Source organism: Eupeodes corollae, chromosome 1 (genome assembly GCF_945859685.1).
Source record: "Eupeodes corollae chromosome 1, idEupCoro1.1, whole genome shotgun sequence".
NCBI lineage: Eukaryota > Metazoa > Arthropoda > Insecta > Diptera > Syrphidae > Eupeodes > Eupeodes corollae.
This window is the reverse complement of record NC_079147.1, coordinates 59,972,246-60,094,141: the sequence shown is the minus strand read 5'-3', so window position 1 is coordinate 60,094,141 and position 121,896 is coordinate 59,972,246. Positions and strand designations below refer to the sequence as shown.

At 35.2% G+C, this 121,896-nt stretch overlaps 8 protein-coding genes across 8 annotated transcripts; 4 read left to right on the top strand and 4 right to left on the bottom strand.

The window, feature by feature from the left end:
• Positions 1-320: 320 nt before the first annotated feature.
• On the top strand, positions 321-24,978 carry LOC129939632 (protein MEMO1). The gene is made up of 6 exons (XM_056047720.1): positions 321-560; positions 23,576-23,657; positions 23,727-23,795; positions 23,863-24,087; positions 24,156-24,375; positions 24,439-24,978. The coding sequence occupies exons 1-6, from the start codon at positions 515-517 to the stop codon at positions 24,676-24,678; spliced, it is 882 nt and encodes a 293-aa protein (XP_055903695.1). The 5' UTR covers positions 321-514; the 3' UTR covers positions 24,679-24,978.
• Positions 11,442-12,427, bottom strand: LOC129939633 (uncharacterized). Its single transcript, XM_056047721.1, has 2 exons — positions 12,242-12,427; positions 11,442-12,188 (listed from the first exon to the last, which is right to left on the bottom strand). The coding sequence occupies exons 1-2, from the start codon at positions 12,304-12,306 to the stop codon at positions 11,627-11,629; spliced, it is 627 nt and encodes a 208-aa protein (XP_055903696.1). The 5' UTR covers positions 12,307-12,427; the 3' UTR covers positions 11,442-11,626.
• Positions 24,979-35,522: 10,544 nt separating the features above from the next.
• Positions 35,523-36,838, bottom strand: LOC129939629 (formylglycine-generating enzyme). Its single transcript, XM_056047717.1, has 3 exons — positions 36,200-36,838; positions 35,970-36,141; positions 35,523-35,903 (listed from the first exon to the last, which is right to left on the bottom strand). Exons 1-3 carry the CDS (start codon positions 36,717-36,719, stop codon positions 35,594-35,596), a joined length of 1,002 nt encoding a protein of 333 aa, XP_055903692.1. The 5' UTR covers positions 36,720-36,838; the 3' UTR covers positions 35,523-35,593.
• A 5,342-nt stretch (positions 36,839-42,180) lies between these two features.
• LOC129939622 (protein slender lobes-like) lies at positions 42,181-61,145 on the top strand. Its single transcript, XM_056047707.1, has 7 exons — positions 42,181-42,405; positions 49,872-49,973; positions 50,046-51,439; positions 56,463-59,856; positions 59,925-60,013; positions 60,118-60,220; positions 60,281-61,145. The coding sequence occupies exons 1-7, from the start codon at positions 42,366-42,368 to the stop codon at positions 60,946-60,948; spliced, it is 5,790 nt and encodes a 1,929-aa protein (XP_055903682.1). The 5' UTR covers positions 42,181-42,365; the 3' UTR covers positions 60,949-61,145.
• Positions 61,146-61,832: 687 nt separating this feature from the next.
• On the bottom strand, positions 61,833-62,995 carry LOC129939635 (uncharacterized). The gene is made up of 2 exons (XM_056047723.1): positions 62,635-62,995; positions 61,833-62,560 (listed from the first exon to the last, which is right to left on the bottom strand). Exons 1-2 carry the CDS (start codon positions 62,751-62,753, stop codon positions 62,236-62,238), a joined length of 444 nt encoding a protein of 147 aa, XP_055903698.1. The 5' UTR covers positions 62,754-62,995; the 3' UTR covers positions 61,833-62,235.
• A 941-nt stretch (positions 62,996-63,936) lies between these two features.
• Positions 63,937-64,811, bottom strand: LOC129939556 (putative nuclease HARBI1). Its single transcript, XM_056047603.1, has 2 exons — positions 64,448-64,811; positions 63,937-64,384 (listed from the first exon to the last, which is right to left on the bottom strand). The coding sequence occupies exons 1-2, from the start codon at positions 64,573-64,575 to the stop codon at positions 63,937-63,939; spliced, it is 576 nt and encodes a 191-aa protein (XP_055903578.1). The 5' UTR covers positions 64,576-64,811.
• A 15,917-nt stretch (positions 64,812-80,728) lies between these two features.
• On the top strand, positions 80,729-119,343 carry LOC129939627 (probable serine/threonine-protein kinase DDB_G0282963). The gene is made up of 3 exons (XM_056047714.1): positions 80,729-81,754; positions 114,905-116,755; positions 116,840-119,343. The coding sequence occupies exons 1-3, from the start codon at positions 81,695-81,697 to the stop codon at positions 117,158-117,160; spliced, it is 2,232 nt and encodes a 743-aa protein (XP_055903689.1). The 5' UTR covers positions 80,729-81,694; the 3' UTR covers positions 117,161-119,343.
• A 976-nt stretch (positions 119,344-120,319) lies between these two features.
• LOC129939537 (uncharacterized) lies at positions 120,320-121,376 on the top strand. The gene is made up of 4 exons (XM_056047580.1): positions 120,320-120,406; positions 120,462-120,642; positions 120,704-121,091; positions 121,366-121,376. Coding segments are annotated over exons 1-4 (582 nt in total). The 5' UTR covers positions 120,320-120,404.
• The last annotated feature ends 520 nt before the right edge of the window (positions 121,377-121,896 follow it).

Sequence of the window (121,896 nt, the reverse complement as noted above, 5' to 3'; positions counted from 1 at the left end):
AAATCAACACGATTTAAAATTAAAGTAAAAAATGTAAAGATTTTTAAAACACTCCCAACATTATGGCAACACTTATGCAGACAAAGATAATGTTATAATAAAGATGAACATATTTGTCTTCACTATAATCTTGACAAAACAAAACCAGGTGGTTCTAACATGGTTGTCTTCTCATAGAGCATTTATCTCAATAGTATTTATAGTCATTAAATTTTCTCCTCCATAATAAAAGTAGAGTGGGATCCCCGACAAAAATATTTTTTTTCCTGTCATTGGCATATCTGTCAATATAGGTGTCAATCGAAAGAGATAGAAAATTGCTTTGTTTTCAGTCAGGCATTGGGATTGGGCTTCGCATTTGTTTCCTCTGTCTACACTCTGTGGTGTGAAAAATTGGTATTTTCGAAGAAAAATAAAATTTAAGAGAAAAGATTTTCTATTTTCTGCAAGCAAGACATATTTTTAAGTACTTAAAAACTTAATTTTTAACAAACAAAAAACAAACAACACAAAAATGTCAAGAAACGCATCACATGCTGGTAGCTGGTACTCAGATAAATGTAAGTAAATACAAAATAAAATTAGGGCGATGGCTTTAATATTTTCCCTATTTTCCAAAAAGAAAACTCCTATATTCATAGAGATGGTACAACGTAAACCTATTGAAATGGAATGAAGAAGATTCATTTAAAATATATACGTACTTTAGCAGATAATAGGGTCTTTTACCTGTGCCTGTGCATATATAATTTTGTTTTACATAAAAATGTATAATAATAATCATTGATAAACAAACCAAAAAAAAGTTGATTCAGGTCAAGTGTTCTTTTGTGGAATCAACAGCCAGAGAAGAATGAATGCATTACTTGAAAGGTTAATTAAAGTTTTTTTTTTAAGACAGTCGTTCATTGTCCCGTTTTGTGCACTGATTTTATTTGTTTTGCAATTAATGGTGAGGAAAAAAGATTCTTGAAATAAAACAAATTACATGCATAGTTAAGAGACATAATATAGATAAATATTTGAAAAGTCACTGACCTATCTAAACAGAAAAACCAAAGGTATTTACATTTGTCGATAAGGCTTTGTTCCTGGCAATCACATTGTACTTTTCCAATTATTTATAGTATTTGATACAATTTTTGAAAAATCTTTTGATACGTAGAAGGAATATCTAAAGAAGAAATTTTTGAATGTTAACAGTCGAATTGTTTTTTCCTGAACACCGTTTGTTTAAATAACTATGATTTTAAAATCATGAAAATTAAATTATAATGAAAATTGGCAGTTCCTCTTTGTAGCTCGGATTATATTTAATATCGATTTATTCGAGTAACAATGCGTCAGGACAAGGTGTATTGGTCATCTTCTGATGAGCCCAACCATTACATCGGGGCGAAACGCATATATGTAGGTATGAAAACTTTTATGCTGGTTTATATTTATTTTCATTTAAATGATTTTAAAATCATATTTATTAAAAAAAGGAATATCTACATTCATCTGTTATTTGACAATAAACAATATTTTATCTAAGATATTAATTTGAATACAAATTTGCGCTTATAGGCCCCATAAACTACACATGCCTGCATGCGCAAGCACAAAAATGCGCAAACACTCTTTCCCCATACACTACGCATGCAAATTGTACAATATTCAGTTATGTGTTCACCGCTGAACAGAAAACTTTAAAAAATGTCAAGCTCCGACACCGCACAGTGGTTCGGTTTGTATGGGAGAGCGGAAAAAAGTTAGTACAATCTGAACGGTTCAACAGATTTAAATAAAATTTGGCATACATGTTAAGATTAGTCTTAACATATTTGGTCAAAATTTGGTTGAAAAAAAAAATTATAAACAAAGTTATTGACATTTTTCTAAAATTTGAGGGTTTTTGATTTTTGTATGGGAGAGCGGAAAAAAGTCTGTAAAATCTTAACTTCTAAGCGAATTTTAATGAAATTTTAAACACATGTTAAGATTAGTCTTATACATGCTTGGTCAAAATTTGGTCAAGAAAAAATTATTAGAAAAAAAGTTATGGACATTTTTCTAAAATTTGAGGCTTTTGATGTTATATTTAAATAAAAGTTTTTTTTTAGTAAAATCTTAACTTTTTATTTTGAACAAAATATTACTAACTATGTATATTATAAAATTAAATAAATAAATAGATAAATACACACAAAAAATAAATAAAAAACAATTATGAAGTAGTAATTTTATGACGCTAAAATGAGATTTTTAGCGTCTGCGCTGATTGGAAGTATTTTCTTTTTTGCCTGTGGCCTTAAACCTGTTATTATTGGATCTGAGGATATGAGTATGTGATGCATCACATCTTCATTCGTCGCAATTCGGCTGCATTTTCTCGAATGAAACCTGCGGTAGGCTTTATAATCCTTATTTCGGCATTCTTGGGCTTCCTCGGAGAGCGATCCAACAGGAAATGCACAGCTTTTAATTATTTCTTCTCCATGGATCAAAATCTTATGTACGGTAGCTGGCATATTGTACCATTTATATTTCTCAACAAACAGTTCAGCAGTTTCCCACATGTAAGCTGCACTTTTTTTTAAATCTAATTTTTCATTCGACGTTATTACTTCAAGGACAACAGCAAACCGCCGAATTAGGGATTCACTAACTCCAGTGATTTCTGAAGTCATGGTTGGATTTGCAAAAAATCATCTGGAGGTGTTGCCGTCATTACTTGTCCCCGTACCTTGTTTTACAAGATCGACAATGATGCCCAGTTTTTCACGAAACTCCTGCTGAATTTTCTTCTTCTGAGCATCTCTAATATGGCTCCATGCTTTAAATGGCAAATTGTAGGCAACATTTAGGATACACTCCATAAATTTTATCCGAGCGTGAAGAGGAGACATTCCCATTTTCAAAGCTTCCCTGTTTACAGCTTTGGTTCTTATATTTGTCAATTTATTCATTCCAGAAGTTGTAGTTCCACATATGAAACAGGAAGAAGCTGCAGGAGTTTCTGTTATAGATTAAGCTGTCTTCCCGTCCAGCATTGTGAACATGAGTTCGTGTTTGATTGTAAACTGACGTTCGCCTATTTGAATTATCGTCTGAGTTAAATTACTGATTTCCGTATCTATTCTTTATTTCTCGTTTCGTATGATTTCTGCAGTTTCTTTAACAAAAGAAAATTGGATGGCTCTGCAGTATCTTGTAGAGGATGGTCGATCGTTGTTCCACACAATAATATCCCTGTTATCCTCCATAGCCATTTGCATTGGTACCAAAGATGTCATAAACATATTAGCGTCCGAAGTTTCTTCATTGTCAAATGTTTGACTGTATTGTGGTTGGCCAGAGGCACCATCACATCCCCATTTAGTGTACAATGTTAAAGACTGTCCTTCAATTCTGGTTATCTCCTCTGATGTCTTTCCTTCTAATAACCTTGTTGCAGTGTGGTCTAACAATTTTTGTAGTGGCACACTTGCTGAGCTTTCCGTAATGCTTATATCTAAAGGATAGCACTTTTTTTTGCTTCCAGTAATTTAAAAACATCATGTCCTTCATAGGGCATGTCTTAATACTTCATATTGGCGTTTCGACAATTCTGCTTGTATAAATAATGCAAGAGCCTTATCCGGATCAAATTGTGAGCAGGAAAAGCTCTCTGATGTTGCTGCATAGTTTATCTCTTCTTGAGGAAATATATTTCTAATTTCGTCCCTCTTATACCTTTTAGCTCGATCACAGCATTCGTCAAAACTCTTTCGTGGTCTTCCCATATTAGTTGACGTTTCGGCCAATACACTTTGGGATAGTTCTACTTCGAAAACTCCTTCGAGCCAATGAGTGTATTTTTTTTTTCAAAATGACTTTTTTTTCTATGAACTGCGTTCCATCGACTCAAAAAATGAGGCACAAAACGTTTATTTAATTCTGACAGCACAGTTTCTATTTGCTCAGAAATTAAGTTGGGGTATTCCCTTTCAAAATATGGTAGAAGATTTTGAACATCATGTCCATTAGTGATAAGTTCACTACACAACACCGAATAAGGAATTTCGATTGAATGCATTTTAATGTATTGAATTCACTATTCACTATATGTATATTTGTTATTATATTTCACTTCACTTTCACTTATTGATTGATCAGAGTAAACATTTTTCTTAAACACCTTGCTCAAATGGTCAATAACTCAATACTGACTTTTTTTTAATTTAATCCTTTATATATATAGATTTAAGTATGAGATTTTATTCTAATAAGACAGGTAATACAAAATTACGCAATACACAACAAAAACAAAGCAATAAAACTTTAAAAATAACATCTTTTTTATTTCTACCTGCCCTACTTTTATCAAAAAACTAAAAAAATAAAGGATTATCCCTAATCCTTTTCTTTATTTTTTTTGAGCTCTATCATATAATTTAAAATATCATAAAACTATATTGCTTTTCGTGTGTTCTTTCCAAGAAAATTGAGTTCAAAGTTGAAAAAATTTTCCGGGCAGAAATAAATGGTTTCGCAAAAATCAAAATTCTCAGACCTGTGTCAATGTATTAATTTTGTTTTATTTTTAAAATAAAGTTTGACATTTTTTCTTAAAATAATGGGCTTAACCAGTTCATTCTGACAATTAATAACGAAGAAATCAAACTTTTTGGTAAACACCACCGTCAAAACGCAGTTTCTTGAAATCCGATTCAGTGAAACATTTTTGATCATAACTTCCACATCTGCACGTATCTGCAGCTGATTTTTTCTGTGCTTTTACATAAATGCATGGAGCATATGCTGACATACTTACTTTCTTGGAGTCTTTTGGAGCTTTTTTTTGAAATCAAAAAGTTTAAAAAAAAACACATTTTTTCCTAGTACTTAAGCTTCAGACTACTTATAGAAGGTATCTTTTATAAATAATCATTTTTTTTTTATTTTAGATAATCGAAAATAGACCAATTAAATTATTTAAGAAGCTAGAGAATTTATTTAAAGGAACTTCGGAAAAAAACATCTCAAAATTTGTTGAAAATACGGTTCGAGATTTGAGTAAAATTATTTTTCAACTTTGAGGGCTTGTAAATCAGAACATACAATATATATGTTGAAAAATACTTTTAAATCATACGCTCGGGTTATATAAGAGTACTTAAACATAAAATTTAAAAGGATAAATATAACTTCTTAAAAAGACTTTTTTCCGCTCTCGCACCACTGTGTACCGCTGATGCGGCAATTTTGATTGCTTTAGCCCATGACTGAGCAGATGTAGCACACAGACCACACATGCTTGCATGCACAAGCAAGAAAATATCAAAATTTATTGATATTGCTCATGCCGCTTGCACCAACACATAGTTCACACCATACACTGGCAGTTTGCATGTGCAAGCACTGTATGCGCATGCAGGCATGTGTATGGGCCCTATTAGGTTGCATAGCTATAACCTTGCCCTAAGGTGCTTAATATTGCAAAATAAAAGCGCATTGTTGTATTCAATTACCCTCATCTAAACCTTAAACCTAAAACTACGATTGCCTTCTTGTATCCTGGCCCTTTTAGATGGTTACCTGGCTTAAAGTGGTGGTTCTTCGGAATAAATATACCCTCATCTGTTTTTTATTTGATTTTGGTGTTAAATGGAAGTAATTTAACTCTCGTTCAAACAATATAGGGTTATCTAACCAAAACCGGGCATAACCCAGGGTTGTCGGCTTTTATAGTTTTAAGTCTTTCTTAAGTGTAGAAAATGTGTTTCATGTGTTATTTAGTCGGTTTTTCATTTAAAGGTAAGGTTATTTAATTATCTTGTTCTGAACAATGAGGGTAGGTCCTAAAATAATGCAATATGTAAACTCATTTTTAATGAAACAACTGCTACTCTTCAACATAAAAGCTACACAACGGGATTCCTCAAGGCTCCCCGCTCTCAGTGGTCTTGTTTCTTATTGCCTTTCAGGAAATATCAATAATAGATTTAAATAGATTTAAACTTTTAGACCATTGCATCTATGCAGATGACCTCTATGTCTTGAGTAAATACAATGATCTAGACAAAACTCAAGAAATGTTCACTAACCTGATAAATTATATGCTTGTATAGTCGAATACATCCAGTGCAAGACTTTCACTTGAAAGTAATTAAATCAATCTGTAATTTTTTACACTTCAGAATTTCAGAAAGTAGCTGGCTAGCAAGATTCAAACTACGATCAGAGGCTCATCATAAGTGCATGTGTTAGTTGTTAGTAAGTAAATAATACAGGGTGGTAAAAGAATTCGTTAACATTTAAATGTAACTTACCGCGCAAACTATTGCCGCGCGGGCCGCGGGCAGGGGAACTAGCTCGCTTCTTGGAAATTCAGTCGCAATGGATTGCTTCGGGGGGCCCCAACGCGCTTACTGCGTGAAACAGTTTTATTTAAACAACTTTTCGCTCATTACGGTGAGACGCTTATTTCGCGTTGAATATGGTTTACACAGTGCTCCTTTAATAAAGAAATGGGTGAAGAAGTTCGAAGAGACGGGATCTGCACTAAATGTCAAACAAACCGGCGGAGCGCCACGGACTTCTCGGAGCGAAGAGAATGTGCAGCAAGTTTTTGCTTCTGTTCGACGTGATCCAGATTTATCGACGCGTAAACGTTCGGCTAAATTAGGACTATTCCGCACATTATTACGCCGTATTTTGATTTAAATGGGCATGTAAACAAACAGAATTGCAGGTATTGGAGCAGCGAAAATGATAAAGCTAAACATGAGAGGCCACTTCACTCTCCTAAGGTAACTGTATGGGCTGCAATTTCAGCAAAAGGAATCATCGGACCTTACTTTTTTGAAGATTCTCGAGGCCGTTCAGTTACTGTTAATTCTACCGAGTATGTGAAAATGTTACGGGAGTTCTTAGCATCGATGCTACTGGAATTCGCTGGCTATAATCGTAACACATGGTTTCAACAAGATGGAGCCACATGTCACACATCGAACGAGTCCTTGCCGGTGTTAAAAAAAATGTTTCCAGAAAAGCTGATTTCCAGACGAGGTGACATCCCATGGCCACCCAGAAGTCCAGATCTATCCCCAGTTGACTTCTTCTTATGGGGTTATTTAAAGAGTTGTGTCTACATTGATAAACCGAATACACTCCGTCAAATTAAAGAAAAAATCATTGAAGAGATGTCGGCCATCTCGCGGTCTCTTTGCAGAAGAGTATTCGAAAACTTCAGGAATTGCTTAGATGAGTGCAAAAACCGAAACGGTGGTCATTTAGACGATATCATTTTTAAAAAATAAATTACAACTAATTAGCTTTCTCGTAAATAAACGATTTCTAAAATATGTTAAATGGTTTTTTTTATACGATTTTTTCAAATGTTAACTAATTCATGGCCCACCCTGTATATTTAAAGCCTAACACACGCACAAAATACAAAACATAATTAACATTTAACATGAATTAATACAGAACAACAAAAGATAAAATAAAGATGTTTACGATAGTGGAGCACTGGTTCTAAACAATGATTTTAATCCCACCTTATTTAAATTTAAATTGTCCATTCCTGACAACATTACTCGCACACAGGAATGGTTGAGAGTTGTAAGACACTAGGCCCTAGTTCTGAACGGACTGTTGCGCTACCCAATTCATATTTAAATTTAAATCTATCGATGAACAGTTTAAGTTATATAAAATGCTCATTCGACTTAAAGCTTCATTCTTCCCATAGTTAGTTCTATGAAAGTCAATATGTATAAAATCAAATGTACGCAGGTGATGAGTTCCGCCTCGTTAATTAAAATGTACACAAGATAGCAAATAAGGTTTATCAATTTCACCATTAATGAGTTGATGAAAAAATACTAAGTCATTATTAACACACCTTTGATGGAGAGATTGCATTTGAAGAAGCTGAATACGATGTTCATAGGGAGGCAGATCATAACGATCTTCCCAAGGAAGACCCTTTATGGCAAAGCGAATGAAATTATGTTGAATTGATTCAATACGTTTTCTATAAATGTCGTAATAAGGAGTCCATACTTGCGATGCATATTCAAGATGAGGACGAACATGGCAATTCCACAAAGAAGGAGTAACATAAGGATCATTAAACTCCTTTGCCCAGCGCGCTGCAGCGTTTTATAAAACCAAGCATAGAACTTGCCTCATTGACAATAAAATTAATGTGATGTGTAAACTCTAAATTTGAACAGAAATAAACACCTACATCTTTAAATGTGAAGACGCGACAGAGTTTTGGCTGTGATATACAATAATAAAATACACTAACGATTCGTTTTCTAGTAAAAGTTATCGTCTGGCATTTTAAAGGATTGAGGGCAAGGCTATTTTTCCCACACCAAAATGTAAAACTATCAATGACGGCTTGTAAAAGAATACGATCATGGGTGGACATAACTTTATAATCTTAAAAATGTTCATGTCATCAGCAAAAATGAGAACTTCACTTGAGCGTGACAATACGTCGTTAACAGACAGAATGAACAGAAAATGGCCAAGATGGCTTCCCTGGGCAACACCAGATTGAGCAACAAAAGGTTCTGAAAGACAATTTCTAAATTTTACCTCATAAGATCTGTTTTTAAGGTATAATTTGATCCAAGGTGGAAATCCAAGAACTTTGAGTTTAAATAAAATAATTACGTGAATTAGAAAAGTCAGTATATACACAGTCAACTTCATAACCTTGCTCTAAAACGTTTGAACATATGTTTGAAAATGTGAGGAGATTAAGAACGGTAGATATTTTTTTCACAAAACCATGTTGCTGAGATTTGTACTAAAAAATGCTACATTTTCACAACAACAAATTGTTTGAACAGTTTAGTTTGTAGTTTGTTATGTCCGCCTTGTTACCTTTCTTGAAAATTGATGCTAGAAATGACTTCTTCCATATACTGGGAAATTTGCCTGTTTTTAGAGAAAGTTTGAATCAGAACGTAAGGGGTTCAACTTAAGGATTAGTGTACCTTTTTAGTACTATCGGAGGAATACCATCTGGACCGGGGTCTTAAACACTGCCGCTCGAACACCCGAAACTTCTTCATCTGGGAAGGGGCAACGTTGAACCACACAGGACAATCATAAACGATAATCGGCCGTATGAGGGCCATGGAGAAAATTGCCTTCATTTTGGAGTCAAGCCGACTGCTGTAAAACAGCCGTTTCGTGAGAGCGAAACGGCTCTGGCCCTAGTCAGAACAGCATTTATATGGCTGTCGAAATATAAATACTGATCTAACCAGATACCGAGGTATTTAACTACACTTTTGCTCGATAATCGCTGCCGGTGAAGATCAACGATTACCATCTTGCATAAATTCTTGCACGTATCCCTCGTGACCCTAGCCAACGGAGTCCGGAACAGAATTGTCTCCGACTTCTGGACATTTATTTTCAGTTTCCAGTCGTCGCAATATCGCTGAATCTTGTCGAAATCCCGCTGCAAGAGAATTCTAATAACCTCAACCTTTCGGGCCGTTCTGCACGCAATTAGATCGTCGGCGTACGCAATTGCCTCTGTAAGACTACCTATCAGATCGCTGGTGTAAATGCTGAAGAGAATCGGCGAATTCACCGCTCCCTGTTGAAGACCATTTTTAATTGAGAGTGTTGTGGTAGAAGTTACATTGCCACTTTTGACAAAAAACTTTCTACCGTTAAGCATATCATAAAGTATATACAACAATGGCTTGCTTATGCCAAGCCTGCTCAGTTTTAGGTAAAGACCCTCTAACCATACGGTGTCAAAGGCCTTTTCCAAATCAACCAGAACAGCACCTGTGCATTGTTGATTTGATTTATTCCATTGTATATCAGAAACGAGTTTAGACGCAGCATGAATTGTGTCATGACCCGCCTTGAACCCGAACTGTTTATCCGGAATTATTTTGTTGTCCGCAGCCCACTTAGTTAGAGCCCTATTAATGATACTCGGAAGAAGACTTATCGACCGAAGATTTGACGGGTTGGAGTTGTCCTTTCCCTTTTTGGGGAGAGGATGAACTACAGCGGTCTTCCAATGCACTGGATAATATGCATTAGCCGCGTTTTATTATCACCATGATCTGATCCGGATCTTGGATTTACATGCATTACAACAACAACACAAGATCCTGCTTTGTGTTTGGATCTCAATTTGAGATCCAAAATTTAATTCTTTTTTTCACAACAAGGAGCGCTCTATCATTGTGATTTCACATGTAAATGTTGGTATCATTGCAAACAAATTAAATAAAACCTGTATTGCCATATAAACATTTTAATTTAACTGAAATAAAATATTTTTTTAAATAAAAAGCGAGAAGCTTTATATTTATTTATTTGGTATATAATCCATGAAATAATTAGATATTTTAACAAAACTAATTAATTGGTGAAATTCAAATAATTAAGTCCAAAAAAATGTATATTTGACATAATTTATGGGTAATATTTTGCCCAAAAAAAAGGAACAAAAAAAATCATTGAGCAAAATGTTCTATGGGCAACTCTCCTTTAAATGTGAAAAAAACATAAATAAAATCGAGAAAGCTGCAGCAGAAAAAAATGTTGAAAATAGTTTTACATGAGAATTTTTTGGAAATCATTCTTTTAATTGAAAATGGTTGTAAGAAACATTTAGGTGACATAAATTAGAACTCAGAACCGTCTAAACCATCTCAATGAAGAGAGTAGTTTTGAAATGACAGTGGTTTGTATGTAACACTTCCAAGAATTTCGAGAGAAAATCATACAAAATTCTTAAAAGTGTTTTTTTTTTCCTGAATATCTTGTTTATTTTAGCGAACATTCTACAATAATGTCTGTGTGATTTCTATGATCGTCAGACTACGTAGTGAACTAATAGATTTAAATTTCATTCCATACAGACCTGATTTACCCCTAGAGTGTAATATGTGCAACCTATCAGAAAGGGTGGATACTGTTCACTTTTTGGGAAAACGCCCCATTCTCAGAAACTGAGTAACGTTGTCCTTAAATGCATCTAGAGTTCTGGGATTATTTGCAAAAATATGGTTCTATCAAAGATACAATACCCATAGAACTAAATGAACTTAAATCGCGTGATTTTCGGGGCGACTTCACTTCTTACGTGACAAAGCCATTGTTAAGTTGGAACTACCCATCCAAGCCATGAACTTAAATCGCTGCCAAAAAATTGTCAATTTGCTGCGAACGCAGGGAAATGGATACATTCGATTCATTAGCAACATATGCATTTGCAATATTTTTAATAGTGCATGTATTTCGATAATGCGTTAGATTTACACCATCAATTCACTCCACTCTTCCTATTTCTCCACATACCTTGCGTAGTCGTTCGATAACGGCAGCCAAAGACATTGCATAACGCGAGAAAATTAGCTAGGTCTCAATCACTACTTTCGTGAAAAGTTTTTAAAATTTTAACAATTGTTAAGTTACAAAATCAATCCGATTGCGTTTTTATTGATTGTTAAATATAATTTACAATAAATTTATAACAAAGTTATAATAATTAGAATGCGGAATTCAGCAAGTAGAGATTGAATTTTTAGAATATTGTGGACTGGGTGTTAATGGTTTTTGCACTGATTTTTTTGTATCGTTTTTTATAGGTCTTATTTTATTTCTTAAGTGTCTTTTGAATTTCCTCTATCCTCAATCTGGATGCATTTGTAGCGCTGGTTATTTGCTTACCAAGTCCATCCATTTCAAAACGTTGATGTTTAAGTTGGTCCAAGCCATGTTGCAGTTGACTGCATGCCTTGAAAAAGTTACTCAATTCCGGTATATCTCCAAATTCACCGGGATGCTGCCGGAATTTATGTCCCATTATTTCGGTTAATTTACTTAGTTTTTGATCAACTTCCTTCTCCTGCATAACAGTTTCGATCTCCGCATGATTAGCTGACAAATGTAAATCTCTTATTCGATGTTTCAAACCATTAAAATTTATCGATTCAAATGCTTCACCAGCCGATTCAAAGAGCTGAGAACATTTTTTCAATTCTAAACGCATTTTTTGAATGTTTTCATCAATCGAATATGAGGAGGATGGACGTAAATTTTCGTTTGAAATATTAAAATTGTCAATAGTTTTTTCGGGATTAGTTTTTTTGTCTGGTTGAGAATAGTTTTGATCATGAAAATCAGCAGACTTATCTGAATCCAAGGATTCTTTTTCGCTAAAAAAAAATACCGAATAAAACGTGTGCAGAACAAAATATATTTTAAATACCTTTGAATAATAAGCCTTTTCGATTCTTGACGAATGTTATCAAAAGTTTGATTTTGTTGATCCATTTTAAAAACAGTTTTGTCTAGGTTAGTCAAAAACGAAAGGTTTATTTATACATTTATTTCCAGATCTATTTCTTTTTTTTTTTGAAATAATGGATTAATTTTTCAAAGTACATATTGATTCTTATTTTTTGTACTCGATAAAATATAATTTTCTTAATAAACAGTGTTTGCGATTGTGTGTTTTTCAAATTCAGTTGCTTAGAGCAACACTGTTATTTCTTAGCAACGAAAAATTATGCTTTTTGTAAATTTGTAAAAACAATTAATGTAAATTCATATTCTTCGACTGGGATTCGAAACAACCAACGGGTTGGTGCATAAGATAGGAGATTTTAATGTCATTCAATCGATAGAATAAAATACGTGTCCCAATCAAATTTTTATTGCATGGTGCGTTTTTCATATCAACACTTAGTTCATCAAAGCCATGGAAATTTATGGTTTTAAATAAAAGATAGTTTTGAGCCGAACGTAATATCTATAAAAATTATTGTAACAAGTACATAACGATTTTGTCAAACAGTTAAACTGCACTTATTGCTTCTCTATTAGTTCAAAAATAGTGCAGAAATGTTTGACAAGAACTTGTCAAACAAATACTTACTTAAGGTGGAGCTACAGTCCGGGCGGACCTGGGCCTCAACCAACAAGCGTCTCCAGCCAGCTCGGTCCCTAGCTAGCTGTCTCCAGTTTTGCACGCCAAGTTGGTTGAGGCCTCTCCCACCTGGTTGCGCCACCTGAGTCGCGGTCTTCCTCTACTGCGCCGTCCCTCGGGATTGGATTCGAAGACCTTCCGGGCTGGAGCGTTGATGTCCATTCGCTCTACATGACCTAGCCATCTAAGCCGTTGGACTTTAATGCTGCTAACTAGGTCAGTGTCGCTGTACAGCCCGTATAGTTCGTCGTTATATCTTCTCCTCCATTCTCCATCTTTGCGTACGGGACCGAAAATCACCCGAAGAATTTTTCTCTAGAAGCATCCTAAGACGGTCTCATCTTTCTTTGACAGGGTCCAGGCCTCAGCGCCATAAATGAGAACCGGGATGATGAGTGTCTTATAGATGGTGATTTTAGATGATCGAGAGAGGACTTTACTTCTCAATTGCCTTCTAAGTCCAAAGAAGCAGCGATTTGCAAGAGTTATTCTTCGTTTGATTTCAGCGCTGGTGTTGTTGTCTGCATTAATAGCGGTGCCTAGGTAGACAAAGTCCTTAACTACCTCAAAGTTATAGCTGTCCATGGTGACGTTTTGTCCAATACGTCGTCGTTCAGTGTCCTTTTTTGATGATAGCATATACTTGGTCTTGCCCTCATTGACCACTAAACCCATCTTCTTCGCTTCCGTCGCAATGCTCAAAAACGCTGCACTGACATCACGCTTTGATCTTCCAATTATGTCAATATCATCTGCGTATCCGAGTAATTGGATGGATCTTTGGAAGATTGTGCCTCTAGTGTTGACGGTTGAGTTTTGCACAATTCTTTCCAAAACGATGTTGAAGAAGTCGCATGACAGTGCATCGCCTTGTCTAAAACCTTTTTTGACATCAAATGCATCGGTAAGATCTTTTCCGACCTTGATAGAGCAGCGTGCATTCTCCATCGTCATTCTGCACAAACGGATAAGTTTGACAGGGATGCCAAAACTAGACATTGCTCGGTAGAGCTCTTCCCTATAGATGCTGTCATACGCGGCTTTAAAATCGATAAAGAGATGGTGGTCATCGATTTGAAGCTCCTGGGTTTTTTCCAAGATCTGCCGTAGTGTGAATATTTGGTCGATAGTGGACTTTCCTGGTCTGAAGCCACACTGATAAAGACCAATCAGGTTGTTGACGAATGGCTTCAGACGTTCACATAATACGGCAGAGAGGATCTTATACGCAATGTTAAGGAGACTGATGCCTCTGTAGTTGGCGCAGTTTAGAGGGTCTACTTTCTTATGTATCGGGCACACTATGCTGAAATTCCACTCATCAGGCATGCTTTCTTCCGACCATATTTTGCAGATGAATTGGTGCATGCTCCGTACCAAGTCAACGCCTGCTGCTTTGAATAGTGCGGCAGCGATGCCGTCAGCTCCAGAAGCTTTGTTTCACTTAAGTTTAGATATAGCTATCTTCACTTCGTCAAGGTCGGGTAGGCGGAATTGTTGGTCTGCGTCGCCGAGGTTGAGTGGTTCTACCTCCCTTACAGCGGAATTCGGTTCGTCATCGCCGTTATATAATTTGGAGAAGTGATCTTTCCATATTCTCAGCATCGACTGCGGTTCTACTACGATGTTCCCCTGATCGTTTTTACAGGCTTCGGTTCGTGGCTGGTACCCTTGGAAGGTTTCTTCTACTTTTTGGTAAAATTTACGAATCTCATTCCTGTTGTGACATCCCTCTATCTCCTCGATCGCGCGCTTCTCATGCTCCCTTTTTTTCCATCTAAGAAGCCGGTGTTCCTCTCTCCTCTTCTGCTCGTAGAGCTCGCGAGCAGCTCTAGTCCTTTTGTGCAGCGCCGTTTTGTATGCCTCTTGTTTCACTGCGTGAGCTTGCAGGCATTCGTCGTCAAACCAGGGGTTTCGCTGTGGTGGCCGTGTGAAACCTAGCACTTCAAAGACGGCATCTCTGATGGCTGCAAGGCAATGTTGCCACTGGTTTTCAATGCTTAATGCAGGAAGAATAGGACTCCTTAGGAGGTTATTAGAGACTCGATCGGAAAAGGACATGGCAGTCTCTTGCGATTGTAGCCGTCTAACGTCGAATCTTCTCACAGTACTTCCTTGTTTTGGCTTGGATCGGGATATCCGTAGCCGTACCTTGGCTACAACGAGGTAGTGGTCCGAGTCAATGTTGGCCTCTCGGAATGTTCGGATATCCTGGATACTGGAGAAGTGTCGTGCGACGATCGCAATGTGGTCAATCTGGTTGACGGTTGATTGATCAGGAGATTTCCATGTCCCCTTGTTGATATTAAGATGCGTGAACTGCGTACTAGCTACCAGAACGTCTCGCCCGCAGCGAAATCGACCAGCCTGAATCCATTGTCGGAGGTGGTGTCGTGCAGGCTGTATCTCCCGATTATCCCACCAAAGATGTCTTTACTTCCTAGCTTGGCATCAAAATCTCCTATGACAATTTTAATGTCATAGCCAGGGCACTGCTCATATGTCTTGTCCAAGAGCTCGAAGAATATGTCTTTGGTGTCTTCATCTTTCTCCTCTGTCGGGGCATGCGCGCATATTAGGCTTATGTTGGCGAATTTAGCCTTGATGCGGATTGTCGTGATGCGCTCGCTTACACTGTTGAAACTCAAGACTTTTTGCCTGAGCCTAGTTCCAACAACAAATCCACACCCAAATAGACGCTGTCTTTGTTCTCGGTAGCAGTCGCCGTAGTAGATATCGCAGTCTTTTAGTTTGCGTTTGCCCGGTCCTTCCCATCGCACTTCTTGGATGGCTGTAATATCTGCCTTGCAGCAGTTTAGGGCTTCCGCTAATTGTTCGGCTGCACGTGGTCTGTTAAGGGACCTAACATTCCACGTACATATCCGAAGTTCGTTGTCCTTATTTCGTTTGCGTGGGTTGTCAACAGTGAATCCGTCCGTATCCGAGGCTTGTTGGTGCTTCGAAACTTAAGGTATTTTTACGTGGCCAGGAAGTCACCCCGACGGCACAACCCCCAACCTGGAGGGCCAAAACCTTAGTATAACTCCAAGGAAGGGGAGCCGGATAAACCGCTCCTTACAGGCCTGGGCTCCGAATATGTCGAAGAAGCCCTATAAGGTGTTCACTAAGTAGTTCAACCTTACTGGAACTGTAGACGCCACCGTTGATTCTATCTCGAGAATTCGTCCGCTGCCGCCTGGATAAGGAGAGGTGCCTTAGTGGAAACACCTCTCCCCACCTCTCTCGTTTGCTGCCCCCAACAACTTTCCACTGGGGTTGGAACCCAATCTCCAGTTGAGGTACTAGGCACCCGATGTTCACCGCGGGGAGGTGAGAGTAGGATATGATAGACAGAGATGGGTTTTGAGAAAAACCTGTGGACGCTTGTGTCTTCTTGAATGCACATGTCTACCATTTGAACATCAAAAAAACAAATACTGTCACAATTTATTTGGGTCAGAAAAAGGAAGAGGCAACCTCCTTAGTAAAAATACAACAGTTTCAAAAATTGCATACTGCATATAATTTAAAGCAAACAACTGAGTCAACAATCTCCTATCTGATGGTATCCAAAATAATTAAGTTTCACAAATAGATATCCATGGAGGAAGATCTATAAAATGGGAACATTAACCAGTTCGAGGAGAGGGCACAATATATCTTTAGGTTGTAGTGATCTACCCCAATTCATTAATTCGTAAAGCTTTCTGTAATACAAAAGATAACAACATTTAAGAACGCAAATACCTAATAATTGAATTGTAAAATATTAGTAATTGAGGTAAAAATAAGTGATAAGGTAATCACTAATCAGATATAATCGATGGTACAAATAATTATTTGTTTTTCAACCCACAAAGTATCGAATACACTTATTTGCAGACAATTTATCACGAAAAATGGATAGATTGGAAATTTTGTATCTTATTTTGTTTTGAAAGCGTGTGTACATTAGACTAATTAAAAACAAAACTACAATGTCTTCGGTTTTCAATACACAAGGCAAGTGATATCTAAAGTATTGTCACATCATATATATTTTATATTACAGTAGATAATTTCAATAGGTTATTCAAATAAAATGCACGACTGGGTCGCACGAACTTGCTCCTGTATGCTAAGAGTATGTTTAAAAAAGTACTTATATAAGATTTAAAAATATACCTGTAAATTAAGTTTGTCTTCAAAGATATAAATGCCATTATGTACAATTGTACATAGTGAAAACCATAGTACTCTCATGAGCAGAAACTTTTAGGGCGACCAGATGCAGAGTCGTTGGCGTGGCGTTAGTATCGAAAGTGGAGAAATTCAGCTGGAGCGCGAGAAAAATATTATTTCCATTCCCATAAGCAGCCAGCAGAATAAGGGAGATAATTAATTTTCGACCCAAAAAGTCTACACAATTTCCTTCATTCTACTTGAGTCTATCCTTGTATATATTTTCACATAGAGAGCTTCCATATGAAGGTTGATGAATTTGTTTTTGTTTTATTTACATATATCAATGCACTTTATATAAAAAAACAAAATGGCTTAATATTGTATCTAATAAGGGGATGAAACAAACTTTTGCATTCTTACTTCAGCTGTTTAGGATCTTTTACCGATATTTGTTTTTATTTACATTCATAAGTCTGCTTTTACTTCGGTACGATCTTTGTATATAAAAAATGGTTTCTATTATGTATGTATAAAGCTACGATGCGTTCGATATAGATTCAACTTGTTCCTTAAAAGCTTTTTTCCTTTAGATAGCTTTATTGTAACTTCATATTAGAAGAACCAAGATGGAAAATAAATAAGATAAGAAAGAGGCATGACCATGAATGTTTAAATTTTAAATCGATCGCCTATTGGTTGTGTAGTTAGGAAACAGGTAGGTAGATGTCTAAAACGAATAAAGATAGATAGATAAAACCATGTTTATGATGATAATGAAGGAATGTTATTGGTAGCTAAAAGGTACATACTACATTCCTTCTTTACTATAAGTTTTCAGCGCTAACATGAAGTTTTTACGTTCAGTTTACATATTTATTTTGTTAAAGTTTAAAAAAAATAACAAGCATACGAACAGGTACTCGTACTTGTACCTGTATTGCTGTTCATGCGTTGTTTACAGTCAGGCTCTTGTGCGTTTTGGATTTAAGTTATGAAGTGACACGTAAGCAGTAATTGTAGAAGTTGTACGTAATACCTTTATAAATAGTTATAATGTGTACCCATAAAATATAAAAATATTAAAAGTGATTCTAATAGAAAATACATATACTCTTTCTTGCCCGTTTCTTTAACTTGTAGGTACTAAGTATTTATTCTTTTATATAGTCGAAGGCAGGTAAATCATGTGTGAAACAACCTTAGTCGTAAAGAATAATATTTTAAAGTCTCATATACAAAGTTACCAAAATAATACTTCTTGATAGACAGTTTAAAATATATTGTTGATTAAATATATCATATAAATGTGTACCGAATGCATTAATTTGGATTAAAGATAGGAATGCAATTACAATTTTGTCAAAATAATGCGCTCTTTCGGGCTCATGCATAGTAAAAATATTAAAAAAAATATTTTAATATTCATAATTTCACCCGAAAAATAAGTTTGTCTTCAAAAATTTAAATGCCATTTTATAAATAAAAAAACATTTCATTTTTCAAATTTTTTTTATGAAAATCGTTAGAGCGGTTTTTTTTTAAATTAATTTTTTATAAATAAAATTTTTCAATTTTGTTCTAAAAATATTTTTGGTACGCAGTTGTTTAGAAATTGTTAATATACGCTATACGTTTGAATTTCGGAAAAAAATGTTGAAACGTTTTTGAGATATCGAATTTTGAAAAAATAAAATTCAATATTTTTTTAAAAATCCAAACAATAAAAAATTGCACTTTTGATAATCAAATATTGTTAAAGCAATATAAGAGCTTATTCAGAAAAAAAATTATTGAAATCGGTTTATAAATGCCTGAGAAAATTAAAAAACAAAATAACGGTTCTATGAGCGGTACCTTTCCTGAGCAATACAAAAATTTGTTTTTCTTATTAGAAGAAGCCAAGTTAAAAAATAAAATTTTAGAGAAAATTTAAAGAAAATCTATCGGTTTGTTTTTGAGAAAATTCGAATTTTCGTTTTTTGACCAAAAATATTGTATGGTGGCCACTGTTAGTTTTGATCTTAAAAAAAAAATGAAAAAAACGCCTAACGCGAATCAGCTCAAAACCTTAACTTCCAAGTTTGAACTCAATCGACCCAATGGTTTAGGCTGTAGGAGCGTGGACAGACAGACAAAACCGACCGGACGGAATCGCGGGACCCACTTTTTTCGACTTGTCTACCATCGTAATATCATGTTTGATTAAAATCTCGAGTTCGAAATTTTGCACGAATGCAAAACTTGCCATATACATAGTTCCTATATGTCGCAAGTAAAAATAGCTGAAAATAAAATTGATGAAATTTATTCAAATTTTAAAAACTTAAAAACTTTGAAAGGAGTGCACTTAATAAAAAAAATGTTACAACCTTTTTAAAGGAAATTCAAATTTCTTTAAGAAAAAGTCATAGAAATTTGGGCAGATGTTTATTATTTCAACGAGCTCTAACCAAAAGCTAGTTACATTTAAAAAAAAAGATATATTTTTTTTTTTTTCTATAAGTCTAATATACATATTGATACGGACCAAGCTAAGCATCACCAAACAGTCTTAACTGCAATACTTTTAAGGTTTCTGATATGTTAGTAATCATTACTATCACACTCTATAAACCATTTTAAAAATATTTGTGGTTGCATTTTAACACCTTTTTGTATTAGCATTTTTTTGTTATTAACCCTGTAAACATGTCGAGGAAGTGTAACAATGATCCTATCTATTTATGTTATGTTTGCGGAGAACTGACTCAAAAAACAAAGACGAAACTTTACGAATCTTGTGTTGGAGTGTTATCTCCAATGTTTTGGTTTTTCTGTCGCCCATCAAGACAAATCCTGGGCTCCTTATGTTTGTTGCATAACGTGTGTGAAAAATTCATCCGACTGGAAGAAAGGCGCACGACCTTTGCCGTTTGCAGAAATATTACTAGCTGCAACTACATCTGTTGAGAATGACCATTCACACCCGTCCACTTCAGGTAAATGTGTTGACGAGGACGATGACTTTCAGTTTAAAGGAATGTCAAACGTGTCACATTTCATAACTTAAGGAGACTTAAATAATTTAGCTCGGAATCAAAATTTGTAAAAAAAAAATCAGGACTATTAGGATCTCGTCTAAAGACTAAGATTTAGAAAAATTTGCATGGAAGGCTTTTAAAAATGTTGTTGCAAATTTTTCGGCTAACCACAAGAGTGACAGCTACAGGGAGTTGGTTAGCGAGCTGTTAATGACATATAAAGCTTTGGGTTGCAACATGTCACTTCAGATCCAATTTTTAGACTCCCATCTGAATTTTTTTCCTGACAATTTAGTGCCTGTCAGCGACAAGCACGGTGAGAGGTTCCATTAACACGTTTTGAATATGGAAAAGCGGTACTAGGGCAAATGGAACCCTAAAAGGGACCAACCAGAAGCGAAACATGGAAGAAAATCTAAGATTTATTAAGTCATTTCTATAAAATACAGATTTAATTAACAAGATCTGTGTTATTTCGCAATAGTTTAAATTACTCAATAAAATAAAATCTTTGGTCAACAGATTTTTGTTAACTATTTATTTTTTTGTTATGATCACCAACTAAAGCAAAAAATATCAAAAAAAAGTCCGTGTGGCAAAAAAAAGTTAAAATTTTGTTCACCAGTGTTATTGCTAGCAAGTTTCGCTTGGAATTTGCAGACCTAACCTGAAATCCAGACCTGCCGTGTTATTTTCAGACCTCCCTTGATATTTCAATACCCACCATTGATATTTCTGGACCTCCCTTGATACTTAAAGACCTACCTTGGAATCGCCAGACCTCCCTTGATATTTAAATACCTCTTTCTCAACCACAAGGCACACCTTGCTACACTGTAGTTGCTACTATCAAGTTATTGAAAGTTTCCCAGAATCATTCACCTAACCTAAGCATTATAAGATACCAGTTATAGCTATCATTGGTTTTCATCATTGAAACCAGTGGCGTCTTTAGGTATGGGAATGGTGGCCTGGGGCCCAGGGTCCCGTATTTATTTGGCCCCCGAAACCACCAACTCAAAATTAATGAATTTATACAAGAATTATATAGAAAACGAAATAAGTTTAGTAGACAGTAACAGAAAAACAAGATTTATTTTACTCTCCGTTCCCTTGAAATTCTCCTCCTCAACAATTTAAATTTCTGGCAACATGAATCCTTAATCATACAACTGCACACGCTGTGAACATTATATTAACAACTCTGTTTTCGTTCTACTCTACAGTTCTGCACAAGTATTGACAGTACACCCTTGACTTTTGTAATTCGGTATGTTAAAAATTGTGTTCCCATCGTAAAGTTCTTAAAATGTTAAAATCATGATAATTCAATTGAGGATTGTAGAATACAAAGCTATGTTAATGCGTCTAATATGTCGGACAAATATTCTGGTTTGCAAGCAAGATTAAAGGCGAAGTCCGAATGTTCTACCTTTGTACCTTGTGCAGCACATTCTCTTAGCTTAGTAGGCCTTCATATGGCTGGTTGATTGCCAACAAGTTTCTTGCAAGGGCTTCAAACAATTTACAACTTTTTTCTTCTTTTACCCATCACTGGAATAAATTGAATGAATGTTTAGGTTCACATAGAGTTCTTAAAAGCCTTTCTGAAACAAGATTGTCTGCACCAACTAATCCAATTAACGCGCTCCATCATGGTACTGAAGCCTTGACAGCTATCTCTAGAGATCCAGAGCAAGCTCCAGACAGAAAAAGCGAAACTCTAGGCCTGTCTAAGAAAATATCAAAACTGGTCCTCATTTTAAAACATAACATTTTTTGTTAGAAAGAATTCATAAAACCAGCAAGAGCCTTAAAAAAACCATAACGATTGACGTTGCTGCCAATTTTCTTTGTTCAATATGTTCTTTCATAAATGATCTAAGGGAGAATTTTGATAAATTTGAAGCGTGTGCCAAAATTCAGAATCCGGATGCTAATTATAAACACTTAATGCAATGAAAAACAGTACAAAGTTCGTGTGCCACATATTTTGATGGCCCTCCACCATCCGTCCAGCTAATTGGAAAAAAAAAAGTTTAAAATATCAATTGTTTTTTTCCAATTATTGACTCTATTACCTTGCAATTAAAAATGTGATCCAATTGCTATCAAGAAATGAATGTGTTGTTTGGTTTTTTTGTCGATTGCAATGTTTGACTTCAGTGGAGTTGTAAAACTCTTGCGAACAATTTTCAATAAAATACCATAGAGATGTTAATGCAGAAGAGCTCGAGGTAGAAAGCCTGCACCTCGTATTAAAACAATTCAAAAAAGATGGAAATGAAGATCTTATTACAATATCAAAATTGTACAGTCTAATTACAGTAGATAAAATTGGGAACACATTTCCAAATTTATAAACTGTCCGTAGAATGTTTTGTATCTTCGATGGTTTCAAACTGCAGTGGAGAGCATTCATTTTCGTTGCCGTTGTCTGTGTTAATAGCGGTGCCTAGGTAGACAAAGTCCTTAACTACCTCATGCTCCCTTTTTTTCCATCTAAAAAGCCGGTGTTCCTCTCTCCTCTTCTGCTCGTAGAGCTCGCAAGCAGCTCTAGTCCTCCTGTGCAGCGCTTGCCGGCATTCGTTGTCAAACCAGGGGTTTCGCTGTGGTGGCCGTGTGAAACATAGCACTTTAGAGGCGGCATCTCTGATGGCTGTAAGGCAATGTTGCCAATGATATTCAATGCTAAATGCAGGCAGCATAGGACTCCTTAAGAGGTTATTAGAGACTCGATCGGAAAAAGACATGGAAGTCTCTTGCGATTGTAGCCGTCTAACGTCGAATCTTCTCAAAGAACTTCCTTGTTTTGGCTTGGATCGGGATATCCGTAGCCGTACCTTGGCTACAACGAGGTAGTGGTCCGAGTCAATGTTGGCCCCTCGGAATGTTCGGATATCCTGTATACTGGAGAAGGTCGAGCGTCGATCGCAATGTGGTCAAACTGGTTGACGGTTGATTGATCAGGAGATTTCCATGTCCCCTTGTGGATATTGAGATGTATGAACTGCGTACTAGCTACCAGAACGTCTCGGATCCATTACAATAACTTCCTATGGGAAGTTAATAAATCTTTTAAATCTAAAAAAAATGTCAATAATGAAAACCAATGATAGCTTAAAATTACCCCCAATAAACCTCTTCTCGTCATTACCACACCTTGGTTTTTAGTGCAAGGTCATTGCCGAACTTATCAAAAAAAATGTATAATCTTATAAAGCGCAGTCTATATTAATACAACAAAAGGCAGAAGAAGCTATATAAGAAGGAAATTTTAAAATAATTGATAGATTTGTAAGGACACATTTTGAGCACCTTCCCAACCATCCCTTTAGTTTAAATAATTAATTATTTGTGTTATGAATGCATTCACAAAACGACTATACATTTTTATTTGAAAATATTATCAATTTTTCATTTCCTAAAGCTACAGAACTATCACGCCAACTTGACCGTTGGCTAGGGGGTGCTGAGCTTTCACATGGACCTGCCCGGGCGATTATCGCACCGTAAGTTAATACAAATTCATTATCTAAGAACAAATATCTTTATTCAACTTTTTTATTTCTTCTTCAAAGTCATGCAGGGTATGCGTACTGTGGTGCTTGTGGAGCATATGCCTATCGACAAGTTAGTCCAGCAGTTGTGTAAGTTTATAAATACAACATTTACATTTTTTAGTAATTTAATTCTGATCTTTTACACGCTTTATAGTAAACGAATATTCATTCTTGGACCATCACATCATGTCCGACTACGTGGATGTGCCCTATCCATAGCTAATAAATATAAAACACCTTTATATGATCTCAAAATAGATCCCCAAATCAATTCTGAATTGGAAAAAACTGGACACTTTTCATGGATGGATATGAAAACCGATGAAGATGAACATAGTATCGAAATGCATTTGCCATACATAGCCAAAGTAATGGAAGAGTAAGTTTTTTATTTATTGCCAACACTATCGATATGCTAGTTAATTTTAACCATAATATTTTATTCAGTTTCAAAGATCAATTCACTATTGTGCCTATTTTGGTTGGATCGTTGTCCCCAGATCAGGAAGCTCTATACGGCGAGCTTCTTGCTCCATATCTAACAGATCCTCAAAACCTCTTTGTTATATCCTCTGACTTCTGCCATTGGGGTCAGCGATTTGGTTATACATATTATGAAAAGTCCTGTGGTTCCATCCACAAATCCATCGAAAAACTAGACAAAGAGGTAATATACTATTTGAATTTATTTAAACAAATATATAAATTGTAAATACTGTGATAATTTCAGGGAATGGACATTATTGAGACACTCAGTCCTACATCCTTTACTGAATATCTTCGTAAATATAGCAACACCATATGTGGTCGTCATCCAATTGGTGTTTTGCTAAATAGCATAAAAGTTCTGCAAAAACAGGGCTATAATATGAGCTTTAAATTTCTCAAATACGCACAGAGTAGTCAATGCAGGGATATGAGTGATTCTAGTGTTAGTTATGCATCTGGTTCACTTTTATTTGAGTGTTAGTAGTTTAAAAATTAATGAACTAAGCGATTTTATTAGTTAAAGACATTTCTAATCACTAACCGCGCCGCGCCGTCTTAAGTTGTAAAATTGATAAATTACAATTTTTTGTTTTCTCCTTGAAAATTTTCATCAATGTATTTTTAGCAATATTTTCTATCACATTTTTCAATCATGTATCTACTTTTTTTTTGTAATATCGAAGACGAGTAATACTTAAAAATAATATGAGTTAAATAAAAATTTGTTAATTTTAATTGTTTAACTAAACCGAAATAATATAATTAATAATTGAAGATTAAACTTGTTATTTTGTCTTTTTTTTTTAATTATAATTTATGCTCTTTTGAACTTGAAAGTTTTCACACGTTTAAAGACTTGTCATAGGTGAACTATGCAAAATTTCAACATAACATAAATAAAAAGAGGAAAGAAGGCAATTATCTAGAAAAACTTGTAAGTCCATGTTAAAAAAAAATGTCCTTGGAATTCCAAGAGATTAGATGATCAAAAGAAACAACTTCGAGAAGAACCTTAAAACGGATTTAAGTTTTTAAAAAAAGGGAAGGTGGTAATATGAATTATCCAACATTGTTGGAAAATAGCCGAAATGTAGGATTCACCTATTATTTTTAAAGCTCTCTTTTGAATTTTGTCTAAGAGCTTTGGACGAATATAGGCTTTATAAATTATAGCCAGATCAGAAGCGGTACAAAAATTCTTGCATCGGCGGAGAAAATCGAAACACTTAGCATAATAGTCCTGGGGCATAATAGCGTTTATTTTGTGGATATCAAATTTAAACTTGTTCAAAACTACTTGAATTGAACGAAAGGTGATATCAAACCCAACAAAGAATAGATTCAACATACCAAATGCGAGCATTTTCAACAGAATACCTTTTAAGTGCTACAAGAGTCTTACAGAAGAGGCTTTAAGTGTGCTGACTTACTTCAATAAATTTACCACAAAGTTTCCGAAAGGCGATTTTGTTTCCATTACATAAAAAAGGTGACTGAATTGAGCCGAGAATTATAGAGGAATTTCTTCTTGAACTGTTCATTAAAAATTTTCTCATCTGTTCTTTTCACAAGACTTACAACATGGGTCAAAAAGAAAACATGCTTAGTGATTTTCAGGCTGGATTAAGGCAAAATCATTCAACAATCGAATACTGCGCAATTGTTCCAGGCCCAACATACAAAACTATGCTTTTTACGTCGATTTTAAAGCAGCTTTTGATGATCCTATCGATAGAAGGTCACTATTTTACAAATAGTCATTGCTGGGAATGTCCACAAAGATGCTAAATATTCTAAAACTCTTGTAGACGGATACACAATCAACAGTTTGGAATGGAAAGATACTTTCGGAATGGTTTCCAACAAACATGGGAGTAAAACAGGGGTGTGTTCTAGGTATTCTTTTGTTCATTCTATTTCTTGACGACCTGAATGATGTGCTTTGCGGTGGAATTTTGTGGGCTGGAAGGAAAATTAAAGTGCTCATGTATGCTGATGATATTGTTCTCTTATCAGACACGACTCAAGGACTAAGTCGCATGATTTTGGGCCTTAAAGAATACTGCCAAAATGGGATCAAAATAATCATATTTCGAAAGGCCGGTGGACGGTACGCTCAAAATGAAAAACAGTTATTTACTGGTGAAGGTATTGAAATCGTCAATGAGTACGAATATCTTGGCATGAAAATATCATCAAATTTATCTCTGAAAAGTCATCTTTCCAACAAGCTTCAGCTAGCTAAAACAGCACTGAACTCTACATGGAAATTCTGCATTAATTCGAGTACACTCAGTTTAAGTGCAAAGTATAAATTTTTTAATGCGACTTCTAAGTCAGTCGTGTTTTACGCTGCTCAGGTTTGGGATTACGAACAAAGTGAAGAAGTTGAAAAATTACTTAGATTTTTTCTCAAGAGATTGTTCAAACTCCTTTCGAACTGTCCAAACTATATGCTTTTATTAGAAACAGGATTGTCGCCATTTTTTACTGCAACCTTGAAGCTTCACTTTGATTACATAATAAAAGCAATGTCGCAGCCATCTAACCGTCTGGCCAGGCTTGTTGTTACGCATGCTATCCCTTCCAAGTCAACTTTGGGCTCGCGAGCTCTACGAGCAGAAGAGGAGAGAGGAACACCGGCTTCTTAGATGGAAAAAAAGAGAGCATGAGAAGGGCGCGATCGAGGAGATAGAGGGATGCCACAACAGGAATGAGGTTCGTAAATTTTACCAAAAGGTAAAAAAAACCTCCCAAGGGTACCAGCCACGAACCGAAGCCTGTAAAGACGATCAGGGGAACATCGTAGTAGAACCGCAGTCGATGCTGAGAATATGGAAAGATCACTTCTCCAAATTATATAACGGCGATGACGAACCGAATTCCGCTGTAAGGGAGGTAGAACCACTCAACCTCGGCGACGCAGGCCAACAATTCCGCCTACCCGACCTTGACGAAGTGAAGATAGCTATATCTAAACTTAAGTGAAACAAAGCTTCTGGAGCTGACGGCATCGCTGCCGAACTGTTCAAAGCAGCAGGCGTTGACTTGGTACGGAGCATGCACCAAATCATCTGCAAAATATGGTCGGAAGAAAGCATGCCTGATGAATGGAATATCAGCATAGTGTGCCCGATACATAAGAAAGGAGACCCTCTTAACTGCGCCAACTACAGAGGCATCAGTCTCCTTAACATTGCGTATAAGATCCTCTCTGCCGTATTATGTGAACGTCTGAAGCCATTCGTCAACAACCTGATTGGTCCTTATCAGTGTGGCTTCAGACCAGGAAAGTCCACTATCGACCAAATATTCACACTACCGCCGATCCTGAAAAAAACCCAGGAGCTTCAAATCGATACCCACCATCTCTTTATCGATTTTAAAGCTGCGTATGACAGCACCCATAGGGAAGAGCTCTACCGAGCAATGTCTAGTTTTGGCATCCCTGTCAAACTTATCAGTTTGTGCAAAATGACGATGGAGAATGTACGCTGCTTTATCAAGGTCGGAAAAGATCTTACCGATGCATTTGATGTCAAAAAAGGTTTTAGACAAGGCGATGCATTGTCATGCGACTTCTTCAACATCGTTCTGGAAATAATTGTGTAAAACTCAACCTTCAACACAAGAGCCACAATCTTCCAAAGGTCTATCCAATTACTTGAATACGCCGATGATATTGACATAATTGGAAGATCAAAGCGTGATGTCAGTGGAGCGTTTTTGAGCATTACGACGGAAGCGAAGAAGATGGATTTAGTGTTCTATGAGGGCAAGACCAACTATATGCTGTCATTAAAACAGGACACTGAACAACGACTACTTGGACAAAACGTCACCATGGACAGCTATAACTTTGAGGTAGTTAAGGACTTTGTCTACCTAGGCACCGCTATTAACACAGTCAACGGCATCAGTGCTGAAATCAAACGAAGAATAACTCTTGCAAATCGCTGCTTCTTTGGACTTAGAAGGCAAATGAGAAGTAAAGTCCTCTCTCGAGCATCTAAAATCACCATCTATAAGGCACTTATCATCCCGGTTCTCATTTATGGCGCTGAGGCCTGGACCCTGACAGAGGAAGATGAGAGCGTCTTAGGATGCTTCGAGAGAAAAATTCTTAGGGTGATTTTTGGTTGCGTACGCATAGATGGAGAATGGAGGAGAAGATATAACGACGAACTGTAAGGGCTGTACAGCGACATTGACCTAGTTAGCAGAATTAAAGTCCAACGGCTTAGATGGCTAGGTCATGTAGAACGGATGAACATCAACGCTCCAGCCCGGAAGGTCTTCGAATCCAATCCCGAGGGACAGCGCAGTAGAGGACGACCGAGACTCAGGTGGCGCACCCAGGTGGGAGAGGACCTCAACCAACTTGGCGTGCGAAACTGGAGACAGCTAGCTAGAGACCGAGCTGGCTGGAGACGCATGTTGGTTGAGGCCAAGGTCCGCCAGGACTGTAGCGCCACCTTAAGTAAGTAATTAAGTAATTATAAATTTTCCTAGAAAATACTATTTTAAAATACTGTAAATTTAAAATACTATATCACAAAATGCTGTATGGTCAAAATACTGTATCTCATAATATTGTATAATACTGGATGTTTTGACAGATCAATATGTTTGGTGCAATGCATGTAAAAATGTGAAAGAAAAAAAAACAATTAAGAAGAAGAAAATGAGATAGAGGAAAGAAGAAGATACCATTTATTTTGTTTTTATTAATCCAAAGACTTATGAATTATTAAAAAAAGTATATTTCAACATCAAGCTAATGAAAAATTGGGCAGGTTCAGACTACATAAGGGACTTGAAAGTAAGGCAAGTTTCTAGTATCTGATTGGCCAACTGTCAAAAAATTGTCTGCCAATTAAGGCAACCATAGACACACCATATATATATGGTGTGTCTATGAAGGCAACTTTATTGGAAATTTGACTGGAAAGTTAGTCATGTCAAATTCACAATTGATCATGTTTTTTAATTGAACTGAAAGCTGAGCTTTATTACTCTATGATTCATTTATTTTCTCCACAACTTCATTTATTGCTTTCTGTAAAAAGGTTTCTTGTAAATTTAGAAAGAAATAAGTAATATTTCTCTACAATAAAAAATACAAATCGTGATGGACTTGTAGATTTCCTGAGGTGTGTTTTGTAGACACTAATTGTGTTTGTACTTTTTGTACTATGAACTTGAAATAGTTAAGTTAAGTTCTAAATTTAAAATTCGTGACACTTGAAAAACTAACTGGTTCCCTTAGTCAAAGTTTACATTCAAAGAATGAAGTTGACTGCAAACGAAGTCCCTTATGTTACCTGAACCTTCCCATTATTATGATGTTGGGCAGGTTAAGACAAAACAAGGGACTCGAAATTAAGGCAATTTTCTAGCATTTGATAGGTCAGCTGCCAAAAAATTGCCTTCCAATTAAAGTAACTTAATTGGAATTTTGACTGGAAAGTTATTCAAGAAAAATCTCCCTAACTATCAAGTCAAGTCAACTTATGTCAAAATGACAATTGATCATGTTTTTTATTCAACTGAAAACTGAACTTTATTTCTCTGTAATTTGTTTATTTATTTTCTGCACAATTCCATTTAATGTTTTTGGTAAAAGTTTGACTGGAAAGTTATTCAAGAAAAATCTCCCTAACTATCAAGTCAAGCCAACGTATGTCAAAATGACAATTGATCATGTTTTCTTATTCAACTGAAAGCTGAACTTTATTAATCTGTGATTTGTTTATTTATTTTCTGCATAATTCCATTTAATGTTTTTGGTAAAATGGTTCCTTGTAAAATTTAAAAAGGAATAAGAATATTTTATTACAATACAAAATACAAATCATGATGGACTTTTAGATTTCCTGAGGTAGAGCTTTGCGAAGTAAAGTTCTGAATTTTAAATTCATGACACTTGAAAAACTAACTAGTTGCTTTGGTCAAAATTTACGATCAAAGAATGAAGTTGTCCTTCCTTTATGTTGACTGAACCTGTTGTCCTATTTAAATTATCTAAACAATTTTTATTTCTCAGCCTTTTAAAATACAGAATTTCGATATACAGAAATTTGAGATACAGTATTTTGAGATGCAGTATTTTGACCGTAACCCTCTGCAGGTCATTAAAAAGACTTCTTTCATTAAAATATTCCTTAAGCTAAAATTTGATCAAAGTTTCTGGAACTTGTTTGAATAATAAAGATTATTTAGTTAAAACTTTAAAAACCAAATCTGAACTATAGGCCAAACGGTTAAAACTTTGGAACTTTCGGACTCTAAAATACAAGTCGTTTGTGTTCTCCATGGTTCTGTCCTTACTTTACTAGCTGACAACAACGCCTTCACCTTTTCTATTCATTTTTGATTAAAAAATCTGCTCTTCGAATATGGATCTTCAACGAAAATATGTAATAAGCTCATTAAATTGTGACCTTCCTGACTTAATGCTGCATATCCTCGGTAGGCGTAATTATAACACTTCTGTCATTATTCATGGATTGGCTACCTCTTGAAAACGATTTCATACGCGACGATGTTACCAAAAATGCCGCAAGATGTTTAGATATCATTAAACGATGAAAGAAGTTTTTCTTTCCCTCTGACGTAGTTAAAACGTACATAATTTATAACTCCAAAGCTTGAGTTCAACTTCCATAAAATAGATGATCCTCCAGCAACTATAATTAAATCTGCTAAACAATATTGAAAGAAGAGCGTTCAAATTGACATAAAACATCGTTTATGCGTTTACGTCGCCTTAAACAAATCAACTTTAATACTAGGACCTTTAGGAATTATCATAAGTATACCTCCAACCCTTCGGTCCTAACCTAATGTCAATTACAGAGATATGTATGTTCTTAGCCGTAATACGCCAATATAAAACTCTTTACCAGACTCTATTATTCCCTATCTAATTGGACTCTACCCTTGTCAAACCATAAAATTAATATAATTAATACTATGTAGAGTACTGCCTGCAAACGAAGACCGGCCTTATCATGTTTCATGTAAGAAGGAACAACAATAACCTTTCCTTTTTGGCCAATGTAGGATAAACAAAAAAAATTTGGGCACCCAAGCGTTGGAGAGCTTCACCTAATTATTAAAAAAAAAAACAACTACGCTCTCTTAAAATATAATAAAAAGACACACACGACACAATAGATAACTAGGTTACAGTGTCAGTCAATATACCAAATATTTAAGGTTTTTATCTTAAGTTTCAGTATACATTTTGGCACAAAACATTAAATCTCTACAATGAATGAAGTCCTGGAAAAAGATAAGGAATTTAGAGTCATGGTCATTAGTCCTTTCATCAACTTTAAGTCAGCACATTGGGGCACTCCAACAAGCATTTTTGACTACATAGAAAAAATCGTTTCAGTTTTTATAGTTCAAACTTGGATCAGGGTTTCTGGAAGGATCAAATCAATTTAGAAATCCAATAACACACCTATCTAGGTGCAAAATGTGGTGCAGATTTAAGTTTGGCAATAAAGTCGATTTCCCTGGAAACCCTCCTACTGGCCCAAGGTTAGGTTAGGTTGGAGTGGCTGTCCAGATATCATTGACACACGTAGACCTCAAGGGTCCATTGTGATACCACTAATGAGGTTACTCATGGGAGAGTAATGAATTTAAACAAACCATTTTGTACTTTTAATATAGTTAGAGAGACGTTTTGTGTCAATCGTTGCCAGTTCACTGGTGTTATCGAAGAAGGGATTACCGAGGAAGTAATTCCTTCTAATGGAGAGTGCTGGACATGTACATAGAAGGTGTTGGACTGTTTCCTCTTCCTCCTCGTCCATGCAGCTTCTACAGAAGTCATTTGTGTAGACCCCTAGCCTCAGAGCATGTCTACCTGAGGCAGTGTCCCGTTATTACTCCAATTGCAGAGCTTATACTTTGTCTGCTCAGTGATATCAAGCTTTTTGACCGTTTTAAGTCAATACTTGGCCATATTTGCTTGGTTGCCAGGCAGGTGGTACTTTGTGACCATCTAGCATTTGTTGTTTCTAAAGCATATTGCTTGAGAAGATATTTGCATGTAGCAAGTGGTGTTCCTATGTTATGTTTTTGTCTAACATAAGGCAGAAGTGTTCCGTTTTTGGCGAGCTCATCGGCTTTGCAATTTCCCGGAATGTCTCTGTGGCCCGGCACCCAAATGAGGTGAATGTTAAACTGTTCCGTCATCTCCTTCAGAGATGATTGACAATCGTGGACTGTTCGAGAGTTTGTGGAGACAGACGCGAGAGATTTAAGAGCGGCTTGGCTGTCCGAGAAGAATCGTATATCCTTACAAGATATAACGTTTTCTTTGAGCCAGGATAGTGCTTCTTTAATCGCCATTACTTCTGCCTGGAATACACTACATTGATTGGGAAGTCTATAGGATAGACTGAGATTCAGTTGTTCTGAAAAGATACCACTTCCAACTCCGTGATCGGTCTTTGAACCGTCAGTATAGAAGTGTACCGCATCGTCTTCCAGGGGTCCCTCTTCTTCCCAGGACGATCTTGAAGAGATGGACACATGGAATCTTTTACCAAATACCATTTTTGGGGTGGTATAGTCTATCCGATCTAGGATAGATCTGAAATTGTCTAGAATAGTAGTATGTCCAGTATTGTTACTGGTCCATTGAGAGGTGGCTCTTAGCCTTTTTAGAGAAGATGTCAAGTGGTGTTAGGTTTAAAAGCACTTCCAGTGCTGCGGTTGGTGTTGTGCGAAGTGCTCCTGTGATGCACATACCTGCTGATCGCTGGACTTTAATGAGTTTATTTAGATTTACCATCTTATCCAGTGCGGTCGACCATACGACGGCTCCATAAATGAGTATCGGCCTGATTACCGAAGTGTATAGCCAGTGGGTTATTTTTGGGGAGAAGCCCAATTTTGATCCTATGGCCTTTTTACAAGTAAAAAGCGCTACAGTAGCCTTTTTGACTCTTTCATCAATATTTGCCTTCCAATTTAGTTTTTTGTCTAAAATGAGGCCCAAATATTTAGCTTGGTCGGAAAAGCTGGTATTCCTCTAATCTTGGGTGGGCTAATCTGAGGAATTTAATATCTTCTCGAAAAGAGTATTAATTCTGTTTTGTGAGGGTTGACGTCCAATCCACATTGCTTAGTCCATTTAGTTAGCCTGTTTAGGGCATTTTGTAGGAGTTCCGAGAGAACTTGGGGGTGCTTCCCAGATACGGATATCGCAACGTCGTCAGCATAGGCAATCACCTTAAAACCCTCTGCTTCCAATGCTGTAAGTAGGTCGTTTACTACCATGTGCCATAAAAGAGGCGAAAGGACTCCACCTTGGGGAGTGCCTCGATTCACCGATCTGGTGGTAGTACAACTTCTCATGTTAGAAATGTAAGATCTATGAGTGACTTCTCTAATTTCAGCTTATCCATTGCTGTTGTGATCGCCTGGTAACTGACGTTACTAGCAGTTGCTAGTACCTCCCTATAACGCTCCCAGTTTTCCGGTGATTTCGAAATCCCGTAGATGTATTTGCTACATCTTTGAGCTCAAACTGAATGTATTTGTGGTCAGAGAAGGAATTCTCTTTTGAGACATGCCAGTTTGAAATCATATTGTGGATCGAGTCAGAGGTAAGTGTAATATCAAGTACCTCTTTCCTATTCTTGGTTACAAATGTGGGTTCATTACCAATATTACTTATGAGTAGGTTAGTGCTTAGTAAATAATCAAATAAGTACTCACCTCTCTCATTTATATCAGAGCTACCCCATACCGTGTGATGGGCGTTAGCGTCTGAACCAATTAGGAGACCAACTTTTTTCGATTGCGCGTCCGGCAAGGAATATTCTCCCTTGCAACAACCTCGAGCTTGGCACCCGGCCAGACTTCTGGCAAGCCATTGACAGCAGCCCTGTATAGATCGAAAGATCTCTGATCACCACAGGCGATGAGTTTGATACGATTTTGGTATCATCCTGCATCGGCTGTGTCTGGGAGAGGCCCCGGATTTTCCTCGATAACAGATAAAAATCTGAAACCGAGGTGAGCCTTGACCTCTGCCCAATGATCATGAGAGATGTTACCATCCACATGACTCCTGTCAATGACCGCGGCAATGATCTTACCTTTGAGCGCGTCGCTGAAGGAGAGATCTTTGTTGACGGCTGTTGTGCTGTTGGAAAGCACCTTCTGCCTTTTTGGTTCGGGCTTGTCACCCTCGAAAGACCTATCTCGCTTTGATGTTGAGTCGCCGCAGGTCGGTTTAGCTTTTTTGCTAAGAAAGCCACTAGCCCACTCGAGTTTTCGCGTTTGCTCTGGGGTTCTTTCCGCCGCCGGTATGACACCGACTGCGGCTAGAATCCTTTCGGCATTGCGTTGGTCTCGATTGGCCTGTGACTTCTTGGACTTCTTTTTGGCCGGCCCAGAGCTATGTCCGTGTGTGACAGATGTGGGTCCACCTCCAGATTTAATCGCTACCGATACCAATCCGGGTGTGCCCTCACCCTTCGAGTCAATTCCACATGTCGCAGATTTTGTCTCTCTGGATGGGGTGTCCCTTCTTGGGGTCGTTTGCGACGTCCTAGCAGGAGCGGGGAAGAGGTGGGGTGTGGAATTGCCGCCCTTGGTACTGCCGAGCGTCACAGCTGTCCCACTGACGGACAATTCCTTCAAGTAAAGGTTGCGGCTAGTAGAGGGAGAAGGACTCTCGCCACTAGTAGCAACCACAGGGTTGACAACACGTTCACACACCTGATTTGGCTCGACAGCCTTTTCAGGTGATGTGACTGCATTGGCAGCCTTGGTACGATTTTTTTGTTTGATTATTGTTTTGTTTGTTTGTTTTTTCTTAAAATTTTTCATTTTGTTCCCACGAGTAAAGCGGAAAGACGGTCAGCCCCGGCAGAGCCGCTTGCCGGGGTAAGGCAGAAATATGAAAGACCTTGCCACAGCATCCGAAAGAGCTCGTTAACGGCTGGTTTATCCCCCAGCCTTTCATTCTTCGGCACGGCTTTCGTACTAGTACGCTCACACCACCACTGAAATTAGGAACCTCTAAACTATGATTAAATTGGGTTTCCGAACGTTGCACTATTGAGGAGCGATCCAACTCAACCTTAGCTAATCACCATCCTGCCAAAAACGCACAGGACTACTGTGGTGATCATTGCCCGCCTGGCACCCACTTGGAGGGTTTGAATGAGGATTTTGCCGGGCTAGTATACTGGCCCAAACACAATAGGAAAAAGAAATTGGTCAGAATTTCCAATTATGAACTAAACCCGGGGATGGTACTTTTAAAAATGATATATCAATTGATTGAAATTGATTTTTTTATTAAATGTTTATTGAGATTTATTACATTAATATACATAATTATTTATAAAAAAATTAATTTAAAGATTCTTGGCGCACCTAAAGCCTAAATTCCCTGCTGAGCTGTCTTCAGTATTTTGAGACCGGGCTGCACATCGATACCGATAACAGTAGGATTCATGGCAAAGATACGATCCACCTTTCTTTACCCGATTTGGTGGTTGGCTTCTGTCATTCTCATCCCATAAATCTGACGTCCATTCCCATACATTTCCAACTATGTTGTGCATATCGAAAATATTCTGCCTAAAGCTAGTAACTGGACATGTGCCCGCATATCCATCTTCCCTAGTGTTATTGTCTGGGAATTCACCTTGCCATATATTTACCCTAAAATATAAAGATTTCGAGTTTAAGTTTTTGAGTGTCACTTTTAAAGATGAAGGTTCTTCTTACCAATGTTCTCCTTTTGGCATTAATTTGCTACCCCAGGGGAAAAGTTTGCGCTTCTTTCCACCTCTACAGGCTGCTTCCCATTCAGGTTCAGTTGGCAGACGTTTTCCTTCCCAAGTGCAATAGGCCACCGCATCATTCCAAGTCACATGAACAACCGGATGATCTAAAATATCTACAAAGGAATAAACTTAAAAATAACATTCAACATTTATCTCCTTGACAAAAAAAACCTTTAGTATCAGTTTCTGGCCCATAAGGATGTTTCCAATCAACACCTTTCACTTTATACCACCAAGGGGCACTAGCAACCCGAAAATCGTTGTATTCCTTCCTCAATTCTTCAGTCAGGAATGTTTTGAAAACAAAACTATCACCGAATTTCTCAGTTTCGGTTACATATTTTGTAGCCTTTACAAATTCCATGAATTTACGATTGGAAACTTCATACTTGTCCATGTAAAAATCGGTAATTTGGACATCATACTCTGGAGATTCATTGTCAGCTGGAAAATGTGGTGAATTGGTTCCTATTTGATATTCTCCACCAGGAATCAGAGACATATCATGGAATTTTGTGGATTCATTGGATTTTTCGCAAAACCCATCCTCTGCATTTTGGGAACTACTGCAGTGTCCTTCATTGAGATTATCGGACTTGATTTGGGGTGCTTGTCGATTGAGGCTATTACAACCGCAATCGAGATAGGAGAACCCAACAAGGTTTGAGATTAGAATCAGTTGGAAAATCATGTTATTCTGTGCGTTTATAACGCACTGGAATTTAGTATAGAATGATGGAGTTTTACCAAATCAAATAATTAATTAAGCATAAATAAAAATAGAATACGCCGATTTTTTTTAAACAAAATAAATAATAAAAGTAAGTAAGCATAATCTAATCTCTGGTGCATAATGTAATGAAATGTCACTGGATATCGTAATTAATGAGCATTTATATGTGCCTTATTTTGAAAAGTATGCATTTGGTAATTATTAATTATAGATGATGTAAAATATAGATGCTACTTTTTTATAAAAAGAAAAATTAAAAATATATGTGACCTTCATAAATGTAGACTATGTGAAGAAAAACGAGTTGTACCTATAGACACGCTCCATTTTTTTGTGTATCATCAAAATGTTTTCCTAATGAATCATTTAAAGAGAAGAAACATTGAAAAGGCATTTTTGTTCTTTTTTAATGGTAATCTATATGCCTATATAATATAAAAGAAAGTCGTGTTAGTTACACTATTTATAACTCAAGAACAGCTTTACCGATATGGCTGAAAATTGGTGGGTAGGTAGCTTAGAGCCAGGAGACGGACTTACGATACTGTTTGTAACATTCAACAGGCTTCCCGTGTGACTTGACATAAAACTTTAGTCACTATGAAACGTGGTATAACAAAAAAGAATAAGACTTGGGATAACAAAACGCAAAAGACAGCTATTGTATTGCAAATTATTTGCCTGTTTATTTGACAGTCACAATTATCTAGTAGCTTCAAACGATTCTGACAGGTTGCAACATCTTTTGACAGGATTGAGTTAGTATTCAATAGATGGCACTATGTCAAACTTCCAAACGTTTCAGATAGATAGATAGATAGATAGATATTTTATTTTCATAGATAAATGCTTTTTACAAATTATTGTTTTTGTTTTTATAATACGCACCTTGCTCAGAGATTTGATATTTAATTTATATCTTACAACTGAAAAATTTTATAATATTTTAAAGATATTTTGAATTGGAAATTACATTTGAAGGAAAACTATGATTAAAACCTTCATTTAATATGTTTTATGCAGGGTTTTATATAAAAGGGAAAAAATTACTAAATAAAAATAAAACTTAAGATCTAAAGGAATTGCCAGGCTATGGGGCATAATATTTGCATTTTTAAATAATAATTGTAACAGGGAATAAATAATAAATATATAGACAATATAAATAAATAAATAAATTAATTAACATATGAGAAAATAAATAAATAAATAATGAATAATTTAAACAATAAAAAAAAAATACTAATACAACAAAAACATATATACATGTATATTTATAAATAAATAAATTATATACATTTATTGGTTTATTAAATTTTGTATTAATACATTTTTAAAATCGCTACATCTTAAATTAAATTTTTGGTTGAGAAATTCAATTTTTCTTGCAACTGGATATACACCGGTTTGTTTATGTAAGAGTTGAGTGGAAAAAAACCAAGGTAGATTTGCCATCATTTTCAAAGTTTTGTTTTGTGAAATTTGTAGCTTTTGAATGTGCGATTTTGCACAAGTTCCCCACACTGGACATCCATACAAAATTATAGCTTGAAAAACTACTTTACAGAGGATTATCTTATTTGATTTACTCAGGGGTGATTTCCTACATATAAGGGGGTAAAGCATTTTAGTAGTAATACTTATCTTGTTTAGGGTTTTTGTGATATGGTCACGGAAAGTTAATGTCTTGTCTAAGTATACACCTAGATACTTCACAGAATTAACCCACGGGATATCACAATTGTTAATTTTAAGCTGACCAAGTGGTAAGGCACAGGCTTTTCTTTTTCTAGTGAAAAACATGGCCTGTGTTTTTTCAGCATTAAGCTTAATTTTCCATGATAAGCTACAATTTAATAGCATAACCAACACATGTTCTTGAGGCTAAAGAATTATGTAAAATTTATTTTGTAGTAGACGAAATACAGTTAATTTTACTTTTTAAATGTTGGTGTTAGCAAATTTCAAACAATTACTATACATTGGGAACGGTAAAATAGTACAGCAAATAAATACGCAATGCATTAAAGTGCCAGACAGAAAAAAATAAAATGATTCAAAGTATATTTCCGGATATAAAGAGTAATTACTTAAATCATAACTGGCTCAGTGTTCAGGCTATTTTGACAGACAAAAATGTTGATGTTGACAAAATGAACTTCCAGGTACAACAGTTGTAACAGGGGAATCTGATGTCTTTTAAATCATAAGATACTGTTGTTAATGGATAAAAAGAGTAGACATATATGAAATGCCACCACATAATCTTCGATTAAGAATTGGTTCACCTATTATTTCACCGCGTGATTTAAATCCACCTAAATTACCCAACGGTACACTTTTAGTCATTAACCCTAGAAAGATAACAATATTTCATAGACCATAAGTGATGCACATGATCTATACGTCAATTCGACGTAGGTTACCTTTCTAAGGTTAAAAAGATCACAGGAAATATTTTTGAAGCCACCAGTTATATGTTGCATGTTCACGTGTAGGAAACCCGTCGAACCTATTTGTGTTGCCGAAAGACAGATTAAACAAAAACATTGTGCAACGACTAATGCTACATTAAAATGAAATTAAAAATGTCTATGTTTTAAAAGTAATAAACATTTTTACAAGATTTTAAATTATTCTACCTACCTACCTAATTTTTAAGTTAAAATGTCACATGAACTAAAAATTTTGTAATATACTCATTTGTTGCAAACTTATAAATACAAATAATAAAACATTTATTATACAATACAATTCTTTTGTATTGATTTTTGCTTTAAGTCAACTGTACACATCTACGTTAAACAGCAACGCGAGACCGGGTCAGCTAGTTATTAATAAAAATAAGTTTTATATCATATTTGGAATAAGACTAAATACATTAGTTATATAGAGCAATGCTTGATTTTTGTCTGAATATAGAATGCTTTATCCAAATCTGCATTATGTCAGAAAGGCAAATCTTCGCCTAATCCACCAACATTTCAACAAACAAAAAAATACTCTGAAGAATAAAGACTTGACTATATAGAACAGTTTTATCAAGTAATACAATTATTTTATTAATAGTTTATCATACACAAATAAGTGCTATTTTTAGTTTTTAAAAGAACATCGAGGATTTGACGTCCATCTTGTTCGTAGCACAAAGAAAGTTGGTCCAACAAAGTTGAATGAACGCGTTGAAGTAATTTCCGTTATTTTTGGTTATCTTTAAGTCTGTTTAGTGTACGTGGTTTTGGCTCGTAAACACGTGACTTCAGATAACCCGAAAGCAATAAATCAAACACTGTCAAGTGATGTGATCTGGAAGGCCAATCCATATCTCCAAAACGTAAAATGAGGCGGTCGGGAAACATCTCGCTTAAGACATTCATTGTGGCGATCGCAGTGTCAGGAGGTGCTTCATTTTGTTGAAACCAGACATTTGACGGGTAATGACTCGCCTTCTTCTACGGACCTCTGATTTAAGAAAAAAATATAAAATGCACTATTGAAGGTCACTGTGTCTCCTTGTTTCTTAAAAAGTAAAGACCAATAATTAATTTTTTTTGAAATTGCACATCAAACAGTCACTTTAGGGCTGTGCAACCGTCGTTCATGGAGGTTTTCTGCAGCATAACAACGGACATTTTGCTTATTACATAACCGTCGAGGTAAAAATGCTCTTTATCATTAAACGTTGGTGATAATCAGTGGGTTGCAAATGTTAAACAACTGTAAACTTATAAAGATAGAAGTTCAACTTAATTTGTTAAGCCTGAACTTGTTTGCGTGCCAAGCGTTCCGTGTTTTCGGCAGTTGTTATTCGTTATTTGAAAAGCAGTGACTCCTCTTATAATTATATTCTGATCAAGAACCGCACCGTGACGGCCAATGTTAAAATTAATTTTGAATGCACGCTGTAATTTCACTACCGACTCGTTGTTTTGAACAAATGAGTCGTACGCAAACACACGGTGAAGGCACTCCACTTCTCTATCGAATCGAATAAGACCTTTCCGACTTACTCACACTCAGCCTATGTCGAGAAATGCCCATCTATTTTTAGCCCTTATTACAGCTCTGTATTAACAGATCATGTATTTAATGCGTTTTAATCGGCTATTTTGTTTTGAAGTGTCATTCGGTGATACACGCCTTATTGCACTAAGATTTTTTTGGAAGTTTAAGTTTGTGCATTATTTTGACAAATATCTTTTATTTCTACTTTTGTAGAAATGAAATTTGTGAAATTGGTGTACCCAATTGTGGTAATTATTTTTTTACTTGGTCAAATGGTCCTTTTTCATTCTATTTGGTCATATTTTTCAGAAACGAAAAAAGATTGTCTACAATTTAAGTAACGAAAACGTTCTTTTAACATACTAACTTGTCTAAACAGATTTAAGCAACTTTGTCTAAATAATAGCCTTATTAAAAATATAAACTCTTGATCTGAATTGGATTTTGGGAACAGAGAGAAAATTATTTACTCATTACACAAGCCGTAAAAATTCTCAAAATCGAACCTCACTACTTTTAATAAAATTATTGTAAAATCAAACGCTTTACAGTTTGATTTACAATTTCTAAAACGAATGCTAGTTTTTTGTTGAATTTCGAAATTTCAATATCATCTTTAAATGTTTTTTTTTTCTAACTTGGTTCAGAGTGTTCCCAAAGATGAAGTAATGGAGTGGAAAATGGATTGATTTTGAAAAAACGATAAAATTGACATTATGTGATTTTTGGGGAGAAGTCAGTTTTTTCAATATCATCTTCAAGTTATTTTTTTTTTTCTAACTTGTTCAGAACTATCCCAATGATGAAGTAATGGAGTGGAAAATGGCTGGATTTTGAAAAAACTACAAAATTGACATTATGCGAATTTTGAGGAAAAGTCAGTTTTTTTTGGAATTACAAAAATTAAGGAATAGACTTAATTTTAATAACGTGCTAGTAACGAGCTTCAAAGTAATAGTGTTAGTGTCTGGAGAGCAATAGATTTTCTTGAATCATGTTTTTGCATTTACATTTTTAAGCTTCTAAACTTAGATCTCATCTTAAAACGCTTCATTTGTATGTTTCGTTATCTTTATTTGGGTTAATCTAATTTAAGTTTGTTAGGGATTTTGTGAGTTTATTTGTACGTCATTAAAAAAAATGTCATCTGCATAATATGGCATGCCAAGACAGATTTATTTCTATTTAATTTTTTGTTTATTCCCTTCTCTTTCGCACTTCATTGAAACAAGGAAAAATACGCGTTGCGAGTACCGATTTATTGTAAAAATTTTCCAATTTTCCCAAACTCAAACATGTAATAGTGGTCTTACCTCACAGCAGCCCTGTATTTACGTTATAACCAAACGTCATCCTTAAGCATGTCAATTTGAAATGTAAACGTCAATTTACTTGCACATTTTTTTTAAAAAGCGAGCGTTTCGTTTGCTTTGCTTATTTGCTTTCGATTTCGATTTGATCAGATGTGCTGTGCGTTGATATTTTATTATAAGTTTATGTTTGTAATTTAAAACTTCGATAATAGTTTCTAACTTTTTCACACTAACTTTAATCGAATCAATTTAATTGTGCTAAATAAAATAAGAAAAGTATAGAATTATGCCTACAGGAGAAAATATTGAGCCTGCTGGTGGTCGAGGTAAGAGCTTCTTTTTATTTGTATGAATCCGTTTATCCACCGCACGCAACCCTCAAGAAAGCTCAATTTTTGTGTGATATGTTTTTTTTTTTTTTTTTTAACAACATTCCAATTCCAATGTACAACGGACATTCTTTTTTTGAATTTACCGGTTATAAAATTATTTTTTTTGGTTAGGTTCAACCTTGTAATCGAATTGTACTTAAGTCTGAGGTCCGAGTCAAGGATTTAGGAAACATGAAATATATATGAAAAGCACATGGTTTTGTTGGAGTTTTTTTTTTTTTTATTTGATTATGATCCTTATTTGTATAGACTTTGATTCAGCCAAGAAACTAAATCAATTTTTAGTAATTAGCTGAAAAATCTTGAGATGATAAGGGAAGTTTTTAAAAAGAGAATTGCGTAGCTCCAATGACGAAATTCGAATGTAATTATATTGGAATAGGGTGCCAACATTCCATTTTTCGAGTCTCAATGTTTAGGTCCCAATACTGAGACGGAAATTGAAAGTCCCTAATGTTAATTGGTAAATAGGTATTAGCTTTAAAAATAAATATCGAACCTCACGAATTTTCCCCTACGGCGTATTTCTGTGAAAGTCTTGATGATGGATAATTTCTTTCAAATTCTGCATAACATCAAAATTAAAATTTATGGCAAATTTGCGATTCTTAAAAATAAAATTTAAAAAGGAAACAAAATATTAAAAGTTGACACAATCCTATATCCGTAAATGTTTGTTATGTTCTTGTTATAAAATAAATGGCACTCTTTATTGAAAAGATTAGGCGCCAATTATAGATACAGTTGAAATTAATAAGAAAAATACCCTAACTGCCGAACTTAGGCAGGTAAAAATAAAGGAACAGCGCAAACAATAGGAAACCTTTTTTTGTATTCAAAAGATTTTAAAAGATCGTGAATTTTGCATTAATTCAGACTGATTTCAATATACAGTGGCTCCCAGGACTAATCGGACAAATGAAATATAAATTTTCGCAATTCCTTTTCTCCAAGAAAATGTATGGAGAATGTAAAACAATACAAACATTTTATGTTAGGTTAGGTTAGATTAAAGCGGCTGCGGATTCAGAATCCACACACTTAGGCCAAAAGAAAAGGCCCATTGTGATACCACATGAATCTAGAGAATTACTTCTTACTAGTCGAACCATTTTGAGCTTTTTATAAAGCGAAGGAGATATTTGATATCCTTTTTAGCTAGTTTACTGGGATTTTCAAAAGAGTATTCTCCCAAATGAAGTTTGCGTCGTAGTGAAAGAGCAGGGGAGAGATTGTTTCCTCTTTTTCTTCGTCCATACAGCTCCTGCAGAAGTCATTTGAGGCTACACCAATTCGTATGTCTGCCTATAAGATAGTGTCCCGTAAGGACACCTATTAGGGAGCTCATATGAAGTCTGATTTGAGATAACAAGTCTTTAGAGCGCAGCTATCGGTATACCTATCTCCTCCCTTTCAGTTGAAATAGGCATGACGGTTCCATTTTTAGCGAGTGCATATGTTTTACAATTTCCTGTGATGTCTCTGTATCCCGATACCCAACAAAGGTGAATGTAAAATTGCTGCGCCATCTCCATAAAAGACGATCGACAATCGAGAGATTTGGTTGAGACACCGTTAAGAGATTTAATAGCAGCCTGACCATCAGAGAAGATGCTGATATCAGAAGATGATATCACAATTTCTCTTAGCCAAGAGAGAACCTCTTTGATCGCTAAAATTTCCGCTTGGAAGAAGCTACAATGATTAGGAAGGCGGAATGAGATGCTTAGATTAAGCTTTTCTGAGTACACAAACCTACCAACTCCCTCAATGAATGCTTTTGTCATCCAGGAGTTTTTTTTGTCTTTCCAATCATCTCTAGAAATTGGGGTTTTGAAATAGTGTAGTCTATGCACTTTGGTATAGAACCAAAGAGGTTCAAAATGATGGAGTGCCCCACATTGTTGTTGGTCCATTGAGATGAAGCGTTGAGTCTTATAGCTGTACCCGCTGCCACTTGTTTGCTGAAGATGTCGAGGGGTGTCAGATGGAGGAGATTGTCTAACGCTGCTAAGGGTGTGGTTCTCAATGCCCCGTTTATGCAGAGACATGCAGTGCGTTGAACTCTGCAGAGTTTGTCGTAGTATGTGACTTTCTCCAGTGCTGTCCACCATACTGCAACCCCGTATATAAGTATTGGTCGGATGACTGATGTGTATAGCCAATAGGTTATGCGAGGTTGAGAACCCCATTTGCTTCCTATCGCTATCTTGCAAAGGAAAAGAACTGCTGTAGCTTTTTTAATACTTTCCTGAATATTAGATTTCCAACTTAATTTTTTGTCCAATATCAGTCCAAGATATTTGGCTTCGTAGGTAAAAATTAGTGGTGCACCTTTAATTGAAGGAGGTACAATTACAGGGATCTTGTATTTCCGTGTAAAAAGGACGAGGTCTGTTTGTTAAGGATTAATACTAATTCCGCAGTGATCAGCCCATCTAATGAGCATATTGAGAGCGTTTTGGAGGAGGTCACTCAGTGTATTAGGATGTTCTCCAGTGACGGCGATAGCAACATCATCGGCATATGCAACCACTCTGTAGTCTTCCCTCTCAAGGGATATTAGTAGTTCGTAAACCACAGACCTTTTTGTGCAAAAATCCCACAACTTAGAGTTGATGATCCTGCTTTTTAGCATTAGATTAATCAGCTCACAGATTGAGTATTCAACGTTTAGGGTCGTCATAGCAGAAGTGATAGCGGATGTGTCAGAGTGTGCAAGGCTGTTTCCACCGATTTCACTTTGCAGTAAGCATGCTGAGACATCGATAGTCTTTTATCAATGCTATTACGTACATGGATATAAATCAATCGTTCCAGAGTTTTAAGAATGAATGATGATAGGCTAATAGGTCTTAGATCTTTCGGGTTGACATGCGAGCATTTGCCCGCCTTGAAAATGAAAACTACCTTAACTTCTCTCCATCGCTTAGGTATATAGACCTGATCTAGACAACTTTTGAAGATTATCTCAATAATGGGCCTGCACCGAGACACTTCCGTCTTTACGTCAGCCAAAAGATTTTAAATTTGACTCAAGTCTGGCGACTGTGCAGGCCGCTCCATAACTACCACACAGTTATCCCGAAACAAATCTTTGGCCAATTTGCTGGTGTGTTTTGGGTCGTTGTCCTGTTGAACATCGCAACAACATCTCTTCCTACATTATTTTTACATACAGTTGCTGATCCATTATACCTTTTATCCAGTATATATAGGACCAACACCGTAGTAAGAGAAACAGTCCCACATCATTATACTAGATCCGCCATGTTTGATTGTTTTTGTCGTATATTTTGGGTTAAATTCAGCATGTATTGGGTTCAATTCAGATTGTTGGGGCCTTCTCACGTATGAACGCAATCCTTTTCCACCAAACAAAATAATTTTGGCCTAATCTGTCCATAGAACATTCCTCCATTTTATTATGGGCCATTCTACATGGGCTTGCGTGAATTGCATCCGTTTGGTCACATGTTATTTTTAGGAGCGATAACTTCCTTAATCGCCTGTGCACTGTTTCTACACTTGCTGTCACATTTAACACGATTTTTGGTATAAAGAGGGTACTTGCTTCCGCCTACGTGTTTCGGATTTTATACTAAATGTTAAGGCATTGCGGATCTTTTTATTTGAACACCCGAGGATTTGCCTAATTTCCGAATAAGTTTTCCCATTAGATGTCATATTTTTAATGGCTTTTCTATCTTCAGGCAACGGCCCATTGTTGCTCAACATTATTAAGATTTTTATAAATTACATCAAGAAAAACTTAAATAGTACAAACCTATGTAAACAAATTTGTTTGACAGAAAATATTTCAAAAATAACAGGAGGACTCGCATCGGTGTCAAAATGATTCGCCTTAGAAAAGTTCTGTACAAAAACTAAGAAAAAGTCGGTATTTTTAAAAAAGTCAAAGAAAAATTAAATGAACACAATATTTACGTCTGTGGATTGAATTATCCGTAAGTCATAGCATTAAAGACACTAAAATCAATAAAATTGAAGGTCCGCCAAATATTACTCTACTCATGAACAAAAAGATGTCCATCTTAAGTTCTAGTGGAAATGTCAGGAATACGTGTTGACCAAATGAAGGAAATTCTAGCGGAAAACAATTTAAAGCTTGTCTCAGGACTTGTTTTAAAAGCCGACTTTCAATTGCTCTATGCCGACTTTTCTGCCCTAAAAACAAAACAAGACGAGTTATCTGCAAAAGTTGTCTTCCTTGAAAATCGGAATAAGATACACAAAATTACCGACTTATGTAAAAAAGCGTAGAAGACAACGTTGTAGTACATTTGCCTACTGATCTTCACATCGACCCAGTTAAAAAAGCCAAAACCGTATGCGCTAACTACTCGACGGAAATGAAAACAACACTGAAATTGAATCCGCGCACAGAGTAAACCACCAAAACGCACTACTGCAGTAATTGTTGTCAAATTGAAGTCCCGATCAACAGCTTTAAATGTTTTAAGCAACGCGAAGAAACTTAAAGGAAAAAAAATAAGTATCAACAAAGATTTAACAAACAATGCCCGCCAAAGAAGAATTAAGATGGTATCCATAGAATGAAAATCTTCGTAAAAGACGATAGGCTGTATGTGGAAGACGCGCAAGTATGGGGGTAAAGATCGTTTGAAGCTGTAGAAAAGTTCCTCCGTTTTTTTATTAAGAGTAATTTCAAGTTGCCAAGTACGACGCCCAATTATATGTTACATCTTGAATAGGAATAGGACCCCTCTTTTTAGACACACTTAAATTACATTTGAACTACTTGTCAAGAGTTTTGGAGATCAGCTACGAAAGAATTCCGCAAATAGTACTCACACAAGCTTTCAATTCTGAAGTTTCGTGTGTTAAAGAGTGGAAGAAACTGACAATTGAATGCTCAACTACCTTTTCAATATCAGCAGACGAAAGTATCGAGGTGCTTAAGTTGAATTTTGATGATTTGCTTAAAAAAGTCGGCACCATGATATACGATAAGTTTATGAGTGAAGCTGAAGCATCTATTTACAGATCTTACTACATTAAGGTTAACCATTTATTGAACCACAACACCTACGTCTTGGCCAAAAACAGTACACAATAAATCAGCTTGTTATTTCAAGTAAGAGGTGAACTTATCAATTTGAACTGCATTCCTCACCTACCAGAATTGCCAATATTGTGCGATTTATGCAATTGCAAAGATATATTTCATTTCCTGGGAGTTTTTCCAATACTCAAGGAGTTCCGAAAGCGCTATTTTGGGATAGATATACTCGATTTAGAAGAAACGATCAACATCTTGAATGGAAAACTAGGTTGGGACCTTCTGTATGAATACTCATTGAACGCTCTTCTCGCTAAGGTTTTAAAGTTTGAAAATTGCTCAAAAAAGAAAGCCGACACCTATTGTCTTCGTCGTTTTTTTTTTTTAAATATTTCATTAAAATTATGTTCAAAAGTGTTCAGATGGATATTTTTTCAAAGGTTTGTGACCTTACATTTCAAATGCATGAAAAAAAATGGTTCCATTCAAAACTAAAATAATTTAATTTTTGTATTCCAAATACCTCGATTTTCACCTCAAAAAAGAAATCGGACACTTGGCAGCACTGCACTTTTTTTCTTTTTTTTTTAACGGATGCCGTTAGTTTTTGTTATGTCAGGCGAATACAAAATATATTCAATTTTAAAACGAAAGTCAAGATGTAAAGATAACGTGGTTACACATCAATAGAAGTGCGAAAAATTGTGATTAAACATTTGAAGAAGGCAAATCGGTTCGTTGTATAGCAGAAATTGTAAAAAGAAGTCCCTTTACCGAAGGGGACATTATAAAAAGGTATAAAGAAACAAATTCTGTGAAAATTCCTCAAAATCTGGAAGACCAACAAAAAATTGCCGATGAGCGTTAAATTGTTAAGCAAGTGCAAAAGTTTCCTCTAATAAGTGCACCAAAGTTAACTGCTGAGGTAAAACAATATTTAAATAAGGATGTCAATTCGGAAACCGTAGCTTTACGAAAAAGCAATTTCCATGGAAGCGTTGCCCGGAGGAAAACGTTTATTAGCCAGCAAAACAAAAAAAGAGAAAGAAGTTTGCCTTACACCATCAAAGTAAAGAATTTTCTTTCTGGAAATTTGTTTTTTTTTTTTCAGACGAGAGTAAATTTAATTTATTCCGATCTGATGAACAAACAAATGTGTGGAGTAACCCAAATGAAGAGCTCAGGGAAAGAAATCTGCGACCAACTGTAAAACATGGAGGAGGCTCAGTTATGGTTTGGGGTTGTATGGCCGCTACTGGTCCAGGAAATCTTGTATTTATAAACGGAACTATGGACTATATTGTTTTTACCAAAACAACGACCCCATGCACAAGGCTCAGAACATACGCTTGTGGCTCCTTTATAATTGTCGCAGTGTGCTTGAAACCCCACCACCTGGAGACTAAAGATCTATTTGGAAAACCAGCTGAAAAACTACAAAATTTCCAGCAAAACGGACCTACAATTGGCCTTAAAATGTGAATGGGACAAAATTCCAGGTTTTTTTTGTGAAAAACTTGTCCAATCAATGCCAACAAGATTGATTTCGGTAAAAAAGAGCAAAGGTCTGCCTACAAAATATTAGTTTATTGTTATTTTCTTCATTTTTTGTTTGGTTGTAATTTTTGCAAAAGTCATACATGAAGTGTCCGATTTCTTTTTTGATGTAAAATATGCTGGTGTTTTTTTTAAACCTAGATTTTAAGAAACCGTTCTTACGAATACATTTTCGTTTGTTGTATTTTATGAACCTTAAATAAGAAATATTTAAAATATATAAACCGTATTTCGTTAAGTTTGTTTAAGATTTTTTTTTTTTTTTTGAGGTTTTAAGTGGAAAATTAAAGCTGTCCGCTTTCTTTTTTGAGCCACTGTACAAATATGTTTATATTCTATGATTTAAGTTTAGAGCGAATTCTTGATTGAGGGTTTATAAATAGACAAACTTTTAGATAAGATGCTTATTTTCAATTGAAAAATTGTTGTTTTTGCATTCTGTTTTCATAACTAAAATGTTATCCATTAGAAATAAGTAAATCTCATGCTAGCATCTGGTCTTGATAATGAAGCCATAGCAGATTAACTCAAACCTCAAATACCCATTAAAACATCGATGACCAGAAATTGAAATAATATTTAAATAATTCTGTGTCTAGATCGTCATCTTTGCTAAGACTTATGGTATTGTTTTTTAAAAAGAGTTTCTTTCTTGTACTTTTATGTCACTGTTGCTGTCAATTTATTTTCATTTCTTGTGTGGTTTTTGAATTTTTTATTTTATTCCATATAATTGATCCATTTTATTATTTGAATGCCAAGCAAGCTAATTAAAAAATTTGTAAATTTTTATTTTCAGTAACTCGTTCTCTCCGAAAACGTTTAACATCTATTGACAGTGATGCACCCAGCAGGCCTGGAACTCCTGTCAATGTAAATCTTCAAACAATTCCAGAGACAAGTAATTTAAACTAGAAAATATAATAACTTTTGATCTATTTTTTAATATTTGAACTGTTTTTTTTTCTCTCAGATACTCCAAAAAAACGTGTCACTCGCCGAGCTTCTTTAAGCCATACCCCATCAACATTAACACCTTCCAAAGAAGTTACCAATACCCCTGGTCGTCGGCTTACTCGACGAAGTAGTGTCAATTTTTCAGAATCAGATGACCAATCAATACAACCACCAACAATTGCAAAACCAACTATTACTGCTGTCAAAGAAGAAGAGCCCGAAGTCGAAACTCCAAAAGAGAAACCGAAACGAGTATTACGTTCGACTTCGAAATCTCCCAAGGATCAACCAAGAAGTACAAAGAAAAATAGTAATAAAACACCGAAAAACAAACAAACAAATCAACACGAGCAAGAACTTGAAGACGAAAATATCATTGTTTTAGATGATTCCATTGATAATGTGGCTTTAAAAAGTTCCATGAAAAAATCAAGAGTTTCGATTAAAAAAGAGAATCTAAGTATTACCGATATGGAAAAGGAAAACGAATCAACTCCGAAAAAGAAATCTCCAAACCTATCAACTTCGGGAAATAATTCAAGGAGAAAAAGTATCAATATTGAAACACCCAGTCCAAGTAAAAAAGCAGAAGATGAGACGCCAGTTAAATCCGCATCAAAGAGAGATTCTATACGAAAACAAAACACCCCAGAGCAAGTAATATCTGAAAAAGGTAGTGGAAGGAAAAGCAAAAGTGCTCAAAAAGAAAAACAATCAAGTGATGCTAAAAAATCGCCATTGGTCTTTGATAAAATAGAAACATCAGGAAAAAGTCCTTCTAGAAAAAATCTCTCTTACATCCCTGCAGAGAGAGGCGTTGCACGACTTAGCCTTTCGGATACTAAAAATCAATCCAGTCCAGCAAGGTCTGTCCAATCGGCCAAGAAAAGTCCAGCTAAGAAAAACCATCCAGAACCTTTAAAAAACGTTGCATTCAATGAAGAAGAAGACGAAAATAAAGTTAAAAGTGTATACCCAAAGACACCGGGTTTGGTTAAGAGCAAGAGTTATATTCTAGATGGATCATCAAATGATGTCGATAAAGATGATACTTACAAATCTAGAAAAGATCAGTCCTTTGAAGCAAACAACGGCACAAAATCTGACAAAGAAAACTCAGATAACGAAGAAGAAATTACAGGTCTTGACTCAAAAACACCCTACAAATTGAAACTAAAGGCAGTTGAAAGCAGCACACCCATTCAAAACTCCCCGCAAAAGCAGAACAAAACATCAGATCTCCAGGAACAACAAAAAGAGAAATCGGCTAAGGGAGAAGAACAACATGAAGAAGGAGTTATTGCTTTTCCCAAGTCCTGGACTAGCTCTGTGTCTGGATCTGTTGCAAATACTTCGAAAATCGATTGTATTCTGCCTGAGAAATCGTTGGAAGAAAAACAGATACTGGAAGTAAGTATTTTATAAATTTCTGCATTTCAATATTGAAAGTTTAGTGGAATGAATGTCAGATATTAAGAGGTTAAAATTCGCAGCGGGTATATACTGCACTTTTGTGAGAATAACATGGTTAGGTTAGGTTAAAGTGGGTATCCATGAAGTGGACACACTTAGGCCAGTTTAATGGCTCATTGTGATGCTACATGAATCATGAGGCTTTCTCCTAAGCTCAATGGAACCAGTTTGAGTTTTTTACTAAACTAGGCTGTTTTTCTAATATGATTTAAATAGTTAAAGAAGAATTCTCCTAGGTAATTCTTGCGTTTTTGAAATAGAGCAGGTCATGTACAGAGAAGGTTAAGAACTGTTTCTTCCTCGTCCATACAGCTTCTGCAAAAGTCATTTAAGAATACGCCTAGTCGCAGTGTCCAGTTATGACAACTATTATCGAAGCTTACATACGATCTGCTAAGATAGCAAGCACCTTGATAGATTTAAATGTAGTGTTTGCTTTGAGGCGAATAGCAGAGCTTGCAGCTATTTGTTTGCTAATTATATCAAGAGGTGTTAGGTAGAGTAAGGTGTCCACTGCGGCAGATCCGCTTATACATAGGAAAGCTAAACGTTATACTTTATTTAATTTTCGCGGTTTATAGCTTTTTCTAAAGCAGTCCACCATGTATAGGCGATCACCCTGAAACCTTCCGCATCCAGTTAGGATATCATTCAGCACTAGGTTCCAGAGGAGAGGGGATAGAACACCAACTTGCGGTGTCCCTCTATTAACGAATCGTCTGCCAGAAAAGTTGTCCAGTTTTGAGTTAATTATTCTGCTAGTCAGCTTTAAATGAATTAACTATCCAAGTGAACTCTACGTTTAGAGATGTTAGTGCAGATGTGTCCACGTTGTTAAAGGCACTTTCGATGTCAAGGAAAGCAACCGTAGTGAACTCTTTATAATCGAGGGAATATTCGACGGTGCGTACTAAGGTGTGTAACGCTGTTTCCACCGATTTACCTTTACAGTAGACATGTTGATACGAAGACAGAAGTCTTGTATCAATACTTGCCCTTAAATGGATATCAATCAATCTTTCCAAGGTCTTAAGAAGAAATCAGGATAGACTTATAGGTCGTAGATTTTAGGATTGGCTTGCGAGAATTTACCTGGTTTGGGTATAAAAACAACTTTTACTTCTCTCCATGCCGAGGGAATATGGACCAGGTAAAGACAGCTGTGAGAATAGCATAGTTGGGAATGTTATTCAATAAACCAAAAAAATATGTTTTTAAAAAGGATCGTTTCATAGCGTCCAACTCGAACAGACGCCTTCTGGTAAGTTATTTTCAATACCGTTGATGTAAAGGCCAAACATTTGTTGTTTACACTACACTAAAACTGCTGACATGTTAAATAGAAGCTGTTTATAAACTCGAATGAATTTAGTAGATATACCAATGACTGAAAGCTATTGTTGAGAGGGCTACAGGATAACAACTGTCATTGAACTGGTAAGAATAAAAATAGGAGATACCTCAATAAACATTTTATTCAGTTCAAGTTCAAGAAACTCCGGGGTTGCATTCTTGTGAATTAAATCGGAATACCATCCGAACCCGTTTTGTTTTGTTAATGTTTAAAAAAAGAGTTTAGCTCAGGAATTAAAATGTTGGATAGGAAAAACTACATGTAATTTTTATTATGATCTGCAAAAAATAGGCTTTCTAAATACGATATTAATAGGTCCACCATCGGTGATTTGATGGTTTATTTAACCGAAGAGTATAACAAATCTTACATCATTTTGGAAAAAGTAAAATTATTGCAATGATATTTCAAAAGCATTTGATAGAGTGTGGCATCATTTTTTTTTATTTGCAATGGCTGTAAATTTGAGGGTAGACTATTGTAATATTCGTGGGCTTAGTAGATGAGGATTTCGATCCAACTGAATCCTTTATTCAAGGGTGTAATTTAGTTCCATTATTCTTTTCCCATCATGGTCTCGCCATATATATTAGGAATGATGTTGCTTAACAGTTTCTGCCACAATATGATGGTATTTGCACCAATTCTTTTTTCAATTGTATGTGGTTTAAATTTTCCGTAAATAAGTCATTCACTATTGATTTCTTTATCGAAGCCCCAATCTAGACAGAGTGTCGACTTCTCGTGAATTCAGATTCCATCCAAAGAATTGTTTCGTCATATCCTCGCACTGAAATCGTTGTTACGGGCGATTTCAATGTACACAATTCTTTATGGCTTTAACATTCGGGCCAGACAACATCCTAAGAGTGTGTGCTGAGATTTTCGCTGAGTTGAACCACCTAACTCAGCTGATCAACGAGCCTACTCGAATATCGGACGTGGTAGGTCGAGCAGAAAACACTCTTGACTTGTTTCGTACCTCTGACCCTGATAAGTATGATATTATGTTCTATTTCCTCATATCTGACCATAATGTCATATCAGCAAATTTCTCGTGTCATAACTCTCAAGTTAAAGGAAGAGCTCCTAAGAGAACCGTTTGGCAAATACGAGAAAGCCAACTGGTACGGTCTCAATAATTACTTTAGGATCTTTAACTGTACGCTATGCTTCCTCGATACTGACGTTGATGCCAGCATTGATACGATCACAAGTTTGATTCTCTTAGGAATGAGAACTTTTATCCCGAATAGGGTTAAAACATAATATCTAAGAAAAACGCATGGTTCGATGCAAGCTGTAAAGAGTTTAAGAAGGTAAGTTTTCGTTGTTTTGAAGCCAATCCAACTGAGGAAAACCGGAATAAGTTTAAGACAGAAAGGCCTGCAAAGCCCATATTTGACGGACTAAATGTTTACATGACCAAAAATTACGACAAAAAATACTACAATGTCCCAAAGGCAGTACAAATTTTTGGTGATTCGTAAAAAACATGAGGAATTCTTCGTTTTCGTCGGTTCCCACGCTCGTTGTTAATGATACTCCATTTGTTAGCTTTCGTGAGAAAGCTAATCTTTTTGCTAGACAGTTCGCCCCTAATTCAACGCTGCCAGTGAGTGTTATGACTTCGCCTGTACTTGAGCGAGTTAGTGATTCTATGGGGCCAATTTTTTTTTGCACTCGTACTGTGGCGAGAGTCCTAAAAGATCTTAACATACATAAATCCCCTGGTCCAGATGGTATCCCCGCTATTGTTCTGGAGAGGTGTTCTTCAACGCTGGCAAAACCACTCCGTAAGCTTTTTATCTCTGCTACTCCTCAGGTCTCGTTCCGAGCGGATGGACAAAAAGCACTTTTCCATCCTATTCCCAAAAAAGGCGAATCTTCCTCACTCTCTAATTAACGACTGATTGCACTGATTCTTTCCATGATCATGGAGAGGCTGATTAATTATCAGCTCAAGAAATATCTCGAAGATCAATATCTTTTTATTGACCGGCAATACGGCTTTCGTAGGAATAGGTCCACTGGTGATCTCATGGTTTATCTCACCGCACAGTGGAGCAAATCTTTACATCGGTTTGGAGAAAGTAAGATTATTGAACTTGATATTTCAAAAGCATTTGATAGGGTTTGGCATCAGGCTCTCTTATCGAAAATGCGTGCTTTCAGTTTTCACGAATCCCTGCTTCATTGGATTAGTAATTACCTTTTGGATCGTTCAATACAAGTTGTATTGGATGGATTCAAGTCTGAAAACTGGATTCAAGTCTGAAAACCACAAAATAAATGCTGGTGTGCCCCAGGGCTATGTTCTACCTCCAACACTCTTTCTCGTTTTTATTAATGACCTCCTGTCTGCAACTTCTTATTTAATACATTGTTTCGCTGACCATAGTACTCTTAGCTTTTCATATTCGTTTTCAGACTCACATCCCTCTTCTTCAGACGTGGAACTGCAAAGATAAAATATTATAAGTTTATTGAATTCCGACCTAAACAGCATTGTACAATGGAGATTAAAAAAACCGCGTGGAATTTAATGCTTCGAAAACCCAATGCTGTCTTGTATCATTTAAGCGAGATACAACCCCCTTGCCATTATCCATGGATGGAACTTGCATCGAGGGGACTGAACATCTTGATATTCTCGGTATGTGCATCATCAACCACCTTTTGTGGAATGTGGAACGATCACATAAGCGATGTCGCCAAACATGCTGCAAGATGTTTGGGTTTTCTAAGGCGATGCAAGAAGTTTTTCTCCCCCTCTGATCAGGCTGTTATCTACAAAACTTATATAAGTCCGTAATACTCGCGCTTCTAGGAATGCTCATCAGTATTCCCTCGAGTCCAACTTCGGTCGAACTGTCAAGTACAGAGATTGGTTCTTTAGCCGTACTACGCGAATGTGGAATACCCTACCACACTCAGTTTTTCCCAGCCATTGCAGTATTCAGGAATTCAAAACCAATGTGCACCGGCACCTCTTTTCAACCTCTTTCTCCTCTTCCTAGTGCTCAGACTCTGTCTTTACATAATAAGGGTAGTTATATTCCCTTGTGGTACCTGCACTGCCTCTTGCGAGCAATTAACAAATTCTCCAATAGTATTTCTTGTCATAAAAAGTGCTTTCACAAATTTTCCGTTCCGATTCGGCTTAAAACTGTAGGTCCCTTCCATTCCTGACAACAGTGCTCGCACACAGGAATGGTTGAGAGTTGTAAGTCACTAGACCCTAGTTCTCAACGGACTGTTGCACCACCTAACTCATTTATTTATTTATGTCCCCTTGAGTGTGCGCTTATTATACAAAAAAAATCAAACTCTCTGTCGTGCTTTTGGTATAGATACATTTATTTTTCATTAGATTAGAAATTACCATTCAAGTCTGGAAGTCATTAAATAAATGTTGATGTTCCTCTAGGGCTCAAATTTGTCTCCGACTCTATTCTCTAAGAAACTCTTGCCTGCTACTTTTTATCCATTAAACTGTTTCGCTGATGAAAATTCCTCAGCTCTTCACTCTAGATCAATCTAAAAATTCTATGCCTCAATTTCGTATCTAATGTTATTTAATTTCTCCCATTTTTGAAAATAAAGAAAACCAATAAATCACAAAGTAATTCATCAAAGAACAGCAACACAAGTAACAAGCGTTCTCACGATCCAGACGTTTCTGAAGCCGAAGACGATATGCTCGAAGAAGACTGTGAAGACTATGATGATGACGATGAAGAAAACAACCAAAATGCAGAAAAAACTATATTCCTAGATGATGAAGCAATGGAAGTTGCTGATGGTGAAGAATCTATGGACTCCGAAGAAAGGGCATACTTGGAAGAGAACGAAGTTCCAGAATATGGTGAATCAATTGGTAGTCAGGACAGTGAAGAAGATGGTGATGATTGTGATGATGAGCCAGACGAAGATGATGCTTCATTTGTAGTTTCCGATGATGAAGTTGTCGAAGAACTTCTAAGCTCCGAAGATGAAGTCGAAATGAAATTAAAAACAACCCAACAAAAACCATACAAACGAATTTATCAAGAGACTCAATCATCAGATGAAGAAGAAGTTGCACCTGGCAAAGATGACACTGACTTTTGTTTGTTGGTTGATTCTTCAGCAGAAGTGGGTGATAAATCTTTAAATAAGTCATTGAAAAATAATTCTGCTGATATCAAAACCAAATCGACCAAAGACAAATCTCTGAAAGAAGTCAATGTTGAGAAAGAAGAAGATGTTTCCAAAAACAAAAATGAAGATAAAGACGGTGCAGTTGAATCACCTACTCAAGATATTAGTGAAAATAATACTTCTAAGAGGGTTTCAAGGAAATCTGAAAGTAAAAGCAAGGCTGATGTTGAAGATATTCCATCAGAAGAAGAAAGTAAGCTCAAGCTATCTGTTGACGATAATGATTCAGATACAGATATGCAAGAAGAAGATGAAGAAAAATGCCAAAAGAAGCCAGAAGCATCATCAAATGTTGAAGAGGTAAAAGAAACCAGTCTACAGAAGTCACCTAAAAAGAATAATAATAAGTCGCCAAAACGTCTCACTCAGTCTCCAAGGAAGAAATCCTTAACAACCGAAGATTCAGCTTGCGAAGCAGATTTTGAACTTATCACTGAAACATCATTGAATAAATCACGAAAATCCATAAATCCATCGGATAATTTGGAAAATCTCAACAAAAGTGTGAGGAAGTCCTTGAATGAAAAGACTAACTCGAAAGATGAATCGAAATCACTATTGAAATCGCCGAAAAAGTCAAGGAAACTAAGTACTGCTGAGAGTGGTGATACTAGTGATGATGACTTACAGAAAAATGAGCAACAACAATCACCACAAAAGAAAAGACTTACTAAATCCCCAAAACGAAAATCAATAACTGCAACTGCCCAAGATGAAAGCGAAGATAATAAAAACCAATTAAACACCACTAAAAATTCAAGAAAGTCTGTGACTAGAAAATCGATTAGTATTTCAGAAAACGAAGAAGCTCACAATGTTAGTCGAAGGAAATCTGTAGCAAAATCTGATTCATTAAATGAGGCAAAAGAAAACTCTAAATCTCGAAAATCCTTGAATGAATCCAGAAAATCACTGATTCGAACCTCAACCGAAGAAACAAATGACCCTGAAGACCAAAGTACAGTGGAAAAAACAAAACTTTCATTAGATGAGGGATCTGAACCAGAGGAAACATTGTCAGCTTCTGAAAATCCATTGGATTCTTCTGCTGGAAAGTCGCTCAATTCTTCGAAAAAGGCAAGAAAATCCTTAGACAGAAATAGTTTGCAATTGAATGAATCGTCAAGCGAGCTCAACAAATCTAAGCGACGAAAGTCAATTGCTCAGCAAAGCATTATTGAGAAGGCACATGAAAGTTCATCTGATTCTCAAGAAGACGATAATAAAGAACAACTACCGCATGTAGAAGAGTTAAATAAATCAAACCGCAGAAAGTCAATTGCTCAGCAAAGCATTAATGATAAAGCACATAAAGATTCAACTGATCCAGAAGATGAAAATGACGAACAATTGCCGCCTGTAGAGTTAAATAAATCAAACCGCAGAAAGTCAATTGCTCAGCAAAGCATTATTGAGAAAGCACATGAAAATTCATCTGATTCTGAAGAAGATGAGAAAGAAAAACAAAACGAGTTAAATAAATCAAACCGCCGGAAGTCTGTCTCTCGAAACAGCATAACCTCAAAAGCTATCATCGAAAGTTCTGTTGATTCAGAAGAAGAGAACCACGAAAAATCATCTCCTGAAATAACTGACAATGAAATGGAAAGTGGTGACGAAGGTGGAGCCCAATTTTCTAATGATGATGAAGAAGAAAATGTCGCCGAAAACAACAAACAATCAACTTCAAAATTCTTGGATGAAAATCAAGGAAACAAATCATCACTTAATCAGAGTTCCTCTTCGCGTAGAAAATCAATCGCTGGCAATGAAAGTAAATTAGACGAAACTTTCCAATTGGATCCAAAAACTAGCCTATCGTCTTCGTTGCACGAAACGTTACATCGCAATGTTCTGAGAAAGTCGCTTAACCAAAGTCACAAGCAAAAGAAAGCAGACAGTGATTCTGAAGATGAAAATAAATCCTCCCAAGAAGAAGAAACAGAAGTAAATATGAAACAAAAAATTGTTTCCGAAAAGGGTTTGAGTGTATCGTTGAATAGCATTCAAATAAAAAAGAAAAAGCTCAAAGAAGCTAAAGCAATTCGTAATTCCTTCACAATTGGTGTTTCTGTTCGAAAGGAACCATCCGACGATGAGGATTCATCAGAAGCTGAGCCTAGTGCTGCTAAACAACATTCTGCGAAAAATGCCGCTTCTTCGTCGTCAGAAAATGATGATCAATCAGACCAAGATCAAAATTCATCTTCATCAGAAGGTAAACTTCTTAATTTAAGCGAAGAAGATGTTTTGGAAAAAGTCAAAGATGTCCATCAAGTTGGTGCCTACAAGCCAAGAAAATCAATGGGCACTTCAATCATACGACCTGCTTCTCCATCAGATGCTGATAACAAGCAAAAGAAGCGAATCAAACGTACAAGTCTGTATCTTCAAGATGAAACTGCATCCAATTCGTTTGTTGAAAATCTAGCCGAAGAAAGAAAGAAAATCAGTGAGAAGAAGAGAAAATCAAATAGTTTCTGTGGTGTTATTGCACCATCATCGGCTGATGGAGATGATAAAGATGAAGGGATTAAGGTGAAAGAACCAAGGTCAGAGAAAAAATTAAAGAAAACTTTCGACCCAGAAGAAAAAGTCGAAACTGTTCAAAATGTTCTCAGTCGATGTGAGCAAATGATTGAGGCTGCAAATGAAGCGAAACGTAAAGCTAAACTTCAAGCTAAGAAGGTTAAAGTTAAGAAACCAAAATGGATGGACAAAGAAGAAAAAGCCACGAAAGAAACAGAAAAGGAAGTAGAAATTCCATTGGTCAGTAAAAAGGAAATCAAACGGAAGGGTAAGTTATTCAATTTGAAAATGTTCAAGTTCTTTATATTCATAAACAACTTTTTATTTATTTTTTAGAAAAAATGAAGAAGGAGCTAGCAAAAGCTCTTAAACAATCAGCGTCTGTTCTTACTAAAGCTATGGATCCAATACCGAAAGCTAAACAGGTTAGTTTCATTGTTTAAATAAGAAATATTTAAAAAAACAAAAATAACGCGTACATAATACAAACTTGTATTAAATTAAAAAAAAATATTACTCTATTTTACAGCCAAAACTTGAAACCACTAATATCAATCCATCAAAACGATTAGAAATGGAGTTCCTAGATTCACTTATGGAACTATCAAATGCCAATAAGAAAAAGGCAAAAGGTATATAATTACATTTAACTAAATAAACCTAAATAATATATTTGTTTGTTTTGTTTATAGAAATTGAAACAACTCCACCATCTGATAAAGAAAATTCAAAGAAAAAATCCAATAAACAGAAATACAAAATCGAAAACATACACAAAAGAATTGAATCAGACATAGAAACATTAGAGACTGCATGTGGAACAGTTCGTGTTGAGCCATCAACTCCGAAAAAGCTACGTTATCAATATGGTTTCCGTGAAAGTCCAAAAACTCCAGTAGGATTCAAAATACAAGACATCAATTCCACTAATAAAAAATCAGACAAGAAATCTTCTCGAAAACTCAAAACTACTTCGGGTTCATTTATCGAAGAAGATCTTATCAATTCGAAGGTGTCCAATGCAAATGCAAATTCAAATAAACCAAGAGGTCGAAAGCGTAAGATCCTTAATATCGAAGAACCAAACCATACACTTCCAAAAACACAATGGACCCCGTCGGGAGTTTTTGTCGAAGAAGACTTATCATACGCCCGTCCATTGGCCAATTCAACAGCTACTCAATTTTTAGTAGCTCCCTTAAGTAGTGGGAAAAAATCGAAGACAGTCGAAATTATATCATCGTCAACATTAAATACAGCCCTCAGTTTTAAGAAAAACGCTATAAATAAAGGAGTACGGAAAGGTTCCCGAGAAATTTTGCACGTTAAAAACCGTAAAATTGTTAATAATCAGTTTTAGATTATCTTGTATCAAACAAAAGAAAAACACAAATCCAATCGGTGGACTTCTGTTATTTATTATTAAAAAAGCTTGCACATTTCGGTTGTCCGTATTTTGCGTCTACCCTAAAATCAAAAGGAATTTTGTTTATGTTTGTACTATTTACTTTTATTATTAAGTTTTTTTTTTTTTTTAATAAATACAAATCAATTATATGTTTTTTATCTTTTTATAAACTAAAGAAGAAGGAGGAAAAATCTTGAAGGTTTTTGTAATTCTATCAATTCGTATTCCTTTAAACTTTTTTGAAAAAAATCAAGAACTGTCAATATATTTTATAGTCAGCCCAATTCTAAATGGCAATTCCCGGGGAAATATTTCCCTTTTCGCTACTCTCTCATTCTTAATCAGCCATATCATGAATTCCATCGTAATCGGAAAATTTTACGAATCCCGAAAAGTTGTATCATAAAATCCGTTCGTAGTGGAAAATCTCATACAATTTTGCATTACAAACGGATTTCATGATACAGTTTTTCGGGATTCGTAAAAATATCCGATTACGATGGAATTCATGATAGGGCTGAATAAAAAATTCCCGGGGATTTTGTTCATTTTTCAATTTCCCTTATTCTAAACAAGTTCGAAAATGGGAAAAAATACTCCGGGAAAAAAGTAGCTATACATTATCCACACTTGCAACGAATAAAATAATCGCGCGTACTTAACCTAAAAAATCATTCTTGTTTTTGTTTCAGTGGTGAATGGTTTTTGGCTGTGGCTCCTTGTCAAACTTTATTCGCGACGAATTAAAAACTCTCATGTGAAAGAAATGTCAAAATCGACGAATATTGGTTCATTCGTTGGTCGTTGGTCGTGCTCATGTGAATTGTGCTTAAATGTCGAAAAAAGGGAAAATACGAATTCGTTTGGCGCGAGTTTGTTCCCGACAATTGAGCTGGAGAGTTACAAAATAAAATGTAAGTTTTTCTTTTTTTTTGCAATATTAATTGATAACATTTTAAATATGTTAAGGTCAAAAACAACAAACAATGGTCAGCTTGAAATGCTTTTAAATTTGATGGAGGCTCAACGCGATATTGCGAGTGGCTTCCACAAGAAAACAAAGGAGGAAGTGCCATTTTTTTGGCAAATGGTGGAAAATAAGCTGAATTCGTGTGAACCACCAAGAAACACACAAACAGAATGGAAAAAAGTAAACATTTAAACAAAAATTCAGTAGATTTTTTTTTTTTTTTGATCCGAACGTGCTTTCCATCAACGCATCCTACAATGCCAGGAAAGTTATGTTTTGAGTAGAAGGCCAGCGCAACTCTTCTTTTTTTCTGCGGCCGTTTGGCATACTTTTATCCATTCTGGACATAGTTGCTCCTTCAAAACGTTTAAGACTTCCGCAAGCACTTTGCTAAAACTAGGTTGGGCCAGTCCAACATTGTAGTCTTTTCCCACCCCCGTTTGGTATCCCCCTTCAGCGAAGAAACGCAAACAAGCACTCAATTTTGTTATTGTTGGAATCGCAAAACTTTTTTTAGCTGGATCACAGGACCTAGAGAGAATATCCAGCAAATACTTGAAGACAACCTTGTTAACTCTATAATACTTTTGAAACCTAAGAATCAAGTTGTTTAAGTAAACTAGAAAAACAAAATTAGAATAAATCTTTGTGAATTTACAAGTACTTACAACCATTGAGGCAACTCCAGAGGGTTCAAACTGTCCCTCAAGGATCTTCTAACAACCCTTGGGCTTTGATGTTCTTCTAACTCCTCTTCAAACAAGATTCTTGCTGCAATATTGAACATTTTTTCATTTAATTTACTTATATATGCATCTATTTATGCATAAATATCAATTTCAAAATGTTTGTTTTCCTTTTCTGAAACTTTTGTACACCTATATACATTCTTGTGTCAAATACTTCGGAACAGCTGTTTCGAACATACAAAATTTTCGTTCCCGAGTTCGAAGGGAAAAACTGTCTCCCGGGGAATTCGGAATAGGAGAATTTTACTCTCGGGAAATCAAGTCTCCCAGGGAATTGTTTTCCCCGGGAATATTAAAAATTGGGCTGAATATTAAAGGAAACAAATCGAATCAATCGAGTTTCTACAAAAAAAATGGCTCTAATTACATTGGACTTTTGATTGAAGGAAAGCTCATTGTCAGTGAAAGAACATTTACGATAAAAATAAATAATAAATCAGGTGTCGCAACAGTCTGTTAAGAAGTGTGGCCTAGTGACTTACAACTTTCAAACATTCCTGTGTGCAAGTTATGTTGGCAGGGATGGAAAGGAAATACAGGGGGGTTATTATGAAAAACGAAACTCGTTCAAAATAACGCGTATTCGTTAAATTGCGATTAGGAAAAACGATTGTAGTAGCACTAAATCGTCAAATTGCGATTAAGAAAAACGAGAATCGTAAAAATGACGATACTCGTATTTTTATTTACGAGTGCCTTCAGCTCTCGTTCAGCTTTCGTTGTCATTTATTTTTTTGTTTTTGTTTGGTTGATGGTTGGTTTTTGTTTTGGTGAACAAAAAAATGTAAGTAAATAATGAATAAAATTGTGAAAAACATACAAATAAGTTATTTCTAACCTTCTAGGCCTACAACTAATGCTAAGCAGTTGGATTTGCTGGTAGCTTTTATGGAAACCAATCCAAATATAGCAAAAAATTACTTGCCGACGAGCCAAGCCAAGATTTTAGAACGCCTATCGTCCTCTCAACAATATTCCTGCATTTAGAATGAATAGTATTAAAATGCTCTTCTCGACCTCCTTCTTGCGTAGTTCGGTAGGGAGTCATCATCCACGGTTCCAGAGTGTACCCAGAATCTACGTACCCAACAACCAACTTCTCCTATCACCATCATTCCATTTCTGCTCAAGGTGTCTGCGATAGGCGCTTAAACTGAAGACAAATGAGTCATGGGACGCTCCTCCATAACGGGCGTCAATAGCGCGGATCAAAAATACTTACTAGATACTTACGATCATTGCATTGATACTATGGTCACCTTTCCTATTGAAGTAAAGATGCTCATTTACTACTGGTCTTATAATTTTGATGTGTGTTCCATCTACACAACCGATAATGCCAGGAAACCCAAATTTTTCGTAAAAATGTTGTTTGCTTGCAGTCTTTTCTTCTTCCGTCGATGAAAAGGATATAAACTTTGGGCAGAGAACTTTTTCCATGATTGTCAATATGTTTGAGATGGTGACCGACAAAGTTGGTTGTGCCATACCAACAAGGAAGTCCTGTCCGGTTTCTCTTTGGTAACCACCCTCGGCCAGAAACCGGAGTGTTGCAGCTAATTTCAATACATTTGGTATGTATGTAGAATTGAAACTAGGAAGGTGAGGATCGATCTCTTCTAATACATATTTGAATGCGTCCTTGTTCAAACGATAAAGAAGCTTGAACCTGACAAATATTTTAGGAGGTTTTTTTTTTAATACTAGATTGAATCGATTTCACTTTACTTACGTTGAACTTGGAAGGCTCATTGGGTTCGATGAATCTCTTAAAACTCTTCTTTTTATACGCATTTCCTCTTCTTCGTTAGTTTGGGATTCATCTTCGCTTTCAAGAAAATAATCGCAGTGAAAAAACATTTTATAGAATTTATGCAAATTACATTTATTTTTGAAACTTCCTCGACTTTATTTATATTTTGACATTTGTTAATAGGAGTGAAGTTAGTTGCTCCTTTAAGAAATTATCATTTTTCGTTTTTGCCTGGCAACTTTTTTTGTTTTCTATTTTCGTATCTTATAATCGCTCTTCACCATGACTTTCGTTTCTTCGAGTTTCGTTTTTTCTGCCGTTCGTTTCGTAATTCATAATAAGGGCCCAGGGGCCCTACTCTGTAATGCGTTTCAAAAACGAATATTTATACTCTCTATTTCTAATAAGAATCCGCATTCGGATTTTTCGTACCAGGCAATGCGTTTCCGAATGTCATTAGCGTTCGAAAACGAAAAATTTGTTTCTACACCAAGAGAGGTAACGAATTGCAATTCGAAGGTCGTTTTTAAAGGACACAAAAGGAAAATTGTGAAATAGATAAAATATAAGTAAGGAAATAATAATTTTATTCAAAATTTAAGCAAATAAATCCCATTACAGGGAATCATCAGCGAAAAATGTGCATACCTAAAAAAAGCAATTTAAAATTATGATGGAATTCGAATGACTTGAAGGAAAAAAGACAAATTTTAACACAAAAAACGTTCTAAGCTTGAAATAAAAAGAGAGCACGTAATTTGAGACGAGTTCCATTGTAAATTTTACTTAAAAAAGTCATTGTGAACAATAAAATGAGTTTTCTTTGAAATTATTTCATTCTAATTCAATTTTTTTTGATTCGGAGAGTCTAACACTATCAGCCCAATTCTAAATATTCCCCGGGAAAAGTTCTCCCCGAGAGATGTGTTCTCCTGGGAACAGAATTCTCTTATTCTGAATTCCCCGGGAGATTATTTTTCCCTTCGAAAGCGGGAAAGAAAATTATGAATGTTCGAAACAGCTGTTTTTTTTTGAAAAAAAAAGTTTTATTGAATGTGAACAGTTGTCCTTAAAATTCTTTTATAATTTTATTAACAAATAAAGTAAAACTCAACAAAATTGTTCAGCATCGCACGCAGAATTTTACATGAAAAGGATGTTGAAGAAAGCCGATATCGACAGCCAAGTGTTATCAGAAGATCTTTCAGGGATGCATTCAATCCTTTGGAGTTGCCACAATGGCTGTGTGTACATTTGCTCTTTTTTTTTGTTTGGAGGACATGTTAATAAACCTTTTGGTTTTTAGGTTTCAAAAATATATTAGAGTCAACAAAATTGCTTTTAAGTACTTGTTGGATGTCTTCATTAGATCCTGTGAACCAGGTAAAATTTAGTTTCTTTTAATTTGTACGTTAAGAAGTTCTTGTCTGTTTCTATTTCCCAGATCAAGTGCATGGTAAATTTTCGGAGTGTGCCGACGGATTTCTTTTGCATCTTCTGATATAGCTTTAGGAGCTTCACAAAGTTCCTTTTGTAGTATAAAGTTCTCTTTAACTCCTTCAGCCAAATTCTTCATTGTGTGACATAAATCTTTTTGAAGTTCCAATTCCTTTTGGAAAGCTTCGGGGCATAACTTTTGTGAGAACTTCCTTGCGGACGAGAATAAGGTTTTTTTTGAGGAATTTTCTTTGGGGAGGGTGAGGCTTCTTAAAAAAGATTTTGTATTTCTGTATCGGTGAGCACTTCTTTAAAAAACTCAACTGGTGATAAAATCAAAACTTTTTCGGGTAGCCCTATATTTTCTGTATTTCCTTTCCTCTTTGGAACGACGACGCCCAAAACAAACGTTGCTGCAGCGACACCATCCACAGACTTTCATGCCAACTAAATCATATATGGCCTGTTCAGAATCGGAAAATTTCCCAAATGTACGGGCTTTTAGTTTCTATGTTTCTGTACGAGTTGTTTTTTTGTTTTAGTTTATCGTTACCGTTGTTATTAAAATTGTCAGCAAAATTATTTTGTCCAACTCCAAAGGATTTTGCGGTAGGGACTCCATCAACTGCTGCTTCCAAATCAGCGCACTCTATAATTTGTTCCTCCAAATCGTCGAGTATTTTTTGCATGTATGGACCTCCACCCGTCTCATTGCGAAATATTACTATTTCCGACTCATCAAGATTTATTTCAAGATTCCATTGAATGCATGAATGCGGCAAGTCTTAAAATATCTTCGAAGATATTCCCGGAGTCGGTAGCTTACAAATAACAGCATTCCTGTCAATGCTATCAAAAGCAGCCTTAAGATCGATGTAAAAACCGTTGAGTTTCTTCTTTGATTTTTTCGATGTATAAAATCTCTAATGACTGCCATCTCTTATAAGGCAACATTTCGAAACTATCCCAATGATACACAAAAAACCAATTATATTTAAATGTCACTAAATGTCAATGATTTTCTTCTCATCTTCGACTAGAAAATAGAGAATCAATTTCTGGAAAGAGTGAGGGAGAAGAAAGATCTTGGTGTAATCTTTGACCCTAAATCTTACTTTGTAAAACAACTTGAATTTAGTGTATCCAAAGCAAATTCCATGCTCGGTTTTATCAAACGCAATAGCCTAGACTTAAAATACCCTTTTGCTCTCCAATCGCTTTTTACCTCATTATGTAAACCAATCTTGGTATACTGTTGTGTAATCTGGAACCCTATTTATAACAATCAGAATTGAAATGGTCCAACAAAAGTTTTTTGGGTGGAACATCGAAACTCCATACGCCAAATGTTTTCTGTGTTTTTTTTTTGTTTAATTCATTTTTATTAATTCAATCTTAAACCTATCTTAAAGCTAGACAAAAATTCATAAAACTAGCCTAGATAACTATAACTTACAACTAACTTAATGGTCCCATACGGACAATCTAAGTTAAACTATAACACTTAATACTAATGCCTTTGGGCCTAGATATATCTTACTTCAATTAAATTGTATTTATTAGAAATTTGTTTGTGTTTTTTTTATATTTTTGTTTATGCCATAATGCCTATTCTACTTAAAACTAAACCCTAAAACTATAAAACAAGTATGTAAGCCGGCCAAGGTTTAAACCCTATCCCGGCTACCCACTATCAAGTGCCGATTGAAGCCACTAAAACTGGTTCTCCTGCTTCACCCTATCAGCCCTGAAGGAGCTCTGCTCCGCCTTGTGCCATGACGTCCCGATTGTACAGGAGTCGCCTATCCACGGTTCGCCGTCTGACGTGGTAGATTATCGGAACTGCAAATCTACCCTGTGTCAAACCGCATCTTTCTAAAAAGAGGAATGCCTCTGGTGTCATGAAGCCGCTCAAACGTGCACTTTCAAAATACTCGTCGTTCGGATAGAATAACCAAAGTTGTAAAGCATGGGGGAGCAAGCATAATGGTATGGGCATCTTTTTCATACAATGGAGTTGGGCCCATACATTGGATAAAGACAGTTATGGATCAACATGTTTATGTTGACATTCTCCAAAATGTTATGCTCCCTTATGCAGAGGAGGAAATGCCGCTTTTGTGGGTCTTCCAACAGGATAACGACCCCAAACACACCAGCAGAAAGGCACAAAAATGGTTTGCGGAAAACTTAATTAATGTAATGGAATGGCTAGCGCAATTGCCTGACTTAAACCCCATTACAAATTTATGGACTGACGTGAATAAATCTGTCTCCCAAATTGAACCAACGAGCAATCAGTCACTCTTGGATGCAGTTAAGATGTCTTGGGAGAGTATTTTAGTCCAAAGGTACCAAGGCTTGATCAATTCCATGACCAGGCGATGTGAAGCCGTTCTAGCCAACAAAGGCTATTCAACTAAATATTAGTGAAATGGACTAATGATTGTTTAAGACAAATAATTTTTATAAAAAATAGAATTTTTATTATTTTTTTAGGTTTAATCTGTATAACAAGCAGTGGTGCCATTTTTTTTTTATAGATTATTTTTTTTTATATTTTTTAGAAAAATAACTTTATTTTCTTAAATTGTTACATAAAAAATGATTTCTTTTTGCAGTATGGTGTTTTTTCTCTTTCTCCATTTTATTGTATGATACATTCAAAATGTTTTTTTTTTATTTATTAGAATTAACTTTATTTTTGAAAGAGATTTTTGGTTCGCAATGGTGCTATTATTTTTACCGCTGCTGTATGTATTCCAAAATATAAATTAATCCATATTGCCCTACTACACCTACATATAACGAATATATTGACAGAAACAAGACGACCCAGCATTGAGGAGGAAAGAGATATAATTATGTACCTCTAAACTGTCTGCGAACCTAATTTTTTCCAAACACTCGATAATTGATAACTATGTCAACTTAACATAAACGTTTGGGCCACTCTAAAAGGTTTCCAAAATAATTTTAGAAATTCTAGTTTCCGTAGATATTAGCGAAAATTTCTATATTCGATTGATTGTTTTCGGAAAGAAATCGGGGAGCTGAGATGTACCACAGAGAAGCGATGATTTCGAAGCCAAGAAATTACCAATTTTAGAATATTTGGAATCATTATCATTCTTTAAATGCCACCTAAGCGACATTATTATCGTCAATATTCGGAAAAATTACGTTATACCTTGAGAAGTCCTTACATTTCTTTCGCAACAGACAGACCCAAATTCCTTTATTTTTGTTTCATTACTCTATATGAAACGTAAATAAGTAAAAAAACTGCATTTAAATGACTTGCTTGACTTTGAAAATTGACTTTTAAAATCTCTATAAAGTATAAAATAGGCTGTATCCAAAATGCCTTCGAGTAAATTAACTTGTTAAATTAACTTTTAGCTTCTATTTTAAAGGTTAAATTGATTTTGGAAGTCAAAAGATTTTAAAAAAGTCCAAAGCCATGACTTAATTGCAGTCACTAAAAGATTGTTAGGTACTATAAAGTTATAGCAAATAAAATTTTATAATAATACATTTATAAGCTGGACTTCATTAAATTATGAAGTATTGCAAAACACGAGAAATAAAATACTTAATTCTATTGAATACCGTGAAAATAGACATCAACTCAAGTAAATTAATCTCTAAATCACCGAGTACACGATATATAGCCAATTCCCGACTTCCCAAGTAAAGTGCTTTTAAATAGATTCCTTACCTATTTAGTATGGTAAATTTTAAAATTTAATACATTATGTATGTACTTCTAAATAGACCATAAGGGAAAATAATTTTCATAACGGTCTATTTATGACATAAGTAAGACAGTTAACCAAATTTGTTGGTTGTCAAAACAAAAGCAACTTTTTATCGCTATCTCTGTTTTTGTTATGAATAGAGAAAAGTTAGTCCGTTTACTACAAAATACATTGCTGGTGTTGGCAAACGAGTACAGTTGGGTGTTGTTCAGTTCACAGACATGTGTTCTAAACTATTTTTTGTAAAATGGCCGGAAACAAATACTTTAACGAAATAAAAATAAAATATAAATTTTAAAAGAGTCGAATTCAAACATCGGAACAATATTCCATTCCAAAATCAGTGATTTGCCGATTATGAAATTTTACAAATCCAAAAAGTCATTCCAAACGATTCATTGAGGTTGCACACCAAAAAAAAAAACGAGAGCCCTCTGCAATAATAAAATCACAAAAAGACCATTTTAAATCATCAAGAGAAATACAAACCATACTCGACCTGAATGTAAGCTCGAGAACAATTCGGAGACGAGCTGTTGATGGTGGACTAAAATCTTCCTTTCTTTCAAAACTGTTAAAAACCTTTTATATTTAGCAAAAGCTAGCTGGAAAGATTAATATTTCCTCATGACCACATCAAGTAGACCGTTAGAAAATGGACGAACGAACTCTTTTCGAACGAGTCCAAATTAAATTTCAATCGTTCCGAGGGATTCCGCCGTGTTCGCAGACCAGCCAAAGAGCTACTAAATCAAGGTTATCCCAAAGCTACTGTAAAACACGGAGGAGACAACGTAGTAGTGTATGGGTGTTTTTTAGGGCAAGAACAAATAAATGATAGGATGGACCATTACATAATACCGTGACATTTTACAAAATATAATACTGCCATACGCTGAGGATCAGTTACCCCTGAAATTGATATTTTAGCAGAACAACGACCCAAAGACACATCCAATACGGTTAAGACTTGGTTTCAAGAAAACCGCATTGACTTGATGGCCAGCGAAGTCCCCAGATCTTTACCCCATAGAAAAGCGAGTGGATATTGTGGAGCGACGAATTGTAAGGACTTATTGCAAAAATAAAAACGATCTGTTTGAAAAAAAATAAATTCGCTTGGGAAACAGCATAATAAGCAATTTAACTGACTCCATGGCTCGAAGATGTGCTCAAGTGATTAAAAACAAGGGCTTTGCTACCAAATACTACAAATATTTTAGTAAGCCTGACAAAAATATACATATGTACATACGTATTTTTTAAAAGTTGCTTTTGTTTTGACCAGCCTTATATTGAACTAATTGTAATTGTACTATTATTATGCTTTATTTAATGATCTATTACAGGAAACAATTATATTTAATTTCTTTAGACTACTCATGTAATACCCTTAAACTCCAGGTAGGTACCGAGGTATTGAAAATTTCAAGTATTTATTTCAACACAAAAGAAAGTGAACTTTTTGTAATAATAATTTTGGTCAAAATGTAGAATAAAGACTCACTTGACCGACTATTAGAGTTTAGTGGGTCGACTTCGACTAGACAAGATTCTTTGTTTTTCATTTAAAATAAACTAGAAGAAACAATGATTTTGTGTACACATTTCAAATAATAACAACTCAAGAAGCTCAATTTCGAGGCGACTATTGACTCCATCACCTCTTTTCATTGAAAATTTTTATTTCACACTTTTTCTTGTGACTCAAATAGGAACATTTTAATACCTATAAAAGTTCTAGAGCTCGCATACAAATCCAAGATAATTATATGTAAACTTAAGAAGGATTTTGGACATTTTACTGTTAATTTAATTTAGTTCTATGTGGGGTTGGGATGTAAATCCTTGTATTCCACGAACTATGAATAATGGCTGTGTGGCGAGTGTGATATAATTTCAGTATAAAGTCTTTTAAACACGGTCCCTTTCCTCAAATATCTTATATAAAAATGAAATATGTAAAGCAGAGTTTTCAACCTATGATATCCATAGGTAAGCTTGATTGATAAAGCCATTTTGGTTTCAGCACGATTTGCTGTTTATTCAACGCTACCAGATAGTGTCATAAATATGTCTGTTCTTGAGAGCTTGGACGATTTTATGGGACAAATCTTCTGTCGCACTCGTGCAGTTTCAAGAGTACTGAAAGTATAGTTCTTAAGAGTTGTTCTTCAACCCTGGCAAAATCAATGCGTAAGCTTTTCCATCTTTTCTGCTCTACAGGTCTCTTTCCGAGCGGATGGAAAACAGCATTTTTTCAGTCTGTCCCTAAAAAAGGTTAATCCTCTTCCCCCTCCAATTATCGTCCAATACTACTCACGTCCCTTCTTTCCAAGGCCATGGAAGCGCTGATTATATATCAGCTCAAGAAATATCTCGAAGAACGGAAGCTTCTTAATGACAGGCAGTATGGTTTTCGTAGCAACGGGTCCATTGGTGATCTCATGGCTTGTCTCACCAAACAGTGAAACAAATCTTTATACCGTTTCGAAGAAAGTAAGATTATTGCACTTAATATTTCAAAAGCATTTTATAGATTTTCACATCAAGCTCTCTTATCGAACATCCGTGCTTTTGGTATTGATGAATATCTTCTCCTTTGGATTAGAAACTACCTTTTGAACCGTACAATACAAGTTGTATTGGATGGTTTTAAATCTGAAACCCTTAAATAAATACTGGTGTCCCCCAAGGCTCCGTTTTGTCTCCGACTCTTTTAGTGATATTCATTAAGGATCTTTTATTTATAACATCTAATCCATCAAACTGTTTCGCTGACGACAGTTTATACGTTCAGATTTTTATATTCGTTTCTAGGTTCACATCCTTGTCCTTCGGATGTGAAACTTCAACGGAAGCGGATGTTAAACTCATAAAATTCCGATCTCGAAAGGCATTGTCCAATGGTGAATTATTACGGTGTAGAATTTAATGCTTCAAAGACTCCATGTATGTGTATCATTGATCACCTCTTATGGAATGATCACATATTCGACATTACTAAAAATGCTGCTAGATGTTTAGGATTTCTGAGTCGACGGTGCAAGAAATTGTTCACTCCTTCTGATACGGAATTTATTCGTCCAAAACTTGAATATAACTCCCATATCTGGGCAAGTGCACCAAAAACAAGTTTAAATCTTTTAGCTAGATTTCAAAAAAGTGTTTTGAAGATGATAGACGATAGAACTATAACCGAAAACTTTACATCCCTCCAACACGGGTGCAATGTTTTATGCCTCTCGTTGCTACGAAAAATATTCTGACGAATTAGTCGATTGTATTCTATGTCTATCTTCTATGTCGGCTAAGTGGGCCGTCAGCTAGACTCTTTGTTAACCAAAATGCAATTTGAGGGTGTAGATGGTAACAATTCCTTTGTTAAATATAATTATACATTAATGCAATTACTTAATACATATACGAGTTTTTACTTACAATGTTTAGCTATAAGTATTATTTAACTTTTTTTTAAATATCTAGTTAGATGACACGACTTTACCATTCCAGCATTATGAATATAAAAGAACTATTTTAATGGATAAATACAAAATGGTGGCCGGATATCGTAGGGGTGAAATCGAAGCTAAGGTTGGATATATAATAAGTTTTAAGAACGTAACGTGGATATCGTAATGAACACGTACACACCGTACACAACACGTACTATAAAGTAAAGATATTCTTTCTGAAACCGCGCATGGAGAATGTGGCCAATTCTGTTTCTCCCTCCAATTTTGATATTCAAAACCTTAAGACCAATGTGGACCGGTATCTCCGCTTAAATCCTACTTTATTGCCCTTACGCACGGTGTTTAGTTATTAACATTTATGGTAACTAATAAATCCTTGAGTGCATGTAAATTATAAACAAATAAATTGGGACGTAAATTCTGCGTATTTTTTTTCTTGACTATCATTCAAGTCTGTAAACATTTCGACGGTTATTTTACATAACCTCGTAAGGCGTTTTTGCAAGTTTTTCAAAAAAAAAAAGGAAAAAACGTAACACGACTAGTTTAAAATCCTTCGAATATTTTATTTTATTTCATAGTGATAAATTAATTAAATCAAAAACCGACTAAAAAATAAACTCTAATGGCAAACATAAACTGGACACATTTCAGAAAACTGAAATACAAAAAAGTCAAAATAAACGAACCTATTTAATGATAAGTTAACATACAGTTAGTATGGAACATTATTCATTAATTTCAAACAGGTATTAAGCAACAGATAAAAAGTTTAGTTAAAGAGAAAAATAAATTTAATAATAAGTTAAAGCACAGTTAGTAAGAAACATTTAATTAAAGTTAGGTATTAAACAAAAAATAAAAATATATTTGAGTAAAAAGAACTAATTAATTTAAAATGCACTACAAAGGCAATCAAAAAGGATGCATTTCAAAATTTTATAACAGATAAAGCTGAACTGACAATGTTAATTTTATATTACTTACTTAAGGTGGCGCTACAGTTCTGTGTGAACTAGGGCATCACCCAAGAAACTTCTCCATCTAGCTCGGTCCCTAGCTAGATGTCTCCAGTTTCGCGCTCCAAGTTGGGTGAGGTCACTTTCTACTTGTGCGCGCCACCTGATCCGCGGTCTTCCTCTACTGCGCTGTCATGTGGATGTGGATTCGAAGATTTTCCGGGCAGCAACATTGGTTTCCATGGGTTCTTCGTGACCCAGCTATCTTAGTCTGTATAGCTCGTTCAGCTCGTCGTTCCATCTTCTTCTCCACTCTCCTTCTATGCATACGGGAAAGCAGATCACACGAAGAACTTTTCTCTCGAAACGACCCAAGGTGCTTTCATCCGCTTTTGTCATAGTCCATGCTTCTGCACCGTATAGCAGGACGAGGATGATAAGGCTCTTATATAGCAACACTTTGGTCCCTCGAGAGAGGACTTTACCACTCAATTGCTTTCTTAGTCCAAAGAAACAGCGGTTAGCAAGAGTTGTTCAGCGCTGGTGTTGTTTTCTGCGTTTACAGCGGAGCCTAGGTAGACGAAGTCCTTGACTACCTCAAAGTTACGTCTGTCGATTGTGACGTTTTGACCAAAACGTCGGTGTTGTATGTCCTTTCTAGACGACAGCATGTACTTTGTTTGTCCCTCATTAACCGTTAAACCCATTTTTGCCGCTTCTGCCTCAATACTCACAAAAGCCCCATTGACATCACGCTGAGTTCTTCCGATTATGTCAATGTCATCAGCATATGCCAGTAATTGGACAGACTTTTGAAAGATAGTGCCTCTAGTGTTGACGTGTGAGCTCTGCACTATTCTTTCAAGCACGATGTTAAAAAAATCGCATGACAGCGCATCACCTTGTCTAAAGCCTTTTTTGACATCAAAAGGTTCTGTTAAGTTGTTTCCAACCTTTATGGAGCAGCGTGAATTCTCCATGGTCATCCTGCACAAACGGATGAGTTTGGCAGGGATGCCAAAACTAGACATGGCTCTATACAGCTCGTCCCTGTAGATGCTGTCATATGCGGCCTTGAAAACGATGAAAAGATGGTGGGTGTCGATTTGGTGTTCTTGAATTTTTTCCAGGATCTGCCGTAATGTGAATATTTGATCAACTGTGGACTTGCCTGGTCTAAAAACACACTGATAAGGACCTATAAAGTTGTTGACGATGGGCTTTAGACGTTCACATATTACGGCAGAGATGATTTTATAGGCGATGTTAAGTAGACAGATTCCTCTATAATTGGTGCAGTTTAGAGGGTCTCCTTTTTTCAGGATCGGGCAAACAATACTGAGGTTCCATTCATCGGGCATTCTTTCTTCCGACCATATTTTACAGATAAGTTGGTGCATGCTCCTAACCAACTTATCGCCAGTTGCTTTAAAGAGCTCGGCATTGAAGCCATCCGCTCCAGCGGCTTTATTAGACTTCAACTTAGATATGGCAATCTTTACTTCGTCTAAGTCGGGAGGACGGGATTATTGGCTTTCGTAGTTTATGCTGAATGCATCATCCTGTTGACAGCTGACAGAATTCAGTTCGTCGTCGCCGTTCTACAGACTGCAGAAGTGGTCCTTCCATATCCTCAGCATTGACTGCGGCTCCACTATGATGTTTCCACTTTCGTCTTTGCAGCCTTCGGTTCTAGGTTAATTTACATGCGAATCTCGTTTCACCTGTTCATAAAACTTTCGAACTTCATTCCTGCTTTTGAACCTCTCAACATCTTCGACCGCACGCTTCTCATGCCCTCTCCTTTTCCTTCTGAGAAGTGCGTTTCTCTCGCCTTTTCTGCTCATAGAGCTCATGAGCAGCTGTCGTCCTTTTATGTAGCTCCGCTTTGCGTGCCTGTTGTTTGCCGACATTCCTCATCAAACCTTGTTGGTGGCTGCTTGGAACCCAGCACATCAGAGGCGGGCACTGCCACTGGTTTTCGATACATTGTGTTGGGGGCAGAGAACTTCGAGAGAGGTTACTTGTAACTCGGTCGGAAAAGGATTTGGCGATCTCTGGCGATTGTAGCCGTTCGACGTTGTACCTTCTCCCAGCACCTCCCTGTTTTGACTTGGGTCTGGAAATCCGAAGTGTTACCTTGGCTACAACGATGTTGTGGTCGGAGTCGATGTTAGCTCCTCGGAAAGTTCGTACATCCATGATACTGGAAGCGTGTCTGGCGTCGATCGCAATATGGTCATTCTGGTTGACGGTAGATTGATCTGGAGAAGTCCAAGTACCTTTGCGGATGTTTAGGTGTGGAAAACGCGTCCGGCTACCATGACGTTTTGCCCCGCAGCAAAATCTATGAGCCTGAATTCGTTTTCGGAAGTGTTGTCGTGCAGTCTGTTCTTCCCGATTATTCCACCAAAAATGTCTTCCCTTCCTAGCTTGGCATTAAAATAGCCCAGGACTATTTTAATATCGTAGCTAGGACACTGCTCATATGTTTTGTCTTATAGCTCGAAGAACATATCTTTGGTGTTGTCATCCTTCTCTTCTGTGGGGCGTGCGCGCATATCAGGCTAAAGTTGCCCAATTCAGCCTTGACGCGTATGGTCATGAGGCGCTCATTGATGCACCTATAGCTCAAGACTTCTTGCCTAGTTTGGATCTCCCCCTCACTTGTTTGCTGCCCCCAGCGACTTTCCACTGGGGTTGGAACCCAATTTCCAGTTGAGGTACTAGGCACCCGTTGTTCACCACGGGGAGGTGGGAGTAGTAGTTGATAGACAGAGGTGGGTTTTGAGAAAAACCTGTGGACGCTTGTGCCCTCTTGAATGCACATGTCTACCATTTGAACATCGTTAATTTTATATTAGTTTAAGTATAATTATTTTAATAACACAAACAAAAGAATAAGTTAATATCAGACCAATTCAAGTTGCACACATTTCGAAAGATAATTTAAAACAAATAAAAGAAATAAATAAATTGCGTGTAATGTTGTCAGAGATGGAAGGGACCTACAGTTTATATGCCGAATCCAAACGGCTAATTTGAAAAAGCACTTTTTCGTGATAAGAATTACCCTTGGAAGATTTCTCAATTCCTCGCAAGAGGCAGTACCGTGAAAAAAAGTTAGGTGGCACAGGCAGGGATTGAACCCAAGACCCCTTGCAGGACAGTCCAACGCACTAACCATCACGCTTCGGGTACTACTACTAATAAAAGAAATAGCAATTTTCAATACTTTAAGTGTTAATACTTATGAGTCATAAAAAGGTGAAAAGTCTCTCTGTATTAAAGCTTTAATTTCCTGCAGTTGGTCAAATTTTTATTTTGTAATTTTCAAAGGCAATGAGTGCAGTTGTTTGAAGTTTGTTTCTAAAAAAATTTACATTTTTTGGCCTCGCTGGAAAGTCTTTGTACTCATCATCGAAATGCAATTTGTACGAAATCGTACCTCTATGATATAGAGAACTTTTGACATTTGTTACACAGGGATCATTCGTTTTTTTCCCTGATCTTATAGAACTATATTTCAATAATTCTTTAGCTCCAAAGTTTTTGAAAAAATGAAAACAAAATTTAGAGCCTCAGTTTTATATAATGGTTTCAGGTTTGTTGACTTTTGCAGTTCTTTTTCAAGGACCTCTCCACTTTTATGTTTGAAATAAATGTCACACCAGTGTTTTTTTTGGCCTATAAAGACCGATATTCATTTCTTTTATCATATTTCTCACAGTTGTGTGAAATGACTACGTTGCCATTTCTTGACATTTTGTAGCATAAGCCCTATGAACATCCATTAACGTTTGGAAATTTTGCTCTAGGTACAATTAAGTGGTCTCCTTTCTGCAGTAGTAGGAAGGCAACTTACTTAAATTTTGTAAAAAACCTTTCATGAAATTAAGTTCTGCACTTTTAGGACATTGAGTTTTGTTTAAAGATTTATTTTTGTATTTGATTCGCAGCTGGCTCTTTTTCAACCAATTTTAAATTGGCTATTCCTTTATTCCAGTTGTAGCAATATACATTTTCTTGCAGACCCGAATGTTGTCTCCTTTTCAATTTAAAAAAAAAATGTTGCAAAGTAGTTTGCCTGCGATTAATTCCATCCACATTATTTATCAAAACCGTTGCGCAGACAAAAGCTTTTCTTTCATCCCAGTTAAGATTGTTCCAAATACATACAAAAAATTACCTTCCTTTCCTCATTGGACAACTTGTGGCATTCGTTCCCGGGACCCTTGTGTACAACCTTGCACTTGCATCGTTCTCCCATTACACGGGCTTCTTTTTTGCAGTTTGAAATGTATTTTTTTGGAATTTTGGTTTTGAGAACCCAAAATAGGACTTTCCCTGCATCCTCAGCTCTTATATTTGGATGCCAATGACTATAAAACAATTATCACCTTCTGTACCTTCCGTATTTAAAATAACATCTTCATCATCACTTACCTCGAGGATTGATACTTACAGAAGTCATTTGTGTAGACCCTTAGCCTCAGAGCATGTCTTCCTATGAGGCAGTGTCCCGTAATTACTCCAATTGTAGAGCTTATACTTTGTCTGCTGAGTGATATCAAGCTTTTTGACCGTTTTAAGTCAATACTTGGCCATATTTGCTTGGTTGCCAGGCAGGTGGTACTTTGTGACCATCTAGCATTTGTTGTTTCTAGAGCATATTGCTTGAGAAGATATTTTCATGTAGCAAGTGGTGTTCCTATGTTATGTTTTTGTCTAACATAAGGCAGAAGTGTTCCGTTTTTGCCGAGCTCATCGGCTTTGCAATTTCCCGGAATGTCTCTGTGGCCCGGCACCCAAATGAGGTGAATGTTAAACTGTTCCGTCATCTCATTCAGAGATGATCGACAATCTTGGACTGTTTGAGAGTTTGTGGAGACAGACGCGAGAGATTTAAGAGCGGCTTGGCTGTCTGAGAAGATTCGTACATCCTTACAAGATATAACGTTTTCTTTGAGCCAGGATAGTGCTTCTTTAATCTCCATTACTTCTGCCTGGAATACACTACATTGATTGGGAAGTCTATAGGATAGTCTGAGATTCAGTTGTTCTGAAAAGATACCACTTCCAACTCCGTGATCGGTCTTTGAACCGTCAGTATAGAAGTGTACCGCATCGTCTTCCAGGGGTCTCTCTTCTTCCCAGGAGGATCTTGAAGGGATGGACACATGGAATCTTTTACCAAATACCATTTTTGGGGTGGTATAGTCTAAGCGATCTGGGATAGATCTGAAATTGTCTAGAATAGTAGTATGTCCAGTATTGTTACTGGTCCATTGAGAGGTGGCTCTAAGCCTTTTTAGAGAAGATGTCAAGTGGTGTTAGGTTTAAAAGCACTTCCAGTGCTGCGGTTGGTGTTGAGCGAAGTGCTCCTGTGATGCACATACCTGCTGACCGCTGGACTTTGATGAGCTTATTTAGATTTACCATCTTGTCCAGTGCGGTCCACCATACGACGGCTCCATAAATGAGTATCGGCCTGATTACCGAAGTGTATAGCCAGTGGGTTATTTTTGGGGAGAAGCCCCATTTTGATCCTATGGCCTTTTTACAAGTAAAAAGCGCTACAGTAGCCTTTTTGACTCTTTCATCAATATTTGCCTTCCAATTTAGTTTTTTGTCTAAAATGAGGCCCAAATATTTAGCATGATCGGAAAAGCTTAATGGTATTCCTCTAATCTTGGGGGGGCTAATCTAAGGAATTTAATATCTTCTCGAAAAGAGTATTAATTCTGTTTTGTGTGGGTTGACGTCCAATCCACATTGCTTAGCCCATTTAGTTAGCCTGTTTAGGGCATTTTGTAGGAGTTCCGAGAGAAGTTGGAGGTGCTTCCCAGATACGGATATCGCAACGTCGTCAGCATAGGCAATCACCTTGAAACCCTCTGCTTCCAATGCTGTAAGTAGGTCGTTTACTACCATGTTCCATAAAAGAGGCGAAAGGACTCCACCTTGGGGAGTGCCTCGATTCACCGATCTGGTGGTAGTAAAACTTCTCATGTTAGAAATTGCTTTTGACCATGAAACTTATAAGATCTATGAGTGACTTCTCTAATTTCAGCTTATCCATTGCTGTTGTGATCGCCTGGTAACTGACGTTGTTGAAAGCTCCTTCAATATCTAGGAACGCTACCAGGTTATATTCTTTTTGATTTATTATACCTAAGAGTTTTTGAATTTTGTCATTCCTGAAAAAATATTCCAAACAACATTGTTGACCTGAAAATACCAAAAGATGGCTCTGAACCTCCTGATTTCCACCAATAATATTTTTTTTCGAATTTTTCGACTTACGAAATTGAACTGTTGATATGTAGTTTCTTTTTTTCAAAAATCTCATATAAAAAATAAAATATGCAAAACAGAGTTTTTAACCTTAAATATTCCAACTCTGCCTTAACTAACTTTTCTCTCAAAATTAAAAACCCAATAATACCCTATTCACAATTTTGTTGAAAAATAAAACCATAATGTTGCTGAAACCCATAAAAATGCATATGCATTCCATGTGTTGCCAGACAAAATTTCAAATGGCGGGTAAATTCCGAACATTTCCAGCTGAGTCCGAGAGTCTCAGAGGAATTTGTTTTCTTGTCGTGGATTCATGTTAAACATTGAAGTAAAGAGAACAGAGAAGCATTGTGCAAAAAGTCTTTGGAAGTTGTTGTTTATCTTTATATAAATTTTGTTTCATATTTTTGTACAATTTTGTGATACTTTTAAACTAGTGTGTTTTCTTTTATAAATATTTTCATCAAAATCGTTTTTGTTTTATCAAAAATATCCACAAAAAAACCCATCAAAATAAATAAAATAAAATATCCCTCAAAAAAAGAAAAAGTCATAACTTAAGTGCAGCAGCAGCAGCAGCAACTCTTCGTCTTCGTCCGTTGTTCGTGATCAAAATGAATCATTCTTTCTATCTCTTTCATATAAACGGTTATAACTGAATTCAAATATCATCCAGCCAATCAGAGTGACTAGATTCAAAACTGAACTGTCGCTTCCCCTTTTTCCAACAAAATATACATCTGGAAATTACTCAACTCTCTCAAGTGCCAAGAAAAACAAAACAAACAACGACAAATTTCTCCTTTTTTTTTGTATTTTGTTTGTGTGTTGAAGGGGAAACACACAAGAACTCTCAATGCAGAGAAACGAACAGAGTACACTCGTGTCTCACTTCACGGTGGCAGATTCACATTTAACGAATTTGTTCCTCCTCAGTCGAATTCGTTCATGAGTTGTGTGTGGTGCGTGTTGATAGTGTTGTTCTTTCGCTCTTCTCTGCCGTCGTTTTCTCTTCTCTGCTGCGCTTAACATCGCATAGAAGCAACAAAAACCAAAATAATCCAATCCAAATTCCCATTAAAAACAAAAGGAAGGGAATAGAAAAAACGCAAAAAAGAAATAAAACAATAGTCTCTTGTGTTCCACAAAAGTGTTAATAGAAGATTAAATTAATTTTAAAACAAGTTTTATTGACTGATTTACATTTTTATTTAACGAACAAGTACAAAACTCTTTTTCATATATTTTTGTGGGTGATAGAAAACAAATTCTACAAAAAAAAAAAGAAAAATGTTTGAGCTAGAAGATTACTCAAGTGGATTTCATGATGGATTCCTCAACAAATATGCGGTATGTACCTCATCTAGTCGATACCTTAAGTTTTATTTGTTTTTGTTTTATTTTTATTGTTTTGTTTAAAAATGAAAAACTGTAATCTTTGATATAAAATTTATTTGGAATGGAAATGTTTTTTTCTTTTCTATGAATTCCCGCTTTTTTATAAAATCTCATGTCTACACAAATTTCATGTACCCCATAATTTTCTACGAAAATGTTTCCCAACATCTTGTGTTTCGTTTTGTTGCATGAGTTATCGATCGATTTTTGTATTGGTTGTCTCTTTCGCTCGCCTGAGTTTAGTGCAGATGTATAGGCTAGGCACACCACAGGCAGCGGTTGATGAGCGGTAGCCGTAGCAGTCGCAGTCTCAGCACAATCAAAAAGCAGCCGTAGAAAATTTGAAATTGAAAATTGAACGGTGATGTGATGTGAACTGATGATGGTGGAGTTAAGAAGGTGCCTGTATAGTGTTGCCGTCATGTCTCAAATACAAATTCATTTGAATGAAAATTCAAAACAAATTAAAACGAAAATAGAGTTGGATGAATTGACGTTATTTTTTGTAAAGCAAAAAGAGCATTGAATTGAATTATTTAAAGATATAATTTTACTGAATAATAGGAAGCAATTTTTACTAATTTAATAAGCACTTTCAGTATAGTTTTATTAATATAAAAAGATTTTTGAATTTTGCTAGTTACAGCTACAACTTTTTATATAAGTTGAAAGTCCATTAAGTTTTAGTAATTCGCTAAGAACATATGTTTTCTTGGTATCTGACATTTCAAATAAATGTCAAATTTAGGTTTGTTTGATTTGTCACAATTGATTTGTCTATTTTATTAGTTATTAAAGGATAAGAGTGTGTCTAGTATCTCTAGTAAATTGTTTACTATTTAAAATAAGTAACTTGGAAAATGTTAAGCCCCTAAAAATAGGTTGTTTAAAATATTGCTTCATAGAGATCATAAGTTTGAAATTTATTTCTTATATGTGGTGTCTTTGATTTGACAGTTCAACAAATAATATGAAAATATCTTGAACTGCGTTGTTAAAAATCTTAAGAATCTATCAAATAAATGAATTGTTGACATTTAAATAGGCGATCTCAAGTTCCTTATTTTTTAATAGAGTCAATTTCACGCAATTAATCCAGAAGTGTAGTACCCGTGGCATGATGGTTAGAGCGTTGGACTGTCATGCAAGGGGTCTTGGGTTCAATCCCTGCCTGTGCCATCTTAATTAAAAAAAATTAATTCGGGTACTGCCTCTTGCGAGGAATTGACAAATCCTTCAAAAGTAATTCTTGTCATGAAAAAGTAGATAGATAGATAGATTTTTTATTTTCGTATTTGAATTACATTTGATAGGCTATCGCACAATTTACATATACAGAGATTTGATATAAGATAGATACATTACATCTTTCTACTGAATCAGTATTTAAATTATTAAAATTAAGAATTGTATGATGATATATATATTTGAAGGAAAGTACAAAAAAAACCTTCAATATGAAAAAAAAAGTGTTCAGGTACAGTGTGTCTTAACATAGTTTTTTAAATTATACATATTTAAATGGGTTAGTATTTTGGGTTAGTATCAAAATCCATAAATAATATATAAATATACTTATGTTTATATTTTAGTATGAGTTAGTGACTTTATAATTGTAAATGTATTAATAAATAAATAAACAATTTGATTATTAAGCAATAAATTAAATAAATAAATAAATTAAATAAATAAATAAATAAATAAATAAATAAATAATAATAAAAAAAATTAAATAAATAAATATAATAATAAATAAATTAGTTATTTAATAAATAATTTAGTAAATACAAAACAAACAATCAAGCTAATAGTTATTTAACTATTACTGCACAAAGAAATTGATGAATAAATAAACAAACTTATAAATAAATAAATATACATAATAAGTTAATTAATTGATTGTAATACATTAAAAACAAGTAGACAAATAATTGTGTAACTCACATAGAGGTAAATATATAATAAATAAACATTAAATCAATTAAGTAAATTAAAAAGCATAATTTAATATCACAATGTGTTTAAGTAAATACATAAATAACATAATTTAAATATTTAGAAGAATCGAAACATAACAATAAGTAAAATAACAAGTTTTAACAGAAAATTATATTAGTTGGCAGAAAAGTGGTTAGGATATAAGTTGGTTGATCAATGGATTATCCGAAAAATCACATTTTAATACAAATGAATTATTCAGCTTTTCAATTCTATCACAAATTTTTTCAACATTTGCTCTTGCATGCAAGTCGGCTGTAGAATAATAACAAGGAAGATTAAGCATCATTTTAAGCAATTTATTTTGAGATATCTGCAGTTTTTGTATATGACACTTTGCACACTTCCCCCATATCTGGCAACCATACAAAAGAATTGCCTGAAAAACGACTTTATAAATTATAATTTTATTGTCGTTACTAAGACCGGACTTTCTATTGATAAAGGGATATAGAAGTTTTATCGCAATACCAACTTTCTTTAATGTTTTTTCGATATGTTCTCTGTAAATAAGTTTTTGGTCTAAGCAAACCCCTAGATACCTTACGCTCGTTTCCCAGTTTATGTTGACACCGTTAACATTTATCTGGTTGCTTGGAAGAAAACAAGACTTTCTTTTTCTACTAAAAAAGATAGCTTGTACCTTATCAGCATTTAGTTTTATTTTCCATTTAGAATAATACTGAGTTATAAGATCAATTGCATGGTTTAAATTTGTCTCTATATTGAGACCAAATTCATGCGATGAAAAAATACCAGTATCATCAGCAAAAATAGCTAATTGACATTCAGGAAGCTTGGGAATATCGGACGTATAGATATTGTAAAGTCATGAAAAAGTACTTTCTCAAATAAGCCGTTCGGATTCGGCCTAAAAATTGTAGGTCCCTTCCATTCCTGACAACAGTATTCGCACACAGGAATGGTTGAGAGTTGTAAGTCACTAGGCCCCGGTTCACAACGGACCGTTGCGCCACCCAATTTAATTTAATCCAGAATTAGTCTGATGAAGTATTATTGCACAATTTGTTTACATTGGCAAACATTTTCTAACATTTATAAACTTCTTTGTAACCTTGATTGCATTCGCAACAGGAGAATACAGTGGAACTTCTATAAGTGGAACTCTCAAAATAAAAGGAAAAAAATTCGTGTTATAGAAACTTCGATTTAAAGAAATGAGACAACTAAAAAACATAAACAAAACTTGGAACTTTTGCGCAGTGGGTGAAGTATTATTGCACATTTTGGGTGCATCGGCAAAAATTTTGTAACATTTTTAAACTTCTTTGTAACCTTGATTGCATTCGCAACAGGAGAATACAGTGGAACTTCCATAAGTCGAATTGTCAAAATAAAAGGAAAAAAATTCGAGTTAAGAAATGAGACAAAAGTTAGTGAATTGCTGCTTTTCCAACTAAAAAACATAAACAAAACTAGAAACTTTTGCGCATAAAAACTAAGTAACCCGTTCAAAACCGAAGTTAAAATAAAAAAACCTACAACCTTGTGACAGCTTTAAAGGTATCAATTTGACTATGTCAAAAAAGATCAAATTCGATCATTTTGATTGTCATTTATCAACAATCACCTTAGCCGATTCCACCCCTGAATAGTCATGCCTCTTCTTCAAACAAAACTACAGAATACATACAGATACAAAGTTCGAGTTAAAGAGATTATTTGGAATCAAACAGAATCTAAAAATTTCGATTAATAGTGAAATTAGACTTATGAAGGGCAAATTTCATGAAAATAAGGTTGAAAAATCAAAGTTCTCAATAAAATTTTCAGTTATAGAGAAATTCGACTTAAGGAAGTTCGAGTTATGGAAGTTCGTCTGTAAAATGATAATTACTTTGTCAGATGTGGTAGACTGACAGCATATCAAGGTCATGTCATCTTTACGTTTTCGCAAATTCCGTTGCGCACTCCCTCTTGTTGTAAAATACCTACCCCTAATGAAAAAATAAATCACTTGCCACTGACGTACACACCCTTTGTGTCATTAAATGTCAACAAAAATGACAGTCAGTTTATTTGTACCAATTCTTTCCTATTCTCATCATAATATTTTTGTGTACATATGATTAAGGTACTGTTTCATCAAACGTTTTTCTTGTCATATGTTTTAAACCCAACTTTATAATAAACCACATTTTATACTTCTTTGGTATAACTAAAGTAATGTCTTTGACACTTAAATGTCAACTTGGTTTATAACAATTTTTTTGAAGACTTTTTTAAGCAGTTGCAGATTTACTTTTTTGTAAGATTTTGTTGCCTACATTTATTTATTTTGACATAATTTCAAAGTTTGTTTGAAGTGGTTGTGATACCTAAGGGTCACAAAGGATTCGAATAACCTTACAAGTACACATTTATTGGCACACAATTTTAAATATGTATTCTTTTTTGTTGTTCAAGGAAAAAAAAACGGCGAACTAACCTAAATTAGTTAGAGTTTTTTTTTTTAAATTTTAAATGTCAGAAACTTAAGTCATTTGGAATTAATGCTCAACTAAGATTTAAATGTTTTTTTGTAATAACCAGTTAATGTGATTTAAAACTGTCAAAATATAACTCGTAACTACATATATGAAAATATGAAGAGATAAGTTTATATATATGTTGTCCGGCTGCAAGTACAGCAGCGCTTTAACTCCTCCTGAAGCATAGGGCAGCAACAAGATCCTTCCACCTATCCATTCACTGCAACTGACCTCAACTGTGGCCACGATTAAATACCGAGCCTCCTTCAAAACTGATGACCTTTAAGTTGTCTTTGGTCTTCCAACGCGTCTATTACCCTGGGGATATAGCCTATCCAACGCCATTTCCGTTGCATGATGTCTATGTCCAATTTTTTCTGTGCGAAAAAACCATTTCCACAGCTCAACGTTAGAAATGGTTTGCGGCCACCGGATCTTCAGAATAGAGCGCAGACAACGTCTGTAGTCTGCTAGAGATGTTGGCAGAGCATTTCCATGTTTCAGAAGCATATAACAGCACTGATTTGACGTTGGATTCGAAGACTTTCAACTTGTCGATATTTTGCTAGAGTTCCACACATGAGAAAGGATTCCAAATGCACTACAGGCTTATGATCTTTTTATTTTAGTTACATACGAAAGTGTCTCAAATTCTAAACTAAATTAAAAATTACACAAAGTTTTGACAGTTGAAGAATGGAACTTGTAACTGTCAAAGATGTCATTAAATTCACATACAAAAAAAAGTACCATCAATCTATAAAATGTGTACATGGTGGCAACACTTTTCCTATCCCTTTTTTACGTTGCGCATTGTTTCACCCTCCTTTGTCTACAAATATTTTTTTATTTTTCCTAAAAACTTTTGAGCTCTGCTGTGTCTGTGTGACTGTCCGTTCAAATGAAAGAAGAGGGTTTTCGGTTATTCTTGTGTTTCTTATTTTTCTACCTAAATAAGTTCCTTTTTTGAATTCAAATTTGTTGGTCTCATGTGTTTTTATGTTTCTTTGACTGAATCTAATTTCTTTACCGCCATCGAAAACAACAATGGCGATGGGATATTGGGATAGTGTAGCCGTGGTGTAGTGTATCATGTTGTTCAGTTTTTAGGTAGAAACTCTTGGAACTTGGAGCTGGCTAAAGTTGAAGGAAACGGAATTTTACTACCTATCTACCTACCTCTTCGAATTTTATTTATTTTGTTTGTTATTTGTAACGTATATTTTTCGCTCTACTTGGAATTCTTTTCGTTGTCTTTTTTACTGCCTGCCTTGCTTTGCCTTTGCCCGGTTTATGTTTCTTAAGGGGGTCCGGGGTGCCGGGGGCATTTTTGAATTTTGAGCGAACGAAACGAATAAAGATACCAAAACAAAATGTGATAGAGTTGGGGGAGATGATATTTCCCAGTTTTTTTTCCCTCTCAATCTCAACATTCACCACGACAGCAGCGGTGGCGGCAGCGGCAGTCGGCAGAGCCAGAGCCACGATAAATATGGGATGGGAAAAACGAAAAAAGTCTTATGCGAGTGTGTGCCCTTTCGAGAATCGAGACTCGGCTGAGGGGATATGTCGAGTTCTTTTTGTCTGTTTACTTTTTTACCGTGTGAATTTTTCAGTGAGCGGTTTTTGTGAGTGATGAATGGATGAAGTTATTTTGCATGGTTTTTAGGTGGGCAGTGTGGTGGGGTTGGGTGTTGGGGTTTTGTGGTGTCTTGGAAAACATGTTTATTTTATTCTACAATTTTCTTTTTCCGTAATTTTCTTGTGTTATTTTTGTTTGTTGTTTTTTATTTTTGTTGTTATGATTTTTGTTTTGATCGTTGGCTCTTGGCTCTTGGCTCGACTTGGACTTGGACTTTGGGAAGCAATCGTTCTCGTTGTTGGAGGTGCTCTGGCTCTGTCTCTCTGTCTCCACTAGTGGTGGCTGGTGTGACTGAGTGAGAAGGTCTTTGACATTTCTGCGATATTTCTTTATTATTTTTGCATGTTTTTTTATGTTGTTGGTGTACTGGAGGAATATAATGTTGGAATATAAATTTATGATAAACGACAGTGGGAAGGGAAGATTGTTTTGCAGTTCTTATCAGAGTTAGATGTAGAAAATATTTGCGGAATTATTAGTGCGAAACCCCGTTAGGTATGTATATAGAGGTAGGTGGGTTGCAAATTGCATAATTTCAATAATTTGTAACGCAGTGTATTTAGGTTGTTATCACTCATAATGTAATGTAGGCGAGCTTCCTACGTATGGAAGTATTTTGAAACAAATTAGCTACAGTGTTGGAAGAAATAGTAGAAAAGATCTTAGCTTTCAAGTTCTATTTCAATAAAAAGCGTATTGGGAAGAGTACCTACCCATAAACAATTTTAAAAAAAAATATCTTACAACTCTCTTTAAAACTTTAAACTCGTGATTATAAAAATTCTCTAAAGTATAACCCACTAATTTGCCTTATATTTGTGTAATAGAATTATTAACTGAAAAATCTATCCATAGTAAAGGAGGTTTTTACACGAATAACAAAAACAATCAGCCCTATCATGAATTCCATTGTAATCGGAAATTTTTACGAATCCCGAAAAACTGTATCATGAAATCCGTTCGTAATGCAAAATTGTATGAGATTTTCCGCTACGAACGGATTTCATGATACAGTTTTTCGGGATTCGTAAAAATTTGTTGTGTTCGTTGAGTAGTTGTGCATTTGGAATCATGTGTTTTCCATTGGCGATTAAAAATCAATCTCTTACTGTTGATATTATGTATTTACTTTTGTTAATGAAAATGGACTTTCTGGGATTATTTTGCTTTGATTTATCTTAGTTTAGATTAAATAAATCTTTTTGGTGTTTCCATCACACAAAAAGATTTAAACATTTTTCAGTTAGCACTTTCTTAAATGCATATGGTGTTTCGATACTTCTCATGAAGTGCAAGTGAGATAGTTTGATTCGTGTTAAACAATGAAGACCTGAATAATGCAGCACAATATAAGAATATGCTACCTGCTCCATTTTCATTTTTTTAATTTGATTAAAACAAAACTATATTTTTTGTACACAAACATGCAAATAAACAGACCCTTATGCAATATCTGTAAAACCAACTCCTTAACACAGGTTTTTCTTCACAAATTTTGACTCGATTCCGATCGGTGAATTACGCTCATTTCAACTCGATTCAGGTATATAAAGAATTGAGGCGGGCTTCAAGCTCGCTTCAAGACCACATGTTAATCTAGTAGTCTACGAACAACCCCCTTCTTGAAGTTATCATTTTGTGTGAATTTCTTTGGTTAAAACTCTTAAATCGACTGTCACTTTCTCAACAGAGCACGCATTTTGATAATAAAATTTGTTTGTAAGACGATTCATGAAATGAAAGAGTTCGTACTTGTCAAATGTTAAAAGATGACAACTCAAAAAATTGATAACCTCTCATTGGTAAACCCTATATACAGATATGGACATTAAAATAGAAACACCAAACAGAGTTTTAAAATTAAATTTTTTGTAGACTTTTTTTTTTAAGTTTGGGCTTCATTTTCATATTTTTTTCTTTTAAACTAAAATAACCCATAACTTAAAAAATTTAAATTCATAAATGTAAAAAAAGAAACGAATTTTGTGGAAATTTAAAATAGATGCACAGATTAAGAAAAAAAAGGCAAAACTATTCTGGATTTCAAATTATTTTAATGTCTGTTCGCCTGGCCTTTAGCTTTAATTACAGTGTGACATCTGTTAAACATGAAGTCAAATAATCGGCGGTATCTGTCAATTACAATATTGTACCACTCCTGTTGAACCATCCTCCACAGTTCGGCCTTATTTTTTTGTATGGGATTTAAGTGGGCGAATTTAACCCGCGTTGTTATATTTTGTTTTCCTTAGAAAGGGCACCATTCTTGTGATCCTTCTATTCAGGCTAAGATTTTGCTGCGGGGCGAAACTGCATGGTAGCCAGTACGCGTTTTCCATACCTGAACATCAAAGGAACTTGGAGTTCTCCAGATCAATCTCCCGTCAACCAGATTGAACATATTGCGATCGACGTCAGAAGGAGCTAACATCGACTAGGACCACTGCCTCGTTGTAGCCAAGGTAGTACTTCGGAATCCCAGACCCAAGGCAAAACAGGGAGAAGGTACAACGTCAAACGGCTACAATGGCAGGAAAATCCTTTTCCGACCGAATTACAAGTAACCTCTCTCGAAGTTCTCTGCCGCTAACACAATGTACCGAAAACCAGTGGCAACATTGCCAAGATGCAATCAGAGAAGCCGACTATGATGTGCTGGGTTTCAAGCAGCCACCAACAAGGAACCCCTGGTTTGATGAGGAATGTCGGCAGGCAAACACAGCCAAACAGCAGGCAAGCAAAGCAGCGCTGCATAAAAGGACGGAAGCTGCTAATGAGCTCTATGAGCAGAAGAGGAACACCGACTTTTCAGAAGGAAAAAGAGAGAAAGCATGAGAAGCGTGCGGTCAAATATGTTTAGAGATTTAAAGAAGGAATAAAGTTCGAAAGTTTTATGAACAGGTGAACTGAAATTCACAAGTACATGAACCTAGAACCGCAGTCAATGCTGAGGATATGGAAGGACCACTTCTGGAGACTGTATAACGGTACGACGAACCGAATTCTTCTGTCAGGCAGGATGATCTATTCAACATAGACAACGAAAACCAACAATCCCGTCCTCCCAACTTAGTTGAAGTAAAGATTGCTGTATCTAAGCTGAAGTCTAATAAAGCCGCTGAAGCGGATGGCCGAGCTCTTTAAAGCAGCTGGAGATAAGTTGGTTAGTTAGCAATTGTGTAGTATTCACCAACTTTTCTGTAAGATATGTTCGGAAGAAAGCACGCCCAATGAATGGAACCTCAGTATTGTTTGTCCGATCTTGAAAAAAGGAGACCCTTTAAACTGCACCTATAGAGGAATCAGTCTACTTAACATCGCCTATAAAATCTTTTCTGTGAACGTCTAAAACCCATCGTCTACAACCTGATAGGTCCTTATAAGTGTGCTTTTAGACCAGGGAAGTCCACAGTCGATCAAATATTCACATTACGGTAGATCCTGGAGAAAACCCAAACACCAAATCGACACCCACCATCTTTTCATTGATTTCAAGACCGCATATGACAGCATCTGCAGGTACGAGCTTTATAGAGCCATGTCTAATTTTGGCAGACTGTTGGAAACAACTTAATAGAACCTTTTGATGTCAAAAAAGGTTTTAGACAAGGTGATGCGCTGTCATGCGATTTTTTTAACATCGTACTTGAAAGAATAGCGCAGAGCTCAAACGTAAAAAAAAGTCAAAAGTCTGTCCAATTACTACCATAAGCTGATGACATTGACATAATCGGAAGAACTCAGCGTGATATCAATGTGGCCTTTTGAGTATTGAGGCTGAGGCGGCAAAAATGGGTTTAACGGTTAATCTGCTGTTAGCGCAGAAAACAACACCAGCGCTGTTTCTTTGGACTAAGAAAGCAATTGTGTGGTAAAGTCCTCTCTCGCCACCTTAAGTAAGTAAATGATCTTTCTGTCTTCTCTTGGTGATATTTTAGTTAGTTTTCCCAGCTGATTTTTGGCTCTCAGTGGTCAAATTGCCTTTGCAATCAACTTGAAAGATCTGCTCATTATTCTGGCTATTTCCTCAAAAAAATTTCCCTCACATCATAGAACTAAAATGACAGCTTTGTCTTGTAGGGAACAATGCTTACCGACTCATTTTTTAGAATTAATTTTAATAATATTAGAATACTTTAAAGTAATTTCATAAAGTGAACTTATAGTTTTATAAAACTAAAAACAAATATTAAAAACTAATATTTTTGATACTAGTTAAATATAAAGGTCTGTGTTACAATGTGTTTCTATTTTAATGTCCACCAAAAACACAGTGTTACTTAAGAAATAGTTCATCTCGATACAATCTAAAAAGAATTATTGTAAGAAAAATTGTTTTGCATAAGAGAGTCTTAACTTTTTTTTTGACAAAGGTTAAAACTACTTCTAATGCAAGTTGCTGTTTTAATTTGGTTTTACTCTTAGCAACTGTCTCTGTGTCTATTTTAATGTCCATATCTGTATCTTAAAAGAAATTGTGAGATGGTAAAATGATTGTAAAATAACAACTTCAAAAGTTTTGTGTTTTTAACAGGCCTGAAAGTCTAGTTTTATAAAAGTAGGCGTGGCAATGGTCTCGTTTTTCAAAAGTGAAATAAAATCAACATGTTCTGCATTCCATTAGCCATGGTTCTACAACGTGATTAGTGTCCCAAAATGTGTTCGAAAATCCAAATACATACGTATTTGTTGATTTTTGACTCAAAAGGTTACTTGAATAGCACGCAAAATAAACTTCCTAATTGTGTTCCTTAATGATCCGTTTCCTTTTTTAATTAAAAATTCTAAAATTGACGAGATCCTCGAACACTTTGGCTGAAAAAATAAGACTAAACTAATTTAAAAAGGATTTCTCGACAGTTCGAATCAATGTCTGAATTTTCAAATTCAAAATCGATGGAAACATTGAACAGGAAATATCATTTCTCGTGAATTTGTGAAAAGATTTAATTTCGATTTCTAACGAAAATCAGAAATAATGTACAAGACATCATTCTTATGCTCCACCACAGATCTGATATTGTCGTATTTGAACTTCTTCTATGTTTTCGTTAGTGAAATTTTTGTTATCTTTTATTGTGTTAGAAAAATCTAAATCATTGTATTCCTTTTTATAAATTGCATAGATTTAAAATATAATCAAAGATAATTATAAAAACCAATTATAATTAGTTAATCCAAATTATTCCATAATTTTTATCACTAGATATTGTAAAACTTTCCCTTTTGATTCAAAAGAGCTTTAGATTTGTATCCAAAAGAAAGATGAAATCTTCTTTGTATCAAATTTTATCTATTTAGCATATTTTATACAAAAAATCGTTTTTTTGTATTCTTCAAATTTAATTAAATTCATATAATAGGTATCTATGTTTCTGTGATAGGTATATCTATAGATATAAAAATCAAGCTTAATAGGTAGGTATAATATAATTTGTGATAAAGTAAAATACAACAAAAAAAAAAATATTAAAGTGATTGCCCTTTTGGTCTTGACATTGAGAATTGTTGACTTTACTCACTTCTAATTTTCACCTTTTCTCACTTCTCACCATGTGGATTCTCTCTGCAAACTACAAAGCCAATTTTCTGCTAGATACAAATTTTTTGTATACCTATTCTCATTTGAGTTGGCTGGCTTTGGATTCTCGGTTTGAGATGGAATATGCCGGCACATCGTCGTCAGCTCCACAAGAGCGCGCGTAATCATTGAAATCAAATCCAAACCCCTAAGTTAAGTGTAAAGGTGAGCAAACAGAAAAAAAAAAGAAGAAAAAATAACAAGACCGGCAAAGCAAAAGGGAAGCCAAACATAATCAAAACACTTTTTGTGTAGACACAGAGTGTAGAGAAGAGAATTTCCCTTGCAAAATAACATCTCCAACATCTACTCGTATCTATGATTTTAACCGCGCAATCGCAGGCTTAAAAATGTACTTTTTCTTTTTCAATTTTTCACAACTTGTCGAAGTATACTCCTCAGGTTAAAACTGTACCAGCTATTTCAAATATACAAAAACCGAGTATCTATGAAAATTAAAATGATGATTATTGGAATTTTCTCAATAAAAATGATAAGAAAGGACAACAAATTACCTACCTACCCTATTTGGAAAAGTTACTTTATTAGGAATGTTGTAAATTTAACTTGATATGGAAGATAAAGAGTATTGTTAGACTCTTTTGTTATGGATAAAAAGAAAACGTTGACGATTGATGGAGTTCAAAAGGAATAAAAAAAAGAGATATTTATGGTTGTTGGAATGCCGGCTGGGAAGATGTTCAATACAGAAGATACTTACAGAGTCCAACAAATAAAATGGACTAAAGAATGTCACCTCCAGGACTTATTTCAATATTCATTTCGATTATATTTTGCGGCCTGAAGTTCTTTAAATAAAAGTCATCCAAATATTCATGTTATGATTATTATTTATTTTGAGCAATATGTATTCTGAAAAACAATTTGAAGCTCTTAGCTCTTAATTTAATGAAGAGACACTTTCTTTTTGTATTAAATTAGGGCGATTAGCACGCCTCAATTAATGTCTACCGGGGAATAGCATTGGATCACATAAATCGTGCTGTAAAAATGTCCTTAATTGAAATTTCAGAGATTTTTCCGTTTCGTTATCAATGATCATTTTATAACTGACAAATGGAAGTAACAGTTTTAAGATATTTAAATACTCGATAGAGCTTAAAAAAGTCGTTGAAACAGCGTTACACACTTTAGTACGCACCGTCGAATATTCCCTCCATCATAAAGAGTTTACTATGGTTGCTTTTCTTGACATCGAAGGTGCCTTTAACAACGTGGACACATCTGCAATCAAATCCGCACTAACATCTCTAAATGTAGAAAGTTCGCTTCGGGAGTTAATTCGTTTAATGCTTACTAGCAGAATAACTTACTTAAAACTGCTCAACTATTCTGGTAGACGATTCGTTATTATCCCCTCTCCTCAGGAACCTAGTGGTGAATGAAATCCTAGCTAGTCTGGATGCGGAGTGCTTCAGAGTGATAGCCTATGCGGATAGATACAAAACTAAATTAAAAACACAATGTACAGGAAAGAGTCAAGCTCTCTTTTCTTGCAAAAAACCTGTAATAAATGGGGCTTACCCCCCAGAATCACGCATTGGCTATACACATCGATAATCAGACCGATTTTAATATATCTCCTGCACTGGACACCTTACTACGTAACACCTCTTGACATATTTAGCAAACAAATAGCTGCAAGCTCTGCTATTCGCCTCAAAGCTTTGTCGCAGTGGACTTACAAAAACATTGGCCACTCCGTAGTTCTAAGGTATTTAGAATCAATTCTAAAGCACAGAGACTACACCATCCCCCAACTGCAATTTCCAGATTTCTATACCTCCTATATGTTTCTGGGATGATAGGACATTCCTGGAAGATGAGTCAATCCATTTCCATACAGGTGGGTCAAAAACAAAAGAAGGGTTTGGTGGAGGTGTGTACTCTGAACGACTGAAATGTAAGTCTCCCATTCCGCCTTCCCAATCATTGTATTGTGTTCCAGGTGGAACTTTTGGCTATAAAGGAAGTCTTGTCCTGGCTTAAAGAAAACGTGATATCAACATCTTATATCCGTATTTTCTCAGATAGCCAGGCCGCTATCAAATCTCTGGACTCTGTCTCTACAAACTCTATAACAGTCCATAACTGTCGATCATCTGTAGTGGAGATGGCACAACAGTTTAATATTCACCTTTGCTGGGTGCCGGGCCATAGAGACATTCCAGGTAACTGTAAGTCAGATGTACTCACCAGGAATGGTACAGTACAGCCCATCTTACCACTTTTGGCCAATGCTGACATAACAATCGCTACTTGTAAACTGTTCCTAATGCAAGACGCTGTGAGGAGGGCAGGCACCAAGTGGAACAACATCACCTGACAGGTCACCAAAAACACTTGGCCAAAACTAGATTTAAAGCGATCAGAGTGCTTGCTATCTCTAAGCAGATCGCATATAAGCTCGATAATAGGTGTCATAACCGGAGACTGTCTAACAGGAAAGTACGCCACGAGACTAGGCGTATTCTCAAATGACTTGCAGAAGCTGTATGGATGAAGAAGAGGAAGAAACAGTTCTTCATCTTCTCTGCACATGCCCTGCTCTAGCTCGAAAACGCAAGAATAACCTTGGAGAATTCTTCTTTAACGATCTAAATCTTATCAGTATAATCAGCCTCTCACGTTTTGTAAGTGACTCAAACTGGATCCATTGAGCTTAGGAAGAAGCTTCAAGATTCATGTGGTATCACAATGGATCATTAAACTGGCCTAAGTTTGTCCGTTTCCATCTTGGACAGCCACTATAACATTGATAGCAAAGTAGAACAATCTATGTAAGAATTCAAAACATCGAAAGCAAAGAGTATAGAATATAGCTTTCTTCTCTGCACTAAAGGTTTTAAATTAATTAATTTACACCTGGTCTCATCCTATGAGAATATCTGAGTTTCAAAAACCTTAGGTAAGGCGAATTTGATAAATCTTTTCTGAACTTTTTCAATCCTAAGGATGCTTGAGTGAGTAAAGGGATTCCATATAATGCAATAGTACTCCAGCAATGGTTTGACAAGGGCCAAATAAAGGGTTTTAGAACATATTGATCTTCAAAAGACTTAGATCTTCTAAATATAAAACCCAACATCGCGTTAGCTCTAGAAATAACGTGGTCAATATGAAGCGAATAACTCATTTTATAGTCCAAGATGACTCCAAGATCTTTTTGTCTTGTTAACCTTTGTAATGGATGATTATCAATTTTTTAATTCAAACTTAAAGGATCTAGTATCTTAAAAATGTAACAACACTGCACTTTTTAATATTGAAATATAAAACATTTGTTAACAACCCTGCTGCTAACCTAGTATGATCGGGTTGTTATGTCGTAACGTATTACCTCCCTGGTGGCTAGCGGCTTTCGGATAAACAAATATGCCGGAAGTCTCCGCCATACAAATTGGCATTCATTTTAATCCTTTTTATTGTACCATTTTCATTCCATGATAACAACATAGATAACGTAATAAAATTTAAAAACATCCTAAAATTAAGAAACTAATGTGAGTATAGTAAAATGAATTATAAATACAGCTATAATTATATTATTAAAATATATTTCAAAGGATTTTATAACTCCTTCGCACAGACAATTGTGTTTCTCTGAAGAGTTAATAAAAGCAGTTTCTGTTGCCACCAAATCGTGCCAACACCTTCAGTTTGAATTTTACTGGCATCTAATGGAGATCTTACACAGCTAAAAATCTTGAGATCATCGGCATATAAGAGACACTTTGCAAAAGAAATATAATTTGGCAAATCATTCATAAAACGAATAAAAAGAAGTGGCCCAAGGTGGCTGCCTTGAGGAACACCTGAAAAGTTTATTATTTTATTTGATAAAACATCACCAATTTTAAGATATTGACTATGCCCAACCAAATAACTTTTAATCCAGTCAAGGAGAGCAGATTGAAACCCTAGCAGCTCAAGTTTTTTCCAGAATATTGTGTTGCACATGATCAAACGCCTTTGAAAAATCGGTGTAAATAACGCCCAAGACCAAAACAATAATTCGTAAATACCACTCATAAAGCCATGCTGATGCTGAGAAATATGATTTTAAACTTAATAACACAGTTTATTTTTAACAATGGCTCCAAATACTTTTGGAATTAAGTTTAGCAATAGCTTTATAATTTTCCACAGATCCTTTAGCTCTAGATTTATGCAGAGGACTAATCAGAGAGTGTTTCCACGTATCTAAAAATATACCTTGTCGCAAAGACATGTTGAAAATATAACTGCTAAATTGTATTTACAAAACTTTAAAAGAAGTGGACGAATATTATCTGGTGCGGAGAAACTATTGTCTAGAGATGATAAAGCTAACAACACATTATCTAGAAAGATAAACAAAGGATACCAGCATTTAGATTAGAATTGAAATTATTAAAATCTTGTTCATAATTTATTCCCAAGTCAGCAAAGTTTGATTGAAAAAATAAGGCAAAATTATTACAAATATCACTTAAGTTCTTTTTAAGGAAACCATTGTAAGATACACTAGATGGAATCCCAATTGATTTTCTTTTAGTATTCAAAAATGACCGAAAAACTTTGGGGTTACCCTTTATTTTCGACTCCAGAGACATTTTTTTTTTAATTCATAGTCTTTTCTAGTTCTATCAAATTGTTCGCGAATAGAGACCGAAATTTTACTTTTTTATGAAGATTAATCATAACTTTTATTAAACCAAATCAGTGTTATGGAATTTTTAAATTTCTTTATGGGTACAACATTAAAAACAGCCTGATCCTATAACACATATCCTATAGAAACATAGTAAAAACTATCTCCAAGTTATTACAATTTAAAATAACTTCATATCTAGAGATATGGAAATGAAGGACCTAGTTGAGTTCCTATGGAATGGGATATTTGATTAGTTTAGATTAAGAACTCCTAAAGAAAAATATTGTGAGACTCGTACCCAATCTAAAACAATCATAAAGTTTTTTTAATCTGTTCACATTAAAGTCCTATAATTTAGTTTTGCGCCTTTTCTATTTTTTATACCGATTTTGTTTGATTCATATTTTTAAAAAGAGACATGTGGTGTTGATTAATTAATTGTGTATGCTTCAGTTTTTTTTAAAAACCTAGCCTTGACATTGTTCATATTAGATTGAATAAACTCAAGCACCCTACCCTAACCTACCTATTTCGAAAAGTCCTATAAAACAATTATATGTCTACCCTTCTTATAATTTTCTTAATTCGGACATCTGCTTCGGATCAAGGAAGAAAAATTTCTTCGTACGATCGTCTTGGTCTGTAAAAACCAGTACACATGGTACTTTCATACCTCCTTCGGAGTTAATAGGTAATGTTATGTAAAAATAAGAAGAATGGAAACATTTTACACTACCTAATACCTTCTTTGTCCCTTTCAAGGATATTATGGCAGTGAAATGAATTACATATACCTAAGAAATTGTTTATTTAAAAAAATATATCAAAATAAGGGTTTTTTCTGTCTTGAAACTTACCTACCTACCTTCCACACAAAAGAAAACGAAATATTTAAAAAATTCCCAACTTTTGTGTTGATTTCGCACTTTGAAATGCGAATTCTTCATCTTATTCGACAAAGAAAAATGTCCCTATGGAGAGGGACAATGCTTGTGCATTGTAGTGTTTTCTTATGGCCTGTCGGTAGGATACCAAATTACCATCCACAAGGGTAGCAGCCGAAGAAGCCTTAGTGCTGCAGCTGCAACGAATGCACTTTTCATGCACTTCCCTTAACTCGTATCCCTTGTAGGTACTTTTTTTTTGCCTTCATTTATCTTCCTGATCCAGTTCTTTTTTTTACCTAACTATCTTTTTTATGATACCTGAGAAAATAAAGAAAAGGATCCTACAATAAAATTATGGTTTTGGGATCAATGAAAGGAGATAGGTGTGTACCTATCTTCATCCCTATCAAATCTTGGAAAACGATCGTAAATTGATTGTCCTGCCTAAGTGATCGATAGCAACGCAACAACGCTCAAATCTTTGTTTAAGTTTCTGAGAGTTTTTGTGCCATGTCGATTTGACTTTTATCAAAGAAAGAAAAATGGTTTAAAAAGACAGTTTTAGAAGTTTTCTAGCCTGCAAACCAGACATTTAGTTAGAATCAAAAAGTGGGAAAGTCATTATTAAACTTCTGTCCAAAAAAAGTTGAAATATTAGACAACTTAGGGGTAGTAAGAATGTGTATTAAATTAAGGCCATTTACCTTTCATTTCTCTTAATAAGTAAAACGAGTGCATAAACGTGTCCCTTTTCCCTAGGGAGTGTCAGATGGCACGTACATAGGTTTAGCGTGTCATTAAAAAGTAACATATGTCGAATAGAAATGTATGTACAGTTTGAGAAATAGATCATTGCACAAATGTTGATCTCAAATGAAATTATTACGAGGCTATTCACTCCTGTTGCAAGTTCTTATCTCGAAGTTTTCTAGGGCCATAAAACTCATAAGTAAGTCTACACAACTACCAAATTCCTACATTATTACAACTTTTTAGGCCGCGAACTTCGTAGGTACACGATCAAAACCTTAACGGTTAAACAAAAACAGTTGTAGGTGTTGATGATTCCCCTTGAGTTCCAAATGTTATCGACACAATAAAAAAGGCACCTGCAGAATTCAATCGACCGGCAAGGCGAAAGACGACTGCCATTGCCATAGTCATTTTTCGATATAAAAATAATTACTGTTTTTTTTGTGTTTTATTATTTTTCGTTTTTCTCAATTCTTATTCATCGTCCTCTTCATGTCCAAGTTGGGATCTACATATACCTATAGGTACGTGCCTCTTGTGTAGCTGAAGATATATATAATAATTGTTACACCTTTATGGAGGAGTAGGAGATATCGTGAAGTTTCGGTCATAAAAGGTGAACAGCGACATGATGTGTGCCAAGGACGAATTCGCTGACAAAAAGAAAAAAATAAAGATGGAAGTTAAAATTGAATTCGTTTATTGTTTGTTCTTAAAAAATAAACTGAATGTAGGTAATACGTTTCATCCCTTTACGAATAATCTTAAGTTTTGTCACTTTAGTAGACCTCAATCAAGGTAAAATAAAAGTGAACGAGGAAATCGTGAAATGTATTTTGAAGCATTGAAATTAGATGTGAATTTGTTACCAATGATCTGAAATACGTTATGCGTTAATACGGTTTTAAAATGAAACATTACTCACTAAATGGGCTAGCACCTTAACATAGTTGGACGTTCAAAAACTTCAATTTCAATAAATGAGTTCCTCTTATTCCTGCGTTCAGCAACAAATTGTACACCTAAGCCATTGTGTAATGCATTGTGTTTTACTTATTTTTAAATTTCGAAATGTTAAAATTTAAGATTTAACTTAAATTTGCGAAAGGTAAATCTTAAACAGGTTATTCAGTTTGTAGGACTTGTTCTCTTAAAAATCATGCTCCGCAGACTTTAGACTTCTTGTGAATATTTTAGAAATCGACTTTGCCAACTATATTCTCATGAACTTTTGAATAAACAAGTAACTACGTAACTCGAAAGTAGAATTTAAACCAAGGCAAAATCGAAAATAATCACTCTACATCAAATGTGTTTGCGGGCGAAGTTTTTTTTCCAAAGTGTAAGAAAAATGTTGAATATAAGTTCCATCTACGACCCCAATTACACCGGGAATTCGTGATTTTTGCCAAAAATAGTGTTTGGACTTTCGTTTCTCATCCTCATTTATTTTAAAACTTATCATCAGCGGGCTAATGACTCGATTGAAGTCAAAACTTAGGCAAGTATTTTCTACAGCGATTTGGTTTTGGTAACATCCTGTTGCCAAAAACTTTAATACTGCTGATAACTTGAAGATAACCGAAACAGCATTTTGTGTTTTGCGATGAGTCATGTCGGATGATATGGTGTTAAGTAAGAACATAAATCCGTCTTTAGAAAGACGATAGTTCTTAACTAAAAGTAAAGTATATATTTTTCATTAAGAGTGCATTCAAATATTCTACCGTATATATATGTACAAGCCTTTTTTCACTCATCTCCATTATTTTGGAATTATCTCTTATTCTTCTGCGTTCCTTTGCTCTTACCGATCTTCATTTCCTGCAAATTAAACTAAATTCCAACGGTGTCCATTTTTGTAATAATTATTCTTGTCCAAAAATTTGATGTTTTATATTTGTTTGTGTTTTTAAAACTGTCAAACAACTCGATACTCGTTCGAAGGTAGAAAATTGTTGGTATAACCGGCATCCGATTCTACTCTCATACGTAGTACGATTCGAAAGTAGAATCGGAAATGAGTTTCAAATAGAATCAAAAGTAGAATCGAGTTACATTGTACTCTATTCAAACGTCGAGGTTAAAATTTGTACGTATATTTTATAAAAAGGAGTAAAATATGTGCCTATAAATTTTCTAGGACCATCGCACATTTGAGATTTTATGTTCTGGATAACTTCACGAATTCCATCTTTAAGTTTGTGAAGTATTAGCATAAACCTCATCTTTCATATCCTAAAAAAAGTAGTCTTAAATCAAAAAATCTCGGTTTTTAAATATTTATCACCTCGTCAAAGATTAGCGTGTCCAGGAAACTTTATTTCGCAAATTGTATTTGTGACACGTAGCGCCATCTTTATAGTGAATTTTAAAAATCAGTTTATACATACAGTTATGGCCTAAACAATAAGAATATACAAGATTGGCTACTTTTAGTTATTAATTTTAAATCCTTTATTTAAAATGACCAAGGTTGTTTGATGACACATGGAGTCTTTGTTATATTTCAGGAGAGATTGCGTACCAAACTTCCAAAAATCTGATATTTTTGATAGATGGTTTTTTCAAATTTGAATTAATTCCCGAAGTTTTGAATTGGATTGGAATCTGCAGGGCGAGGTTTACTGGGAAACATCAAATCAACTTTGTTCAAACCTTGTTTTTGTTACTTTTGCCGAGTACTTGGATAACGATCCTGTTGAAATCGCTACGTTAAGGGCATAATTTCTATGGTCCATGGTAACATTGTATCCCTTAAAATCCCGACATAAGTTTCCTTGGTCAATATTCCATCAATGAGATATACTCGACCTATTCCCCACCAAGCAAAACAACCCCATATCCTTAAGGGCCTTGCACATGAGAGCGAACAACTAATGAACGAATGGACGAACAAACGTGCTTTTACACATTTCCAAAAAATTGAATTGCAAACAAACACATTTAACTTATAAGAAACCAATTGACTCTTATGTTAGGAAAATAAAATCTGCATTTTGTTGTCTAAAACAAGACAATTTTGTAAAAACGATTTGGTAGTAACGAATTGCAGTGTGGTTACTACGAACTGTCAAACTCTATTCGCGCTCCACATAACATCCACACTTCAACGAATAAATTGTTCGCGTTCAACTTAACCTCAAAATTATACCACTCTTGTTTTGTTTGTTGAAAATGGTAATTATAAATTGACAATTCGTCGCTTCACTTTTTAGGCGAATAACAAAATTATTTTCATTCATTCCAACTAGATTGACTTTTGTTTCTTCACTCCATCGCACATTTTGCCATTGTTTTACCTCTTTCAATGGATCATAGGATCTTGTAAAACATTTTGGCAAAAGCCAGGCGCTTCTTCATATGACCTTGTTTTAATAAGGGAGCATTAACCATCGAGCTTGTAATTTGGACACAAGCAAAACTCTCCGGATTATCCTGGAACTTACTGCTTCAGCAGGCTTATGTGAAAGCTTCGCGACGACATAAAAGGATTTGTCTTACCAAGGCCTATTTGTCATTTTCTGATAATCTCGATGGGCCAACTGTAGTTTCAATAGTTTTTCTTCGTCGTAACGCTTTAAAAACCTTTGTAAAGGAGCATTTGACTATTCTGGCAATTCCTCGAATTGACTCACCGTGCTCACGCAACACCAAAATACCTGACACTGAAATTCTGTGAAGTGCTCATTTTTCCCATAACGTTCTTCAATAAAATAAAATTATTTAAGTTATAAGTGATTAAATAATAGAACTTTTTATTTACCTATTTTTTTTCTGTGAAATCTTTATTGCAAAACTTAAAAAAAAAATGTCTTCGATGTTCTTATTTATTGGCCAAACAGATTAAGCACCATGAACAAATGAATTGCAACTGATCCCATTGTTCTTTGTTTTAATCAATAAAAAATAAATATAACTAAAGAGAATATAAAGAACATTTATCTTACAACGATTTTTCTATAAAATGAAGGGATTGCTTTGTGTTGTTTGATTCAAACGTTTTGACTGTTCTTATTATTTTGGCCATAGCTGTATGTACTTATTAGTTTTAGGGACAATAAAATGTAAACACAATGACTTCTTCTTTCTCACCTAGCAATAAAAATAGCTTGTATTTCTTTTCTTCCTTTTGGAGTTGTAGTAAAGAGAATAAAATCGAATGTTAAAAATTCTTTTCGCGCGGAACTAATATTTTTTTAGTATAAACCCAACTTTCAATGCGTAATGGCGTAGTTTTTACTGTTAAATGTCAAATATGACAGCATCATGGAAATTCATATGTACGTTTATTGATTTTTTTTGAATTCACTACAAATGATGTATCCTTTATTTAAAAACCGTCCATAGGATTGCTTCACGTGTTTGTCCTATTTTTGTAATTCTTTAAGTTTCCCATTCTTCAAATTATAGAATTCTGTAATCTTGGAGGAACAGAACAGAGCCAATATCTTCATGGGTACAAAACATGAAACGAACAGATCTTATTTTCAGTGACTTTCTTGTGTCAAACAAAAATTGAACTTTCAATGAGCGCTTTGATTAAACAAACTAGGCATTTGGTTGCTAGATGCTCAGTAAATTGTTAACAATTTGATAGATCTGTTCCTTCCTGTTCAAATTTTGTGTAATTTTTGTATGTCCTTGATTACATTTTAGACAGTCTTAGCAATGGTAACCCTATAGGTACTTTTCCAGAGTTTTCTCGAATAACTCTTCGTATTCTGTGAAAACAATAAATACAATTATATTATATTATAGGTACCTGAGCAGGCTACATGCTTAGATTTACCTAGATACTTTTTTTACGAGATAAAGTAGTGTAGTTGTAGATAGGTATAAGATCTTGAAGCTATAATTTGTTATCCAGTGATATCATTCAACCAACCATTAACCATAAAAGTTATGGCAATTCGCCATTATAAAATTCTACTGTGACTTGCCCGCCATTTCGTATTTCGTTACGTTACGACTTACGAGCTCCGTTGCGCCACACCGCGCTGCGTTGCGCTGCCGGTGTCTCTTATGTGTTTTTGTTGTGTTATTTTTTGTAAACATAAATAATCCACAATTTTTTCTACAAATCCTCTAAAAGTCACCCGGCAAAAATCCCCATTGGATGGAGTAAGAGTAACATTTTTGCGATTCGAGTCGAGTTCGGTTCCACTTCCAAGTCCATGAATTGAAAAGAATTATCAATCGCCTCGTCTCGCTGGTGTAGTGTAGAGAAAAAACAAAAACAAAAACCTAAGGCTAACAAAACCAAGAAGCAAAATTCAAAAGCAGAAAGAAAGAACATAGAATTTTCGAATATAACCCCATGTTTTGTCGCAACTGTACCACACTCGTCGCTATACTCATTCCCTCCCTTCCATGTTGAAATTGTTTGTTTCTTTTTTTTTTGTTCTGTTTGTGTTATTTTGTCTACCTCTCTTGGTGTTTTCGTATTTCTCTCCCTTTCAATATTATACTTTGTTAAAAATCAAGGAGAACATAATAAAAGTATAATAGTCCTTTCTCTTTCTGGGCAAATGGTTGGGTAAACAAATTGTGTATCTATCCTTATTTGTTAATAAAACCGAGGGGAGATTCACATCACATACGTACATATATGGAAAAAAATAAAATTAAGAAGGGAAGGAAAATTTTTAAATTGCATGGCGTCGTCGAAGTCGATAAAATAATACTCCATTCGGAAGGAGAAATTGTTCATTTGACTCGTAGAGTCAGAAATGAACCGATGAATATGTAGCTGTGGAAGAAGGAGGATTGAATGAATCTTTGCAACATGTTTTCTTCTGTTCACAATATGTAGCTTGATAAAAAGCGGGATTCGATTACACGTTGAATTCTTTAGGGTCTGTATACATATCAGTGGTGTCGCTTTTGTTCGAGTACAGGAGTTACAAAGGGGCCTAATCTGTTATTTAGTTTCGAAAGTAACATTTTCTGAAAACAGTATTTTTTGTTTTCAATAACAAATCGGTTAGGTCGGCCATTTTACAAAAATAAAATGCGAAAATTCGTACAATTAAGAATTTCGTTTAAGTCAATTTGCGCAATATTTTGTTTTGTGAAAGGCCGACTTTAGTAAGTCGCAACGAAATATGTTTTCGATTTCGAAATCTTGAGACCACTAAATACGTGGAAAAAATCATTTTCGAATGCAACGAGATGCAGAATGGCTTCCCAGGAAGTATAACTTTTTAAAAAATGCGTACCTACTTAACACAACGGAAATCTTAACACAACGGAAATCTTTGAATGTTTACAAAAGAGCGTTTGACATTTAATCCTTTCGAACTAACTCTTTTTGACGTCTCATAGTGTTATTTTTCTCCCAATGAATGATGGAAATCTGATGGTTAGAAATAAGCAACAAGCATCGAAAGGCCTTAATGTATGAAATAAATACCTTTATAAAGGATTTCCGAGAAGTAACTTAAATTTTTCGAAATGTTAAAATAGTCTTCAACTCAAAGCTTTCTGACATTTCTATGGAAAAAGATTTAATAGGTCTGTTCATTTTGATATCACTTAATTTTGCTTACACCTAATGGTTGCGAGTGGCCTTGAGAGACCAATGTAAAATCACTTTCTCTAGCAAAGCAAAATTTTGTACAATGTAAACACAGTCTTATAATTTAAGTTTTTTGACATTTATGGTTGAATCACAAACACGCTTCAGCTTCGGCTTCGTCTGCGTTACGGAGGGACTGCTTCGAGGTTGTTTTGAATGACATTTCTATTATTTCATCCCTTCAAAGAGCAAATATTTTGTTTGTTGACATTTTTTTTTACAGCTGTTGAGCTGTCAGACAAAGCAAATGTTCAGATAATTGAACTAGAGCTTCCGTTTGGAGTCACATTACGTTCTTTTCCTTACGATTGTCACGTGATGTCGAAGCTCCATTGTGATAGCATGCATTAAATTCCTATGGCTGAACTCGTAAACGTCAGTTGAAGCCGAAGATGAAGCCTTTGACATTTAACACAGAATCAACAGATCTGTTCCTTTTCTTGATTTTCTTTGCAAGTCTCTCAAGCTCTAGGACTAAAATTTACACACAATAAGAAAAGTTGGGAGTATATGAACAAGACTTGTGTTACTTAACAGTACTTTATGAGTCCATGCATACGGGTTTCAAAGTATTCATTGCAGTCATAATATTTTGTTTATTGTGTCTTCACATACAAATTTGTATAGGTACATCTTCATGGGTAGTCCGAGTGTTGGTAATCAAATCTTGAATCAAGAAAATGATGATAGCTTCAACATTCATATTCCATATAGTATCTTCTACCTCTATCTCCTACCATTTTATGTTTGACTTTGAATGTGATATGTGAACCTCGCTTTAGATGTTGACAGTTCAACAAAGAAAGTAATTTTAGGCGGGAAATCTTATCGATCGATTTTTTTTCTTCGTTTCTTTTTCGAGTTTTTTTTCTTCAGTTTGTTGTTTATTTTGTCTTCTTGTTTTTATTACATTTTTGTTTTTATCACACACGTTGTCGAAAAAAATTAGTATTTCACTTGCTTCTTTCACACTTTTCAAAAAGAGTGAAAATAATACAAAGGCACGAAAACAACAAACAAAAGATAAACAGGCATTGGTGTAGGTTCGGCTTTACTTTTTGATTATTATGTTTTTTTATTTTATGGAGTGGTGGTATTTTGGACTCTTTGTTTTGCCGGCTATTTAAAAAAAAAAACGAACAAACACAAAATTTAAAACAAATAATAATCTCAGATTATGCAAAATAAAAGATGAGATGATTGTTCCTTTTTTTTAAAATACATTTTTGGAGAGAATTGTCTTTGTCTTTCTTTTTTTTTAGTGATGTTTTAATTTAATTAGGCTTTTCCGGTTTAGCCATTTTAAGAAGATTCATAATAAGCTTTCAACATGAATTAAATTTAGATTAAGGTAGGCATATATGTTGGTAGTTAGGTCCGAAAGCATAAGTGCCTTAAATGTATTAAATAAAACTTCCAAATTATTATACCTATTTAGCTTCCCATAATACCAACATGTACCTAGTTTCTTAAATTCTAAAAGTCTTTTTTAGATAATAAAGTAGCTATTTCGTAAATTGCTAAATATTGAAGTCGGCTAGTTAATGGGCACGTTCAGGCGTCATAAGGGACTTGAAAGTAAGGCAAGTTTCTAGTATCTGATTGGCTAGCTGCCAAAAAATGCCTTCCAATTAAGGTAACTTTATTGGAAAGTTGTCTGGAAAGTACGTCAAGAAAAATATCCCTACTATCAAGTCAAGTCAACTTACATACATATCGTCGCCCGAGAATTGGTTTGTTCCATACGCCACTTTTGGCGGTTTTGAGTTAGGAATGGATTCTATGGTAATTTTGTATGCTCTTTCTGAATCTGTGATCAGATTTGCGCCAAGTCTTTTCAATCCCGAGATATCCAACATCAATTTTGTTCCATATCCACCAAAATCAACATTTTCTAGAATTGTTTTGTGCCATAAACCATTTTTCGGCGTTTGGGACATTTTTTCCATATAATTTTTGTCAAGTTTTTTGTCAAAATTGTTTTGTTCCACTTGCATATTATGGTGACAAGGAATAGAAAAAAATACTAAGAATGTTAAGAATTGGTTTGTCCTACGTGCACTTGTGTTTAAGAAATGCTATGTTTATGGGACAATGATCGCAAATAAAATTTTAGTATTGGTTTGTGCCATATCCATTACAATTGTGTAGATATCCCAAGACAATTGTATGAATCGCACCCGAATTTTACTATAAGAGTAGGCTTAATATGTTCAATCTAACTGCAACAGTAGTAGTTGCTATCCCTGGTATAAAAAGATTTACTTATTGCGTAGTTTGGACAGAAGCTCAGGAAATGACATTGCAAGTGCATTAATAAAAATTTTGGAAAGGCTGATCGAAGTATACCCCACCTTAAAATCTATCATACTATGGAGTGATTCATGTGTTCCGCAGAATAGGAACTAAATCAATTCCACCGCAATTAAAATGTTCCTAAACCGAAGTGGTGTAGAGATGATTGTCCAGAGATATTCCAAGCCGGGACATTCCTTAACTCAGAAGGTGGATTGCATTCATTCGGCAATCGATAAGTATTTGAAAAACATAGTCATCGATAGTCTACTGCACCTAGTCAAGCTTTTAGCAAGCATGAACACAGACAAAGTTGAACTCAAAAAAAAAAAACTCAAATGCTTCCTGAAGATTTTGGCGTATTCCATTTTGGCTAACAAAATGGACTTCAGCAAAGTACCTTTTTCCAAAGTAAAAATATTGCTTTATGAAAAAAATTTCGTTTTTGAAATAAAATTTAAAAACTTGGCGAAAGAAAAAGAGTACAAAACTGTAAGTTTATTTAAGACAGCCACCAAGGGTTCACTACCACCACCGAAAAATTAGCTTTGTTGAAAATAACAAGCCTTTAAAACACCAACCTCAAAAGAAAAGAAGAAAGACCTTAAAGACCGTTTTTACCTGAAATTGATAAGCAATATCTTAAAACATTGCTTAATATTTAGAAACTAAAAAAGTGATAGCAGTAGAACTGCTTTTTTATTTTGTTTTTACCAAATTAATGTATTTACAATGCACTACCTTTTTAAGTAATGAATTAATAAGAATATTGTACTGTAAATGAAAACTTTGTTATAGCAGTAGAACTGCTTTAATTTTTGTTTGTTTTTTTGTTTATTTTTAAAGAAAAATATTTATTTTTTATTTTGTTTTTTTTTTTTTTTTTTTTTTAATATAGACTTTATTGAAAACAAATATATAATCGATTTTCTTTTAAAATTTTAGCATCCAACAACATGCTTTCTTGCCTTTCACAATATATATTGATGAGAATTCGTTTTGTGAAATATTCATTTTTGTGTGTTCGACGTGTATGGAAAAAAAATCATTTTCAAAATGTATGAGGTGGGATACAAGCTAAAAAAGTAGACTTTTGTGCTGATTAACGTATCTTGTTAACGGTAAAGCAAAACACTTTGAAAATTGGTAGGTGAAGTCTTAATAAGACTAACTTCAATTTAAAAAAATAAAAATAAAATCCTATCGCACCGTTTCGGAGTACTAAGTACGCGAACCTTTAAATGCGTTTTTCTCGAAAAAGTGCCAATGGCGTATGGAACAAACCAATTCTAGGGCGACGATATGTCAAAATGACAACTGATCATGTTTTTTTCATTCAAGTAAAAGCTAAGCTTTACTACTCCACAATTTATTTATTTTTTTCACAATTCTATTTAATGATTTCTGTAAAAGGGCTCTTTGTCAATTAAAAAAAGAAATAAGTAATATTTACCTACAATACGAAAGGCAAATCGTAATGGACTTATAGCTTGTCTGGCGAGTGTTTTATAGACAATAATGTGTTTGGCAGTTCTTGTACTATGAACTTAAAGTAGAGGTTTGTGAAATTCATGACACTTGGAAAACTAACTACTTGCCTTGGTCAAAATGTACGTTCAAAGAATGAAGTTGACCGCAAATGAAGTCCCCTATGTTGCCTGAACCTGCCTAATATTTGTTTATATATCCGAGAAACGGGAAGCGGAAATTGAAACCATAGCTTTATTTAAAAAGGTAGAAATTACCCTTGTCAGCAAAATAAAGGTTTTTTTTTGTCCCACAAACGAAACATTACTTTTTCAAAGGATTAAGTTGTCCTAAATTCGAATCTTGTCTTAATTCTTCTATCACATAAAGTTTTAAGATATATTTCAAAATTTTACAGACGACCACAAACTTTGTTTTTAAAGCTAATGTAAACACAACATACTTCCTTATAGCCTTTTCACACCAATCCCAAAACCGGGTTTTCGGCACAAAGTTTTCGAATACCCGAAAATCCTTCACACCAAACATTTACACGTTTTCATTTGACATTCAAATTTATTTAACACCGATTGTCAAATTTATTTATATTGATGCAAAAATTTGTAAGTGAAAAGCTTTATTCTTTTCAAATTATTTGTGAAAATAAAGTGAATTCTAACCAAATTGATTTTAATGTAAAACTAGCTCGTCTCGAAGAAGAGTTTAAACTGAAGTTCTGGGGACGGTTGGAATGGGCTCACGACATGAACCAACAAGAACTGCAAGTTTGCTTGGCTGCAGCTATCCTCTTTCTTTACTTGAACCGGTCCGAACAATTCACTAAGGAGAAGCTAATTGTTTAGAAAATATATCATAGAATCGAAAAAAAACAAAACTGTAACATTTTCTTCTTCTGTCACAACAAATTCCATCCAAAATACTGAGCTTATGACTACTGCCCCTGTTGACCAAATGTGCCTTCAGAATCGCCAAATATTGTGGCCGTCCGAGCAACTTATAGGCAGGGTTGAGGAGATTCTGATCGATTTCGTGTAGGTCCTTATGGCCATAGCAGAAAAGGTCAATTCCTAGTTCCCAATTCGTACCAAAATCACACTCATCCAGAGCGATCACTTAAGCTGTTATGATGGGCTGCAATTTCTCCATGACTATCTCTTTGGTTTTCTTCCTTTGAGGATTCGCCTGACTTGTCCAAAGCACTGAGGATCTTTTTGATGTTGGCATCGCTGTCCATCAAGGGGCGATAGTTTTTATTTACTGGAACAACGATTCCCACATTGTGGAACGTTTTGGCGCAAATTTTCCTAGCCCGCTGCGACTTAGCCTCCACCAGAGATTTTCTTTCATACTTATTCTCCTCCACAAATGAACTTATCGCCTTTCTCATATCTCCCAAACCCTTGTTATTGAAGGGAGTTACCGGAAAGTTTTTCTCCAGGTAGTAAGCAAAAGCGTCGAACATATTTGTGGTGACGAGTTCGAAGACGCATCCCTTGGAAACGTCATTATGAACTATGAGCAAGTTTTCCCCGTCTTTGGGGTCGTCACGCCATAGTGAATTCCAGTTCCTCGCTTAACAAAGAGCGTTTGCAACTCTGGAGGATCATAAAAAACGGCTAGTGTCGCAAATAGTCACCTCCTCTTTTTTTTTCTCTTCCATATTCTTTAAATAATAAAAAAAAGCAATAATTGATTCTTATTTTGAAAGGCAATTGTATAAATAATATTACTAACCAAAACCAAATTTATTTCAAAATGAAATATTTGTTTTGACAGCAGCCATCAGCTGTTTTGTTTCCATTAAATTAAGCGCTGAATATTTCGAAAGGTTTGTTTGTTTAGTTCAACATTGAATTGCTACTTGTTTTCGAGAGGTTTTATATTAAACTTGTGGTTTACCAAAAATGTATGGGAAAACTTAAGTTTTCGATGTAGGTTTTCGGCCAAAACCGATAATTTCGCGAAAACCGGGTTTTGGAATTGGTGTGAAAAGCCTATTACAGTACATTTCCTGACGACTTTGTAAATCGTTCTCTTCTAAAGGGTGTTTTAATTTTTTTTTTTAAATTGACATCAAATTTACTTTATTCGAAGAGATAATGTTTTTACATTATAATTTAAATATGATTTTTGGCATATAAACGCCAAAACTGCCTCAAATGTTGTAGCCTTGTCTGGAGATCCAATTTTCTATGAAGTTCTCCAATATTTAGCAGCAAATGTCGTCCTCTAAGCGGTAAGTTGTATAGGACTTATTGGCGTAGACTAGCGACTTCACATATCCGCACAGAAAAAAGTCAAGCGTTAAGCCGCACGATCTTGATCTTTTAAGAACTTAATGTTGGGATAGCCCTGCTTAGTCGATGGATTCGTTACAAAAAATAAATGACTTAAACCGTTTTCCCTTATTCTGTTGAAAACCGTTTTAGCATAAACTGAGTATTAAAAAGGATTATAAGGGGCGTTTTTTTAAACTGCTTTCGGACAAGTGACCCACGCGAATAAATTACAGCCGAGAGTCTCAATTTTCGAACTCTTTGTCCAGTAATTGGGACCTTTTGTCAGCAAAAACGGGACAAATATTATCTTCCAAGGCGTCAATTACTTGAGATTATCTGCGTGTACAAGTGACTTCACTTACTTACTTACTTAGGTCCCCAGACCTGTTAAGTCCGTTGGGAACCTCTTAAGGGTCATAGGGCCTCTACTACACCTACGCGCCATCGTGTGCGGTTTCCGGAAATGTGTTTCAGTTCCCCCCAACGCTGATTAACCCTCGACTGTCCTGCGCCATGTGCTTCTCGGTTGTCCAGCTCTTTTTCCTTCTTGGGTGAGCGGATTCAACTGCATTTCGTGGCCTGCAATGTAGCCGTTACCTTTTCGAAGCGTATGTCCAACCCATTGCCACTATTCTATAGGTTCCTGACCTGTCCCTCTATGAAGGGCCTCATTTGTAATACGGTTTGACCAGAAAATCCTTAGGATGTTACGAAGATGGTTTTCTGGTAATGGCTAAAGTAACCTTCCAAGTGCTGCACCCATAAAGAAGCACAGATTCGACATTTGTGCGAAATAGTTGTATCTATGTTCTTAAGCTGATAGAGACGTCTTGTTCGTTTCCGCCTTCGATGGCAACGATGCTTACAAGGTATTGAAAGCTCTGCAGTTTTCCACCGGTTGCGAGGAAATATTTATTTGAAAGCGTGGTCGGGATCCGAGGCTGATCATTTTTGTTTTGACGGAATTAATTCTCAGACCCACAACTTCTGCTTCTCTTTCCACACTTGTTTTCATTCATGAGATCCATGACCTTATGAGAGAGTAAGCAAACATCGTCCTTGTAATCCAAGTGCTTTAAATAGGATGTCAAAGTCCATTGCATCTCTCCGCTACCTGACAAAGCTGTGCACAGTACATCGCTTATCACCAAAAAAACAATATTGGAGGCAGAATACAGCCCTGTCTGACTCCGCTTCGGATTTCAAAATCATCTGACAACCTACCATCAAAGCAAAGCTAACCAGATATACTCCCTGTTAACGCTATCAAAGGCCTTCTCGAAGTCGATGAACAGCAGGTGTAGTGGTGATCGGTATTTAAAGCACTGTTCAATAATGATCAGCAGGGTGTTAATGTAATCAATACAGGAGGATCCAGCGCGGAATCCTGCTTGTTCTGCATCGAACTATACTAAGTATAACTTTTGCTATTATTTAGGTAACGGGTGGTAGAACGCAAATTCCTTTCCAATTTTCGCACTTTGTAAGATCTCCTTTTTTTGGGAGTTTGACGATAATTCCCTTCTTCCACTCATTACTTTACACACTTACTTAATTAAAATGGCGCTAAAGTCATATGTGAACTCAAGCCTCACCCAACAACCTTTTCCATCTTAGATAAATGTCTCCAGTTATGTATTCTAAGCTTGGTGAGGTCACTTTCCAATTGTAAGCGCGGTCTTCCTCTACTGCTCACATAACAACACAACAAATAATCTAGCGGTGTTGCACCATCATATGCCCTACGCCACAGACCCACAACGCTTACAAAATGTTTTCTTCAAGAAATTGATGCGTAGCGCGAACTAAATTAACAAAATTTGCAAACGGTGTTTAGGAGTATTCTAGTCTATTCAGTATGAAATGGCAAATAAAACTGAGGATATTGTTTCCAGAGTGTAAAAAACACCCCTCACCATTTAAAAAAAAAATTCGCCCATGTATTTAGGAAGCTCAAAAAGCTTTACATGTATATTTTTTCGAATTTTAAAAAGTAATATCACGACAACCTGATAAAATAAATGAATACAAATAAATCATTAAGAACGATAACCTTCCTGAAGCTTCAAAACCTTACGACCTAAGCACTTATAAAAAAAACGTGTAATGTCGTTTGTATCTTTCCATTTTTGGTAATCGCTTAGTTTTTACAATTTCAAAAATTGCAGCTTAGTTGCCCAACTAGCGGGTTATTGGAAATGCAGCCTCTTATCGGAAAACCCTACAGTTCAAGTTATCAGTTTCTATACAATTTTGTTAAGAAGTATTGGCTGATCGAGCATGATTTTGATGATCCCTTTTATTTTTGATTAAGATCTGAATACAGTAAAAACCTTTAAAAAGACCTATTCTACACTATGGCAACGAGATTAAAAGACTGTTGATGCCCTTTTTTCTGTAATTCTTTAATTTTTAGCTCAACTAATAAATTGTCTATATTTATTTTACAGGATTCGTCGGGTCCGAATTTGGACTTTTATATATCGGATTCACTGCAAGACATGCTAGACATTGATATCCGCAGTGAAGTTGCAACACTTGTAGGCGGTAGCAATGAATTTGGATCATTTGGAAATGATCTACCCTCTTCATCATCATCGTTCGATCAAGTCGATTCAATTTCAAATGATGTCGCTTCCACATCAACACACAGAATTAAAAACGAACCCTCCTGGTTGCGAGAACCAACTTGGTCATCATCGAGTGACTACTATTCGGATGTTGGAGCTTGTGTTAATCCAATAACCGTTATACCAATTATCTCATCGATGTTATATAGATCACCAAAGACAACACTTAATACAAATGGTCTGCGTAATACATCATCACCGCCAGGTAGTCCGGTGGAGAATAAAAGTCATTTGCATTTTTCTCCTCAACAAATGAGAGTATCCTACCTTCGACCAGGTGCGGAACAGCAGAAGAATAAATTAGAACCAAATCATCAACAGCAACAGCAGCAGCAACAACAGCAACCACAACAGCAACAACAACAAAATCAATCGAATCCGAATTTGAATTCAAATTCAAATTTAAATTCAAACTCAAATGCAAATCCTTTAAATAATGTAGTAGTTCAACGTAAAAACAATGCAATTGATTCAATTAAAAAGGATTTATCCTCGGAGCTGAGGAAATCACCAACAACAAGTCTGATTAATAATAATGTTGTAAATTCATCATCATCATCATCATCATCGTCCACTATTACCTCATCGTCTTCGGCTGCCGTGAGTCAACAACAAACAAGACCAACTGCCACGGCCACCTCGACTTCAACATCATCGACATCAATATCTATGACACCTCTGTCGACGTCTTCCGGGGGTATAATCAATTCAAATGGAATTATTTCGACCGGAACGAATACAATTAAGCTAGCACCTGGAATTGGTGGGCTCACATTCGCCAATAGCATAACTTATAACAAGTTGAAGCAACAATCGACAACAACTAAGACGTCGTCGGGAGCACTTACCGCAAATGGAAATACCATCGTCTTGAAAAGAGATCGTGATTCTAGTCCGCTGCACAATATGGCCACATTGAATGGCAGCACCTCATTTCTGGGCAATCAAATGTCCGGCAAAATTCTCGCCCGCAATGTCATTCATACTAAGAACATCTCGCCAGCCTCACACATGCATTCTAATAATTCGTCAGGAAGCTCATCTGTGGCATCACCCTTGGCAAGTATGCAACCAACCCTCATCAGTGTGAAACCGAGTAAGATCAAGGTAGAGGTTGAGTCTGAGTTTCCCAAGCCAGCTTACTCGTATTCCTGCCTGATAGCAATGGCGCTGAAGAACTCACGAAGTGGTTCCCTGCCTGTCTCTGAAATCTACAGCTTTATGTGCGAGCATTTCCCGTATTTCAAGACCGCACGCAGTGGCTGGAAGAATAGCGTTCGTCATAATCTCTCAATGAACAAGTGTTTTGAGAAAGTCGAGAAACCAGCTACCAATGGCGGACAGCGCAAAGGGTGTCTGTGGGCAATGAACCCCCAAAAGATCTTGAAGATGGACGAAGAGGTCCAAAAATGGTCACGAAAAGATCCCATGGCCATCCGAAATGCTATGGTCTTTCCTCATCATTTGGAGGCACTCGAGCGAGGTGAAATGAAACATGGCAGCACCGGCGATAGTGATGCCGAACTTGATAGTCAGTCTGAGGTGGAGGAGACCAGTGATTCAGAGGAATTAGATCAGGAATTGGACGAAACGATTGTCGAAACTCATGAGATGTACGTAGAAGAGGATGATGACAGTGGTCCCCAACAGCATAGAGATTTCGATATTGAGGTAAGTTTTCTATTTATTTTTGTAAAATTTATTTAAACCCAAAAACTAACTTATGGTCTTATTTATATTTGTTTGTTCTACTAGGTTGAAGATTTTTATGATGCAATCGATATGGAGGACGACAAAGAAGCTGTTCGCCTGCAAATAAATGCCGATAATATCATTGAAATGACCTCATCCCCGACATCCTCAATCGACAACGATTACAATTCGCCAAAACGTGCACGTTTAAGTGTCAATTATTCGATAGGACCTGCTGGAGAAGTGCAACAACAATTCAAACAACATTCCCAGCAACATCAACCCCAAATCATTCACCAGCAGCACACACAAATATTGACTACAAACACCTCATTTCAACCTCAAAACCGAAGAAAAATGCAATTAGTCAATCGGATAGCATAGGACGAAGATGATTTTGTAATTTTCGAAGACAATTTTTGAGATCCATCCTCTCAAAAAATGTTCTCTCTTTTTCTCTCTCTCTCTATGAAACTTAAATTTAAATCCATGTGTTCTCATCAAGCACGTTATTATTATTATAAAAGAAGAAATATTCCTTATCCATGTCTTTATTCCATGTGGCAATTTACATTTACGCAAAAAAATAAGTCTTTGTCAATGTATACGTCGTCCTACCACCCCCTTCCCTCTCTCCCTCACCATTCGAAAAATGTTTAAACAAAAAAAAAATTACAAACAAAAAACTTATCGTCACAACAAAAAGGAATTCAATTTAATTTTTAATTTTTATTTTAATATTCCATTTATCTTACACACGAAAGAAAAAAGAAAAATATGTTTTAAGTTTTTGAATTTTTGACAAAATTCTTTTATGTTTCCATTATATTCCTCCCAACTTTCCTATTTTATTTTTAATTAAAAAATTCACTTAATTTTTCAAGTGAATGTTGAAAGTTACACAAAAAATGTTTACGCTTCTTTAAAATTTACATTTTGTTTGTTTTTGTTTTAGAAAATGAAATAGAATTTAATAAAAAGTATATAATTTTAATTATACTGTAAGTATGTAAATATTATATTAATTTTTGGTATTAAGTAATTTTAGTCTATAAGAATTAGTTGTTTAGTTCATTCATTCATTCATTCATACTACAACAATATAATATTAAAAAAAAGTAAGTCATTAAAAAAAAAATACAATTAGCAACAATAAAAACACAGAAAAATAAAAATAACTAAGAGGTCACTCGGTGGAGAGTTATAATTGTAAAATTGTAAACATTAAACTCTCCACCGATTGCTTTCTTGTTACAGACTTTGCCAAAGTGTTTTCTTTTCTTAATCCCTATGGTTTCTGTGAAGGAATAAAGCAAGTCAAGGTTTCGATTAATACAAGTATAAAAACCTTAGCTTAAAAGAAACAATTATATCAATGATTTGAGTAGATTCCAGTTGTTTGTCGAATCGAATAATAAACAATTGTTTATTTATATAACTTGGATTTTCAGTTCAATTTTGATTTAGTTTTTTCTTTTTATCATATTCCTTTACTTCTCCTCTTGTCTCATCTCTATCATCATTATCTTTAATATAAATTTTATCCAAAATGACATAATACAAAAAAGTACAACAATAAGTTGTTCTTCATATTTTCCATGAATTCAAGTTTGTGTAAGACGATTTTTTATCGATTGCTTTTGATTTCTTATTTTTTAGAAAATAAAGTCTTGATAAAAAGTAACTTTTCAAAGAATTGAAATCGATTCTTTTTGTTTTGTTATTACACAACATGCCGATTCAGTATTTTTTAATATTCTTTCTCTATATTTTTGTTTTGTTTTTCTCTCTTCTCAATTTGACACTCCAAAAACATTCTCATTTTGTATATATTTAGAACATTTAGACTTAAGTTAAGTTGAGTACCTATATACTTAAATATTAATAATTAGCTTAAATAATAAGCAATAAAAAACAAAAACAAAAAAAAAGATCCACTGAAAGTAACCAATTACAACAAACAGACATAAAAGAACAACAAAAACAAAACCTGCAGAAGAAGCATTTTTAATTTCCCATAAAATAAAAGTACAAATATGTAAAACAACAAAAATTCTTATATAAACATTATATATTATATATATTTATATGCAAAACCAATAACAAAACAAACAAAAAAATTAAATAAAATAAAATAAAAGAAATATTTTTCTACATAAATACATAAAAGTAACAATTATGTATTTTTTTCTTACATACGTACGCATTTAAATAGAATTAAATAAACAAAAAGAAAAAATTAAAAAAAAAATATCTTAAATTATAATTATTTGTATGTATAATCAAACTTAATTTTAGTAGTATTTTTAGGAAGTAATCCTATTTTAAACAAAAAAAAAAATTACAATAAACACAAAAAAAAGTTATAATAAAATTTGTAAAAAAAATAAATGAACAATGTTTTTTTTTCTTTGTTATTGAATTAATTAAAATTATATTCAATAAGTAAGAGGTGTCAAAATAAATTATGCATTTACATTTTTGTAATACAGTTTTATAAGTGAGACATGAAAACATGAAACAAAAAAAGAATAAAACGAAGTCAGAAAAAATAGTTTTTAAAAATATTTTGCTGTTTCTTTTATTGGATGGAAAATAAATTTGGAAACGTATGAATATTGAGGCAGATATGCAACCGGGAAATCTTTCTTGGGCACGAATTTTCAAAGCTATGTACCCCTAGTTAACCGATCGGAAATTTTTTCAGATTTGTAAGAAATATGCGAAAATATTTTTTCGGAGCAGATGAGTAGACTTGATGTTACATCAGTTAATACAAACATCCCCACCCACTTTTTTGGCGGAGAACTAACTCTTCTTGATTTATTTCTGGTGGATGATAAGAATAAAGTTTTGCTCTATGATCAGCTTTCTGCACCTGGTTTCTCCAAACATGATCTAATTTTTCTTACCTATAGTTTTATCTTCAACCCAGTAGTAATCACATACAAATATCGAGATCTCAAAAACATTGATTACTCCCAACTCGAAGAAGATACCCGAAATATAGACTGGCACAATATTTTTAACTTGTCTTCGTCCACTGCGCAGGTGCAGTTTTTAAATAATAATGTTGCTCAACTTTTTAATAGACACGTTGCCTTAAAAACTTTACAAAACAAATCAAATGATCCCAACTGGTTCACCAGTGAAATACGTATCTTAATGCAGCAACGTGATCGAGCGTACAACTCGTGGATAATTTATCGTTTACCTGAACTTAGACAAATATATCAGTCACTTCGCAATAGAGTTGTGATGGAAATTCGTTCAGCTAAGACTAGGATTTATTCGGGTAAACTTAATACCGCCGGCTTTAATAACTGACAGCTGTGGAGTAATATGCGTAGCATTGGGCTTGGTTAATCAAAACATAGTCATATTCAGCCCAATTCTAAATGAAAATTCCCAGGGAAATATTTCCCTTTTCCCTTCTCTCATATTCTAAACGAAAAATTCCCGGGGATTTTGTTCCCTTTTCTCTTTTCCCTTATTATAAACTAACTTCGAATGTGGGAACAAATACACCGAGAAAAAAGTAGGCATTCTAAATGTCAAAAGAAGGGAATTAAAAAATATATTTGGCGCGAGTTTCTTCCCGATAAATTTGGTGGGGAGTTTGACCAAAATGTAAGATTTTATTTATTTTTTAAAACAATAAATGTTAAAATTTAAGTTTTTTTAGGTCTAAAACAACAAACAAGTGCCAGCTTCAAATTCTGTTGAGTTTGATGGAAGCCCAACGCGATATTGCTTGTGGCTTCCAGAAAGGAAGCAAGGAGGAGGTGTTACTGTTTTGGCATGCGGCTGAAAATGCTTTAAATGCATCTGGGCCACCAAGCAAAAACATATCGGAATGGAAAAAGGTAATTTTTTTAAACGAAAATTCGATAATTTATTATTAAGAAGTGCGTGTTATTATTTTAGGTGTGGTGTGACCAGAAAAAATATGTTAGAGCTAAGGCTGCTACAAACCTTAAGGCCAGAAATGGTACTGGCGGTGGGCCAAACAAAGAACAAAAACTTTCCGACTATGAACAGGCTGTCTACGACTTAATTGGGATGAAAGAGTCAATAGAAGGTGTAACAGCAAAAACTTTTGGCCTGGAAACAAAAAAGGTAAACAAAGAAAATGTTCAACCTCCGGAAAACGAACCTGTAGTTGAAGGATACCTCCAGGAATTAGTTATTGAAGCCCTATATGACGAACCAGAATCAACACCAGTAAATACAACGCAAAGGGGTTACCCTCGTCCGAGTACAAGTAGTACAAAGAAAAGGACTGCCTCAGAAGCTTTTGATGAGGAACTTAACAGCCCTATTATGGCTATCAACTATCAATTATTTGATAATTGATAAGTTCTATCAATTTATTGATAATTTGGTATTATGAGTATCAAATGATACTTTTTCACCCATTGTGAATACTTATCAATATACGATTATGAATAGGTTTTGTTTGGTATTTGACGTTTGTCATTTGTGTTCAGTTCTTGTGTTTTGGTCTATAAATAATTTCGGCGGAATAATGAAAGTTGTTTTCATTAAATAAATTTCTCTTTTTTCTTAATAATGTTTTGTTTATTTAGGAGTAGAATAGTTAGCAACATAAAACAAATAGAAATGATTGTGGAACTAATGGAGAAAAAACCTTAGTTCCTCAGTACAATTGCGTTCAAACAACAATCTAGTGAAGGCATTTCGTTCTTCGTTCTTCATATTCAATAAAAACTACAAAAAAAAAAATGTATAAATCGTATTTAAATTACAATTCTTTACCATTAACGAATGTTTGATACATTTGTCAACGAAGATTTTGTAGCTGATAGAATATTTGATGGGTATCAATATGTTTGATAGCTGTAATACCGATTTTATCAATAAAGCTATTCACAATAGATCTTTTAATTCACTATTTATCAAAAATATTGATAATTGATCACCATAATACCGATTCATTAATTTTGTTGATAATTATCAACTATTATCAAATATCGTGTTGATGTTTGGTAACCATAATAGGGCTGTAAGACTCAAAGGGAGTTATGTGAGGCTGTCAAGGGTGTAGTTGAGGAAATTAAAGAAAATAGAAGAAACACCACAAAAGTTTACCGAGCTCT

What these genes read in the sequence shown, in the direction of transcription:
- LOC129939632 (XM_056047720.1), top strand. Translation starts at nt 515, where the DNA reads ATGTCAAGAAACGCATCACATGCTGGTAGCTGGTACTCAGATAAAT. An exon ending in TAGCTGGTACTCAGATAAAT is followed by an intron (nt 561 to 23,575) that starts GTAAGTAAATAC and finishes CATTTCCTAAAG; the next exon opens with CTACAGAACTATCACGCCAA. An exon ending in TCGAAAAACTAGACAAAGAG is followed by an intron (nt 24,376 to 24,438) that starts GTAATATACTAT and finishes TGATAATTTCAG; the next exon opens with GGAATGGACATTATTGAGAC.
- LOC129939633 (XM_056047721.1), bottom strand. Translation starts at nt 12,306, where the DNA reads ATGGATCAACAAAATCAAACTTTTGATAACATTCGTCAAGAATCGAAA. An exon ending in AAAAGGCTTATTATTCAAAG is followed by an intron (nt 12,189 to 12,241) that starts GTATTTAAAATA and finishes ATTTTTTTTTAG; the next exon opens with CGAAAAAGAATCCTTGGATT.
- LOC129939629 (XM_056047717.1), bottom strand. Translation starts at nt 36,719, where the DNA reads ATGATTTTCCAACTGATTCTAATCTCAAACCTTGTTGGGTTCTCCTAT. An exon ending in GCCAGAAACTGATACTAAAG is followed by an intron (nt 36,142 to 36,199) that starts GTTTTTTTTGTC and finishes ATTCCTTTGTAG; the next exon opens with ATATTTTAGATCATCCGGTT. An exon ending in ATGCCAAAAGGAGAACATTG is followed by an intron (nt 35,904 to 35,969) that starts GTAAGAAGAACC and finishes TTTATATTTTAG; the next exon opens with GGTAAATATATGGCAAGGTG.
- LOC129939622 (XM_056047707.1), top strand. Translation starts at nt 42,366, where the DNA reads ATGCCTACAGGAGAAAATATTGAGCCTGCTGGTGGTCGAG. An exon ending in AAGAAAAACAGATACTGGAA is followed by an intron (nt 51,440 to 56,462) that starts GTAAGTATTTTA and finishes TTGAAAATAAAG; the next exon opens with AAAACCAATAAATCACAAAG. An exon ending in CAATACCGAAAGCTAAACAG is followed by an intron (nt 60,014 to 60,117) that starts GTTAGTTTCATT and finishes TCTATTTTACAG; the next exon opens with CCAAAACTTGAAACCACTAA.
- LOC129939635 (XM_056047723.1), bottom strand. Translation starts at nt 62,753, where the DNA reads ATGTTCAATATTGCAGCAAGAATCTTGTTTGAAGAGGAGTTAGAAGAA. An exon ending in CTGGAGTTGCCTCAATGGTT is followed by an intron (nt 62,561 to 62,634) that starts GTAAGTACTTGT and finishes CTTGATTCTTAG; the next exon opens with GTTTCAAAAGTATTATAGAG.
- LOC129939556 (XM_056047603.1), bottom strand. Translation starts at nt 64,575, where the DNA reads ATGTTTTTTCACTGCGATTATTTTCTTGAAAGCGAAGATGAATCCCAA. An exon ending in ATGAGCCTTCCAAGTTCAAC is followed by an intron (nt 64,385 to 64,447) that starts GTAAGTAAAGTG and finishes AATATTTGTCAG; the next exon opens with GTTCAAGCTTCTTTATCGTT.
- LOC129939627 (XM_056047714.1), top strand. Translation starts at nt 81,695, where the DNA reads ATGTTTGAGCTAGAAGATTACTCAAGTGGATTTCATGATGGATTCCTC. An exon ending in GATTCCTCAACAAATATGCG is followed by an intron (nt 81,755 to 114,904) that starts GTATGTACCTCA and finishes TTTATTTTACAG; the next exon opens with GATTCGTCGGGTCCGAATTT. An exon ending in ATAGAGATTTCGATATTGAG is followed by an intron (nt 116,756 to 116,839) that starts GTAAGTTTTCTA and finishes TTGTTCTACTAG; the next exon opens with GTTGAAGATTTTTATGATGC.
- LOC129939537 (XM_056047580.1), top strand. An exon ending in ACATATCGGAATGGAAAAAG is followed by an intron (nt 120,643 to 120,703) that starts GTAATTTTTTTA and finishes TTATTATTTTAG; the next exon opens with GTGTGGTGTGACCAGAAAAA.